The sequence below is a fragment of the Natator depressus genome, chromosome 7 (assembly GCF_965152275.1).
Source record: "Natator depressus isolate rNatDep1 chromosome 7, rNatDep2.hap1, whole genome shotgun sequence".
In the NCBI taxonomy this organism is placed as follows: Eukaryota; Metazoa; Chordata; order Testudines; family Cheloniidae; genus Natator; species Natator depressus.
This window is the reverse complement of record NC_134240.1, coordinates 70,609,883-70,746,454: the sequence shown is the minus strand read 5'-3', so window position 1 is coordinate 70,746,454 and position 136,572 is coordinate 70,609,883. Positions and strand designations below refer to the sequence as shown.

At 42.2% G+C, this 136,572-nt stretch overlaps 3 long non-coding RNA genes across 5 annotated transcripts; 1 reads left to right on the top strand and 2 right to left on the bottom strand.

The window, feature by feature from the left end:
* Window positions 1-26,762: 26,762 nt before the first annotated feature.
* LOC141991612 (uncharacterized) lies at window positions 26,763-62,407 on the bottom strand. Its single transcript, XR_012640404.1, has 3 exons — window positions 62,276-62,407; window positions 43,511-43,565; window positions 26,763-27,067 (listed from the first exon to the last, which is right to left on the bottom strand). It is a non-coding gene; the product is annotated as an uncharacterized LOC141991612 (long non-coding RNA).
* Window positions 62,408-68,831: 6,424 nt separating this feature from the next.
* Window positions 68,832-115,302, bottom strand: LOC141991610 (uncharacterized). 2 transcript variants are annotated; one of them, XR_012640401.1, is made up of 4 exons: window positions 114,923-115,302; window positions 103,585-103,805; window positions 102,132-102,242; window positions 68,832-68,900 (listed from the first exon to the last, which is right to left on the bottom strand). It is a non-coding gene; the product is annotated as an uncharacterized LOC141991610 (long non-coding RNA). The 2 variants fall into 2 exon arrangements; XR_012640400.1 differs by lacking the exons at window positions 68,832-68,900; window positions 102,132-102,242 and adding an exon at window positions 102,575-102,720.
* LOC141991611 (uncharacterized) lies at window positions 85,950-108,415 on the top strand. Of its 2 annotated transcripts, XR_012640402.1 has the most exons (4): window positions 85,950-86,062; window positions 90,457-90,564; window positions 93,965-93,997; window positions 108,242-108,415. It is a non-coding gene; the product is annotated as an uncharacterized LOC141991611 (long non-coding RNA). The 2 variants fall into 2 exon arrangements; XR_012640403.1 differs by lacking the exon at window positions 93,965-93,997.
* Window positions 115,303-136,572: the final 21,270 nt, after the last annotated feature.

Sequence of the window (136,572 nt, the reverse complement as noted above, 5' to 3'; positions counted from 1 at the left end):
CCTTGTTATCATACCAAACCAGGTATTGGGCACAGCAATCCTGGAACAGGAGCACTGAGCCCAATTTCATTTAAGGGGTCAGGTACCCTTTTACAGGGAGGTACAAGCCACCTCTCTCAGTCCCTGTGCTGGAGCCAGCACCCACATAGGGATGAATTTCCCCCTAAGTCCTCTGTCACCAACTACACCAATTTCCAACCTGTATAGTCAGTGTGTTCATATTGATGAATGGTTTGTTAAGGTTTTTGACACTTATGCCAGATGTGTACAGATCACCAGTAATGCAATTATTTTCCAGCAAATACTGCACAAAGTATGTTTCTGTTCAGTGGTGCATGCTGCCTTGCCAGGCTCCCTTAACAAGACAATAAAAAATCTTTAAAATTTAGCTCAGTGCACTAGTGGAAACAGCAAGAGCTACAACAAGCCCATAATTGCATTAACAAATAGGGTGATTATGAAGTTTGAAGTTTAAGCTCATAACTCTAGCTCTGGCACCCTCTTGCAGAAAGAAACAAGTTTATCAGTTGCTCACATGGCTGTGTTCATCGCCAGAAAATAAACGAGTCTCTGCTTCGTGCAATTTCTCCTTGGAGTGAGCTTGCTGTTGAAGTTTTTCAAATTAGATCTGAAGAAAAAAATCTGAACGCTTTGTGGCTCGGCTGACTGTTTAGCATTCCAGACGTGTCTGCTGGCATATTGCACAAGACGTGGGGACTTATCTATTGCTGCCATTTACATTATCAGCACCCATTTAATAAGAAATCCTGTTTCTATTTTAGGCTAGATTATAAATAATATACTGTGGAGATTTTGGGAAACAATACTGCGGTCTATGTCATCATGATTGCTCATAACCTGGCAAGAAAATTTCCATTTAACAGGCAGAACATCACTTGTCTTTGGCATGACATATAAAGGTTTTCAAATATAGCCTTTCATACTGCTTGGGAATTGATTACTAATAATACCATGGTGGGCTGCTCCTAAGGTGCAGGTGGGTCAACATTTCTGACACAGGGATGAGGCGGTCTTTACAGGAGCACTTGGTTTATTGGATGTCAACTAGATCTTAGATGACATTTACAAACAGAAGGTTGATTCATTATAGTGACACTTAGCTGAGATATTAGAGTTTAGGGTCTTTGGGCATTTCTGTTACAAGCAGAAGGTTTTAGGTTGACAGCCTAAAAGTTTTAAATAGCATTGTGCTGAAATTGGGAGCTCAGCATATCTGAGCCTGCATGCCCTTTTTTTTTTATGTACAGAATGCAGCTTCCACTGGGTAACATTGGTGGCTAGGAGTGGGGGAGAAGGTGCATGTTGTAATGGTGGGGATGCTGTTGCTAATACCATGAAATCACCACTTTTGGGGAGTTTCGTATGCTTTTATTTGTCATGCTATATATAAAAGTAACACAGCAGGCAGTTCTGAGTATGGAACAGTGCTTTTAGTTTAGTTTAGTTTTGTTTTTAGAGCTGGTTGGGAAATGATTTTTTCTGTGTGAGAAATTTTGTTTATAGGAAGAACGTGAACAAAAAATTGAAACGTTTCTGTTTATATTAAAAAACCTGGGTTTTAGCAACTGAAAAGTGATTTTTTTGTTATAAAATTAAAAATAAAAAGAATTTTGGCAAAAATTTCCATTTTATTAAAAAGCTACTTTCCGTTGAAAATTTTAGACTAGATGCATTTTGAATTATTATTAGACTGTCTAGGTATTTTCCCCTCATTAGCTGCATGAAATTTTTTAGAGTGAACATCAATGTTCCCTAATAACAACACTTTGTATTCATAAAGCACTTTTCATCCTCAATCTCCAAGTATTTACAAACACTTATTTTTAAGTGTATTAAGGAAAAAGTGGGAAAAATCCCTTGCTCTGTGTACATGTTCCCTCCATTTAAAATTAACATAGTGACAAAAATAAAAATGTAAACTCCATCAAACAAACCCTCCATTTAATTCTCTTAGGCATCGTAAATAGAGGAGCCATGTACCATGCTTTGAAACACATGTTTAATGTAAAGCATGTGCTTAAGTGATTTGCTGAATAGGGATGGGAGTATTCAAATGCGAAAGATGAGCATATGCTCAAATGCTTTGCTGAACAGAGGGTCTCACTTTGCATGGGTATAAATGAATATGCAAAGTGCTGAACATTTCTTTCACTGAAGCTTCTGTTAGAACAAATTGTGTATAAAGGGAGATTCTCTTTCTTAATCCATATTTTCGAATGTATAGCATGAATTAAATATTTATGTCCCAAGAAAAGAAATGCTAGAAATAGTTTAAATCTTTTCCATTGAAAAGGCAAAATCTATAGGAACAGCCTGAGACCTCTCAACATTCAGGAAATTGCTATTCATTTCCCTTAAATATGACAAATACTAATTTCCCTAAATGCTGGTGAAGTCAGTGCTGCAGGAAAAGGTGACCTAGGACTTTTTTTTATGAAATTGCTATTTGTACTTTCTAATTACTTTTGGCATATAGGGCACCATTCTTCCATAATCTCTTGAAAAAATAAAATACTCTTTGATATTCGTTAAGCTTTGATTTAAAGTGACTGGCTTCCACATGGATGAAGTGAAGTTTTCTTCTTAGGAGGTTTATTAGTACATTAATAGATGCAAATACATTCCTAATTCTTTTCAGCTAATTCTCCTGGGAACAATTACACAAAGAAATGATTAATATACAAGAAAACAACAGTTTAAAATCCAAAGGGTAAGTGGGGTCTGGAATATATAAAAGTCTAAACATCTCTAACAATGGAGCTTGGCAAAAATAATAAACACTGCATAAAACTACTGTAATTATTATTATTATTTATTTGTATTCTGGTAGCGCCCACAGTATGCTAGGCAATATGTACTCACACAGGAAGACTCAGTTCCTGCCCCAATGAGTTTACAGTCAAGGGTCCCAATGCTACAAACGTTTATTTAATGTTATTCATACTCATGTGCATAAAGTTAAGCACATGTGTAAGTGGCCAAATACGATGTTTCAGTCAGTTGTTAATATCTACTGCATCTGTACTATTCCCAGAATGGTCACAAACTCAATCCTTTATGCTCCAACAAATGTGTCGTTCATCTTCATCATAACCAGTGGATACCCCTCACAGACTAGTTTATATTTTATGAAAAATGCAGCAAACAGGTTTGTTTTTAGGGGTTTTTTTTGGATGTTTTTGTCTTTTGGTTAAAGTGTTAAACAGCCTGGCAGTAGTTGCCAGTTTTACTTTCATAGTTCATCTTACATGCTTTTAATATTAGATGTCTGATGAAAAATTTAAATACTGTCATCTGCAGAGTCAAAACACAGTATATCACCAGGACATCTGTATTTATGTTTGGATATCCACTTTCATCAGTAACTGACATTTCCAGTGGGATAGCATCTGGCTATTGATAAGGAAGATTGGAATGGAATATCCAATACCTACTCATTGAAAAACTGTTCATAAATTCCAAAACATTGCACAACAAAAAACAAGCAGTGATTGCTGAGTGAATTCTATTTATAATATAGGACCATCGACTTTAAGGCTAGGAGGGAACACCAGATCATCTGACCTGCAGTATATCATAGGCCACTAATCACCACCCAGCCACCCCCACATCTCTCTCAACAAACAACCAAAATTAGACCAAAGTGTTATAGCCCTCAGGAGACTAAACTTTTGTGTGCCACAGGCAGAGAATAGGAAGGACCAAGGTGCCAAAGGCCCCTGCAATGGCAGAGAATATATACTGCCATTATGCTTTAAAAGAGACCTCCACCTTTTTTTATAGTTTTCCAAATATGCACTCATAATCTCAGCTACCATTGTGACTTTGCTCATCAACATAACTTTCCTTCAGGTCACTGAACTGAAAGTCTGGATGTGGCTTCATAAGTCTGGATAAGACTGGGTAGGTGGGTCACATGGAATCACAACTGGTATAGAATATAACATACAAGTATTTTCCATCACTTGCATAATGGCTGTATCCAGAGAGACTAGGGACTGTCATTGGTTCTTGATAATTTGCTAACGGAAAAATAGATTTAAAGTTGAAAAAAAAAGTTTTTTGTAAATATTTCTCCTAGCACTAATAATAAATAAAATGCAACAACAATAATATACAAAAGCCCAAATAAAATCCAAACAAAACAAGTTAGCAGCGCTAATCTCCCAACAGGAGGTTTCTTCATAGCACTGCTCTGCTTATAGTTAATCAAACAGATAACAAGCCTTTATTAAAGTGTTACAGTGTATTATTTTGCAATTTTAATAGGAGACTTCCAAATTTAGCTACTTCCCAAAAATAATCACTCTAATAATTTGTATTCAGGAGAGAGATGTTTCTATACTAATAATGAAAATAAAGTGTAGCACTGTAGAAACTACAAGCTTCCTCAGCATATAGGGACAGCAATCTGCTCAAAGTGGGCAAATGGGTATTCCTTTTGAAAAGCTAAAACAGGCAAGAAATCTTCTATGGAGACAGGCACACTTGCTCTTTATTGTAAGTCCAATTTAGGTTACTGGGAGGGAATCAGTGGGTATTGTCTATCTAATGCTATGATTCCATACATTTTAAAGAACATGTAGACTTCTTTGGAGGGGTGGCAGTGTGGATCTTTGTGTGCAAATAAATTGCCCTAGTGGAATTCAAATAAACTTCATTCGCATATTCCATCTAGTTTCTATTGGTTATTACTGGTCTTCTGGAGGACCAACAGCCCCAAGTACTAATAGGTCCATTGGCTCAATTCCAAAACCAATTACACCAACAGGAACCAGAAGAACAATCTGAACTGGAATTTCCACAAAAGATTATTATTCAGTTTAAGCCATATTATGTTAAACTGTTTATCTATGAGGCAGTGTGGGCACAGGTTTGTGCTGAAAACAATGGGATGAGGCTTATCCATGTAATACAGCCTTCATTTCTCTCCCATGCAAAAAAAAAAAAAAAAAAAAAAGAAAGAAAGAAGCTCAAAACTGTAGAAACCTTTAAAAGTTCAAAACCCAACAGGGGAATAGATAGCTCAGGGGGGTTGTTATATGCCTGGCTATTTGACTCTAGATCACCCATTGACTCCAGCCCAGGTTGGTTGTGACCAAAACCATTTACTCTCTGTAATCTTATGTCTCATGGGGTCACATGAGAAATGAGTTGATGGTATCAATCCCATTCTTAAGAGACGTGTCTATGATAAAACTACCTTTACATCCAGCTCTAACTGGCACCTCTACCTTGTTAATAATCTCCTCAGAGAAATTAAGGAACAAAATGAACACAGAAATTTGTTGTCACCTTTGGAGCAGTCTCTCCAAGTCAAGATTGAGGCTTAATGGCGGAAATATCTACATTATTATGGCCCATGATGTACCTCTTCTGTAGCTAAACAGAACATATGAGTCCTTGCAATATCAGTCTGGCACATTTCAAAAGCACTACATTGATTTTTTTTTCAAAGTGGATAATCCTAAAGGATTAGGGCAGACCCCAGAGAAAATAAAATTTAAAACAATGATGAGATATAATTTGGAGAAAAGGCTTTAGCAGCTGTTGTAATTTTTTACAGTCTGAGAACCCTAGGTGATTTTCTACCCATTAGTTTGGTAACCAGAGAAAAGAACTATAAACTAGATAATCACATACAGACAGTTCTTCAAAAGAGCTCAGCTCCCATTGAACCACCAAAATGAGTGGCTAGATTTTTCAAAAGAGCAAAACACATTGAATGCTGAGCAATTCTGCAAACCTTGTCTCCCTATAAAAGAGTTGACTCTTTTACTATGCTTTTCAAAATGTGGTCCTGAGCTCTTTAGAAAAATCTGGCTTATGATTGCTACCAAAGCAAAATGCATGATACTGATGTGCAAAACTACGAACACTGAGGAGACAGATTACTTTGAAAATGTTGTGATGCCTCATTGACTTGGCAAATTCACTTATACTACTGAAATATTCCAGTCCCTGTTAACAAAGCATTACTTGCCTGACTGAAGTGGCCTCATGAAGAATGCCTCAGGTGGTGCAGAATTGGAATGCTGAATCTCAGTGTGAAAAACCTCCTCCGTTCCGTAAACGCTATAATTTCACCTGTGATCGTAAATGAGGACTACCAGTATCTGACAGTGCATATGATTTAGTTATAATTGCAGATGACTCTAAAACCACATGGTTTAGTTTTAAAAGATATTTATGGAAGGGGATCATTTCTGGAAGATTATTGCTAAATGATGGAGAACAGTTCTAATTCATTATAGTTAATTTACTACTACATAAGTAAAAATTTGCTAAGAACAGCACACTTGTTAAATTAAAGATCACTTAATGATTAAACAGCAATTGGAAATAACCTCCAGGTACAAAGCAAGCAGCAAATGGAAGTTTTCTTTAAACTCATACATATTGGGAAAAGGAGATGACAGAAGCCCTTGAAAAAATTTCTGACTATAAAAAGAAAGAAAATAGCAATAGATAGACTAGGAAGAATTTGTTTTAATAGTTAATTTGGGTAGGATATCACAAAGCTTATTATTGCGATACAGTTATCATTTCAAAGACATTGGCCCTGATTCTCTACTCCATTTACACCAGTTTGAACTGAAGTCGGTGGAGTTATACTGCTGTAAAATTGTTATAACATATTGGATTCATCTGATCTCCTCTGTGTTATGTTCACGGCATATACACAAAGAAGTTAGATAAAAACATAAAATACTCTTGCTGGAGGGTTGCAACATAACACTACTTCATTTCTTGGAATTCAGAACACTGCCACACAACCCCCTCCCCCAAAACAGAGAGAGACAAAGCAGTCTTCTCCCTAAAACAGAATGGCAAAGCTCAGCCCACCTTACTCTAGGCTGCCTGTCCTCAAACTGGCTGCTACTAGGCCCAGCTCACACACTTCCCTACAAACTCCTCCTCCCCGCCCCAGCCTGCAAGCAGGACTTGTAAAACCTCCTGAAATGTGAAGTGAGAACCTACAATTTTAAACACCTTTTAAATACACCATACTCTGAAAGGTTGTTCAATAGCCAGATTTTCCTTGACAGAGAATGCTTTATCTCCAGCTATCACATGTTTTGTCCTGAACTTTTTACCCACTGGTTAAAAATATTGCTGGGCACAATCTTTATGAAACTGGAATTAAGATTGAGGATAGATTAAATTAGACTAGATTAGATAGAGAGCAGTAATTTAATGGTTCAAAATTTTACAAGAGCATTGTATAGCAGTTTTCAACAAACCACCATTAGAAACCGAGGAAATCAATAGTTAAGGTTAAACTTAAAAGAAACCCAAATATTTGTGAGTATGGAAATGCATGGTGAAGGCATCCAAACACCTAGCACTCATCTTCCTGTTTTTGTTCCTTTCTAAACTTACATTGTATGATGTGTTCTTTGTGGATCAAAGACTTTTTCTGAGGAGTTTGAGCTGTTTTCCACCTTAAATTTGAAAAACCACTGCACTAGTGCAATGATCATAATTCCACCATCCCCCTAACTTTTCTTCACCATATTTTCACAGAAGAGCGTTATGAAGTCTATAATGCATAGCAGTAGTAAGTTTAAGGGCCACGTCGTGGCTAGCTCTCTGAGAATGTGAAAGGATAGCGATGGTCCAAAGAGCTTTCCCCTCTTTGAATCGCCGTGCTAGAGCCTGCCGTACTGGAGTTTTGCCATGTGAGTCCAAGGACTGTTTGGGACCATCACCACTAGCTGTGTTATTACTCTCTAAAGGGGCAGGCAGGGGTAAGGATGAAATAGGCTCATAGCCTTGAAGGATCCATATGTTGCACCCTATTTAAGCATAGCAGAGTGCTTGTATTCCACAGGTGATCTGAGAGGCCTGGCTGAGACAGTGCTTCCTGGGCTCCCACTGGAGATAAAGGAGCAATACCAAACTGCCCCCAATGCGGAGCTGGGCGTTAATGCCTCCATTTTGCCTTTAGTTTGAAATAAAGACACTGTCAAGGTTCTGGGTGGAGCACTGAAAATCTGCACCACAGAACATTAGCATGTATGAAATTAGTTATAAAAACAGTCTCCAGTGCTAAGTGTGATGCTTTGTCATGGCACTAATTGTTTCTCTTTTTGTGTAAGCACTATAATTTCATGATTTGGGCCTAGGAGGTTTGCAAATGTAGATACACTCACTCTGTGCTTAATGACACTTGCCTAATTGGTGGCATATAGGATCTTAATGATTGCCTTCAGTGTGCTATTTGTCTAATAAGGAATTTAAAATACATATTTTTTGTGATCTGTATATGAACATGAAGAAGGTTGGAGTTAGTGCAATCACCGTATCATTTAGAATAAGGCATTCTACCTTTTGCATTCACTGATGAGATGAAACTGTGTGTTACACATGTGTACGGCTGAATCAGAGTTTTTGTTTTTTCACAGGGAGGCAGTATGGGTAGTTTTTACTAAAGCACTAAAGCATTGTCCAGTCTGCTCCCATTGAAGTCAATGGGAGCCATTGTGGCTTGTAAAGTGGAAAGATATTATCAATGCTAAACAAATAACTAATCAATACTAAATATTCTTCATGGTCCCTAGCCTCCCAGCTTTACAGGCAATCTCTGAGTCAGCTGCTCCACTCCCAGGTTCCCATTTTCACCCTCAGACTTCATACCGTGATTACTGTTTCCCTTCCCAGATTTGTTTCCCTGGCTACATTCTGAAGTTCACAGGACTTGTTGTGAACCATAATAGACCAGATCGGAAAAATCATGGAATCTATGGCTTCCATGAACACTGAGTCCCTTGGCTTTTGCTCCCCTTCTTCAGCTCTGTTGGGATCAAAGAGACATTATATGCCACAGCGGAAGATACAAGGTACATGTGGCTGTATCTCTGTATGAAGTTTCCACCATTTGCCCAGCTGTTTGGTAGGGTCTGAAAATCCTGTTGTCACTAGCCATTCCAAAGTTGTGAGGTTGGTGAAGATTCTTCTGTCTCACTCGTGTGGGATACTGAAGATTATACCACTACGTGGCCTATTGTAGGAGAGGGATTGCATCAGCAGCCTGCTGTTGGTGAAGAAGGATCTTCATTTAGGCAAGACTGTTGCTGAGAGGAGGATGACGTCTGATGCTGCAGACTGAGAGGCCTGGCAATGAGAGAGAGCTGTTTCTCAGAATGAGGCATGAGCTGGGGCTCATGTTCTGGAGTCTTTTCAATATTCAAAAATACCCTCCAGAGACATTCCTTTTCTACGGAAGGGAGGTAGATAGGAGCCAGGGGAGGGTATTAATATTTGACACTGTTGGTATTGCCACTGAAGTTAAGAGCAGCTATTTGAGGGGAGTGAACAGGTAATAATGGTTGCATTAGTAGTTGTCCTCTTTGGTGGGGAGTAAGGGGAAAGAGAAGATGCTAGCAGCTTATACTGTAATTGAGTTAGACACACTGTCTGCCAGTGGCTGGGTGTACCATGGAAAAACGCAGCTGGTGAAGGAGCCTGGAAGATGGAGGTGGGCTGTGATATTTTCTGCATCTTTTCAGCAATAGTCATGGTTGTGTCCTTCTGCAGCATCCAGTTTACATTTTGAAGGCTATCTCCCCAAGGAAAAAGGTGAGAGCCAGATTTACTTTCTTTTTAAATAAAAGCTTAGATTCCCATCACTCATTTGATGGACTCATTCTCTTTCAAAATTGGCCCTTTGCACTAGATCTCTCTAAAATTTTTTGAATAAGCCTCATCAGAAGTTTCTAGGAGAAACACTTTTTTGAAATAAGACCTGGGGGGAAAGTGTTAGAAGAATTTTAAAAAACCATGATTAATACTCCTCCCCTCCTCCCTGAGTCCAGAATCAATCATTTTTTTGGCAGAAAGTTATGAACTGGCAACAAACTGCAAAACTTGAAGTGGAAAAGGACCCTTTTGTGAGGATTTGAGAGGGATAGCCATGGGAGACATTGTGGCTTATAAACTGGAACCATAGTTATATTGGGAAGAAAGTCTGAACCTTAATTATGGAGAGATACAGTCTCTGCATAATAATGTTTTTCTTAATTTACCAACTTACTTCAGAGCTCCATAAAATCACCTTGGTTAAAGCACAAATACTTTTGAGTCTATAGGACATGTTACATGGAAAAGCGGTGTCGGCTGCTGTTCACGAACACTTAACATACCCAGATAATTGTACAGGTACTTAATATTCTTTATTCATAAACAGCAAGTCATTAAATCTCCACTCTGGACTTTGGATCCTATGAATCATTTAATATTCACACAGGAGAGCTGAGACGTCTCTCACAAAAAAATAAACATACAAAACGAAAGAGAGTTAAAGGAAGTCTGTAAGATACACAGTGTCTGCAGTTTTGTACAGAAAGTATCTGAACTTTCTATAACTATTTTACGAAAAAGAATTTTCTGTCCTAAAATATAAACTCTTGATTTCCCACCCACCAAGCAGAACACCACAGTAGGATAACAGAAATAGTACTTTTCATAGAAGTAATAGAGTTGAAGGCCAGAGTGGACCACATGACCATCTAATCTGCCCTGCATAACACAGGCCATAGAGTCTTACCAACCGATTCCTGCATCAAGATGGTAACATTTTGTTGAGCTAGCGCATATTTTTTAGAAAGAGATCCAGTCTTGATTTAATGACTTCAGATGATGGAGAATCCACCACATCCCAAGGTAAATTGTTTCAATGGTTAATTACGTCCATTGTTAAAAATTGTGCTTTATTTCTAGACTGGATTTGTCTAGCTTCAGCTTCCGATCATTGGCTGCTAAATTACAGAGCCCTCTACTTTATTGATCAGAATATTTTCATTGGAAAAAGGGGCAAATGTTTTTTAACTGTGCATTTTCTTTGCTTTCTTTGTTTTTGTTTTTGATTTCTATAACTATGGGGATGGTAGATCCCTAATAAGGCTTGCTGCTCAAAAATATTGCAACAACTAGATAGTCCAGTGAAAAGTTACATGGACAAAGATGTGAAATAAAGTAGCCTGATGTCTTAAAAATCACCTGGCAGATTCTGAGAGGCGAATGACTTCCATTGAATTCACTGGAAGTCACAGCTGCTCAACATGTTTCAGCACTTAAGCCAATAACTCTAACAGAAATAAACATGAAAATCGAATGCAATGAATCCTCAAGGAAGAGGTGGCTCTGAGGCATAGCAAATACGTGCCCTTTTTTACTTTATAGGTCAGTCATAAAGACAGGTCTCATGGCTGAAAGTGTGTCATTGTTAAATTTTCTATTTTCAGCCTGTTTCAAATAAATGCTCCATTACACTAGTAGCTCACAAGCTGATACTGCAGTGCTTCTCTAGCTTACTTGTTTGCTCCTCTATATTAAATAAAATGGTGATTCTTTAATCTTCTTGTATTAAAAATACAAAGAGCAATGAATGCAACAATGTATATACTAACTCTTTTGTCTCAACATGTTAGAGACATACCCACACACTAATCCCCTGATGCTGGAGTGAAAGGGCCAAATTCAACCTTGGTGTAACTTCATGGATGCTGGAGATAAATTTGGCCCAGAACTCTTTTACTGGTTAATTGCAAGATGCAAATGTATTGTGACAAGCAAATAAACCGAATGCATCTGACAATGTGAATCATTAAAATACCCTCACATGCCTTTTGGCTCTCTCTGAGTGAAGAACTTTTCAGACTGGAATAATACATACTTTAAATACTTTAAAAGCTGGAAACAAAGAAACCTGCAAGGTTACTATAGGAATGGAGAATAAAATGGGGCACAGCTTTGAAACTGTCTCTGAATCACTGCAGTTCACCTGTTTCCATGCAAGCTTGAGCAACAGAACATTAGTTTAGATTTTTATCAGATACTCTAAAGTGAGTTTACCCTTCTCTTTTTGATAACATCAGCGTCACCTCGCTCTTTTCAGAGGAGAATTTGCAAACTTTGAAACCATTACAGTTCAGTATGTCTGAAATTCATATGGAATAGCATATTTAATTAACTAAGTTGGCAGGCTTGGTTTCTGATTTTCTGTTCTGTCCCCTAGTGCATGCAAATATGACAATAGGCTGTTATTATAGGGCTCCTCTAACTTAGCCACACTGATTTCCTAGCTGCGACAGTAGGTCTTGTGCTTAAGGCACAGGTACGGAAGTCAGGAGAGCTGGGGTCAAGCCCTTGGATCCCCTTCTAGCTGCTTTGCATTGCTCATGTAGCACAAAGCAGCCAAAACTGTCCCCTAACAGAATGGCTTTTGTACACTGGCATAAAACAGGTGTAGCCAGTTCTGGTACCCAATTCTGGGCTTTCCAGCATAGGTGGCATGCTGGGAGTCAGAGGTGGCATACTGGAGTGTCTTATACCCTACTGATCCTCGTCTGATGGAATGGTCCCTTCAGAGACCATAATAGAGTAGAACTCAGGCTGGTCTAAGTTACTCCAGGGGCCAGATTGGTCCACAGCTTGTCTCAGACTTAGGTGGCGATGTGTGGAAATATGGTGGAGAGCCACCTGTGCTTCCCTTCACCCCCGGTGCCCCATGTACACCACACATACCTCAGGCACACCTGAGGATCTATCAGATTGACTCTATTCTCCATGACTTACTAGGGGATAATGCAATAACTTTATTGAAGATAATGGTGTTTCAATTATGTCATCAGTGAGTTAAGAATTGGGACCCTAGTTTCTATTCCTGGCTCTGTCACAGACTTCCAGCATGATGCTGAGAACTCACCCAAGGTGGGATTTTCAAAAGCACCTCAGGGAGTTAGAAGCCTAACTCCTATTAAAAACTCAGTGGGAGTCAGACACCTAACTCCTTAAGATGCTTTTGAAAACCCCAGCCTTAATATGTGCCTCAGTTTCCCTAGCTGTAAAATGGGAATAATAATAATAATACTTGTCCGGATCAGTAAGAGAGCTAGGTGAATGTTTAAAACAAATCCCATAAAGTATTCAGTTAAAATGGTGAAATTCACTAAATAATGTATTCAGCCTGCACTAGTGATTAATGTTTGTACAGTGCTCTGAGATTCTCCAGTGGTAGGGGCTATCTACATGTAAACTATTGGTATGTTATAGTGTATTCCTTGGGAGGAAAATTGCTTAAGAGCATGTCACATTTCACAACAGAGACAGTATCTTTTTGCTTTAATTACATCTACACTTCAGTAGGTGGCACTCTTCCCTCACAGTAAACAAGACCCCAGCATATCAGGCCCTCTGGCTGCCAGAGATGCCATTGTTCAGAGGACACATAAGACCTGGGTCCTGCCCTCTTGTGATCTTTAACAATCCCATGATGCTTAGTGTGTTGGCCAAATTCCAGGGTGGGTCACTACAGTCTGTCCCCCTGCAATTTTAATTTGATACAGTGTTCTTTTTCTCTTCCGGTCCTATATTGTTTTGGATCATTTCTGTGCACTGGGTAACAGCTGCCATACTCCACCCAACATGGCCGCATTTCATCAGTGGGTGAAATGAGCCCTGTCTGTGAAATCTGTGGAATGCTTTTAGATGAAGCTTGTTAGAAAATGGAAGATAGGGTTAGTATGATTATTACATGCCAATATTTATCTGGAGAGACTCCACTTTTTTGGCTCCCTTCTAGTATGATATTCTCGTTAGACCTTGTGTTTAATTATCAAAAGAAAAAGTCCAGTTCATGGGCAAACCACCATCCTCTTCCACAAGGTCATAGACTTTGGGTCTGAAGGTTGGAAAGCCTGGTCAGGAAGAACGAAAGGCACTGCCTTCATCTTCAGCCCATGAGTACATGAGTTCCTGCAGTAAGTCTTCAACCTCCTGTTCCCTTGTTACTACTGGGTTCGACTGTAGCATTTAGCCATAGACTGGAATAGATGAAGGGCAGAGCTGCTCTACCCCAGCCGGAGCTCAGAGAGATTGTGTTATGCTGCCTTTGCACCTCTTTTAGGTCAATTTGCACTCCCATGGCAAACAGAGGGAGCAGGCTCTTGGGTCCCTGAGTGTAGAGACTGATTGTCTCGCCTCCTTGTCCAGTCTGTACTGCTGGGGGGGAGGGCGCAGGAAGGAGTCCTTGTGTACTACTTCCCTGACACACCCATGCACTGACCATGATCAACCTGGCTCATCGTGAGCTAGAAATGAGGTTAATGTTAGTTGGCTGCTGGAGTAGGTTAGGTTATTAAATAACTGGTGAGCTTCTGGTTTGTTTATCTTGGTTCTGTATATTCCCAGCGAGGCATTGCAGAATATTTAATCATATCAGCATAGATGCCAATATTTCTGTAAACATCTGTCTGTGCTGGCTCTTAGTCACTCCTTGTTTCGGGATAGTGGGACTAACATTGTGCAGCCTCCTGTACCCCTGGGGTCCCATCGCTGATGAGAGCTTGAGTCTCATCCTCAGCACTGGAGAGTTGGCTGAGGTGGGATTGGAAGTGGTCATATATGCTGAGTGTGACTTGAAACAGCTCGCTGTTTCCTTGGGGGCTCTGATAAAAAGGAAAATTGATGCAGAAGGCAGGCGCTTTGGAACCATGCCCACCTGAGCTGCTGAGGAGAAGGAGCATCAGAGATATTGGCTAACATTGAAGAAGGAAAAGCAACAATACAACTTGAGAGCTCCTGGTATGCTAGGAGTGCTAGCAGCTCTGGGAGAAGCCAGACAGCAGTAGCACTGAAAGTGAGAGTTGTTGGTTTTGCTGGGGATCCTGGGAAAAGTAGCCAGAATTCATGTGCCATGGAGTTGCAAGATTCACAATTTCATGACTGAAGAAGAGCTCAGAGAGCCACCAGGGAGATTGTCACCTAATGTGGCCACTGGCACGAAAGAACCACCATAGAAGCCCAATCTCCATCTCCTATAGACACAGATCAGGAGGTGCTGCCTATAGCAGCCAGATGTTAGTGACTATGAATTATGTGAGTGACTGTGGTGCTGTGAGGGGCACCAGTCTGCCCATGGCAACAGAACCCCAAGCTATTTATGACAATTCTGCTGAGTAATAAGAATTTGAGAGGAAGTCTGGTGAGTTGCCCATTGAAAGGGTTTATATAGGAGTTTTTTGGCACCCAGGAGAGCTAGCCTGGTTTAGGCATATAAACAGAGGTGGAACTCTAAACCCTCCTTAAAACACTGTCAGAGATTCATAGCAATGGCTGTAACAAAAGAAAAATATACACTGGTATGCCTTGCTGGTTCACCAATAGTGGCAACTGCTGGTTAGTGAATGACAGAGGTCGCAGAGGTTAAACTTTGCCACAGGCCACTCTTCCCTTGAATATTCTCTTCACTCTGGAAAATAGTTAGATACAGGAGACTCTCCTTAACATGGAGCACTTCTCATAGCACTTTGTACTGGAGACATGTCATGGGCCATACTCCTGAGCTGGTGTAAATCAGGGTACACTAGTTGGGTATCTGGCCCATATTTGTAGATTTGAAACTAAAAATCTGAGACGCACTCCATGTGTACAAGAAGCAGAGGCAGAAGAGAAGCAGGCTATATATGATGCTTATAGTCTATGGCTTTGAAGTTCTTAAAATCTGTAGCACAGTGAGGATACTCTCATTCAAGCAAAGTCCTGAATTTTAACCTAAAGAAACTATCATGAGGCCAAATCCTCAGCTGGTGTAATTCAGCATAGCTCTGTTGACTTCAGAGTTACATTTGTCAGACTGATCTTAACGGTTAACAAGCTGTTTCCAATGTTTTGTGTCGTCTTTTATCATGTCACTGACTTGGGGCTTTTAGGATTTCCAAAATTTCTGTTTGGTTGCTGCTGTTGCTTTTGTTTTTTTAAGGCATTTTCTAATTGTACATCTGCTCAATCTTAACTCTGCCTTCATGGAGATATTTTGCCTGGGAAAATAACAAGAAGTTTGGACCCTGAACTGCCACTATTTGCTCTTTAATGGTTACATCCAGTCCCATTAACAATGAGAGCCTTTCTTAAACAATCAGTGGGAGCTGAATCATGCCTTCAGTTCTGTGGACTTGCCGTGAACTCTGCTCTCATCTTTCTATTAAACATTGGATCATTCCTTTATTCGTCACAGTTAACGTTTCCCAACAGTGTCAAATCAAACATTGACACACCCTCCATCTTATGGACCATTCCTTTTTACTATATCACTGTTGTTGTTTACCTGGTACATACTAGACTATGTGTGTTCTTTCTTGGCATGCTACTGGATTTGGATCAAATTGCGACTGAAGTCTTAGTTGTCAAGTATCTGTGGGGGTTTTGAGCTGCCAAGTACATTGCTGTTTACAGAGCTATCCTTAGTATAACCCTCATCAAAAATCCCTGTGGTACTAGGTTTTGAGTTGGGAAACAAAAAGAATCCGACAGTTTAACAAAAAAACCCAAATAAAACACGATTGGTAGAAAGTGGAGAGTAAATAATTGAAGAAACCTGCCTTGGGTAGTATTAGTAGCAAAAAAAGACACAGATGGGTTTTAAACTTGCATGAAGTTGCTCATAAACTGATGGCCTGAGGGGCTTTGATCGATGAAAATCTCCATTCAAGGAATGGTAAGTGTGAAAGAGAAAAATTGCTAAGGTGACATCCTACCCAGGATGGGTCACTTTTCCCTCTAATGAGGACATGGTAGATCTATTTTCCTTTCACAATGTAGCACAAAGACAGAATTTCTCAACTCCGAGAGTTCACCTCTGAGACTTAGATTTTTTGTTTTTTCTTTACTTCGAAACACTTTTATAATCTCACTGCAACAGTGAAAGGCATCCCCATGTATTATAACAGTCATTTCTGGTTTTAGCCTCACATGCTAAAAATATTTTGCTGGTTTACACTGAGATATATAGCAGGGGTGTCCAACCCCTTCATCTCTAAACTCTGAGATACCAAAAGGTAAAATACAATATATATGAGACTCTAGGCAATTACTGCTCCAGTTTCAAGTGTACTTATATCATGTTAGATAAAATTTAAAAAAAAACAGGATTCTAACAGATCATAATGCAAGCTATTTCTGATAAAAGTAAATAGTTATTTCTTCTGACAAATGGTTCTAGATTGTATGGTTATGATTTAGGATCTTTTCTTTTTTATTGTCTATTCTATTCACTACTATAAACCGGCACAGAAGTTTTAGTACTCCAGAACACATGAGCCTGAATGAAAGTGAGCAGGAATTCAAGTGAATGTTCAAAGCTGAGGTTTGACAACACAGAGGTTATGGAATTGTGTCCCACATTCTGGACTCAGTGATACTTCCTAGGGGATCGCAGGAGGCCTGAATCCCATCATAGTGAGATAATGAGTGGTAACATCATCTCATAGACTGCTACAGGGATAGTAGGCTGACTCTTGCAAGCCTGAGAGGTCACTCAGACTGGGATTCAGGAAAACAGACAAATCTCCTGGACCAGTTTTGCAATTACGTATGCTTGGTTAACTGAGCAGAATGGGGCTAGTGTGATCCTTACTTTGAAAGGCATGCCATGAACTCTCTTCCATGACATTGTCTCACAGGATGGTTGCAGCATCCATTCTGGATACAGGCAGGTCAGATAATGCAGCAATCAATGCTCCCTAGTCACAACTGATGGAGTATGAAACCAAACCCTTCTTTTTTGCCCTTTCCCGCAAAGGAAACAGCAGATTATTTCCCACCGCTGCTTCCCAACCTGTCCATTTATGTTGACCCTCCTGACTCTGCCACACGTCAATGACTGGCCAACAAACAATGATTGGTTGATACAGCCTGAAGTCAATAGTAGGTGGGGGAGAGAGGTGCTTAACACTTTTGAAAAAAGATCAGGCTATACACTTTTTGCTAGCAAAGTTCATATTGGATTCAGCAACACTCAGTGGGAAAAATGATTCAAGGCACTTTTAGGACAATTCCTATTTTTGCTTTTGTTTATGTGGCCAGTTGCAATAACTGTGTGTTGCAGTTGCACACTACATTTATTTGGAAATCTTGCCCTTATGGTATCGCCCTTAGGTTCAGAGTTAATACCATTCACGATTAACGGGGCAGTTTACATCTTCCAAAATTGTTGTTTCAGTCTAAGATCGTGGTACATCAATTCACACACAGAAGTTTTTTTCTAGGAAACCATGAAGACTAGATGTTTAAAAAAAAAATCTTGCTTTCTGCATAATCTGTACCTTACATGGGGAACGGATACAAGCATCAGAGACTCGATTCCCATGCTGGTTTGGAGCTTCTCTTGCACAATAGAACTTATGGCCTTGTTCATAGGCATGTGCAGCACATTTCATTAGGGTGTGCACCCAGGGAATTTTATTTATTTTATTTTTTTAAAGGCGAACATTTATTAAATACTTAATCATAAAGGACATTATTTTTATTCATCAAACAAACTAAAGAAACTAAAACTTAACTAAACTTAATTTTTTTTAAATTAACAACTAAACTTTACTTAAAAAATGAGACACCAAATACCAAATATTTGCTGTAGCGATAACCAGGCGTGTACAAAGATACAGTCATTTTTCATGATCTTTATCTTTAATCAGATAATGAGCTAACCCAAATTGACCAAAACAGATTAAGGTTTCTTCATCTTCCTGTCCTAGAGAATGAGATGTCGCTCACCAGGTGTAATGGACTTAAATTCCTCAATCATATCATTGTAATTAACTGACAAAAGCCAATTCTTGTTCAATGTACCAAATCATGAGTGAGTCGAGGTGCTGTTGGGACATTGTACTTCTTAGTTTGGTTTTTACATGTGCTAGTTTCAAAAAGACTCTTTCCCATGACCAGCTTGTAGCAGGTAAGACTGCAAAGCACTGAATAGATTTGTAAAAGGCCTGGAACATGGAAGACCAATCTGATTCCTTTAGCCAATCAAGCCACTCTCTGGTGGTGTTTGTAGTGCTACCTTTAGGAACAGACCCGTCATAACCCCGAAGCAATCTGACTTCAGCTTCCAACTCATCCAAGGACACTTTAAATTTGTTGGCAATCATTCTCATATCATCCCTGCCAGTGTCTAAGCTCAGCAGTTTTCCCATTGCAGGCACAATTTTACAAGTCTCCTGTTCAAATCGCTGGTCAATGCCGGTAATCATTGAGTCGAGGAGTGGGTAAAATGAAGTTATTCTCTCCTGCTCCTCTTTTGTATCAAAGTGATGCTGGGACTCAAACGCGGCATCAATACGAGTGGATGTTTTTCTTTTCTTAACTGGGAGAATCGATATATCATTCTCTACACACATTTTCACACTGTCATTGAAAATAAATTGAAAATATTATGGACCACTTCTCATCACAGCCAAAGAGTTATGCAAGCTTTTCACCCCTCTCATTGCAGTAAGTAAGTTGAGATCTGGAGCTTGAAGAGCCTTACTCATTTTTACCACCATCTGGAGAATAGGGTGCATCATGTGAAGGGCAAAGACGAACTTGAATGAATTTAGTTCATGTATAAGGCCCCTGCCTTTTATTTTAGCATCAGCAAGGCGAGTTGTTTCAATAATCTCTTGTAACGCTTGTAAAATGATGGAGTAGCTTTGTTTTACAGCAGCCACTGCTTCTGCTCTGCATGCCTGTCTTGTGTTTGATAGTGACTTCAAAGTCTTCAACTGGGATCCTACTTCTTGTGAAATCTTCTCCATTACTGCATGTTGCACAGGACTCCTCTCCATGAAGGCATAAAGAGTCTGAATAACATCAAAAAAATCAAACACAGTTCTGTTTTGTTTACTTGAAGTGCATGCATCTACTAGGACGAGGTTCAAACAATGCGCATAGCAGTGTACATAGATTATTTCACTGTTTCTTTCTTTACATTTCATTTGAACTCCTGCAGTACATCCAGACATAGTAGATGCACCATCAAAACAGACAGACATCACTGATGACCAGTCAATTTTAAGAATGCCAAGGACGTCATTTAACTGGTCAAAAATAGACTGAGCATCAACTGTTAATAGTCTCTGAACAGACACAAAATGTTCCACTGGACTATGTTTTTCATTGTCAAAATACCCGCACCACAATGGACATCTGTTCCTGGTGTCCACAGTCAGTAGTGTCATTGGCAATTATTGAGACCATTTTTACATTTAGTGAAGACACAATCTTTTGCTGCACAACATTGTGCAAGGCCACAATTAAATCATTTTGGATGCGATTACTCAGATAGGTATCATTTCGAGGAGATTGTTGCACATGCTTTGCCATTATGGGATCATATTTTTGGAGCATATTGACAAGATTTAGAAATCTTTCTCAAAACTGTCAGCTTTTTCATTGTGACCCCTGAATGGTCTCCCACCTTTCACCAAACACAGAACAATGTCAATCAGTCGCTCCATTACACTTCGGTTATGGCATCATTCTTCTTCTTGTTTACACAGATAAGCCTGCTTGCCCTCATCCAACAATACATCAACAGGTTTCCCTTCATTAAAACTTGACCATGAAGAACAGCTCAACACATGAGATTTTGACAGTTGGTGGTTTTTTAAAACATTCGTTAGCCCTATGCCAGTTTCTGAATCCCTTATCAATAAATGCTGGATTAGCGTGACCTTTGTTTGCTGCATCATTAGAGGAGAAGAAACGGCAGTAAAGGCAAAATATTGTGTCCTTTGATGGGCTACATTCTAACCACCTATACTTTTCATACTAGTCGGACTGAAAACTTCTTTGTTTATTCCCTATCTTACTTCTAGGAAACATGCTCAATCTAAGCTGATAAGGACCTCTAGATAATCGAGACCGGTGTTCTAATCTATTTTTTGGAATATCACAGACCGGGCCATCAGATGGAATGTTTGATGGCTTTGAAAAGGAACTACACTGATCTGAACTAAGAGACAAAGTCTGTTTCTGTTGGTCATTACTCAGTTTATTGCACGCACTGGAACTGGTGGCTGCATTGTCTTCATGCAAGTTCTTAACTGAGGAGTCCGAGGTATTTGCACTACTATCAGCACATTGATTATAATTCAGTTTGTCTGCTCCTTTTCTTATCTTAACAACGAACCGATCCATATTTTAAAATTAAAAGGGGGTATCACATGATTGAATTAAAACGTAAAGCCATGGGCTTGTTATGCTATTTCAGTAGAGTACACGCGGCAGAGATTACAGACACTGTAGACACTGCGCTGGGCACGCCTGATGCGGCCACTTATGTAGGTCAAAGAATTTTCTAGAATAGTAGTTGGAGGGGGAGGGGAGGACCAATGGTAATGCGCCGCCGCAGTAGTGGGGACTGCAAGCAAATGTGGGCTTTCTATACATTTCTACAACATCTATATTATACAATTTGGTGCTTATTGCATAAGACAACAATCCATACTTTAAAACTAAAAGAGCATATCATACAATTAAATTAAACGCAAAGCCACTTTTTTTTTTGAGATATTAGGGCAGGGGTGGGCAAACGTTTTGGCCTGAGGGCCACATCAGGGTTCCAGAACTGTATGGAGGGCCGGGTAGGGAAGGCTGTTCCTCCCCAAACAGCCTGGGCCCCACCCCCTATCCGCTCCCTCCCACTTCCTCCCCCCTGACTGCCCCACGCAGAACCCCTGACCCATCCAACCTCCCCTGCTCCTTGTCCCCTGACCAGCCCCCCCTCCAGGGGTCCCCTGCCCCTAACTGCCCCACCCCCCGGATCTCACCCCCTATCCAACCCCCCCCCACACCCCTTTTAGAATGTGGCCCTACGAACATGGGTGGAGGACTCAGGAGGAGCAAGGGCAACCCCGCAGTTGGAGAGAAGTGGCGGTTTCCCTTTCAAAGCGCTGCTTCTCTCCGGCCGGCTGCGCGGCCGCCCTGTGCTCCTCCCGAGTCCTCCGGCTGGCGTTGGGAGCACTCCCGCCACCCGCACCTCCCACCTGCTCCCCTGAGGCTGCAGGTGAGCCTCCCTTCCTGCTCTCCCCTGCCCCCTCAGTGCAGCCTCCCCCCCGCGGGGTGGCGCCGGTCCTGAGCTGCCAGAGTGCCTGGCCCTGAGGGCCCCTGTTTTTGGGAGGCCCTGTGCCCTGTGCCAGGGCACCCTGTGTTTACTGTGTTTACTGGTAAATCTGCCCCTGAGCCGCGCTGCCTGGCCAGAGCCAGTCACGCCTCCCAGAGCACTGGCTTCAAATAAACTTTTCTGCTTCTCCACCCCGTTGTGATTATTGGGTGAAGCGTACCGGGTAGCGAACCCCCCCCAATCCCGCTGTTGCTCGCCTCTGACACTGGGTGCCGGCAACACTAGCTTGCCAGAAGTCTGGCTCTGCTGCAGGCTAGGCCCCTGATGGACCCTTAGCTCCATGAAACACTCTTCAACCACTTGAGCTAAAGAGGACTCTATATTAGGGCCAACTGTACTTTAATCCTCTTTTCAGGCCAGGCAGGGCTTTTATTATTTTTTTCAGACCATCTATTAGAAAGTTAATTGATTGAAACAATGTTCAGGTACTAACAATACATATAATATGACAGACATTGATCACAATGCCTTTCATCCAAAAGAAATGAAAAGTATTCTACAAATCTTACAATCTGATCCTCCCCCCTCAAAGACTTACCTGATTAGCTTTATACATGCAAGCAGTTCCACTGAAGCCAAAGGACTACTCACAGACTTAACGTTAAGCATATGTGTAAATTTTTGCATGATCAGGGCCTATATAGGTCAGTGTATAGGGATCACTCCACTCACTACTGAAATACAACAGATCTTTATTTATAGCAATATTACACAGCCACTTAGGTCAAAATGAAAAAGAAAAAAAAAAAAGAAAAAGGCAATTGAAATTGCTGGAGGAATTAGGTAGGGCGTGCAAAATTGTCTGTGTTGGAATTTGCCCAGAACACCAAGACCATCATCCCTCTTCTGGCCAAAAATGTCATGGGATTTTTAATAACAATGAATAAACAGGACATTGGCTTTGTGCCGGACCTCAACAGTGAGGGCCTCTGTTGTTGGGAGGCCTGTGTTTACTGGTAAAGGCAGAACAGCTGATGGTGGTGCAGTATATGCTAGGGTAAACTGGGTTTATAATGGGCTACTTCACTTTGGAGAAATTTCAAAGGAAGCAGGAGTGGGAGAAAGACAACAATTTATTCAGGAAATCTGAAAAAAGGAGTGTTATGGGTGAGGTACAAGACTGCGAGAAAGAGATAATCAGGGACACCCAACCTTTTGGTGGATCCATGTCCCATTGAGCCTTAGAATCCTGTAGGCAGAAAACCATTTATTGAATTACACATGAAATTATATCAAAACAACCCATTTAATTAACATGCTGGGTCTCAATATCTGTGCTAATAAAGATGAAAGCACAATAAACATATATACCATTTGTGGTTTTATTAGAAAAGAAAAAAGGTAAATTCTTTTGTAGACAAATTGATAATGAAAGTATTTTGAATCACATTCTCATATAGGTTGTCATTGTTGGATGGACCTGATCATAAAGTTTTAATTCCCTCAAATCGATACCTAAACTTCCAAAATACACAAGTTTCTTGACTGCATTACTTGTCCCATTACAGAGAGGATTTAGATCTGGATCTGAATTTCATCAGAATTCACAGGTGCGATAGGATCCAGTGTTTCAGTTTGGGCCTAGCTCTTCTTTTAAATGGAGAAGGGCCAATCCCAAATAGTTCAGAATTCCCATTCATTTTAGATGCTGGTAAGTGCTGCTTATGTAAACTCCTCCCACATACACAAAGAGCATTCCCTCTATGTATGGCAAAGTTGTGGATGCTTTGCAGAAGTGACTGTTTTACATTTGCTGTGATATTGTGAAATCCCATTGGTTCTAGGATACCCAGAGCAGAGATGATACATTAAAATAAGGTAGGGAAAAAGGAACTGGTCTCTTTTGTATACCAGTCTTTTTAGTAAAGGAAGTGACTACCTGAGGAGATTTGCAATGCTCTAGAATTAGGACCTGTAGTGTACCTGTAGGTATCCCAAGAGCAGTGTCCCATCCCACCATTTACTGTGGTCTGCCCTCTAACCCATTCTCTAACCCACAACGATCTGTTGTCATATTTGTTGTGTTTTCTCTGTAATTTATATTGTAAGTCGAGATAGGTGAAAAACCAAACCCCAGATCTAAACACCTCAGGACTTTGGGGAAGTTCAGTTCTACATCTTTATTTGAACTTAGTGGTGACCCCTAACTTGGTAAAACTTCATATCCAGGCACCCTGGAGCTTTGGGGAAATCTGGATCCAGATGTAGTTCTGAACTCTGCAATTTGGGCCCTCCTCTGATCGTAACTTAGGGACCTTGTTTTATTGATCTACGCATTAAGCACCATAAAGCTGCATAAAAATAATAATAAATACCTTATAAAAATAAGGCTGGCAATGCACAACCTCTTTCTCCTTCCATGCTTGCAACCGACAACCTTGCTTGCCAGAAGCACAAGAAACTTGTAGAGTGCCAGCATGATTTCATACTCAGATTGGTGTATTACATTCTTTTCAATATAAATCCAAAGGACATTCAGGTATAAAGCTTGTTCTTTATGCTCTGTCCATACATGAGGAGAAGTGCTTGGTAAGACCTCATTTAACCTGCATAAGCATCGCCTGTTAAATGATGCACATCCCTTCCCTAAAGGGAGCCATTTATCAACGTTATCTGGTAACGGCTTATTTTTAGCACTTAGTGGAAATATTGCTGTCTGTGGAGTGGGCTATAGCTCCCATTTTCCAGGGGGGTAGAATGCAGATAATCAAAGTCCGGTGGGAGAGGCCCAGCCTGTGGCACTTTCACATGCCCAAAGAAGACTTTTGATTATGCCATTTAGCACTCCAGTTTATGAGGAGTGGAAGGCAAAAATTCAGCCTTTAAAAGTAACAAAAGAGCTATGGAACAAACCCAAACTCTGCTTTAGCTCATGTGTATAGTTTACGTACAAAAAAGGGGGTGTTTACATGGAGATCAGGATAATGCTTGAACTGCAAAGCTAGAATCCTTAAAACCTAAGCTTAGAAGTATGTACCCATTTTATGAATTACTTAATGACACAATTTACTTTGATTTTAAAGACCTGGGGCAGGTGAAATGAGTGGGTCATTATTTGATCTTATTCCTGTGTATCTAATTGCTTTTCAGTCGATTAAATGGCATTGTTTTATTTAGCTGACTTTTTCATACTTGTATATAACTCAGAGCTGGCAGTTCAACTCCTGGAGCAGAGCAGGCTAGTGCCCAAAGCAGCTGTAGAGCAGTGAGCGAAGGAGAAGCAAGCTTTTTTACTATGGAATCTTCCAAAGGATGCTTGCCGAAGAGATATCGCTATTATGGTTCTGCCCTAGGGAGACTTGTACACTCCTGTCTTTGCTTGCGAATGGCAATATTGCAAGTAACAACACAAGCACATCAGAAACAGAATGCTGTTTCGTAGGGTTTTGGGCTTGGATTTTCAAAGGCATCTAAGGGAATTAGGCACACAGCTCCTATTGAAATGCAATGGGAAGTGGATGCCTAATAGCACTGTTCAAACATTTTCTGTCTAAATTTAGGTGGAAAATTAAACATTCCTTAAACACCCCAAAACGGAAACATTGTCAGCAAATGTTTTTGCCTGAAAACCAAAAAGTTTTCAGGTTTTTAATGAAGAGTCAAAATTTTTAGTGGGGAAAAACACATTGTCTAACCAGCTCTTGTGCTTAACTCCTTTAGGCCCATTTGAAGATGCCAGCCTAAAAGTTTGGAGTTGACACTCTGTGTACTTGTCTGTACCTTTTGTGATCTGGCAGAATTTTCCACCCACTTTGCACAGGTGACCTCACAAGATACACGGTCCTGGAAAATCAAGTCATTTGTATTTTATTTCCACTCACCACAAAATCTTTAAAATTGCATGGCTTTTAATAATCTAAATCCCTGTCTTGTGTTCCTCTTTGAGACTTAATTTCTTTGGTAGATAAATGTCTGTCAGAGCGCAAGATGAGCCTTGAGAACTTTTAACAAAATTGATATGAAATATGCTCAGCATTATCAGTGAGCTGGAAAACCTGCTTTGTCTTCTTCCTGGAGAACATGTACATTTTGATTTTCCTTTTAGCTTTCAAAATTATTTCTTGTCTTCTAGTCTTGATGGTTTTACTTTGTCAGCCTGGCTGATGTTACCTGGATGAGAGAAATGGACTTGGGGTGGATGACACCTAGCAAGGAACATGGGAGAGAACTGGAGAAAATTATGGTAATTTTTCATCTCATTGTAAAGACATGACATGGGTATTTGCATATTCTGTCTGGGAAGCAAATGGAGCTATAATCACATGACATGGCAAGAAAGGCTTGAATTGACATGTAAGGTTTAAGATTTTAAGTGTTTATAAAATAACAAATCCCTCCCACAAAGGATGGCTCAAAGGAAAACATCATAGTAAGCAACTTGCTTGATAATTCAAACTTATTCTCACATGATGGAAAAGGACAAAATGCTGCACATGCGACATTTTAATACATACATGTATATATTGTTCACCTTGTAGTGAATTTACATATTGATTTAGTACATTGTCCCCTGAAATAAAAAGCCCCCTCCTGGTGAGATGGTAGAGTGCTGAAAATGCTCCTTTCAGAAGGTAATCCAACACAGGCTGTTCATCTTTGGGCATCAGAATGGAAGGGAAACTCTGAGGTGCAAAGAGACAGAACCACTACAATAACCCCAACAACCATAAAACTAAACTCTTTTCACCCCAAACAGAGTCCTTACAGTCTGCTTGACTTCTTGTGACTCCAGCTGAAGAAGGCTGGAGACTCTAGGTTCTTTACATTTTATAATACAACTGAAACTTTCCCTTCAGCTTGATTTAATGTCTGGACAAACTCCTGGGCATCATACCGGTGGCCCCAATTTAATATAAAATTCTGTTTATGGAGATTCATGGACATGTGCATTACTGCTTTAAAAAGGTTAATAATTTGGCAGAAATCTGTAGAAATCTCCATTAGAATTAGAGATGGACCAGAATAAAAACCATGAATCTGAATAGTTGCAAACTCTGAGGAGTCTTGGATCTTGGTCTGAACTTCGTGGCTCAGGTTCTCCTCTTATTACAGGAGTCTTCCATTGATTCAGAGCCTGATGAAAACCTATGGAAAACACTGAAAAAAGCAGATTTCTTCCATTGAGATTAACAACTAATCTTAATCAGTAGAAGTTTGAGAAACTTTAATATAATAACCTTACCCAATATAATGCCTTTCATCCCACAAGATCTCAAAGTATTTTACCATTTTAATGAAGTGATATACATGGCTCACTTCATTCACTGCTGAACTGCAGCCATCTCTGTGGCAGACTATAAGAACTATTTAATAGTGCCCTGCAACCCTACATAAATGTTTAGGAAAGGAATTGAAGTATATGTTTTCCAGTTGAAATGTCAGGGGAATGTAGGTAGACAGAACATAATTATCTGAACTGCATTGTGACATGGGGATTTTATTACCCTTTCTATTAATGACTGAATTAGTACATCTAGCATACAGTCAGGGCTTAAAATACAACCGGACCTGCACAGTTTCCTGCCTTGCAAAGTGATTTCTACTGAATAAAGCTGGAATTCCCATAAAAAGACATTTTTCCTGAAGGGCAGGTGAAATGTGAAAGCTCCAGGACTGTAGGTGAAATGGGTCAGTGGTCTAGGTCCACTTTTCAGTGTCCATATCACAAAATCACTCATATTACTGGCTTTATTTGGCCCCTTTGTTGGCAGCCTCAGAGAAGCCAAGAAGTAAATGGGCATGGAGATTAACTGCATTTGCACTTGCAGAGGGCTCTCTGGATCACAGTTAAGTTACAGTGAAGCAAAACTACCATTCCTGTACCTGTTGCAAACAGTGTTCAAAGCTGGCACTCTGGCACCTTTCACAAACACTAATCTCTTTTTTAAAGCATATCCCAGAAATGCTACTGGAAACATTCCCAGCCAGCGATCGGAACACAGCTATAGTGCTGGTAATTAAATTAGTTATAACATTCCTTTAAGAGGAAGGGGGTGCATAGGATTCCTTGGGACTGGAATTGGGTAGGGGCACAAGTGGGAGAAAGGTTGTGCTCGGAAGGGAGAGCAAGATAGGAGGGTAGCCGCTGTGTGTGGCAAAGACATTGAGTCATTTGCAAATGGTGTTTTGTATAGTTAAATGAAGGTGTACTTGCGAGGAGTAAGCCTGGGGAAACCCTGATTAGCGAGGGTGCACTCACTGAGAGTAATAGAGTTGTCTCACAGACTCGATAGGTACAGTTCCCCCTAATATAGTAGCAGTGCCCTCAGGAGGAATGCAATATTGAGTCAGTTCCTCACACACATACTGTTACTTACTGCGTTGTTGCTCCCTGCACAGACACATTGGTGTAACACACACGATTCCTCCAAACACCTTTCCCTACTGCAACAACATGCAACTCCACTACATAAAATATATTTGCAAGTACAATGTCCCGAGTCAGCTGAGAGCAGGGTATTATGCAGAAGCTAATGCAGTCTCCTCCGGATGAGTACGATGCTGTGTAACAAGCTGGTATCAGTTGACACAGAGAGGGAAACCAAAGTCATAGGGATGTACAAATGAACAGCCTATGCTACTTAATGATGACACATATCTCCCAGCAGGTGCCAGAGGTAAGTAACCCACTGAACATAGAGCTGAGAGTGCTCATAAAATACAGCCTTTATCTCCTTGCTTCCAGCCCACTTCCAGTGATGTATAATTTAAACAGTATCTGCAGAGACTGGTAGGGCTGGGAGGTGCATTGTGTGCATGTCTTGTGAAATATGGATTCTGCTGCAATAATTTAGATGTGCTATCGTCATGAGAAGGGGAGATCTCCACTGTTGTTAAGAAAACCCCTCAGCTCAGTCAATATGATGTGCTGTCTATGTCACACTTGCTTATTAGCTAGGAAGGGTCAGGTACTCAAAGACTTTCTAAAATTTCTATGTAGACAAACAATCTTCAAATGGGGTTTAATTATTCTTTAACAAGAAGGTGTTCTTTTTAAGTCCATGTGACACTGGCAGACCAGGTGCCAGCTCATGCCAAAGCCCCGGGGCTTACTGAATGCTTACAAATGCATAGCCGGAAGCTAGGCCAATTCACTTGTGTAGCAGTATACAGCAAAGTGATTGTTAAAGGTATGCATGTATTTGGTGTGTAAACTTCATGAAAATGAATGGGATGTTATATGCATTGTTTTCACTTATCTGTATCCCATTATAATGCAGTGGCAAACATTTAGATTGTTTATACCCCTGTAACTAAATAACCCATCAGATGAGAAAGAAGCCTTGTGGAATGCACATGAAGAACTTGAACAGAAAAGTGATAATTTCAAAGCAAGTAGTCCTTGTGTGTGATGACTGGAAGTCAAAGCCTCTAAGTGCATCCCTCACTCTTCATCATCATAGGAAAAGACTGAGTGGAGACGGACCCTGTCAGTTTATTTTCTGTGAGAAGCTGCTATACGTATGGATTCAGGAAAAGGTCCTTCATCTCTGGACTGTTTGACTTCTTATAGGGAAGAGTACCAGATGCAAAGCAGAGATCCACAGAAACAATCTGGGTACCTTGAAAAGACTTTTGGGAAACTGGCAGTTTATTACATCATTGCCACCAGTTGGAATTACAAACTGTGACTCTCCTGTATATATATATTACCTTATTTAACCTCTCAATAACTCTAATTTCCTTTTCTTAGCTAATAAACCTTTAGTTAGTTTACAATAGAATTAGCTACTTGGGTGTAAGATCCAGGATACCAATTGATCTGGGGTAAGTGACTGGTTTCTTGGGACTGGGAGCAACCTGAATGTGGTGTGAATTTTGGCGTACGTGACCTTTTACCACAAAGTCCAGTTTGTCTGGCAAGTTAGACATTCTGAGGTAATGGTGGGCAACACTAGACAGCGATGGGCAACACTAGACAGTCTAAGGCAGTGGTGGGCAGGGCGGGCTCCAGGCACCAGCAAAACAAGCAGGTGCTTGGGGCAGCACATTTCTAGGGGCGGCATTCCGGCGCCGGCCATGCCACCCCTAGAAATGTGCCCCCGCTGCCCCAGCTCACCTCCACTCCGCCTCCGCCTGCTCGCCTGAGTGCGCCGCTGCCGCTCCGTTTCTCCCCCCCTCCCAGGCTTGCCGCACGCCAAACAGCTGTTTCACGCGGCAAGCCTGGGAGAGAGGCAGGGAGGGAGGAGAAGCCAAGCGGCGGCGTGCTCGGGGGAGGCAGTGGCGGTAGAGCGGAGGTGAGCTGGGGTGGGGAGCAGTTCCTCTACCCCACCCATTACTTCCTGCGCTCCCCCCCGCCCTAGCTCACCTTGCCCTGCCTGCTCCCCTGAACGCGCTGCCTCTCCCTCGCCTGAGAGGGACGGGTGAGAAGTGGAGCAGCAGCGTGTTCAGGGGAGCAGGCAGAGCGGAGGTGAGTTAGGGCAGGGGGCTGCGGGGGGAGGAAGCCGCAGGAAGCAATGGGGGGAATGCGGCATGCCCAGGGGAGGAGGCGGGGCCAGGGATTTGGGGAAGGGGTTGGGAAGGGGCGGAGTTGGGGTGGAGTCGGGGGCGGGGGGGCATACAAAAAAGCGGGGGCAGCCACAAATTTTTTTGCTGGGGGGTGCAAAAAATCCCAGAGCTGGCCCTGGTGGTGGGCAAAATAGTCTAAGGCAGTGGTGGGCAACCTACGGCTCGCGGGCTGCAGGCTGCCCACCACTGGTCTAAGGGAACTGTCTGTGACTCCATGGTAAGACTGTTAGGAGTTCACATTTGTTACAGGCTTGGTGAAATCTAATTATAGAACACACCACCATTTTGAGATGTCTACCATTTTTTCTGACAGTCTGTCCTGAGGTAGGCACTCATGGTTGTGAGCTACTCCAGATAGTGTGACAATAGGTATTTATATTTCTAAATATAAGCATGATTTTGTTGTGCTAGGTCACAGCCATCTTGACATGCGATATCATGTGGCATGCCCTGAAGTAGGCTGATGTGCAAAAAGGTAGTAGTAAAGAATGTGACCAACAGATCAAAATTAGCCTTTGCTGCATGTTTGTCAGTTTCTCACATAAAGACCTATGTGCTTTCTTCCACATGGCCCTTTATACATAGTAGGGCCTCCCTGAGTGTCCACAAGACAGCTATCCTGACCCCACTGAAGTCTCTCTGCTGTGCTGCCACCAGTGATTTGTATATATAAATTATCTGTTGTTGTTCCCCTTCCCCTAGCCTCCATCTGCTCTTAGTCAGTGAGCTCCTTGTAGGGGCTGTCCTTCTTATTCAGAATGCACCTAGCACAACATGAATGCTATTAAGTAAATAACCACATTCTTGATGAAAGGGAATGGAGGAATGGGGGCAAGGGGACAGGCTCTGCAGATGAGGGAAACTTCACCAGAAGAGGAAGATGTTGGGGAGAAACAAGAGCTCATTATACTTTCTAAGGATAAAGTCACACATGAAAATATGAATGAATATAACTCTTTGTTATGTTTTGGCTTTGTTCTTCAAAGACATCTCGGCTTATCAAAATGAGAACAGTGGTGTGCATACGAGACAGTGCTGCAAGTCAAAGAAGCACCAGTTTATGATAAAGTAAATCCAATTTATGGAGATGTTTTAGGTGCATTGAGATAAATCATATTATTGTAGTTTATCAACAGAAGGATATACAGTGTAACAGGCTTACAACTGGCAGCAAAATTGAAAAAGTTCCTATTATCTGTAGAGAATCCATTATTTTGTGTCAGCTTTGGAAAGGGCAGAGAGATATGTGCACTGAATACCAAAATGAAGTAAAAGGAGCAGAGCAAAATATTTAAATGGGGAATAGCTGATGGAGTTCAATCAAGCAAATGATCTTTCAGTTGGTTGCCATGATTTCTAAGGCTTGTATTTGTAATGGAAATGGAGGTAGTGGGTATGTTCGCCTCTTGCCTTTGAATGCGTTGATTTCCATTTTGCTGAGGTCACACATGAAATGAATTCAGGGATATTGGATCAGTTAGTGTAAGCCACAGTACCTCTGTTTACTTCAGTGATGCTACGCCCAGTTACAACAGTTGAACAACTGGCCCCCTTCTATTTCGTCCATTTATACGCATCAAAACTCATGAAACAGAGTTTTGTGTTACACACTGAAAATCTTATTTGTAATGGATCAAAACATCACTTCCCATAACCATCTGGGTTTTCCCATGTGATTTTCCATCCAAATACATTCTGTCCCAAAGTGGAATGGTAAATAGCTTGCTGGCTCTTTGATCTATGGTTTACTTACAAGTTAAGATTTTGGTTATGTGACTCCACCGATGAGTAACTAAGAAAGCAGCATAGTTAAATGCCATCTCTAACTATACTTTAATTGATTTTTAGCTGTCTTGCTTCTTGGTACCAGATTGGTTAAAAAGCAAACAGTATGTCATACTGGTATCTGTAAAATTTATACACAGAATTAGACAAGACCAAATGTCAACATATTGGAGAACATAATGAGTTGTTTGGGACACAAACAACTGTTCTAAAATCTATTTATATATCTCTGTTTAAGATTTTATTGTTCTATGTCTAGGAAAAGAAGGTTAAAATTATAAATGACATAGTGGATTACAAAAGAAGTAGTGTCATCTGATTACCCCATGTGATATGGCAATTACATATCTTAGAGCACTTTTCATATGTAATAATCAAGTGATGGATGAGATCCACACAGATATCATGCCCATTCTAGTCAGAACTGGTAAACATGATAATTTGATCCTTTAAAGCAGAACAAGTTGATTGGAACAGAATACGTATTGATAAGATATTCATGCTAAGCAGAAAGGGAGAAAGGACTAATTAAAAGCATTCAGTACTTACGAGGTCTGTAAAATTCATCTTGCAATTGACCAGGGACTGGATGTCCTAGAGAAAGGGCAGTGGGATAAGAAGTCTTTTGTCCCACATTATTTTTTCGTATCTGACACAAGTGAATAGGGATCTGATGGCTGTTCAACGGTTTATGTGAAATGAAATGCTAATCTCAGTTCAGTTCCTAGTGGACAGGCATCAACATTAAAACCTCCACCCTTATTGGCATTCTGCCAAAATCAGCCGAGAAGCTAAACACTGAAATAGGCATTGGATATGAACAACCCACAAACCCCTAGAGGTGGTCCCTCCAGAAAAGAATTGAGGCTCATTGGTGATGCAGTCCAGGGAACACTTGTACATGTTCTCTGGATATAGGGCTTGAGTTTCCAGGGCTGTCAATTTGGATCCTTTTACTAGCATTATTTTCACTTGTTAAAACTATCTGTAAGCCAAAAAAGCTTTCCAGCACCAAGGCCAGCATCTTCTCCCAGGCAGTGTGAACATTAAAAAGGAAATGAGTAAGTAAATACCGGTGTCAGCTAGTTAGGCCCTTGCCAAAATATGCTTTCAGTCTTCAGAGCATGCAGAGCATACATTATTGAAAAGCTTTGTTTCTGTATGTTCTTCCAAGTTAGCAGTGATGCAAATTTAAAATTTAGAAGCTACTGCTAGGGCCCTGGACAAGAAGACTGTGAGGAAAGGGAGTGTCCCCCCCATACCCTCTTTTTGGAAAGTACAGTATTGAGCTATTTTTCTTTATATGACCATCCTCTCATTTATCTGCCTTCCTTGGCCAGCATACAAGGGGAAGTTATATTTGTGAATCATCCTTGCAAATAAATATATGTATGCCAGGTAGCATTAGCAGCTATAAATGAGTATTAACTCCCTCCATATTATAAGATGATGCAATAATTTATCTCCCTTCCTGTAGGTGGTCATTGAGCATCTAGTTTCCTCCTCACAAGCCAGGGCCACAGGAATTCAGAGCTCAGTAGTACTTTTTTGCTTTTCAGTAGTTTTTGTTCCAAGAGCCAGTACTGAATGTGGAGTTGGGAAAACAGCTTGAACAACCATGCAGTAATCTTCCTAGATAGATGAAAGGATCCCTGCATTCCATGTGTTTTTTTTAATCACTCACCTGGGATCAAGGATTGCATTTTAAACATTCAGGCTGTTTGTAAGGAGAAATGGGAAATGATAGGAGGCATCTTATTTGATTATTTCTTGGCCGAGTGCACATTGACTCAAATTCATCTCTGGGGTGAGTTCACTGAAGTCAAAGGAGTGATGCCAGGGATACATCTGGCCCTCTCTCACCATTCTTATCATATGGGGCTGGATTGTAACCCTACCCCTTTCTGGGGCTGAACTGAAGGATGTAGCTACACTGCCCGGCAGGAGGGCAGGAACCAGATTAGGATATGGGTCTACATTAAAACACTGCATTGGCGCAGCTGCACTCAGTGTGTGTGGGTTTCTTTGCCTCAGGCATTCCCAGTTACCTAAGTTTAGCCAGCTGGAGTAAACAGTAGAAGGCTTTTTGTTTTTACAGATCTTTATCCAATTTTATTTTCAATTATTAGTTAATATCAGTCTGAAGCCTCCAAAAATACAAGTATAAATTTTATTGGGAAAGGCTTTTTTAAAGTTAAACTGTCAGTCTGTTTTCTTTAAATTTTGTTAAATGTCTAGCTAGTAAGGCTATAAACCAGGACATATATTTGTAATAAACACAATACAATACACACCACATTTTTCAAGATTGATTGGATTATATAATTCTCACACTTCAAATGGAGGAAGAATAAAAAAGAGCCACAACAGTTTGATTAAGAAGAGATGGATCAATTCCAGACATCTACTAATATCCCATGACCTGATGTTTAAGCACCTAATTACATGTTCAGTTTTTGACACACGAAGAGCAAAACTCAAGAAACAGGAAGCGAATTGCCCCAGCATCACTACGATTTCTTTTCTGAATGCTCTCTCACTTGACTGCTCAAGGTCTGGTTGTCTGGATGTGTACCTGAGACAGCCACATTTAAACACTGTCTCCCAGTACACCTGAGAAGACAGACAAGTGAAATATTAAACAGCTACAGAATCCAAAAGCAAAGCAGCTGTTCAGTTAGCTCTTTTTTTTTTTTTTAGCTCTGCTTGTAGGACAAAACTGATGAGAATGTCTGATGACTATGCGGGGGAGCGGGGAGAAGAGAAAAAAAAAGAAACCTGTCCAACAACAGCACAGCTAAAGGCCCAATTTATTTGTGTAGTAAAATACAGGCAAAACTGCTGTTAATATAGAAAGTCTTGGCTGATCTATCACCAGGGGACAAGCTGCTGTTCTGGCACCATGAGTGCCTTTCAAACTAAAGTAGAGCTTCATATCAAACCGCCAGACTGGCACCTGCCTTTTGCTTTTTGTCAAGTGAGCATTCATCACCATCCTTATCACACACCAACATCTGACACACTGGAGAGGAGCAGTCTCTTTTTTTAAAAGGGACTGAGCTGCTTTACAAGACCATCACCCCCTCTCCCTCTCACTAGTGAGTGGAATGCAAAGTTTATTGTATTATGGAAATACATAGGGACGTGGGACGTGATCGTTCCCCTCTATTTGACATTGGTGAGGCCTCATCTGGAGTACTTTGTCCAGTTTTGGGCCCCACACTACAAGAAGGATGTGGAAAAATTGGAAAGAGTCCAGCGGAGGGCAACAAAAATGATTAGGGGACTGGAACACATGACTTATGAGGAGAGGCTGAGGGAACTGGGGATGTTTAGTCTACGGAAGAGAAGAATGAGGGGGGATTTGATAGCTGCTTTCAACTACCTGAAAGGGGGTTCCAAAGAGGATGGCTCTAGACTGTTCTCAGTGGTAGCAGATGACAGAACAAGGAGTAATGGTCTCAAGTTGCAGTGGGGGAGATTTAGGTTGGATATTAGGAAAACCTTTTTCACTAGGAGGGTGGTGAAACACTGGAATGCGTTACCTAGGGAGGTGGTGGAATCTCCTTCCTTAGAAGTTTTTAAGGTCAGGCTTGACAAAGCCCTGGCTGGGGTGATTTAATTGGGGATCGGTCCTGCTTTGAGCAGGTGGTTGGACTAGATGACCTCCTGAGGTCCCTTCCAACCCTGATATTCTATGATTCTATGAAATAGGGAAGGGTAAAACAAAACGAAACCCAGAGCAGCATTTCCTTGCCAGTTTGGCTAAGTGATCATATGGTGGAGTTGTACAGCTGGCTGAGATCAAGGCTTATTGTCGCATTGAGCTTGATGGTTCAAGAGGAAATCTTTACAAGGCTTCTCAGCCAGAGAAGATCAAGTCTTTGAGATTCTCACAACCTACTTTTTTGTTGTCCTGTTTTACCCTAGTTGAGTATATGACATTAAGACTCAGACCCACATGCATAACCACACTTAGTTCCACTAAGCAAGAGAGGGGGCTGCCAGGGAACATGTTTTTGGTTTCTGCTTCTGGAGTGATTCCATGTCAGCCCTGGATGCTGCTGTAAGTCACCGGGGCTGGTTCTGGCTCCCAAGGGACTGTCTACCAGGTGGAGATTGCCAGGGCACACTATATTCCAGACAGGATCACTCCACACCCAACATGCTTCCTAAACCATGGGTTACAGGTGATGTAAGAACCGGTTAGGAATCCCTCCACACCAGGGTAATCCCCAGCTGGGGAAGTGGCTGCTTTCTGGCCTCTTTATGTTACCTAACTGATGCAAAGTGGGTGGGCCATGCCAGAGAACCCATTCTTCTCTCTTCTGGCTGATCTCTAAAGGAATAAGCATGAAAACAACCCATCAAGCATGGGATAGTTCATGACCCTGTCACTGGAGGCCAGGCCAGCCTCAATCTGTGAGGAATCTACTTTAAAAACAATATCAGAACCAAAGAGCAGTCAGCATTTATGGCAATGGGGTGAAGCATGTTTTAGGGAGCCGGCCTATCAGCCCCTCTGCTGCTGACATTGTGGGTAGGTGCACTGTCACATGCAGAAGGGGCATCAAGCTTAAAGACAGCTTTCTAGCTTAGCCTTCTTCTTCTGGAGCACTCTGGTGGCTCTCTCCAGGATCTGTAACAGCTGTCATGGAGCTGTCACCTGCAGGCCATGGAAGGTTCATGGCCTCTTGGAAGAGGAGGGCAAGGTGAAGGGGGTCCCAGCACAGATGGGGAGATGCTGATGTTGCTGGGTGATCACTGCAGTGGCAGACATTCTGCATCAAGAGAGCTTTTAAAGCGATGGCATCGGACATCTTGTTTCAGTATGTAGCTACTTAACATCTTAAACCCAAAGTGTTTCCAGCTCTTTGCTATGCACTGTTCCAGTTAAACATTTACGTCGGCTGCTCCTTCTTAGTCCCGACAGGCTGTTCCACTTTTTTAAACAGGACACCCTGGGAGTGCTTGAAAAGACTGGATGGCCACCACCTGAAGTCAAGTCTAGCTCTGCACTTCTGTGGAGAAGTGAATGGCTCTCTCCCCTTTCCTTATCACCCCTCCTCTCCCAGGGCTTTATGCTAAAACACAATTACATGCAGTATTTAACAACAGAGCTGATAATTTATGCGCTACTTGAATAGAAAATGTGAAGGATAATAGGGATGAATATCAATGCATTCACAGATGACATGGACTCATTTCCTCACTTACAAATGCTTTTTGGTTGTGCTCAGGAATGAGTTGCATGAGCTAATTCCTCAGTGCATTATCTCAAAAATCCTGGGGCGGGGGTAGGGGGGACCAGACTTTGCATAAAAGCTTTGATTGCTGGGGATTCATTTCAAGGACATGAAAATCTCTTGATTGGGAAGTGGTTGGAAACTGTCTGGTTTCACTGAAACTGAGGTTTAGGCCTAGCTTTCAGATAACAACACATTCCCATCTGACTGAGATTTATGTGCTGCTCAAAGCATTTTCTTATGACTTATCTACAATAATTACAGGTGAAAGCACCTACAGAACAAAACAAGAACCGTCATTGTCAGTTTTCTATTAAACAAGGAGGCTCAGTGATCTAAAAATTACGATAGACTGCTATTCTAGTAGACACTGTCATTTCTGAAGGAATGACAGCTTGGGCAATTCATATCCCTTTGTTAAAATCTCAAACGTAGCTTTATTGTCATCCTCTTGTATTAAGCCTGTAATTTCCCCTGAGATAACTATAGTGTAAGGAACAGACTGAAATCTGAATGAACTATATATGAGTTCTTAAGGAAAAACCTCAATGAACAAACATACTGGCCTAGGATTCCTCTCTGATCGCAGATCTCATGCTTATAGAGAGGTCTCATCAAAATTTCAAGTTCAGAACTGTGCCCCCTTTGCCTTTGTTTCTGAATGGAGAGCTCTCTCTGATGCTCCTCTGGCTTTCACAGGCTACTCCACTACTCCTCGGGCTCTCAGACGTTGTACCAACCCTCTTTGAAATTAGAAGACCAGCAAAGTATCAAAGAGAAGCAGTGCATAACTAGCATCAGAGGTTTCTTTCCAACTTCCTGTGAAGCACTGAGTCTGAGACGCTGCCCATGGTAGAATGCCAGAGTTGATGGATCCTTTATACTAACTGCTATGGGCCAGATCTCCCAGTATGTACATGTAAGGGGACTGTTGCCCCTTAATAACATTCAGTTTTAGTTGCTAGCTCCCAGTACTAAAAGGGGGAAGGGTCGATGGGGAATCAGGACCCTGAGACTGACAGTTCCTTGGAACAATGGGGAGAGGCCAATGCTCCAGGTCAGCCTGAATGACAGGGTGGGCAGGCTAATCAGGGAGTCAGGAGGCCAGGGAGATCCCGTCCTCCATGTGAGCTGGAATTGCCTGGGTCAGACAGAGTGGGGCCAAGCTAAGGAGAAAGCAGGGTCCCAAGTTGAGCTGGGGAGCAGAGCTGTGCCAGATCCAGAGGGACCAGAAAAGCAGCCCAGAGAGAGCAGACCCTGTCCTGGGAGCAGAGCTACAGCAACCAGAGTCAGAGGGGCCAGAAAAGCAGCCCACGAAGCAGGTCAGTGCTGGGAGCAGAGTCACAGAAGCAGCCTGCAGAGCAGACCTGTCCTGGGAGCAGAGCTGTAGCAACCAGAGCCAGAGGGGCCAGAGAAGCAGCCCAGGGAGCCGGAGGCAGAGCAGCAGCAGTGCTGAGACAGAGTGGTGGAGCTGGAGCAGTCCGGAGCTGGGTGCGGTGAGCAGCTGGGGAGAGCGAGGGGGACCCTGGGCAGCGGGCCCAGCACAGGGAGACTCCTCAGCCAAGAGGCTCTGCAGGCCAGGCTTGGATTGTAACCCCAACAGGGCGGGGGCAACACTGGGAAGAAGTGTCCTACCACTTAGCGCCTGAGAACATGTGGCCACCACCAGAGCAAGTGTCCAACCCACAGCATCCCTACAGAACAGTCAGGGCCTGAGAAAGCGGCCTGGGACTTACAAGGAACAGACTGTGAACTGCCCTGACATTCCAGAGACACTGTTTGTGATGTTCCCTGCCACAGAGCGGGTTGATGTGTTTCCTTTAAGCTTTCCCATTTTTCCTTATTCTTTTTAAAATTAATTGTTGATTAAATAACTTGCATTTGCTTTAAATTGTATGTAATGGTCAGTGGATCAGAGAAGTACCCAGTGCAGAGAGAGTACCCTGGAGTGGGGACACCATAGCCCCTGTCCTAGGTGATCACAGGGTTGGGGGTCGAGCCCCCCAGGAATCCTGGGCCCAGCCTTGTTGGGGTTACGAGGACTCTGCCAGACAGGAGAGTGGAAGGGGAGTCCTCAAGGGCAGGGAGGCCACTGGGTAAAGGAAGTGCGAGCGAGGACTCAGATCCTTTCGCTAGTCCACTTAACCGGGATAGTACAGAAGCCAGGAAAGTTCCCCACAATAGAGGGACTATTCCCCCGCTTACATACAGACCTTTGCACTGTCCTGCTAGGGTAACCTGAGCATACAGATGTCAGTCAGTCAGGGAGGATCACCTCAGTCCATGGATGATCCTCTGATGACACCACAGAATCTTATGTCACTTGGCCTCCCAGCTGTCAGCAGAGCAGGGAAATGGGATTCATGGTCAGGGGAGATGGGGAAGTCCCTGCACTACATCAATCCTGGTTTGTGTTTTTGTCATTGCCGTAGTCACTGAAGCCACATGTAAGTTAAAGCAGCCCTCAGGCTGTTCTAGTACAGTGAAGGGAGAACCAGCTCCGCACAGAGCAGGTGTATGATCAAGGAAGTGGGAAGATGACCTTTAAGCTATCTTTACATCCTTCCATTCATTTGTGCCCTGCAAACTTTGTCTGCACTGCATGATTTGGCTTAATTCTCTTATATGTTGCATGCCCCTTTGTGGCTTCTTTATCCGTTTAGTAGGCCTTTGGATCCTCTGCTACACTTCAGGGCCCCCAGTAGCCCTGCTTCTTTCTTCCAAGTTCCATTCTGAACTCTGATACTATGCAATACTCCCCTGTGCTTCCTTTTACCATGTGGGACTGGCAGCAGTAGTGCTGAATTAGTGAGAGAGGTGTTCCTAAGGTATTTATGACTCAACCAGATGCAGGCTCTTTACACGGGACTGCAAGCCCAATTGTGCAGTCTCAAGGAATTCAGATAAGACTCCATAGATTTAGGTGCACATCTAGACTGAACTGCAAAATCATTTTAGGTTTACCTATCGCTGGTTTGATGGATCCCTAATCTTGCATGGAAAGTGGAATAAAATGAACAACTATCAGTAGATTGATTTCAAAGGCAGAATCAATCCTTTTATTCTGAGAGATCCCTAGACTTATTCCATAGCTTCTCATTTTCACTGACTTTCTCTCTTCCCAGGACAAATTCACTGATTGTGAGATGACATTAATTTAGCTCAGAATTTCCTGACTGGTCTATGGCTATCATAAAGTGCTAAAATCTTGGGTTAAAGATAAAACCCAAAGAGAAACAGTATTACTGGTGCCCCACTAATGATCTCACAGAACTATTTTCCTTGGACATGCTTGCTGGGCCTTCTGCCTGGTTCCTCAGCTAGGGCTGAGGTCTCATATAGGGCCAGATTCTCATTCCCTTGCTTCTGCTTAGTAGCACTTTATCGCATGAGAGTCCACGGGGCTCATCATAACTCCATGGGAGTATTTCTTTGTGAGGAAGGGTATCAGAACCTTGCCCAGAGTTACTTGTCTGGGCACCAAAGTTTCACAAGTAGTTCATATCTGAATTAGATTCGTGTGTTTTAAATCCAACATTCATAGGGTCAAAATTCCAAGAAATAAAATCCTATTTGGACTCCAATACATAGCTCAGTTCTATAAATAATACTTGGATTCTGAAGGTGCACCAATGATGTAGGAAAGACAGGGTAACTATTCTTCACTCAGCAATAGCACCCAACACTTTTTAGAATGTACAATGAGCTTTTTAATTTTCTCTGTGAAGGCCACTGGATGCAGGAAGAAGGAATCTCTCTTTAACGTCTCAGCCAAGGGGAGCATAACAACCCCATCTCCAATACTGTACTGCAGGGTCAGCAGCTAAAGTCTGTTTGGGACTTGAACCTCCAGGTCCTCTCCTTGTGGAAAAGTCCGGGAGAACAAGGTTGGGGGGTGGGAGGGGGGAATTTCCAAAGGCACAAAGTGTCATTAAGCACCCAACTCCCATTGAAAGGCAATGGAGCTGGATACTTAACTCCCACTTGTACTTTTGAAAGTCTCCCTCTAACTTTCCTAAAGGCTTTTTTTAAACTCTCCTATTGAGTTTAATAGACAATTATATCCCTGTTATAGAATAAGATATCTGAAAATAGAAACCTATCGAAAGTGTATCCTACTATCCTACAAAGGTATTTTAGAAAAATTTATGTGGAACCTTACAGTTTAATCCTTGTCATAGTTTGGGGTTATTTCAGAAGGAAAAGGATAGAATGCTATTATCTGATCCAGACTATCCCATAAAACAATGGTAAGTGATCAGATAATGTTTGGTTTTAGTTTTCACTGTCTTGTTATTGGGCGATTTCTACTGAAGGTGCACGCATAACGATCACTGTACCAGGAATCCTCTGCTTGTTATAAGACTTTGGAGAGGTGCCTGTGAACATTACAGATTAGACAAGGCCCAACTCAAAAACAGTTCCTCTGCCCTTGAGGCACACCTGCCCTTGAGGCACACCTGAACCAAACATTTCTCATGTTAGAAAAAGTTCATTTAATTTACTGCAACATACATCCTATTATTTTCAATTTACATGCTCCTTTGTGCCCATTTTAGTTCTGGATGGGACCCTAAAATACCACAACAAAGGCTTCACACACACACACACACACACACACACACACACACACACACACACACACACACACACACACACTGGGCCAAGTTCTCCGTTAGTGTGCCTTCAATAATGTTTTGCCCATTTATACTAATAGAGAATTTGGCCCTGTATTTTCAACCAGTGCAGGAGCAGCAATCTGAGCAATCTACATGAGATCTCCAGTCCAATTTTGCAGATGAAGGAAGTTTAAAGAAATATCCAAGGTGAAACCTTAGCTCCACTGAAGTTAAAGGGAGTTTTGTCATTGACTTCAATGGGGCCAGGATTTCACCCCCAGATTTTAGGCTACTGATCTGAATCAAAGCAAACCGTGAATCTGTTTGAGATTCACCATTCACTAGGAAATACAAGTTTGTGTTCGTCTCATCCATGCCTCTTACAAAATCGTAGTTACGCAGGTACAGGTTTAAAATCCTATTCTGTAAATACTTTAAGCAAGATATGCTGGAATTTAAAACAAAGTAGCTGAGAAATCATGCAAAACACCAGTGTCTTCTCTCATTTTCCAGCTGCTGTATAAGCCATCAGGCAAATGAAACAAACCACGAAGGGTTAAACAGAAATGAACCACGTCTCATAAGCACCCCAACAAGCAGTCATCTTCCAGGCTCTATATGCAGCCAATTATCTGATTCACCTTCCTGTTCAGGTGCAAGCTGCTTTGATCCAGTTTTTAACAGCTTTACTGTTGCTGTCAGTAGCATGCTTGTAAAGCAAGTGACCCCAGAACCAGCTATGGACAAGATATACAGAAGTAAAGAATGCTTGTGGCTTTTACGAGTTAAGTAATATAGTCAGGCACGGAGCTGGTGTTAGTACTTCAGTGAGGAAGATCAGAAAGCAATTATGCATGGGATGAAATTTTTTCAGCAATGATCCATCATGCTGTCTCAGGCTGCTTTATATGCAGAAAGATCATCTGCTTTAATCTCCCTAGTTCCAAAATCCAAGCAGCGCATCATATATTATGCAAAAAGATACTCTGGGTGGCAGCATTGAATTCACCATTGTGGTCTTTTCTTTTTTTTTACGTCTATGATAGGCATTCCTTTGTAGAAAAAAATCTTTACGCCCCCATATCTCAAAGGGAGAGGTCATTGCTCCTAGCTGCCCTCTGCCTGTGTTCGCCTCACACACAGATCCACACAGCTCTACAGTCACATACACAGTCCTGTACAGCATACCTTCTTTGTGAAATGCTGCAGGCTCAGCAAGACACTTCTCTGCAGAAAGTCAGCTGGTGTGATGCAAATTTCCCTCCTTGCAGGATTTTATAAATTCTCCCCTGGAGGGACTATCATTTTTTTTCTAAAAGCCTCCACTGTATGTATTTCCCCCCCGTTCCAGCAGAACTTGGAAAAAGCTCTGGGTTACTCACGGTAGACTGGAATGCATTTTGTGTAAGTAATCATGTGTTCCTGGAGACACTCTTGCTGAAAAAAATAAAAATAAATAATGGCAGAGTCTTTGTTAGGAATTGTTCATTAAGGACTCAGCTCTCGTCAACTACAGTGAAGCTATGCCAATTTATACTCACTGAAGATCTCGCCCAGAGTCTTGTTACCTTGGAAAATCCCTAAAAGGAAGAGCATGGCTGTGAGAGGGAAGGGGAGCGGTGCAGAGACTACTGAGCGTTACCTTGATTTACTTCAATGGAGTCATTCCAGATTTTCACTGATGTATCAGGAATCAGAGTGTGGATCTTCACTGCCTTGACTTTGTTTAGTGCAAAGTGGGTGTGAAATGCTACCACCTGTCTAGTTCTAACTTGATGGCATTTCACACCCACTTTGCACAAGGGGAAGTGACATAACAAGGGGCAATGGAGAATGAAGAATGAATGAACCCCAGGGTCTCCAAGGGGTGTCTACACTAGGAACTTACATCAGTATAACTATGTCTCTTGGGTGTGAATAATCCACGCCCCTGAGAGAAGTAGCTATACTGACCTACTCCTCGGTGGAGACAATGCTAGGTCAATGGAAGAATTCTCCAATCGACCTAGTTACTGCCTCTCGGAGAGGTGGAATAACTACTCCAACAGGAGATGCCCTCTCATCAGCATCTTCACTCAAATGCTACAGTGGGTGCTGCTGTAGTGTTTTAAGTGTAGACATACCCTAAGTATGATGCATTCCTCCTGCAAGCTTTCTACCACCCTCCTTGAACAAGGACAGCCTGACTCAGTAGTTGTATGTTTGATATTCGCAGCAAGTTAAGGGCTCCAGAGAGACTGTTTATAGAAAGTGCTTTGGAATATATGCTTCAATATAGATACATTTCATTTAAAACTGGAGATGGACTTTCTATCAAAAAATGTGACAGGCTATCTTAAGTGTAACTGTCATCTGCTTAGCTATAAAAAGAAGAAAAAAATCCTTCTTTCCATTGTTTTGGAGGTTTTTTTCATAACTTTCCCAGCATTTAGAGGATGAAATAATGTCAAATCTATTTATCTTTGGCATTTCTTAGGCATGTATCACCTTGGTATCAAAGTGCAGGGATGATATGTGATAACACTCAAAAAATACTTCAATTTCCTCTGGTTTCTTGCTCATCCTTCTTTGCCTTCATCTAAAAGAAGTTCAGATTGGCTCAGATTTTTGCATTTTTCCAAATCTGAGGTACAGATGAAAATTCAGCGCCTATAATTCAACCGTTGATAACAATCATACCAGTATAGTTAAACCTGGATTTTATGATCAACACTGATTTAAAAGGCAAGGAATAGAAATCCATTGTTTTGTTAGGATAAAACCTATTCAGACTGTCATTTCCGTGACTCACACTACTCATTTATTTATTTGCATATGCATTTGTATTCTCTATCCATCACTGTAGCAGCATCTGGAAGTTTTACAGTATTTTGAACTATACATAATAACAATTCCATCTGCTTATGGTGATCAAACCCCACTATTGCTTGCTATGAAAAGGTGAAACTACTCACATGAGGAGTCATCCCACTGCTATATGAAAGGGACAGTTAAATGCTTCAGTTAAAAGACAGTTTAAAACCTGCTGGAACAAATGTGCATTACACTGTGCCCTGAAGCCCCCCAAATTCTGGCAATGATGAACTACCAAAGGGAGCAAGTTTCAGAGGTTTAGAGAGGATCCTAACCACATGACACAGCATAGCCGGAGGAGAGGCAGCTTATATTTTAGATGGAGACAGACCAGACCTCAGATACTATAGTGATGAGTGCCATACAAGAGTAGATAAAACAGATGCAATGTTTCAATCCAGATTTGGACTTCCCCCACAAATTTGGGAGTATTTACATTCAAGGCTTTAGATTGGCTGGTTGAGAGACAGGAAGCCACTGGGAAGTTTAGGTTTAGAGCTGAACTATGACAATGTCTAAGGATTGGGATTTTTATTTGGGATTCCTGTCACACTTCAGGGCAACCACACCTGCTATCCCCCTTCATGGTCCAACCAAGACAACCACTCTTAGGTTTCCGGTTCTCCAGCTGTCCCCTCTCTTGGGCAGAGACCTGTGTCTGTCTCTCTTTTGACCAGGATATTTCCAAGGCTGCACAGTTCCCTGCCCTCACTGTGACTTCCCCAGCAAGTCACACTGCCTAAGTAGGCCTGCTTTGCCTTCTCCTCAGTGGCTGTAAACAGCACATTTGTCCACAGTTATGTTTGTGCCCAGCTCTTCCTAACCGAGCAAATTTACTTGTAGGGTAAAAGCATGAAAGAGAAAAAATAGTTAAAACAATAGAAGAACCTACGCATATACTAATAAGCTTACTGGAGATGAACCCAGCCCCAACCAGGGCTCTGGCATGTGAACAGTTCTTCAAACCCCATCAAAGGCTTTTTTCTGTGGTTACAAGCTCATAACATCTTTTGCTCAGAATAGGAACTCCCAGGAAGAGGTCAACTCCTTCCAAAACTTCCAACTTCCAAAACTCCCAGGAGGGATTGTGGGGCCTCCTTTGGACAAAAAGTCCTGTCTGTTGCTGGATCAGAAAGCAGGCCCTGAGGCAGTTTAAACTCAGGCTATTTATTCAAAAGTCCTTTATTTGCCATCTGGTCTCTAGACAATCCAATTTGAACCAGTATATGTGAGCCTCTAGGTGGTGGTAATACAACCTAAGTGAATTTGCCTAATGACCTCCAGTGATGGGTTTGGTCACAGAGACCATCTTGGGACTGTTACCTGATGTGTGGAGATTACCTCTGAGCCCGTTTTCCCTGCCAGCTTGGGACTCCAGAACCCTGCCTTGTTGAGCCAGACATGCTAGCCTGCTGCAACACAGACCCAGGGTCTGTGCCACGCCCAGAAAGCTGCAGACTTAACAGAAAACAGCTTAGCAGGTTACCTGCCTCCAGCACCCAGACACCCAGCTCCCAATGGGATCCAAACCCTAAATAAATCTGATACAGGGTAAACTCATAAATTGTCCACCCTCTATAACACTGATAGAGAGATATGCACAGCTGTTTGCTCCTCCGGGTATTTATCACTTATTCTAGGTTCATTAATAAACAAAAGTGATTTTATTAAGTATAAAAAGTAGGATTTAAGTGGTTTCAAGTAATAACAGACAGAACAAAGTAAGTCACCAAGCAAAATAAAACAAAACACGCACGTCTAAGCCTAATACATTAAGAAACTGACTACAGGTAGTATCTTACCCTCACAGATGTTCCAATAAGCGTCTTTCACAGACTAGAATCCTTCCTAGTCTGGGCCCAATCCTTTCCCTGGTGCAGTCCTTGTTAGTTCCAGCAGACATCTTAGGTGTAAAGCAGGGGCTCTCTCATGACTGGCTGCCTCAGAGATGTTCCAATAAGCTTCTTTCACAGACTAGACCTCTTCCTAGTCTGGGCCCAATCCTTATTAGTTCCAGCAGACATCTTAGGTGGAAAGCAGGGGCTTTCTCATGACTGGCCACCCCCTTTGTTCCGTTCCTCCCCCTTTTATAGCTTTAGCACAAGGTGGGAATCTTTTGTCTCCCTTGGTCCCCACCCCTCCTTCAAATGGGAAAAGTACCAGTTAAAGGTGGATTCCAGTATCATGTGACATGGTCACATGTCCTGTGAGATCTCATTCTTCATTACCCACGGGCTGGCCTACACCTACACAGGAAGGCTTGCAGGTAAATAAACCATCTACAACCAGTTGTCCTAGTCAATGGGAGCCATCAAGATTCTAAACCACCATTAATGGCCCACACTTTGCATAATTACAATAGGACCTCAGAGTTATACTTCATATTTCTAGCTTCAGATATAAGAATGATACCTGCATACAAATAGGACGAACACACTCAGTAGATTATAAGCTTTGTAATGATACCTTACAAGAGACCTTTTGCATAAAGCATATTCCAGTTACATCATAGTCATAAGCGTATTTCCATATGTTTCAGAGTAGCAGCCGTGTTAGTCTGTATTTGCAAAAAGAAAAGGAGTACTTGTGGCACCTTAGAGACTAAAATTTATTTGAGCATAAGCTTTCGTGAGCTACAGCTCACTTCATTGGATGCATTCAGTGGAAAATACAGTGGGGAGATTTATATACATAGAGAACATGAAACAATGGGTGTTACCATACACACTGTAACGAGAGTGATCACTTAAGGTGAGATATTACCAGAAGGGGGGGGGGAACCTTTTGTAGTGATAATCAAGGTGGGCCATTTCCAGCAGTTGACAAGAACGTCTGAGGAACAGTAGGGGGTGGGGGTGGAATAAACATGGGGAAATAGTTTTACTTTGTGTAATGACCCATCCACTCCCAGTCTCTATTCAAGCCTAAGTTAATTGTATCCAGTTTGCAAATTAATTCCAATTCAGCAGTCTCTCATTGGAGTCTGTTTTTGAAGTTTTTTTCTTGAAGAATTGCAACTTTTAGGTCTGTAATCGAGTGACCAAAGAGATTGAAGTGTTCTCCAACTGGTTTTTCTCGTTACAGTGTGTATGGTAACACCCATTGTTTCATGTTCTCTATGTATATAAATCTCCCCACTGTATTTTCCACTGAATGCATCCGATGAAGTGAGCTGTAGCTCATGAAAGCTTATGCTCAAATAAATTTGTTAGTCTCTAAGGTGCCACAAGTACTCCTTTTCTTTTTGCATATTTCTATAAAGCATATGGAGTGCAACGTCACATCTCCCCACTGTTCTTAATTTTTGGAAGAGCTGCAGTCACCTTCCCCCATGGCATTACATACAATCCCTGACCCACAATGGCACATAAACTTAATTCAATAAGGTTTATTCAGGATATTGTAGGACATTGCCATATCTGTCACAGTTCCACCTAATTGTAAGGCTTTCTCTTATTACGCTTTATGTGGTTACTGGATTATGCTCCAGCACTAAGCTATATATACATATATATTTCATTTCACGCACCCCGGTGCTTGGTTAATATCCATGGTCTCACCACTTCTTTACTGTTGCTTGATTCACAGGGTTGGAAAAATGGCTGTTTTCATATTGAAGGAATGTTCAAAAATCACACATTTTTTTCACATTTGATGCCAAAGCTATCATCATTTGAATGATGGGCCCATTGTCAACTATTTTTTGCAAACAGATAGCCCTGATTTTATTGTAAAAAATCATACCACTTTATTCTGCAAAGATAGGCCTATTTTTGAGTTTGTAATGAAATGTGAAAATCTCACAATTTTCAGAAGGCACAATTCACCCTCTGCCATCTCCATATTGCTTCACTTCTTTAAAACTGATGAGTGACAGTCCAGAATTTCATATGGAGTCCTGTATCATAAGGATGCAGGCTGGAGTCAAAAAACTATAATCTATAACAACACTGCATAATCACATATAGTCCATTGGTATGGTTTTGTCTGTCATTCAACATGATGACAATGGGTAGGGGACTGTGTACTATAGAAATGGGAATATAGGAAGGCTTTGATGTTGCATTCAGTTGGACTATGTTATAAATGATACATTGTAAGTTCCTTATTTTATATAGTTCAAACATGCAGGCAGGTACATTTAAAAGGAGTCACAAGACATGAAAATGTGTAACAAGATACATCTCAAAATCCTGAGTACCTCCCCGCAGGGAGCAAATCAAACTTAAAAAAATCAGAAAGAGTGCAATAAAAGCATATTCTAATGAGGGGAAAGTCACCATATCATTAAAGAAGTGAAATCCCAGCTACAATATCATGCAAATTTAAAAATTAATACACACTGTGCCTGGAGACTGCTGGTGCAGTGGGCTAATGCATGAGCTGTCACCTTGGGAGGGACAGATTCATAGTTTCAGCTCATCACATCTATATTTGAAGTGGAAATTCTTATCTAGTTCCCATGTGTTTACAAACTGCAACACTAACTGGCTAGCCTGGCAATGTCTACTTCAGAGGAGCCCATGGGGGGAGGGATAGCTCAGTGGTTTGAGCATTGGCCTGCTAAACCCTGGGTTGTGAGTTCAATCCTTGAGGGGGCCATTTAGGGATCTGGGGCAAAAATTGGGGGATTGGTCCTGCTTTGAGCAGGGGGTTGGACTAGATGACCTCCTGAGGTTCCTTCCAATCCTGATATTCTATGATGGCTGCAATACAGAGGGGTAACAGGTCAGGAGTGAGAATCACTGGCAAAGCTGTGTGGGTGGATTTTGCAGGCATAGTACAAGTATATATTTTGCCTCAATCCAGCCTCTTTACATTGGCTTGATACATTTAAAAGGGGCGGGGGGGGGGACGACAAACAAAAGACTTGACTATCTTGCAGGGGGAATTATGTCTAAGTTCTTTCAGTGTCTGGACTAATGTGTTGCCATCAGTATGGGTCAATTCCTATTGACAAGCTGTAATAAATGTATACTCCCTTAAACAATTCATCAGTGATTAATAGGAATTAATGACCCATAATGAGTTAATAACCCACTTAATATAAAAGGATATAGCATAGCGTTCAGTATTATAGAAAAAAATTGGTTACTAAACAGCTTGTGATGAATGTCCAGTATCACTGGAAGAAGAAAATATAGTTATGTATTACATACATGGGCCCTGATTTTGATCTCAGGTACCCCAATTTTACACCATTAGACCTCTGACTTAGTGGAGTTACTCCTGATTTAGAGGCTGGAGCAAGAGAGATCAGAATCTAGCTGGGAAATACTTGAACCTAGAGTAACACAGAATTATTAAACCTTGTGTTTGTTTAGAGAGCCATGCAGGTTCCATTTGCAGTGCAATAAAAAACAGCAATGAGTAGGCTTGTGTTTAACTGAATGGCTGTTTGTAAATATTATTTTTGCAATATTTACTTTGCTGCAATTAATGGAGTACAGATAAGCATATCCTGTCTCCTATCTGACACCCTGTTGGAAGTTGTTCTCCTTAGGGTCAATTGGCAAGATTATTTCTCCATCTTACAGTTTTTGAACATACAGAGGCAGCTGTTACCTCACGTTGTGGAATTGGGCTCACACAGCACATTCCTTATGGATACCAGGTGTTAACCTATGACCAACTGAACATGTTGGTGGAAAGCTAGTTACACTTACGAACACTTTGTTGTTTCTCTTTACTACCTAGAGTTACTTCAGACACAGAGTTTTACAGCAGAGTCATTTATCTTGAGATGCAATACTTTATTTGCTAGGAGGCTGGAACTCTCCTTCAGTACTATAGCTCTGCAAATCCATCTTTATTGTGAAGAGAGAAAACATGCTACTGGTAAAGCACCACATTTCCCCACATAGGACCTGATCCAAAGCCCATTGAACCCAATGGGGAATCTCCCAGTGATTGCAGCAGGCTTTGGAGCAGGTTCATAGTGCAGCTGAGCATTGCATTTTGAGGTACAATATAAAAAAATAAATGCAGTAATCTAAATTGTAAAAATAAAAACATAAGAGTTGAAACATAAGAGTGATTTATGAGAGCCAATATTTAAAAACAATCACCTTACTAGGACAACAAAATCCCCCAACCGGATCCTCAGATTGCTAGTTAGGTCCATTAATCCCCATTTCGTGTATATCAGTGCTGATTTAATTCTCCAGATGTGGTCTGTGGGTGCCCTATAAAGGTTCCCAGATTTGAAAATATAGATAATTTTCTGTTTTAATTAAAGAACAGCTTACATACAAAGGACCCCTTTTCACATAGTGGACTCTATTTGCACATAAATCTACACCCACACAAATCTGTACTTTTCAGGCATGTTCGCTTGTGCACCCAGATGAAGGGATTTGCACATGCAAATTCTATTTAGACAATCACTGATGCACACAAGTGTCAGAATCTATCATCTGTATGCACAAGTGACAGCGCTTTAAAGGTACTCGTACAAAGTAACGCTCATGTAACTGGCCCCATTCGGGCCTTCGGCAGGTACTGAACTAAGGATCTCTTACACTGAAAATATTTCTCTCCACTTCTTGAGGTGATGGCCCAGATCCTCAAATATATATAGGTGCCCAATTCCCATTGATTTCAGAGGGAGTTAGAAGCCTAAGTACCTTTGAGTACCTGGGCCTAAGCCCTCAGTGTGGCAGCTTAGTAGACTCTTTAAAATCCTCTTATATGGCATGGTCCATAGAGGGCAACAAAGACCTGGAATCCTAGCAAGGGTTACACATGCATGGGTAGAAGTTAGATCAGCATATGAAGGTCAATATTCAAGTTAATTATAAAATAATAATATATTGTAAAATAGTGTTATGAATTTTGTAAACCCTTGTTATGGATCCGGCATAACTGCAACCTTACATTTGGGGTAAGTGTAAAGAAACCATTGTAATCAGGTGACTGAAACAGTCCGACAGCCTGCACATTCCCCCCCTCCTCCCGCCACCCCACCTGCCCATGTCTTTGGTCAAAACAAAGGCCACTCAGGGATGGGAACAACATGGACAGGGGTTTGGCAGGGCATTATCTGGGAAAGGGTATGCGTTATATATAATATATAAAAATAAAAAGAGAGAAGCAGCCAACAAGCGAAGCAGACAGCAAGGGAAGTACTGGAAATGTGGCCCTGAGAGAAAGCTTTTTGGGCACAGAGCGCTGGCTGGAACAGTGCGGAAAGAAACTGTCTCCTACTGTTTGATTCCTATTGTATTCAGGGAAACAGGTCTTTATGTATCATCTTTGTAAATAAGCAAGATTGTATCAGAGAAAAATCTAGTTCTACTATCAATTTCTCTTCCTAACTGGAACAACCTGCAACACACTGAATTTGGCTAATTGCTTAGGTGAAAAGGGGGTAACAACAGCCTGCAACAACAGGTATTTTCAGGGTTTTCCATGTGAAATCCTACCGGTTTTGCCTTTCCCCCTGTGTACAGATGCAGATAGAAGTTTACCAAATGCTCCATAAGCAAAAATAGTCTGATTATTCTGCCATTGCCACTAGATGTTAGAGCAAAGCCCTGCAAAACCCCCTTTTCCACTTTCCTGTCAGGGACAGGTTTCAATTTGTACCAAACAATATAGTACAATAGAACATTTGTAAATAAAACTAACAGAATCAAAGATAAATCTACACTCTCTTGAGGCTGACATCAGTGCACAGTTGTATGCTCAAATGGATGGTACACCTACTATTAGTCTGAAAAATCTGAAGCCACTGACATAATAGATAGCAGCAATCTGAGAAGAGTAGGGCTACCCACCCAATTTCGGGATGTTTATCACTATTAATCGTCTCCACTATTGACCCTATATGGCTTAAGTGCCTCCCTGTCCTCAACAGAGCGCACTCTGAGCCAGCATCCAAACTCATCCTCTTCTTGGGGTATAGCTTCAGTTCTCTCTCTCATACACACAAAATTCAGCCTAAATGTCTCCTCTGAGCCTGGCTACCTCAAGGAGGCTGTCCTCTGCCACAGCTCTCTGTCACTTGAGGGCCACTTCTATTTGTCTTATCCAGGGTGGAGTTAGCAAGTCACACTTGCCACAAAGAGTGAGCAGGAATAAATCTCTGCAGGGTTCCAACTCCTGCTAACAGGTATGTCATCAGTAGAGTCCTGCAGGAAAGCACAGTTTTTATTCTTATGGAAGCTGGAGATGAAGCCCTGCTTTCTCCAGGTGGTCTGCTAACGCATCTTTCTGGCTTCATAAGAAGATAAGAATGGCCATACTGAGTCAGACCAAAAGTCCATCTACCCCACTATCCTGTCTTCTGACAGTGGCCAATGCCAGGTGCTTCAGAGGGAATGAACAGAGCAGGTAATCATCAAGTGAGCCATCCGGTCACTCATTCCCACTGTCACTCTTGCAAACAGAGGCTAGGGACACCATCCCTGCCCATCCTGGCTAATAGCCATTGATGGACCTATCCTCCATGAACCTATAGTTCTTTTTTGAACTCTGTTTAAGTCTTGGCCTTCACAACATCCTCTGGCAAGGAATTCCACAGGTTGACTGCGCATTGTGTGAAGAAATACTTCCTTTTGTTTGTTTTAAACCTGCTGCCTACTAATTTCATTTGGTGACTTCTTGTTCTTGTGTTATGAGGAGTAAATGACACTTCCTTATTTACTTTTTCCACACCCAGTCATGATTTTATAGACCTCTATCATATCCCACCTTAGTTGTCTCTTTTTCAGGTTGAAAAGTCCCAGTCTTATCAATCTCTCCTCATATGGAAGCTGATCCATACCCCTAATCATTTTTGTTGCCCCTTTCTGTACCTTTTCCAATTCCAGTGTATCTTTTTTGAGATAGGTGACCAGATCTGCACACAGTATTCAAGATGTGGACGTACCATGGATTAATATAGAGGCAGTATGGTGTTTTCTATCTTATTATCTATCCCTTTCCTAATGATTACCAATATTCTGTTGGCTTTTTTGACTGCCGCTGCACAATGAGTGGATGTTTTCAGAGAAATAGCCACAAGGACTCCAACATCTCTTTCTTGAGCGATAACAGCTAATTTAGACCCCATCATTTTATATTTATAGTTGGGATTATGTTTTTCAATGCGCATTACTTTGTATTTATCAACATTTCATCTGCTATTCTGTTGCCCAGTCACCCAGTTTTGTGAGGTCCCTTTGTAACTCTTTGCAGTCTGCTTTGGACTTAACTATCTTGAGTAGTTTTGTATCCTCTGCAAATTTTGCCACCTCGCTGTTTACCCCTTTTTTCCAGATCATTTATCAATATGTTGAACAGTTCTGGTCCCAGTACTATTTACCACTATTTAACCCCTCTCCATTCTGAAAACTGCTGACCATTGTTTCCTATCTTTTAACCAGTTACTGATCCATGAGAGAACCTTCCCTCTTATCCCATGACAGTTTAGGAACTTTGTTTATCAGGGCAGTACAACTAATGTGCTTCAGAGCTGTAGGAGGAGAAAGGAAGACTAAAGCTGAGATAAAATAAGGCTGATGTTATAATGGCTCTCTGACAGCAATGTTTGGAGGTTAATTATCTTTCCTAAAGAGTAACTATTAATCTTTTCTCCCCTACCATAGTATTCCATAATACTAATTCTCATTTTTAAGACAGGAAAATTAATAGCAGAGAAAAGGTCTAATATACCAAACTCAAAGAAGGAGTCAAATTTACCACAGTGGTACAGTAGGCACCATCAATAAAAACCCATACCAAAAGATCACTCTCTCACAGTGTTTCCAGAACATAAATATTTTTTGGGATGTACTCAGTAGCAGACACCATCAAGCTTTTGTTTCATTTGAACACACACTAGCCATCTTGAATTGCTTCACTGGAATAGGCTTTATGATATGAAATTCTGTCTTGCATTTATTGAAGGGACAACATTCTGGGCTGGTGTCTATTAAAGCTTAAAATTTTTGTCTCTTTTTAAGAAACAAAAATTGGTTCTGTCTCTTAAAAGATTGTTTAAAACGTAACTCTCAAAGTAACAGGTGTTATAGGAAAGCACTTGTGCCCTGGTCCTATTTTATGCCATAAAGAACTACACATTTTAATAAGGTCACCACATCACACCTGACTTTGAATTTGTTTTGGCTTTAGACATGGAAGCCAAAGCTAATGGTCCTATTTTCAAAGAGCTGTCCTCGTTTTTTAAAATTAAAGGTGCTAATACATGTAAGGACCTTTGCAAGAGCCAGATGGAACAGATCCTGGAGTTTGAAGTCCTGTCTTTATCTGCGGAGCAGGTACATTGCAGACATGAGCAGTGCAGGTGTAACCCACACACCTCCTGGGTGTGGTGTTCTGTCCCATCTAGTGGCACCGAGACCATTTAGAGAGAGAGAGAGATAAAATGAGTCTGCTCTACAGCTGTAGCTAACAGTCAGAAGGCTTTTAGCTCATGTAGTAGAGGCTCATGCACTAAGCTCCAGAGGTCCTCGCTTCGATCCTGCCCACCGACGACTGGGGTCTGTTGGTGTTACACAGGTCTCTCTGCTCTGCCCCATTCTTATTCTATCAGGACCACCTTTAAAAATAGTGGGAGCATAGTTCAGTCTCCATGTCTATTCAAACCCTTGGCCTCTTTCCTGAGTCTGCTGACAAGGGGGATGCTAGCCAGCCAGAAAGGTAGGTTTGTGATGTGGGCACCTTCCCCACTAGAAGGTGAACAAAGCATGTGACCTCATTGTTTGTAGGCCACTAAGGGTACATCTACACTGCAAATAAAATCTCGTGGCTGGCACATTCCAGCTGACTTGGGTTCCTGGGTCTGTGCCCCACACTGGAATCTGTTGAAGGTTGAGAGTTATGTTCAGAGCTACATTGTTGTTGCGCTGTGCAGCATGATGAGTGAAATGTGTGTTTTTAAAGATATGGCTGAGGGAGAAAGTTATCTTTCAAGCACCTTTGACATACTATCCACAGCTAACTGAAACCAGATTGGAATTGGTATTTGAGAACTACAAGCCAAGTGCTTTACCTTTTCAGATGCTGGAATAGCAGGAACAAAATGCCCCACAATTCATGTTGAAAATGATAGAAAAATCAATGCTAACTCAGTGCAGAGAAGATAGTCCCATTACAAGAAAGTCATTTTCAGACTCCATTGTGAGGTTGGACCAGAAAGGCTAGCCGCAGTGGTTGGGTGACACTCTGCCTACTGGGAGATATTATGCCAAACATCCCTCAGGGTGCATAGTCTATGGCACAATTTTATTTTAAGTGAGACATGTAGGAGGGGTAATAATCTTCAGATTCAAGCACCTTTATCTAGAGCTCAGTCTGCCTTTTCTTAACATGCAGATTACACCTCACTCCTGCCTGTGAGGTGAGTATGATACCCTTTTGCAAATGCAAAAATGGAGATACAGAGAAGCTGAGCCAAACATTTCTGAAGTGGACACTAATTTTGTGTGCCTCTGTTTTTGGGGTGTAATCTGAGACACTTTGGCCTGAAGGACAATGGGAGCTGTGGGTGCTCAGCACCTTTGGGAAAAAAATTAGGCTCACAACCTCTCTGAAGTAAGGCACACAACATTTGTGGCCACTTTTAGAAAACTGGGCTAAAATTTACTGGTGCCAGGTCACACAGGGAGTTAGTGGCAGAGTTATAAATAGAGCCCATGTGTCCAGACTATAAATATCCTTTACTAGCCACTGCGTCACATTTCCTCCCACAGCTGCTGCATTGGTTCTTTCTCTGAGTCTCTCCCTCAAAGCACTTCCTTTGCAGAACATGCTTACCTCAGCGCAGTGACTGACTCTGCCTCAGATACTGCTTCCACAGAACTGCAGGATGACTTCACCCCTTCTGTGGGCTGAGCGAAGCTAATGCCCTGGCTTTCAAATTCTCTGTTCAGTGGCTTGGGGACTGACAAGCCCAGTTACCCTTCAACCATCCAGCTTTAACTCTTCCAGACTTCAGACTCACTCTCCAAGGATAATGGATAGGGCCTTTCAGCCAGCACTGCAAATGGACCTTGCATGTAGCAGCTACTGAATATTTTAAAGCAATGGGATTAAACTCAGGTTAAACTCATCCCTGGAGCAAAAGCCAATAAAGATTCCTTCCTCCCTCCCCATTTCTTATTTAATTCTTCCCTTCATTCCATATTTGCCCCCTCTGTGACTGTTTCAGGGATACCAACTGCAGTTGGCAGTATAGCCTCATTTATGGATGTGCTCCTGAACTATTGCTTTTCCCTCCTATCTTCTCTTCCCTCCTTTCTCTGGAACAGAATATTGAGATATTCTACAGCTCTAGTTCAGAGTATAGCTGTTAAACAGCTGAGGAAGATGAGGCTGGTGTGGCAAACAGTGTATTGCTGAATTACTATGGAACAAGGCAGTGAGAAAACAAACCTGCTTTGAAGGGAATAGCCGTCAAGAGCTCTTGCCTGTTAACCAGGCTGGCCCAGTGACGAAGTATTGGATGCTGTGTACAGTAATTTGTAGGCCACATGGAGGGCAACAGTTTATGCCTGGAAGCTGTCACATACCTCCCTTGGTGGATTGCAGCGTGTGTTTATGTAAGAACTGAGCACATGCCGAAGAATTTACAGGCTGCATTTCTCTGGGGTTTGTTGTTTGCCTTTATTTTCTGCTAGTAAGGCAAAGCAAGCATACAGAAATGGGACTGATTCTGCAGTTCTTCCTTGTGCTGAATCTTTGAAGTCCACAGGAGTCCTGGGTGTGAAAAGGTGGCAGGATCATTTGGCCTGTTGTGTTTGTAATTGTCAGGAGCACCACTACCTCGGAAGGAGTTTGGCTACATTCCTTTGCTGGAAAGGCAAGAGTCTTGCACCTTGTGGCATGTTCAACTAGCAACGGTCAGACCTCAGAAAGCTGGAACGTTCAATCTGGATAAAACACCCTGAAGTTAGGTGCTAGCCACACTTGCCAAACCTTCCGAGGAGACCCAAACCCCTCCTCATGCCCCCTCCTGCCTTGCAGTCGGGTAAACCTCTCTCTCTCTGGCAGCAGCATTCTGTTAGGGAAGCTTGGGGAGGCTCTGTTGTCTCTCTCCCTAATAAAACCAGGCTTAGAGAAAGATACATGCCTTTCTCTGTGATGGATGATGCCAGCTCAGGGGAATCTCTGTGACCCATCTCAACAGAAATAGTTGGCAATGGTGGGTCTTCAGTTACACACATTATTACCTGGAAGCGAAGCCTGAGGTGTCCACAAGCATGAACACCTGGTGCTTTCTACATTCAATCTGCCTGCCAGGTCATCACTGCCAGAGGTGTCTGTGTCTATGCCGAGTACCACATAGAATCACAGAATAGAATATCAGGGTTGGAAGGGACCTCAGGAGGTCATCTAGTCCAATCCCCTTCTCAAAGCAGGACCAATCCCCAAGTTTTGCCCCAGATCCCTAAGTGGGCCCCTCAAGGATTGAACTCACAACCCTGGGTTTAGCAGGCCAATGCTCAAATCACTGAGTTATCCCTCCGCCTCTCATGGGCCTCCTTAAGCCCCTACAACATGCTGTCTTCCCCTGTCTCCCTATCAGCTACTGCATCCTGTGGCCCAGCAGTCAGTCAGTAGTGAGTGTCCCCCCACCACTCACATCATGTATTTAGGATGTTCCATGGCCTCTGCTGATTTCTTCATTAGCCATGGGGGTAGGAAGTGGGGGAAGGCAGTCAGAAGATTTCATCTCTTCTTTGGGCCTCTGGCACCATCAGACAAGACCAAGGGTGGGAATCAGACATTGTACTCTAGCTGAACTGCCTGATCACGCACTTCCCTACAGAGCCTCCCAACCTGCAAGCAGGACTAGTAAGTCCCTCCACTCTTAAAGTGATACCTTGCAATTCCAATACAGTCCTCAGTACATCATACCATTGACATCAATGGACTCTGGATCAGTCCCTTAGTGAAAAGTAAGTGATGTTTTAAAAATAGTTTCTTTTTCAGTAAATGGATTTTACTAGCAATGTAGAAAAGGGTTGGAGACTATCAGTGACTTTTTTATGGTGACAGTGTTCCTTTAACAGTACTGTCAACCCCCTAAGCATTCAAAAATCCTGACTCAGCCCCCATAAATATCACGAGACTAGCTTAAATATAAAGACTTTTAAAAAAATACTGGGTTCTTTTTATTGGCTGTCTGGTTTCTGGAGCCTTTAGAGTGCACTCAGGTTATGGTTTCAGGTTCTTCTATGCAACCATGAGGACTAGAAACTTACATTTTAAAAACTGTAAACTGAGATTCTCACAGAATCATCCAAGAACAGGAGCTTCAAAAAAACCAATAAGTATCATGAGATGGCCTTGTTTCTTTAAAACTAGAGTTCTTGGCGATGAAACTAGAGATGAATGAATAAGTTGTACTGGATATATTTCAACTTCATTTTTAAAAATCCTCATTCTGTACTCCTGCCCCTAACCCTCCCTCCTTCCAAAAAGTCTCAGTTGTAACAGTTTCTGGTTTATAGATGAATGCAGTAGAACAAGGTTCATGTTCTCTAGTGATGGCCCATTTAAAGTCTGCAACATTAATACAATTTAAACCCAACATGATCTCTGCTGACTGATGTCACAATTTCCTTCTGGCAAGAAGAAAAGGACTCTGGGGTCAGCTGGCAAAGGAATATAAAAGAACCAGAAGGAATGGGAAAATACCTCAGAACTACACTGCCTAATGACCACAAAATGAAGTCTTGGTATTTGACTTGCCATTCAGCTAGATAAGCTTTTTAAGTATAAAAGAACAAACAAAAGGCCAACAGCCACACTCTGCCCCAGACCAGAGAATGGGTCCAGAATCTGAAGATGCTATCTGTAGCAATGAGCAAAAGAAAAGCACGTTAATCTTTTGCCTTGGGGTGGGCTGAGATTTTCATGTTGATAGTGTATTTTGGTCAATAATCAATGGCTTCTATGTACAGTACTGTGCACGAGTACCACATTTACTGTACCATGACATCATGGTGTTGCTTCTGGTTCTTGTGCTAGTTCTAAGTTTATGGTTTATTCTGAGAACTGTGGGGACCCTGAAGAAGGATCTCCACTGATCTAGGCTCCTTCCAGTTGCACTACAATTAGGAGCAGTGAGACATCTTCCTTTAGAACTTTTAACTCTCATTTCAGGATTGGCCCATGAGGGTCACTACATAGTAATAGGGCTGAGGATTTCTGCAGCACTACCTCTGTGTAGAACTGGGCCGTAGTCCTGATCCACAGCCCTTTAAAGCCAATACAAAAGTTCATATTGATTTTAATGAGCTTCGGATCAGGACTTTAATAAATGCTGAACTTTGAATCTGGCCCCTAGTAAATGCTGGACTCTGGATCCAGAGTTGATTGTACCCACAGTTTTCCAGTCATGACTAATTACCAGTGAAAATTAGAGGCAGTTTTTAAAAAACAGACTCCTGACCTGTAATGTCAGGTAGATTCTAGGGATTCAGTAGGCAGGGGAGAAAGGATCAGCTATTGTGTAGTTTTTAATTGTTAGCTAACCTCAAAATTCTGAGGTTGCCATTCAATTCCCAGGAAATAAGCCAACCATTATTTTACTACACTACCGTGTTAATAGGGCACTTTGTACTTGTTACCATCCATCACATTGCCTGGGATAAGGGTTAATGTGGTATATTTCTTGAGAGGATAGGAGAGGAATTAATGTTCTGTATTTTTTTCTCTGCAGTCTAAATAAATCAATGTCCAGGTGAATTGCTAAGTGCATCTAAAAGCCTTGCAAGAATCACAGGAACCTCAAGGGTAATTTTTAAAATAAAATTTAAAATTTCATTTTCAGCAGTAGCTGGGTGTTTGAGGGAGGTCACTGCTGGAGAGATTTGCTAGAGAGGTCACTGATAGACTCTTCCTAACATTGTTGCATTCCTCTTTTTCTCTGCTTTGGACTCTTGGGAATAACAAATACAGTATATATGGGAAAAAATAACACTTTGCAATTCTATACAGCTCCTTGCATCTGAAGATCTCAAAGCACTTGACAGACTAGTTAATTCTCATCTGGGCGGTACAGGTGTCAAGTGTTACTATACTCATTTAACAGATGGACATAGTGAGGCATGGAAAGTTTAAGTGGGTTGTCTGAGGTCATGCAGGAAGTCAGAGGCAGAAATGGAACCTGACTCCCAGTCTCTTGCTGTAATCAGTAGACAACAGTCTTTCTCACTACATTATTGTTAGATTAAGAGCTAAATCATTGTTTTTCTGATTTCCACTTCCTTAGTTTGATTACATTAACTACACTTGGTTTTTTTACGTACAGTAATTGGGTCCTGCATGGGTTTCACTCCATGACTTAATAGCATGCCAGTTAGGGAACCGAATGGTGCTCTAGCCTTCATTTTCTTTTGCTGTGTACCTTAATTAAACTAGGTTCAGTGAGAGTCTAGATAAGTGCTACATATTCTTTGGTAATTAGCAATTTATAACTGCATTAGAGGTGGCCTAAAAGATTCAGGAAGAGTGCAGGTGCTAACCCACAGTAGTTGTAAGTATAAGCTATTGAAGCATTGCCTCCAGAGACTGGATCTAGCCTGGTAGACCTCTCTAAAGGCCCAGATCCAGTCTAGATGAACTGCTCCTAACACAGGACCAGAGAGCAGGTACAGGTGTTTTTATGCCCTGGGCCCCAGGACTCAAATTTGCACCCTGTAGCCTCAAAGAGCTGTTACAGCAGCACAATATATATCCATAGCACAGCAGTGCTCCATCCATAACCCTTTTCCCCGGTCACCCATCCTATGCTAGGGCCAGTCAAAGTGCGGCATGGAGCTGCTATATTAGCTCCACACCACTTAGGGGGATTTCTGTCTATCTATCAAGGAAGAGAGATGAACAAGCAAATATGTATGGAGTTGGTTTTAAGCAGAATGTGTAAAGTTGTATGCATGTTTGTTATGTCCCTCAGACTCTTGGCTAGTTTCTAACCTGGGACCCAACGTATCACTGTATTATTCTAGTATTACACAGTGTAGTTCAACTGATTACAATTACAGGAATAGGACCTAAATAAAAAAGTTCCTTTCTTTTAAAAGAGGCTTGAAGCATGATTATGTATTCTTCAATAACGAGGCAATTATTTGATAGAGGACCAATCCCCCAATCTCAAAAACCCAGCTCAAAAACGTTATCTATAAGCATGCAGTAACAGACTGAGAAATACTAACTAATGCTTCACTGAACTCAGTGCTGTGATTTTTCTCAATGTTAGAGCCTACCATTGTTATTTGCCCATCCTTGTGGGTACCAGATTCTTATTTAGCTGTACCCAACATTTTAAATTGAAGAATTACCTTAAATCATCAATTGGCGCCAAGGCATAGCATGCAAGTTCAAGCATGTTTTGGAAAGGCGTATCTATTTTCTCATAGTGATTCTCTTCTGGGTGACCTCTGACTGTCCACCTGAGAAGTGTTGGTTGGCTGTAGGGTGGGAAATAAAGCAACATTAATGTTCATACGTGAATGTATTCATCTGCCTCTTTGAATTATATCAGGTGGGTGGAGCTAACTTTTGCACTGACACTAAAGTCAAGTCATATTCCCTTTCTGTTCTAGCAAGCTCATCTTCTCATCTTCACTCAGGTCTGATGCCAAAGATTAATGCCCTTAAATAGTCCCTATCCTAAAATATCTACAGTGCTGTTCCCTCCCTAATTCTGTCCCCCAATCTTCTACCCCACCTCACAGACTTCCTCTGTATCTCAGAATGTCATTTTTGACCCATCCTCCACATATGGCCACTCCTATAATATACCTCAGCAGGAGCCAGCAGGTAAGAGTCCAGCTTCCATTGGTGCAAAAGGTACTTCATTTCTGTGGCTATCCCAAGCTACTCCTTTCCCTGCTCAGAAAGGCTTTATGTGGTATATTAAACACTGGCACTAGTGCAGAACCCTGTGACACTTACTATTAACCTTTTTGCCATGCTGAAAATGACCACTCCTTGTTTCTGTCTCCTTCCACTGACCATAAGGAGGAGAGGGGAGGGCTCCTTGCTCCCTTTTCATCTCCCTTGAACACCTAGACTGGTTCCTAGACTGTAAAGTCATTGGGGACAGGGACAATGTCTTAGTTTAGGAATATGAATTGTTTATTTGTTCATAGTGCTGAATAAGTGATTGCAAAATACTTGTATTATTTTGTGACATCCCTTTTGTGACACACTTGATATTGAGCATGCCCTTCCCTCAAAGATATCAGTGCTTCTTCAGAAATAAGCCTTATCATGCTTTTGTGATGAGGTGGCTACTATAGTGCCATAGTCATTTTCAGGTAGGTAAAGTGAAGCCTAGAGCACCCAAGTAACTAAGCCAAGGTCACACAGTGAGCCAGCAACTCACACAGAATAGACTCCAAGTGCCTGAGTCTAATCTTGCTTATACTTACTGCATGTAAATCAGGAATAATTCCACTGAAGCCAATTGAGTTACATGAATATGAATTGAGAGGAGCGGCTGGCACCAGGAATCCAGCCTTTAACTTACTTGCTTGAATCACTCACCCACATAGCCTTTCAACCCAAATTGTTGGCTTCAGCTGGTTGATAGTGTCCCTTTGAATAATTTAAAACTGGCCCTGGTAAAACACTCAGGGAACAAACCTGCTTTGTGAAAGGGACAGATAACGTGTAGCCTAATAGGTCATTCCCATCTAATTTCTATGATGACATGGGAAACAGTGCAAAAGTGTATTATCTGGTGCAAAGGAAAAACAAAACACAAGCTATCCAGGAATGTGACTAGAATGCTCTAGTGAGGACAACAGACAAGAGCCTGTTGTATCTCCCTAAGCGCGACTTTACTGCAGAACATTTCACTGCATATAGAGCTTGTATTCTCTATGGGTAATCAATCAGGCAGCTCCACTCCCACCTCAGTGAGGATCAGCTGCTCTCGCTTCAATATCTGTCACCTCCAACAATGAATGAGAAGAGACCTCGGGAAGAAGCACTCAGGGGCATGAATGCTAGGGGTTTAATGGACCTGACAGCAAGCAGCTGCTCAAGTTGGATTCATATATTTTAATAGTAACTAAAGCACAGCGTGTACTCTCTGGGAGGCATTTTACCAGCCAGCCATCTAACTGAGCATGGAGCCTGGGGAAAGGAAAGAGAAACAACCAGAATAGAATACACAATGGAATAGCATTTTTTAAAAGTTTTATAATACCTCTAAAAATACTAAAGACACAAGGTGGATGAGGTGATATCTTTTACTGGACCAGCTTCTGTTGGTGAGAGAGAGAAGCTTTCAAGCTTACACAGAGCTCTTCTTGCGTCTAAAAATACTGTCCAATATCACTCTTCCTCCTATTAGTTAGCCTCCATTCTTTTGTTACCCATAGCAATTTTTGTGCCAGACTCTTTGGCATGTTCAGAATGAGCAGCAAAGGAACAAGAAGTGCTCTTTCTTGGGCTTCTGTATGATCTATGAAGGTGGCTTGAATTTCTCCTCCTGCCCCTCCTTAGTATGTAGGAATTGGCAGTATGCCTTTAAATACTTTGTGAGCCCTCTAATGGTTCTCACTGCCTTGTATGTTTCAAATGCCACCAAATCCCAGAAACTGTGTGTGTGTGTGTGTGTGTGTGTGTGTGTGTGTACGTTTATCTAGGCCTTGCATGTTGTAGTTAATAAACAGTCAGTTGGACTCTTCTCTGCCATGAGGTTCCTTTCTGCTGGACTTGTTTTTTACATTTTTTTCCAGGCTACCTAAGCCATAGGACAATAGCCACAAGAAAAATGTTGCATCACAAGCAAAACTGTTGATGTTTTGCTTTTGCTGATTTCATAACCAGGGTGTGGGAAAGACACCATCCCAATGTTTATGCAAAATTTGGTAAAAAAATTGTTTGTTAACAAAATGAAACCTATACGCCCCCCCCCCCCCAAAAAAAACCAAACCAAACCAAAAACAAAGCAAAACCTTAGACATTATGATGCACTGTCGAGCAATTTAGCTTGTTGCATTACTGGAGCATCTTAATCTGGGTCTTACTTGTGTGAGCAGTGAGGACTGCAAAACCCCCTTAAAATTATTGTTATAGCACAAACATCAAATAACATATTTAATACACTTCCCCCTCCACCTGCACCTAGACTACAAAATCCAACACTTTCATATCTCTGTTCTGTGTGTGCACATCTGTGTTTTTTAAATGATAAATTTTCCTTTGTCTTTTATTGGCAGAAAAGGGACAGAGGGGGAGGGAAAGTGTGGGCTGTGGGGACTAGGAAAGAGAAGATGAAGACAGAGTGGAAAAAATAATGCCTCTCATCTTAGCTCCTTTGCTTTGAACCCACAAGCTCTTCCAGAGCCACAGAGAGGAAGAACCTTTGAAAATAATGGTCTTGAAATTAAATTTCCTCCCAGATATTTAAAGATGGTTAAAAATAGAAAGGCAATGAACACAGGGAAGCAACTGTCATTCAGAATAAAAATAACTAACTAAATAATAGGTAAGAGCTTTGTGAAGAGGTTACTCAGACAGGGCCTAATCCAAACTGATTGAAGTCTATGGGAGTCTTGCCACTGATTTCAAAGGGCTTTGGATCAGGCCACCCTCTGCCCCTTTCTGTCTCTGTAGCTGCACTTTGGATTCTCCCTCCCAGTTCCTTCTTCCATGGGGCAGTCCTTCCCTTATGCAGAAGGAGCTCTAAGGCTCTACACTTGCTTCCACCCAGCATACTGCTCCAACTGAGTTACAATCCTCTATCCTTCAAGAATCAACCAGATTCAGAGGAGCCATTGTCCTAAAATGTTTTTCCCCTTTAAAACACTCCAGGCCCAGTAAGGGATCCCTAGGGGAGTAAAGAGCTAGGATGAAATGGATAGTACTATACCCTCTACATTCCTCCCTCCTGATTTATAGACCAAGGAAGAGGAATAGAGGAGGAATGGAGGAAAGGGAAAGAAAGGAAGAGGCTTACAACAAGTAGAGATAATAGAAGTTACATTATATGAGAGTCTCTTAAGTACTGATATTTTTAGAATTAAAAGAGAGGTACCGGTAGGGCAAGAGGGGAGGAGCTGACAGCACAGGACTGGACCTCAATAGAGGAAAGCAAGGCCTGAGTGAGTTCTAAGGAGGGATTTGGAGCAGAAAAGAGGGCTATTGTTCTAGGATGGGAAGCGGTGTGGAAAGGGGGATGAAGGTGAAGGAGTGAGAATGAGACAAAGGTAGTAATAAAGTGAGAAGAGTGGGTTAACTGTAGAGGGGGTGAGATGAAGCTCTAGGTAGGGCAGATCCTTAAAAGAGGGGACAGTTACTTTGAAGAACATTATACAGAAAGAGATAGAAAGTAGTGAAGGGACTTGAAAGGAGGGACAGGAAGATCATTTCAGCTACTGAGGGTTAGTTAGATTGAAAAGGGGAGAGAGAAGTGTCTGAGTGGGGAGAGGAGACGCCATAGCCCAAGGCACCAGGAGAACCTGGTGGGAGTTGTACATTTGGGGAACGTAACAGGGCAGTGTTTCTAAAGCAACTGAAGCTGCTTCCAGTTCCAGCACAGCGAAGTCCACAATGAAATCTTCTAAAGGAGCATTCACCTTCATCCACTAGGCAAGAGGCACCGATTAAGCTGCTACACATAGCCTGTCAACCTCTATCTTGTACTACCTATCGTGTCCTTGGAATTCAAAGCGACTTCCAAAGTCAAGTTTGGCTTTAAATATCTCACCCCACATTAGGGTGAAATCCTGGCCCCATTGAAGTCAATGACAGTTCTGCCACTGCAATGGGGTCAGGATTCCATCCTTAGTGCACAGTTGCCAGATTTCACTTTCAGGTTGATAGTCCTGACTACCTGATACTCATTTATGAGGTAGTTTATAATCTTTCTTCTGTCCCTACCGTTTACGTAAATCCATACATTCCTGCATTAATAGAATTTTCATTCCTCTATTATGTCAGAAGTAAAATTGCATTTTGAGAGAGAGAGAGAGAGAGAGAGAGAGAGATCTTTCTGATGTGGGTGTCTTATCTTCTCTAGAGAGTCTTTCATCTAACTATATTATTTACACATTATGTGAGTTGAGTTAACCCGGCACCATCAGCGATTCTGATTTAGTCTTTTCAGTCATATTTCTCTGTGGGAAATCCATTCCCAGATCCATGGATTCTTCAATTCATAAAGCTTTGTTAGTTTATGAGCCACTCTTGAAGATCTGTGCCATAACAGAGACATTTCCACTCCTCTTCATCAGCTCATGGACTCACCCAAATGCAAGAGACAAACCTGAGGAACTGTTCTTTTAGTAAATGTCAAGTTGCATTTGAGATGCTGACGAGAAGATTGACATCAGGATATGCTAGCAGGGGAGCATGAATCAATCATCCTTTTATTGTAACAACAGAAGGCAGTTTCCATGGAACTTGGAGACATTTAAGTCAGGAACAAGAGTATCAAGAGCACATTATTGCTGATGCCATCTGAGCACTAAGACTGTGAAAATGAAATAGACTCATAGACTCTAAGGCCAGAAGGGACCATCATGACCATCTAGTCCCTCACATTTTAGGCCACAGAAGATAACCCACCCACTCCTGTAATAGACCAATAACCTCTGAGTTACTGAAGTTCTCAAAACATGATTTAAAGACTTCAAATTACAGAGAATCCATCATTTACACTAGTTTAAACCTGCAAGTGACTTATGCTCCATGGTTCAGAGGAAGGCGAAACCCCCGCAGCATCTCTGCCAATCTGACCCATGGGAAAAAGCAAATGAGAACAGATATAGGGCTTTCAAATTAGCACTGAAACAGGCCACCTACAGTTTAAAAGATTCATAGTATACACTGATCACAGCTCTTTTAGACACCAAAGCCAGATCAGGAGCAGAACCCTCATATCAGGTTCCTGGAATTTTCAAAGATATTATCCTGTCTAAGCAAAGAGGTCTGAGAAAATTTGGGACATTTTTATGCATGCAATTCTTGACAAATGCTTTCATTAATATGAGTAATATGTAAATATATTATTAAATTTCTTCTTTATAGTAAAGTCTGCTAACCGCAATAGCATTTGGGCTAAATGGTTGCTGTATGAATCTTTTTATAGCCAAATATAGATGCTGGAGATGGGAGCATACTTTTCCCAACAGAGATAGACTCAGACTGTTGAGGGCAGATAGGGATATGAATTCAGACTTCATCAGAGTTCAGGAGTGTTCAGATTTGGTGTTCTACTTCAGCTCCCTTACAGAGGGAGATCTGAGCCACAAACTTCTATCTGGAGTAAGATTTGAACTTCCCAGAGTTGAGGGATTAGATATCCTAATCCAATATTCTGTCTGATTTTTACTGATCAAAACAATACATGGAGAATTATATACAGCACCCAGCCACCATTTTTATTACTTGTAGAGAGAACTCTACAGATCCCATTTACAATAGTCACCACAAGCTTTCTAGGGTAGAAAACAATGAGTTAAATAACTGGAAGTTTGCTTCACTTTAAATAATGTTCTCAAATGTTGAACGCTTACCCAAATGTTTTCCCTTTTACCTCTTTTGGTCTATGTCATCAGGACCAAGTCTCACAAATACTGAGAAAATAGCTTTCACATCTAACCTGGGGAAGAAATACTTCCTGTCTGTCATATGGACTGAGTTATCTAGATGGTTTCTGCACTGTTCTACACTGGTCCAGTTTGGTGTTTAAGAAGTCTATAACATTTTAACCAACTAAGGTACTGTTGGTGAATACCAGTGGTGCTTGGTTGACAATACCTGGAGAGTGAAGTCTTCCATTTTTCTACAGGCGACGCACAGAATGGACTCCAGGCGACGCACAGAACGGACTCCAGGCATGAAACTTTCCCCACTGTCCTCCAGTGTGCCTCAACCTTGTATTGGAAGGACAACTGTATCTACCAGGTAGTCACTCATCTTTCTTGCTTTCAGTCCTTGATATATCTGCCAACAAGATTTCTAATTAGCATAGATTATTGCACTGGAGTTTTAAAACTTTAAGTGTTTCATAGGATTCTGCAGGCTAAGAGACGTGTTCAATGTTATTGTTAGCAGTCAGCCAACCTGCCCTTTCTCTGTTGCCATGCAGGCAGCTTTCCCACAAGTTGTTCTTAAATTCCATACCTTGCTTTGTGCTATCTAAATAACCAATCACTTATACTTCTCTCCTTGCTCATGAGCAACTCAGTCTCCCTCTCTGGCAGCAAAGCTAAGAGTGTCACTTAACACCTTTGTCTCAGTCTCCAAATGAAATGTCCGAATGTCCTCTTCAAAACCTCAGATCACCTTTTTCTCTTGTTATTTTTAACCACAGGTTCAGTGACAACCGTCTCATCCCCCCTGCATCTTGAATACACCTAGCCACATTCTCCTTGCACAGTCCTTAACAAATTAATCATTGCCCTGTCCTGTTGGCACAAATGACTGTCAACATAGCAGATGGTGTCTAGCCCTTACAAAGCTCTGTCTCCTCCATCTCCCTCCGTCTGTGACTCTGTCCTCCAGCATCGTGAAATAGGGTGCATGTTGGGTGATTTTTTACACCTGCCTCATTTTTTCACTTCAGGATAACAGGCTGTTGTCACAGTTCCGGGACATCACTCACCTTGACACCAGGATGACAATAAACCTTAGCTAACAGAAGCATGCAAGTGAACAGAAGTTCATCAGGATTTTACTCAACCCTCTTGCAAAGACCTTAGTAAAGCCCCACCAGACTCTCAATCTGCAAACCAAAAATGCCCTTTCAGGAACCATGACACTATACAAAAAATGTACTGAAGACTCTTGTGAGCCTGTGACACTAAGCACTCCTCTATTCACACCTTACCCGCTATTGGAATGATCTTTGTACAAAATATGGCTTGTGAGGTATAATTTGAAAGCTAATAACTCAGTGATCATTAATAATCTTGCATCATGTATGTACGTGGTGGGTATTAAGCATTATGGACCTCTATGTAAATTAATCATGGTGGAATCAAACCATGGAAGCCCCTTTTACATAGAAATCATACAGGGGGATGGGGACCCACAGGAAGGGAAGAACAGAAAGAGGTTCAATGAACTTTGGAAGATACAACCAAGGACAGAAGCTGTCGCTGGCATCCATCACTAGACAAGACACAAGGGAACAGAGTCCTTGCAAGCTGAGAAAGATGGATCCTTCAATCAAGGAGGGGTGGCGTTGAAGTCTCTGGAAATGAAATAGGTGAAAAACCTATGTAGGTAAAGATCTTTCACTCAAGAAGCCAGAGCCCGGTACTTTGTGGAAGGTCCTGACTGAGGGAAAGACAGCCAAGGCTGGGAAGAAAAGTGACTGGTGAGAGAAACCATCTTGAACAAAGCCCGCATCTTGCTAGATTAAATTTTAGATCTTTAGAAGCATGTTTTGTTTTGTTTGACTTGTAACTCTTTATTTTCATTCCTTATACTAGAACTCACTTAATCCGATGTATATTTTGTTAATAAATTTTTCATTTTTACCACAAACCAACTCAGTGCTGCGTTTAACATGAACTTAAGTTAATAACACGTGGTGTGGTTTTTTGTCTTTAAAAGGAAAAAACAAACAGTATTATTTCTTTGAACTGCCCAGGAGAGGTCTGGGTATTCAAGAGCTCACAGTTTTGTCAAAATTCATGACTTGGTGTGTGTTGGAGTCACTATGCAAGTAGTAACCAAGGGTGGTGGAAGCCAGAGTGGGGATGTAGACAGGTTGCTGGGGTCAGAGCTGCTGAACCAGGGCTGTTTAGCACACAGACACTCAGGGTCTGCTAGAGGCCCAGGTTGGGAGCTACAACAGCAAAGCCACGCAAGGCACCCAAGGTTATAGAACAGGTGGTGACACAATCCTTCACTGGTCTGAATTGTACCCCAGAATGTGACACATACCTTGGGAATCTAATGGTTATGCATTAGATTAGAATCGGAATCATAGAACTCAAAACCTACTCAATCCCCACCCTTATGGCACAAAGAAATATCACCCAATTTAAAAAAGCTCTGAGGAGACAACCCACCCTGCGTCAGAAAACTGCAGCATATCCCATTGATCTCAGATACCACAATCATTGAAAGGACTGTATTGGAAAACCCATAACCAGAACTTCAACTCAGACTGCTGAATCAATGTCAGTGATAAAAATCAATGCTACCAGGAAAGAGTCTCCTAATGTAGCATGCATCAGCAAGTCTTGGTTAGGGGTTGTTGCAAACCCAGTACTAACCTTTATAGTGCCAATGGGATACCTATTCAGTAACATCTCTGAGTGGGCATGGAAGTTGGAGTGGTCATATTACTCACTCATTACACGTACTCATTTATGAGCTTGCCTCATAAATTAAGACACCTGAGTACATCCCACCTGAAATGCTGATCCAGCTATGGGGACGCTGCTGATCTACAGGGGCTCTCAGACATGTCCATCACTGAGTTCAGTTGCCTTTTTAGCAACTCTATTAGTTCTTCTATCAGTCCTAGGAATGGGCCCCCCTAAGTTCTGTGATCCAGAGAAACATAAAAACCCAGGTAGACTGGGATTGTGGGTGGAAAGCAGTATTTTCCATGAACAATTTCAACTGAAACGAAACATTTTCCCCCCTTAAAATTCACTGAAATTCTCCAGTACTTTTCTGAAAAGTTAGAAAATAAATGAAAAAAAAATCATTTTGACAAAAAGGACATTTTTCAATTGATTCCCCCTCCCCAAACAGAAAAGACCAGCTCTAATTATGGATAAACACTGAAATTCTTCAATTTTCAATGTTTTTTTTTTTGATTCATCTTAGATTCTATTTATCAATCTTTGGTTTCAAGGATCTGAGTCTATCAGTGTTAGTTTGGATAAAGTCAATTTGTTTCTGGGGGAAAATTTAAATCTGTATACTCTTTACCTATGTGTAATCTGAGACTTTTTCCCCATTATAATAAGTCTTTCAGTTCATTTGACTCTGTATTATTCAGTACATTTTACTTCTGAATGCAGCTTCATTTAACGGTTTATGCAATCTTAACCACACAGGTTAGCAGATGTGCTGCATTTCTTATTATGACTAATTGACACTCCTGAGATATTTACTGGTTTATTTTAAAGGTGTCATTATGTCAAGAATTAAATAAAACAGGAAGACAGGGACGAGTAACACCCAAACTCTGGTTCCACAGTGTATTCATTTCAGTTTAATATTTAATTAAGCACATTTGGGACTAGCCCAAGATTAGAAGGGCCCTGTAATGGCATGGAAGTCACCAGGGTGTGCCCCCTGTGGTTAGGTGTGGCACTGCCAGTGGGCTCCTGGCTCAGTTTCCTCTCACCCAGGGTATAAGTGAGTCCAAGCAGGCCTTTCTAGTATCTTCGGAGCCTCATTTAACAGAAAAGAACAAAACAAAGATGTAAATGAACCCTTTAGCTCATCTTACTCCACCAGAAACTCTGCACCCCAGGTTAATCAGTCATATGTCTCGCCCTCCTAGCCCCTCTGAGCACTCTTAGACCAAATTATCTTCCTGGAGCTTGGGCCTCTGCCAGGCACTCAGCCAGCTACCAGTCTTTCCCTGACAGCTTGTTGCTCTTTACTGAACCAGTCCCTAGTAGCTGCCCAGGAAGTCCCATAACCAGTTCATTCTCCTGTGCTGCTCTGGTCTTTTGTCTAGGAGCACTTTCGCTCTGGCCTGCTCCTGCTCTCCAGGGAAACACCAGGGGGAGCAGCTGCCTATCCAGCTCCCCTGAGAAATCTCTCTCCTCAGGTACTTCATCTGTTCTGGGGCTTCCCTGACTGACTCCTCATAAGCTCTTATTAGGCCAGGTGCTCCTTACCTCATTAACTTCCACTAAGTTACTTAGGCATTTAACTATCCACAGGTGGATCTAGATAGGCTAAGGAGAATGAGCCAATCACAAGTAGGCTGGGTGCCTGACTTCCTGAAGTCCCTATGATGGGCCTTCCTGCATAAGTTGTACGTCTGAGCCCTTGCAGAAGCTACAAGATGCTTGTAGTGTTCTGCTTCCATTTAACATGTTGTGAAGTTGAGGGGGTTCCTGCAGTCACAGGTGTCTACATTCAGCCTCCGTGTTCACCCAGTGGTGTTATAAAAGGGATGAATTTGGCTTTAGATCTGCAAGTGCCTAAGGCTAGGCCGATTTGAATTTCAGCAGAAATATAAATCACATCTCATTCTGTTTTTAATTTGCTGCCTTAAGCATGTCAGTGATGCTTTCACAACCATCTGAGTGGTGTCATTTTCTTCTGATCCAGCTGCATTTCCCCTGTAATCAGGGGCCTAAAAGAACACATGGGAGCCTGATTCTACTATCGCTTATACTGATGGAAGTCAGGAGCAACTCCATTCAAGACCATTGAATTTTATTGGTGCAAGAGGAAAAAATTAGGTCACATTCGGCAGTGTTCTACCAGAGTAAATCCTGAAATCAACTGAGTTACTGTTGATTTACACCAGCGTAACTGAGAGGCCTTTCTTATACAAATATTGGAGATGGATAAGCAAGGACAAGATCCAAACATCCCTTATTTCTGAGCACAACAGCAGCTCACCATCAGAGCAATGAATCCACTTCATAGGTACACGCTTAAATTCTCAAGTGGTCGTCTAGCACCCACAATGCTGGATATGATAGGTTTGTTTGGGAGGAATAATTTCAAGAGGCCCTTTTTTGATTTTCAAGTGTAAGAAAAGGCTAAACATTTCTCAGTGCACATCAGGCCACGATGAAATCATCTAGGGACCGATGACAAGTACAAGCTGTGCAAGAGAAAAATGCTATGGGGTTAAGTGCGGGTAAGTAAATGCAGTTTCCACTGTTCATTACAGGTGTTAATCCAAACTTCACAGATACTTTTGGCTGGGATTCATTAAAAAGCTCCCCTTTTACAGGAGATTTCTAGTCCTTCCACCCACTTAGGCCAGAAATATTAATGCTGGATCATCTTGTCTGTGCCTATTATATCTCCTGGGGAAGTCCAAGCTGGCATGATCGGTGTCCTGACCGTGCCTAGTTACTACAGTAGCTGTTTCTCTGTAAATACCTCTGTTAGGTATTGTCATGAAGAAATGCCATCAGAAAAACCTTGCATGCAATATTTTGGCATTTCTGCTTATGTACCCTGTTGGAACGAGGGTCTATGCAGGTGCAGGTAAATAAAGCATTGCCAAACCTAAGTATTCAAAATCATGAGTTAAGCCCCTCAGAATCAGATTGGCTCAAAAATCATGCTCTCTTCCCCACCCCGAAGGCATAGGGGAGTGAATAAGGAGGAGCAGGGAACTGGTGGAGCTTCAGCTCAGCCCTCAAAGTGCTAGCTAGCCATGCTCCACTGGCACAAGGACAGGAGGGGAAGGGTAATTGTTTGTTTGTAGAGGCCATAAGCAAATTTCTACTCACACCATGATCAAAAGAAGGGCGGAGGGAGGAAGTTGTCCTCCTCTGTGCCCCAGTTCTCTCTGTCGGATGCTGAGAAATCAGCAGCAGTGCTGCAATGTGCCTCCCCTTAATACAGCTGTGACATTGGGTTGGAACCTGCGCCTTGCTCCCTGGACCTCACAGCCATTGGCTAATCTTGCAAGGTTTTATTTTTGCAGCATCTGCTCTCCCAGGGTGAGAACATATCTTTAAAAAAAAAAAAGCCGAGTGTTGCTACTCTGCGTTTTAATGTTTCTTTAAACTTGTGTCAGAGGGTGGAGCTGGTGGCTCAATGGCATCACAACATGCTGACAGACAGGAGTCCCTGAGCTTTGGAAGAGATGTTATGAATATTGGAAGCGTGTTGTTCAAACCTCACAATTAGGGTGCTGGCTAAAGCTGGTTGGAAAGTGGGTGGGTTTCTGTGGAAAATTTTGACTTTATGCCCACACACACACACACACACACACCCCTTTCATCTGAAAACCTAAGGTTTTGGGCCAAAATGTTTTCAGGTTTGTTGGGCTTTTTTTCCACAAAGTCAAAGTTTTCCATGTAGAGCAGACAGATACTTTCAAAAAAATATAGAGTTTAGCTGAAAACTCAATTTTTCTACCAAACAGTTTTGACGGGAATTTTTTGACCAGCCGTATTGCTGGCACCAGCCTGCCAGCAGCCTCTGGCACACTGATTCATGGAGCAGGGATGAGGGTATATCATGGCCTGGAAAGACCCTAGTCATTTTCCAAACCAGGACTTTGGAACAGCCAAAGCAGAGCCAGCTCCACTTTGTGTGTCTGATTACATTTTTTCATGCTGATGCCAGGCCATGCTGCAGAGATCAAATTAGCGGACATGCTTTTTATTTTCATCCTTCAAGAGTATTGGCCCCAGCTCTTCATCCCTCCTTCTCTTACCAAATCAGGCCCACTGCCGAAACCATCTTTCAACCTGAAAACAATCTGGTATATGTGTAAGCTATGGGCCTGATCCTGCAAACACAGTATTACTTTTTATTTTTATTACCATACAGCCTCAGAGCCCTAGGCATGGACCAAGACCCCATTGTGCTAGGTGCTGAATAAACAGAACAAAACAAATCCCAGTCCCCAACCCAAAGAGTTTAAAATCCATGTGACTAGTCCCACCATACCCAATGGGGCTACCCACCGGAGTGAAATGACTCACCTTTGTGTTTGCAGTATTGGGCATTATATATCTCTAGCAATTGCCTGTGAAGTGGTAAGTGGCAGCCATTAAAACTTCATTACGGTGGGGCAGGTGCTATATTTTAGCCAGGGACAAGTAAGCACAGCTCACTGCTTATAAAGGGTACCACAGGGGCTTTTTGTACTATCTATGCAGAGGAGAGGAAACCTCCATTTTTTAAAGTTTAAATTTTGTATACTTTTATTTTAATTTTAAACCAGGCAGCAAACAGAAAGGGTTGGAGTAATTTTATGAGACACCTCTTACTGGGCCAGAGCCTCAAGTGGTGACCAGTGTATATCCATGGAAGTTGATGCCAGTTTTCATCAGCTGAAGGACTGACCGGATCTCTCTAACAGGGATTCCTGGACACCATTTTCCCCTGGGGGGAAACTGGATTAATTTACAAATGTAAGGCATTTTGACAGAGATTTTGTAACCTGTAAATGCACACTGATTTTATGAATCTCCTTTCTGACCTGACTGAAATTTCCTATTGTGGAAAATCAATTTTCCATTCTTAAACAGGAGCATTTAATCATCATCAATATTGATTTAAAAGTATCTCAAAATAGCATTGAAAGGGGTGAGGCAGAAGTGAAACCTCTTGCAATAAATCCTCTCATATAGAAGAGACATTTCCGATAAGGCAGATCCTTCCTGCTCATAGTTTTTTCCTCACAATGAGCCAAAACATTGTCTCTTAGTGAGTGATCACTAGACAGCATACATTATCAGAATGGACAGATAGCTTTAAACCAAGCTTTTACCATCTGTTCTGGCTTGTAATTACAGACACAGCAAGAATACAAGTTCATAATGAATTATTCAAAAAAGTTAGAAGAAGAGTTTTCAAACGCATTGGTGGACTAAACACAACCCTGACCGTCCCTGAGGAGCTCTGAGATGCTGCCTCATGCATTGTCTGCAGAAGGACTCCGGCTGTCCAGGATAGGATTCCACCATGGTGGAAGCACTGCTAGGCTCTCTGCCAGGAACCAAAGTGTATCCATAGCTACTGCTTTTCAGGACTGCAGCACACTTGTAGCCTACTAAGGAGGCTATACAGGCACCAAAGGGGACCGGGAGCCAAGTTTGGCTCTTGGTTACACAGATGTAAATCCTCTGAAGTCTCATAAGTGTATTAGCTGGACTTTTCTCTGAGCACTTCAATCACTAGTAGGTGATCCTTATCCTGTGGTTGAAGTGAGAAGCTTCCCCCTACCCCTTCTCCCTGCTGGTGCACCTGGTTGGCACAGGGCAGGCTTTAACTCCATGTAAATTCCTTATTCAGTGAGGTATTTAATTTTTTTCCTGCTGTGTCATTAGAAAAACATGAGTCAGTAAACACCCTCTCATTATATTGAATGCCGCAATACCTACACACTTCCCTACACTAAACAGGGGTTCACTCTATCAAAAATGAATATCAAGCATATGGATCTCCACTATGTGCTTGCATGCACTTTCCTTCTCTGGCGCCCCCCCCTTCATTTGATGATTTACATGGCTGGGTATTACTTTCCTGGTTGGATGTATCAACATCAAATGGAAAATAGCCAAAGGAAGGGTTCTTTGTGCCATGCTGTAGCGATGAATATGTAAAATGAGCTTGGGCCAAGTCAATCCGTCTCATTCCCACATCTGCATGTTTATTGGCTTGTCAGCTCCAAACTTTGCAAAGCCCTCAACCAAAGAGTTTGCTGCTGAATGCCTTGGAGATATTTTTGAACTAAAATGAGATCTGCGATTCTTTAACTGTTCTGGATAGCTGAGGTGGAGAGACCAGTGTTAAAAAAGAATCTTCCTCCATATTTGATAAACAGACAGAGGCAGTGCTCTCTATAGTTCCACATTGATACGTGTAATACTAGCTGTTTGTCTGGCTGAAAAGAAAGCTTTTCTTTGGGAGAGGGTGGTAATCCACAGTACACAGGAGAGGGCAGTGGCACTGCAAGTTACTAAATGGAGATTACTGTTAAAATGTTGATGCTACCCTTGAGTATTGCTAAAATGTATTTCAGGTAAGAATAAATCTCTGCTGAGGGTAATTCATATGGATACATCCACACCACACGTATGGAAAATGCTATAGGTTAAAAACCAATAGGTGGTATAAAACTCTAAAGCTTCAGGATATAATCCAACCACTGTCAGAGGTTAGGAAGAAATTTTAAGATGACAATTGTCCATAATAGCGTTTCTTGCAATTTCCACTGAAGCATCTGGTAGTGAACTCGGTAGGAGACAGGATTCCAGGCTTGATGAAAGACTGATCTAATCCAGCATGGCAAATGCTACTTTAGATGTACTTGCAACGCTGAAGAAAATATCGACTAATGAAGCCTTTAAGAACTACAACAGCTGCATAAAGGAATCCATTTGCAGTGTACAACACATTTTACTGGTTCTACAAAGCCCAACAACAGTGCTACATATACTTGAGTGCCACCTTACCTGATACCTATTTAAATAAACAGACAGCACAACCCTGTGACAGCCTTCTCTAGTGTCACAGTCCTTCCTTCCACAGCTCATTTCCTTGAAATAAATGATTAACACTTTTGCACATACTGTACTTGTTTGTAAAGCACCATGTAAATTTACCCCACCATACAAGCTATTGAAACAAGAATGAATAATAGTAATAAGACAGCAGGTTTTGTAGCATGGCGGAGACCCTCTATCTGACTTCCTTTGCAAGGAATTACTCCTTCCGTGCTGAATGCCATGTGAGATAGTCACCCACTCACATCACCCTGTTGTGTTTTGGATGGGAGCAGAATTGGAACTAAATGCAATTAGAGAGGTTGCTCTTACAGTGTTTGTAGGCCAAATGGAAATCATAGTAACAGAAATTTTACAAGAAAATCTCACAAGATAGCCAGCCCAATTATTTAGCCTCAAGAGTTCTGGAAGGCTGTGAGAAGCAGTCAGGTTAATGGGTAATGCTTAGGGCCAAACTGGAACTCAGACTCTTTTGAGGTGTTCCCATTACTTGTTTGTACATGTATGTATTTTATTTTATTTGTTTTGTCCACAAAGAACACCACAAGTAGGATAAATGAAAGAGGAAAGAAAATCTTTTCTCAGGGGCTAAGAGCTCGGAAGGGTATTCAGCTAATTATTAGTATGAATATTCTTTGCCTGACAGAGCATATGTGGACTATTTGAGTCTTTATCCTGTGCAGCATACACACACAGAGTCAATGTCCACACTCCTCTTCCTGGGGAATAAAGCAACTCAGCAGAAAGCTCATCTTACACTTTCTTCTCTAAGTTAGATTAGTCCAAGGGGTTTCTATGCAAGACCTCTGTCTCAGACACTAGTTCCTTCAGCAGAGAGAGGATTATCTGTGAGGAGGTTAACAAGCCACCCCACGCAGAGCAGGAGGGGTCTAGCACTGACACAGGGTGGGTGAAGAGAAAGGCCCTGCCCCATCCCTCACTACACCATTTTTAAGAGCCACTGTGGTTTATTGGGTAAATACATATTTTGCTACTCTTTGAAATGATTGATATGTTTGACTGACAGACTGCAGTGCCTCCCTCAGGGCTTTGTAAGTGTATCATGCCATCCCACCATTGAGCTCTGTTCTTCTATTCATGGAAATGAACACATTCCTCAAAATGAACAGAAAAATAAGGCATCTGGGTGTGAATTTGATCTCCCTTATACCATATAATGGTGTAACTCCAGTGACAGCAGTAGAGCTACTGCTGATTTACATCAGTGTCATTTATGGTCACATGAAAAGTTTAAGTGCAGTAGTGTTTGTGTTTAAGTAGTTAGTAATATGGTTTAAAGGAGGTCACATTTTTGAACTTTCAAGCACACAGTGCTACCATACTAGCAGGAGACAGAAAATGAAATCACAGAGTCGCTATGTGGCGTAACTAAGCAATTGGCCCAGCAGGGGCACCCTGTTATCCAGTGCTAATCACACCCCAGTGTGCTCTATTTTGTGAGCTGATGGCCATTTTAGCAGTTATCAGATTTCTTTTCATTTTAGGTGTAAATACATTATTTCAATAAACCACTTGGATACCTGGACATTGCCAGTTAAAGTTAAATCCAGGGGAATGGCTCTCAGAGATCAGCATGCTCAATGCTGAACCTCTAATCAAACTGCTCCATCAATCCAGATTACACTATGCTGTCCACAATCTAAACTCCTCTCCTCTGCAGCCAGACCCTGACCCACTGCAAGGCCCTTTTACACCAGACTAGTGGTACAAAAGGGTTTTAGGCTGGCCTAAGTGGATAGCCAAGGATCCCGTGGTGTGGGATGATCCCTGAATTGATGTAAAACCACCTTTGTGCCCTTGCGATTATTAGCTGCTCTGGGGACTGAAGTCCCTCAGCATAAATTAGAGGTCTATTAACTTCTCTGGAGCAGATCAGAATCTCCATAGCAGTATGCAGTTCTCGAGACTCCATCTATTCTTGTGTGACTCAAGGAAACCCTCTGCACTGGGACCAAACACAAAGCCCATTCTGGTGACTCTATACTGTGCCTGCACGGGGGGAATTCCCTGATGGCCCCTGGCCAGAATAGCATATAGAGGCCAGGGACAGAATCTGTCCTAGGAATTTTAGAAGTGTCTTAGACAGATCTATAGATGGATGAAAAGAAGTGCTTGTCTGCGCCCATCTCAGTTCCTGCTCAGAGGGAGGATTACTCTTATGAATCTTTACAGCAGTGATGCTGGCAGATCTGAGGGGCATTCTGTTCAGAAATGCTGTCAGCTTTGCCTTATTCCCAAGGCAATGAATTAACACTCCTGCAGCATGGAAAAGAAACATTTGGGTCTATTCAGTGGCTTTCTGCCACAACTTCTAGACAAATGACTCACAACAACAAGGATATGCAATTTACCATGCTTCTCTTAGAATAGATCCGTCCCAACCAAGGGCTACATTGTGCCACCTTTACACTAAAACCAATACCTTACTCTATCAGTAAAGAGGAAGGATGGTCCTATCCTGCATGTGCTTGTTTGGGACATGCAGGTTCAATCCCCTGCTTTACCAGACTTCTTGTGTGGCCTTGGGCAAATTCACTTAGTCTCTGTGCCTTGTTTCCTCTCCCCTTGCGCCCTTTCCCCGAAAAATGGGGATAATAGCATTTCCCTACCTTGCAGGAGTTTAATGAGGCTCAATACATTGAAGCTTGTGAAGTGGTCAGCTACTATGGTGAGGGGGCCTAAATAAGGACCTGAGATAATCTCACTGCTTTCAACAGGACTGCTTGCACAGAGAGGTACTACTGAACATGAATCATAGAATCATAGAATATCAGGGTTGGAAGGGACCTCAGGAGGTCATCTAGTCCAACCCCCTGCTCAAAGCAGGACCAATCCCCAACTAAATAATCCCAGCCAGGGCTTTGTCAAGCCTGACCTTAAAAACTTCTAAGGAAGGAGATTCTACCACCTCCCTAGCTAACGCATTCCAGTGTTTCACCACCCTCCTAGTGAAAAAGGTTTTCCTAATATCCAACCTAAAACTCCCCAACTGCAACTTGAGACCATTACTCCTTGTCCTGTCATCTTCTACCACTGAGAATAGTCTAGAACCATCCTCTTTGGAACCACCTCTCAGGTAGTTGAAAGCAGCTATCAAATCCCCCCTCATTGTTCTCTTCTGCAGACTAAACAATCCCAGTTCCCCCAGCCTCTCCTCATAAGTCATGTGTTCCAGACCCCTAATCATTTTTGTTGCCCTTCGCTGGACTCTCTCCAATTTTTCCACATCCTTCTTGTAGTGTGCGGCCCAAAACTGGACACAGTACTCCAGATGAGGCCTCACCAATGTCGAATAGAGGGGAACGATCACGTCCCTCGATCTGCTGGCTATGCCCCTACTTATACATCCCAAAATGCCATTGGCCTTCTTGGCAACAAGGGCACACTGTTGACTCATATCCAGCTTCTCGTCCACTGTCATCCCTAGGTCCTTTTCCGCAGAACTGCTGCCTAGCCATTCGGTCCCTAGTCTGTAGCGGTGCATTGGATTCTTCCGTTCTAAGTGCAGGACCCTGCACTTATCCTTGTTGAACCTCATCAGATTTCTTTTGGCCCAATCCTCCAATTTGTCTAGGTCCCTCTGTATCCTATCCCTACCTGCCACCGTATCTACCACTCCTCCTAGTTTAGTATCATCCGCAAATTTGCTGAGAGTGCAATCCACACCATCCTCCAGATCATTTATGAAGATATTGAACAAAAGCGGTCCCAGGACCGACCCTTGGGGCACTCCACTTGATACCGGCTGCCATCTAGACATGGAGCCATTGATCACTACCCGTTGAGCCCGACAATCTAGCCAACTTTCTACCCACCTTATAGTGCATTCATCCAGCCCATACTTCTTTAACTTGCTGACAAGAATATTGTGGGAGACCGTGTCAAAAGCTTTGCTAAAGTCAAGAAACAATACATCCACTGCTTTCCCTTCATCCACAGAACCAGTAATCTCATCATAGAAGGCGATTAGATTAGTCTGGCATGACCTTCCCTTGGTGAATCCATGCTGACTGTTCCTGATCGCTTTCCTCTCGTGTAAGTGCTTCAGGATTGATTCCTTGAGGACCTGCTCCATGATTTTTCCGGGGACTGAGGTGAGGCTGACTGGCCTGTAGTTCCCAGGATCCTCTTTCTTCCCTTTTTTAAAGATGGGCACTACATTAAAAGCCCATCTTTAAAAAAGCCCTGGCTGGGCTTTTTTAAAGATGGGCTTTTAATGTAGTGCCCATCTTTACTACTAAAAGCCCTGGCTGGGATGATTTAACTGGGAATTGGTCCTGCTTCGAGCAGGGGGTTGGACTAGATGACCTTCTGGGGTCCCTTCCAACCCTGATATTCTATGATTCTATGATTCTATGATTAGCCTTTTTCCAGTCATCCGGGACTTCCCCCGATCGCCATGAGTTTTCAAAGATAATGGCCAATGGCTCTGCAATCACAGCCGCCAACTCCTTTAGCACTCTCGGATGCAATGCATCCGGCCCCATGAGTAACGGCGGCAGAATCTAGGCCTGAATTCCTGCTGTAATAAAATTTATATGGATGTTGGAGCAATTTAGAACTACTAGTTTGGCGCTTTCTAGAGAGAACAGGTTGTTCACAATGCTATTCTGATTGATTCAAGCCAGTTTTTACTGGATGAACACAGTCACAGATGGCCCACTTCAGCAGAGAGGCCAAGGAATAGATATGCCACGGAGACTGACCTCTCCTTTTCCCCTAAACAAACACTCAGAGACATGTTGAGTCACTCTGGGGAGGCAATGTGGGGAAACCTGTGTAGAACTTTGGCTTAGTGCATAAGATTGTACTTTCTGGTAGTGGCTGGCCCCAGTGACTATAACAGCTTGCTGTTTAGTTCAAGCTGAAAAGTTACTCCTTTGGCTCAGTTGGTAGAAGCTTTTGGTGCTGAAGGTGCGCAGCACTGCTTCCCTCTGATGAGCGTGTGTCTGTGTATGCAGTTCAGCTGTGTTACGCATGCAATGCAGGGAAAGGAACTGTTAGATTCTACTGGGATTTTTTGTGGTCTTTTAAATGGATGTTTTTTTAAAGTCAAACAACAGTGAGCACTCTTAGGCTTGTTCATTTGCATTTTGCGGTAGCACCAAAAACCCATATGAGGATTTTGTGCTGGGAACTGCTTTTACACCACAAAGAAGTCATGGCACCTGCCTCAAAGAGCTTTCAATCTAATCCAATAAAGCAAGTGAGTGTAACAAGAGAAGAGAAGCAAGGAGACAGCGGGGAGGTGTGTGGGGGGCAAAGAGATGGTACTATGATCACAGGCACATAGGGTAATTGTGTATAACTTGTGGCACCTTAGAGACTAACCAATTTATTTGAGCATAAGCTTTCGTGAGCTACAGCTCACTTCATCGGATGCATCGGGCGGGGGGTGGGGGGGGGGGAGGAAAAAACAAGGAGAAATAGGTTACCTTGTGCAAGGTAACCTATTTCCCCTTGTTCCCCCCCCCCCCCCCCCGACGTTCTTGTTAAACCCTGGATTTGTGCTGGAAATGGCCCACCTTGATTATCATACACATTGTAAGGAGAGTGATCACTTTAGATAAGCTATTACCAGCAGGAGAGTGGGGTGGGGGGAGAGAAAACCTTTTGTAGTGGTAAACACCCATTTTTTCATGGTTTGTGTGTATAAAAAGATCTTCTGTACTTTCCACAGTATGCATCCGATGAAGTGAGCTGTAGCTCACGAAAGCTTATGTTCAAATAAATTGGTTAATCCCTAAGGTGCCACAAGTACTCCTTTTCTTTTTGCGAATACAGACTAACACAGCTGTTACTCTGAAACCTGTGTATAACTTGATGGCTCAGACATATGAAAGCCACGCTTTTCTTTTATGACTAAACAATGACATCAGCTATTCCTGGCTGCTCCTCAACCTTGCCATCACTAGCAGGCTGATTACTTGCAGAAATGGGGGTCTGGCATAATTTCCCCTCACTAAATCAAACACTGGCCTGTTGTGTGCATAAAGAGAGCTGTGTCTCCATCTCCGAACTGGCTCCTTTTGTAAGCAGTAAATTCACGGGGGGGTGGGGGGGAAGAGTTTACAGGTAGACACAGCAACTTGTATGGGCAGAACAGAAAGGAATGATATACAGAAGCAAAGAAGAGTACATAAATGCAAAAGCGATAAAGATACTGACAGGCAGTTAGCAGATTACTTACAGCAAAAGGGAAAAGTGAGATGTCAGCTGTGAGGGGATGGGTACAGGAAAGCAGAATTTAGTGTCAGTTGAAGGTGAAAGCAAACTGGAAGGGTTCCTGAAAGGATACTAGAGGGGAAGTAACTTAGTGACATAGAGGAGGTTCCATCCAGATAAATGGAAAGTCAGATATGTTTGCAGGCACATGAGGCTTACTGAAATATCTTGTAAGTTCAGCAATAGCGAAGTGATTATGAGACAGATAAATATTCAATTAGATTTCTGCAGCATTCATTCTTACCTCTTCTGTTGCTAGACCTGTTTCAACCACGAAGAGGGAATTGGACAACAAGACCCACATAATCCTAACTGGAGATTTTATTAAAGCAGACATGTTGGAGGAGCCAGTTTAAGGAGCCTACTTGTTGTGAGCTCCTCTGACTTCTTACACGGCACTGAGGTATGCTGGAGATAAAAGTATCTTTGTCTTAGAAGGGATATGAGATTGTGCCAAATTTACTGGAAGGCAGATAAATATGATGAAAAACAGAGCAGACTGCATGGACGTCGAGAGAGACTGTTCGAGCTGCATTAGTCAACATTTCAAAAGAGCTCTTAGCCAAGGACCTGCAAAGAGGAATTCTTCAGCCATATCCAAGTATGTGCATTGGCAACATTTCCACCTGTCATGATTTGTGAGCAATAGACTCTGGAGAGAGAGGCATGGAGGAGAGGGTTAGAGGATGAGGAATAAAACAGAGTGAAGTAGTCTAGTTGTCTAAATACTAGACTGGGAGTCAAAAATTCGTTAAGTTCTAATTAAAACTCTATGACTCCCCTGTGGCACTAGGTTAGTCACTTAACCTCTCTGTGTCTCATTTTCCTAATCGGTAAGCAGCACAGTTTGTCAGCCTAGCTCAGAGGACCACTCTTAGCTAGTCAGGGCTCATGGTGATCAGGCTTGTCCACCTTGGATTATCTGAAGGTGGCAAAATCAGAGGCTGATCATGGGGGAAAAATGACCAGCCTTTGTATACGCTAAAACACCCAAGGCATAGCCCTATCAGGGTAATTCTCAAATACAAGATTGGGTCTCCATACATGTGCAGAAAATGTCAGCTTGCACCCCTATCCAGGCAAACATTGAGCTAATGAGAAGCCCAAGGATAGAGATTGTCAAGACCCTAACAGGGGCAATGCCTTTCATGGGAACTAGGAGAATGAAACTACAGGGGAGTGTTTATTCATTCTCAGTACTGTTATAAACATTTGTACGGGGAGACTTTGGCAAACCAGTAAAGTGCCTGAAACCACTATGGCTTATTGCTAAAAGCAGCAGGCTGTAAATTAGCCAAATCAGCAGGCTTAGCTTAACCAAGGCAGGAGGGGAAGGGGGTCTTTGGGTGCCACAGAGAGGGCAGCTTGACCCCACCTCCTTCCTGATAAGAATTGTGTTGAAGTGGCTGATACATGCATTTTAGAAGAGCAGGATGTGCTCCAGGAATGCCTACTGGCAGCCTCAAGGCTGCAAACTCTGGAAAAAACCACACCTGGTTAATCAATAATCAAAAGAAACCTTTTGCTGGACCACTGAAACTGCTTGTAACAAGTTTTCTTTAAGGGACATGTCTAATGTATAAATAAGGGGAAAAAGTCTGAGGTAGTTGGACTCTTTTTGGAGTCTCCCTCTGGATACATCTTGCAGTCCCCACCGGCAGACAGAAGATTTGGCCACTGGAAACCAGCCGCTGTGCCACTCAAGAGCCACACTCAGCTTTGGTAATTATTAAGGGTTGGGGGTGTTTTACTAACCATTTGCGGATGTGTGTAAGTGCTTGAGACTAAGTAAAGTTTAGCTTTAAGTGAAAGCACTTTTGCGTTGTCCTGTTTGTGCCAGCCATCTATTGGTCGGATGGCCGTGTCTCCCCTGATTTATTTCCTGACACCACCTCACACAGAGTAAAAGTTACCAAGAGCTTTGGGTTGAAAGAACCCCGGGTAACAATTGAGGGAGGGTTATTGGGATGTATCTCTTTATGGCCACCATATCATAATCTGAGAATTCCAGGAAATCATTATAGTACATGAAGTGTTGGAGTGTGAAAAAGACTGCTGGAGCTCTGCTAAGAGAGTATTCCCGCTGTCCATGTGTTTATGCTTGAAATTTACCTCCACAGGATACTACAGAAAGAGTTTTATTTGTAGTCCTGAGACACAAAAGCCCCAGCTTGTTTCTTAGTGAAGAGCTCCTCCTCCATTATTGATCACAGTGCTGTTAGAAGGCACCTGAACTGCTTTAAGCGAACAAGCCAGTGCAACATCCTTCATCGTCAAACTTCCATTTGACCTGGCTGTCACAGGCACTCACTGATAAATCAGAAGCAGAGCCCTGGAAATGCCTGGGAGAGATTTTTGATTTCTTAGAAGTTGCGTTAGAGCCCCCTTACGGATAAACACAAATTACAGAGCATAGATCATTAATATCCAGCTTAAGAAATTCACTGGACTGTAACTGCAATGCAGGCACGTAGATGAAAAAATAAATCGACCAGCAATAGATTAATTTTATAGGGCTTAAAATGGAGTGAAGAGACAAAGTTTATACATGCAAAACATCCTAGCCTAAAGGGGCAGACGATCCTTTAGCTGGATACATTAATCCCTATAAGGAAGCCTAACACTATCTGGCACTTTTTTGATCAAAGTAATTTGCTTATTTGGGAGACTGAAAAAAACTTTCCTGATATCGCTCAGTGAAAATACTGCCTGAGGAATGTGAGGTACTGAATCCGACTGCTCGTCATGTCACTTTGCATCCTACTGGAGTAGCACTATGCCTTAAAGAAGTCCCTTTGTTTTCTGTTTAGGGCTCGATGCACACTTGTGCCAAGCACATAAGGAAAAGAATGTGGAAAGTGGTAGTGCAAGAACTCCTTCTCAGGTCCAGGATATCAGGGTCCCTGAAAAGTGCCATTCCCTTTCCAAGTCTGCTTTTGGGAGGCTGCACAGCTCTGGTGTGGCATGGATTGGTTTCGACTGTGGGAAAACTGAGCCAGCATTTGTGCTCTCACAGTATTTGATCCAGCAAGCCTGTAATGAACAAGTATCCCTGCATAGCAGTAGTGCTGCTGGAGGTGTCAAGTCAAACTATGCCTTAATTACATCTCATAGGGTTTCTACAAGGTGCACAACAGGACAGAACTTGGCCTGCTGTTATTTGAATGAGAGAAGGGTGAGATCCTTCAAGGTATTATGAGATGGAAGATGTTTCTTATTTTATCTTTTCATTTCTTAGAATTTGGCTTTAACTATTTGACATTCTGACTTCTTATTTAAATGCTGTTTGACAAATACAGAGGTGGAGCTTTATGTCAAAAGAAAAACAAGAAGATACATGTAATTTGGAAATGTATATTAATCTGATTCACAGAAGATGTATAGATAAGACTTCCAGAAAAGACTATATTATGAGACAGACTAAAGGTGGTCACCAAAAAGCCCATGAAACTTTCCATGGGTATAGGTGGTTTAGCCCCAATATGTGGATCAAATTGTAATTTAGAGACTCACATTTTGTTTACAAAAAGTTCTCTCTGCAATTTCAGCAGGAGACACTATCCTTTCTCTACTTCCTGTCCTAACATACTGTGTAGTGCCACTGTTTCCTTTTAAATCCTTACTGTGTTCCAAATTAGAGGTGGCAATATGTCAGTGGTGGTAAAGTGTCTTGTGCATGTGCAAAAGTAGCTTCTAATTTTGGGTACCTCAGTTGTAGCTAACCAAGGCCCTATTTCCAGAGGCGTTGAATGTTCCTCCAGGAGAATTCAATGACAACTGTGGGTACTCACCACCTTTGGAAATTAGGCTCTTCTAAATTACCTAAAGCTGGGCAACCAAATTCTGAAGCACATAAAACTGAAAATTTGGGCTTTAACTTCTGGGCCCCATTTCCCTCTTCTGTAAATTTAGGACAATTTTTTTTTGTCTGCTTCGCAGACTTGCTGTGAGATCTGTCTAAATACCAGTTATAGAGTGCAATGGCAGTACAAAGTACTATTTAGGATAGTCAGTAGCAGGGGTGGGAGTATAATTCTGATTCCAGATGGCTAAATAGACCACTTACAATTCAATTCAGTGGCTATTATTTGTCTACGTTTTAGAATTTTGCTGTCTGCAAGTTTATTTCTGTGCAAGACATTGCCATAAAATGCCGCCATGTGTTCTAATTTGAGCTAGATCTCTTGGATTAGGTTATCACCACTAGTAATATAACACCCACTCTGCAACAGCAATTGAACCAATATGGATTTATTACCTCCTATACCTCCTTTTAAATCACTTTGTATCACACTCAGTATGTGCTTTCCTCTACTTATCTTTTATTTTATGTTGGGAGCTAAGAATTAGCAACAAACCAAAATCCTGTTTCTTTGTTTAAACTAGACAAATCTGCCAGCACCCGGCAGCACCCATAAGATTCCGCACTAGGGATAGATCTAGACTAGGCAGATAGCACATTTTAAAACATGGCCTAGCTAACATATTTTAACAACAACATGATTCAAAATGACACTTGCACCTACTATAGACAGAGCAAGTTCTATTCAAAACATGTAATCTGGTCATCAAGGCCCCTGGGATTGACTACAACCAACTATCCTGTTTTAAAACATGCTTTCCTAGTCTAGGCATTACTTATCAGTGCCCTGATGATCTTCTGAAAAGGGAAAAAAAAGAGTCCATGTGGTAATAACTCAGAACAGAGGCCACAAATTCAAGTTGTGGCGATTTCAAGAATTATAATAATCATTTTTATCTTTTCAGTTTAGTCTTTTGCTCTTTAACCAAACATTTGAGTGAGACCTATCTAACAGTCAGAGTTCCAGGTCTTGAGCTGGCAAAAAAGTCAGCATTGTTCCTTTGCTTTCGATAGGCAGCATGGCCTAGTACCTAGGGCTCTGGACTGGGAGTCAGACGACTTGGCTTTTGTTCCTGACTCTGCCATTGATGGCTGTGGAATCTTGGGCAAGTCACTTCATCTGTATCTTTGTTTACTCTTTGTCATCTATTTAGTTTGAAAGCTTTCCAGGGAAGTGATTGTCTCTCACTATGTCTCTGTATAGCAGGGACAAACTTTTTGGCCTGAGGGTCACATCGGGTTTCCAAAATTGTATGGAGGTCGGTTAGGGGAGGCTGTGTCTCCCCAAACAGCCAGGCGTGGCCTGGCCCCTGCCTCCTATCCGACCCTCCCCTCACTTCTCGCCCTCTGACGGCTCCCCCAGGACTCCTTCACCATCCACTACCCCCTGCTCCCTGTCCCCTGACCACCCCCTGCTGCCCCATCCAACCCTCCCCTCTCATTCCTGACTTGCCCCCCTGGACCCGTGCCCCATCCAACCACCCTTTCTCCCTGACCGCCCCCGGAATCCCTGCCCCTGACTGCCCCCTGCCACCCCATCCAACCCCCCCTCCTTTCTGACTGCCCCCCCGGGACCCCTGTCCCATCCAACCCCCTTGTTCCCCACTCTCTGACCACCCCGCCCCCTGACCACCACCCCCAACTCCCCTGCCCTCTATCCAACGTCCCTGCTCCCTGCCCCCTTACCGCCCTGCCTGGAGCACCGGTGGCTGGTGGTGCTGCAGCTGTGCCGCCCAGAGCACCGGGTCAGTCTGCGGCTCCGCAACTGCGCTGCCCGGCCGCCCAGAGCATTGTGCCGGCGGCGCAGCGCGCTGAGTCTATGGGGGAGGGGGGACAGCAAGGGGAGGGGCCGGGGGCTAGCCTCCTGGGCCAGGAACTCATGGGCCAGGCAGGAGGGTCCCGCAGGCCGGATGTGGCCCGTGGGCCGTAGTTTGCCCACCTCTGCTGTATAGCATTTAGCACAATGGAATGCTGATCTTGGTTGGGGCTTTTGGGGGCTACTGTAGGGATAAAAATAATAGGCTGCCATGGAGCTATGCAGATTTACACCAGTGGCTGGGAAAAAATAAGTTTTTTTTAATAGTATAACCACACACCCCAGATTACTGATCTTCTTTCCCACTTCTTCCTTTTCACATGCTATTTGGAAACAAATGAAAATCCTGTATATTCCTGCTTTGCATGTACACAGTCCACTACTAAACTCATCTATGATCTACCAACGAATCTATGTAGCAACTCTCTCTCTCTCTAGGTACTTATGCCATATCTCTCTGTGGGAGTATAACGGATTGCCTGACCTGGTGTCATTAATATCTTATTAGGAAACGGATACACAAACCACAAGGGACACACTGAAGAGGTAAGAGAATCTACCGTTTCACCAACAAATGAATTCAGATTTTTTTTAAAAATCAAAACCACAACACGTTTCCTATTTCAGACAATGATTTCTCACCAGAGCCGAGCATTTCTTCTCCCTCTCAGATTTCATTGAACATGGACTCTCACAGAACAGGGCCGCTCCCCAGTCTCCTATTTTTCCATTCAGGGATGCAGTGGTGCCATTAGCTATGTCAGAGTAAGAGCATGGAGAATATCATTCTAGCATATCCCCAGTAAGAGTTATTTAACAGTCATATTAATGCCAGCAAGAATAAATATCAATACCTAGCTGCGGAGCTGGAGGGCTATGCGGCAACAGCCAAGCTTGTGCTAATAGGTTAATCCTTCCTCTCAAAGGAACATGTCTTTTCTTGCCTCTTGTCTCGATTGACTATGTTCGCTATAGGGCCCTCAAAAATAATCAGTTCATTGCTATATTTCACATTAACAATGCAAGAAAACTACAGACCACTGATCTTTTTCCATGTGAGCAAAATGAAATCTAAACAACAGAACCATCCAAGGGAAATGACCTTGTTTGTCTTGTTCATTTCTCCCATTTTGTCTCACTTAAGGAGGATGAAAATCAAATTCTTTTTGCCTGGTTATAAATAACCAGGACCAGAAACTTCATGATGGTGACCGCTGTCAGGGGGAATCTATAACAGGCCTTATGAATTTCCCTGGTGGAGCAGAATATCAGGGCTCATCTAAATTGCCATCTGAGACCCTTAAAATGCAAACCAATGCCAAAAATATGCACACATCTCACACACAAAAATGAACACACTTAAGCTTGTGTAGGATTAACTAAATTCCTCACTGGCCTTTTACCATTATTGGGCCAAATGCCTCCCTGGTATAATTCAGTGAAAGACAATGGAGCTCTACCCGGGACATCACCCTGGCACCGGCACTTTCTGGACTGTATAAAGAAAAGATGTGAATATGGGTTCATACCACACCTATCAGTGCTGATTTGTTTCATGGGCTGGTTGGAAAATGGGGATTACTTTCTGTGGAAAATTTCAACTTTTTGTAAAATAAAATAATAAATAATAAATAATAATAATAATACATTTTGGGAGGGGGGTGTTTAGAGATTCAGTTTTTAGGTTACTGGTTTTCTGATGAAAAACTGGAAGTGTTGAGGACAGCAGACACATTCCGTGAATGCTTTCATTTAAATAACAATCAAGTTTCCAATGGAAAGGGCTGACGGAGAATTTTCAACCAGCCCCAGGTCTAAGAGTCCAATAATCATAATACTTAGTGCTCTGCAGTTTCAATTCCACCAAATTAAACCTCCTACTGCTCTGTGAAGGGGATAAATTGGTTATTATCCTAATTTTATAAACATGGAAACAGACACACGGAGGTTTACCTTCAGCAGTGAGGTCAGCGGTTGCATGGTGGGTGATAGCTGGTCAGAGAAAGGATGTAAGTGGTACAGAAGAGGTCCTTGCTCCAAGCTGGCATATCAAAACAAGTTCAAATTACACACCAAAGTGGCAGAAGGCAGGCATAACAGGAGGGCATAAGGTACACCAGGCCCCACTTCTTTGTCTTAGTCTGTCCTTTTAGTTGCTTTTCCTGCTACTACCCTTTAAGATGGGGCAGTCTGTCCCTTAAGGGTAGTGGTGCCTAGTGGTTAGCCCATTCCACATCATGTGGCATGGCCCTTTAAGATTTTGAAAAGATACACACACACACACACACACACACACACACACAGGACCCAGGAAGTATTGATGGAGAGGAAGCAGTCCTGGGAATAAGTGGTGTTTGGAAGGAAATCCCATCACTGGGACCAAAAGTCTTGCAGTGTGGGTAGGAGAAGACTCCTCTCTCACCCAACCAATTGGGAACAATCTGGGAAAAGGGAACCAGAATAAATGCTGCCTCCTCCCTTGTAGCAGGGCAGAGACAAGCAGGAAAAGGCTCACCTGCTGAATCTGCGGACGAATTAGGGGAAAAGGGGTCGACTGAGGGAGAAACTGGCTAAGGCCCTAAAGCTGGCCTAAATTACAACCCAGCACCAAGGAGGAGAGCTGGGGCTCCTGTCTAAGGAAAGACAGAAAGGCAACTCATAAAGGAGGAGGAACAGGTTCCAGAGGGAAGGTCTCAGAGAAGCCCTGAAGGCCAGAAGAACCTTTTGTTTATTTGGAGACTTGTTACAATGAACGGACATTGAACTCAGAGGGACCCAGCCAGAGTGCTGAGCTCTGTGAACCCTGTGAGAGAGAAAGCCCTGGGGAAGAGGAAACTCAGGCAGGGGTGCCTATAGTGTCAAACTCAGCCAGCAGAGGGTGCTACAGGGCAGACACACCCCATGACACCACCTCTCACCTTACTGGTGTACAAGCTAAGGTTGTCTTATACACCCTTGCCAAATAAATGCAAGTTATACCACCACAGAACTTGTCCAAGAAACTTTCCTGTGACAGACAGATGCTTATAGCAGGTTTGGGACAAATTGCTCAGACACTTAAACTCTGTGGAGCCCTTTAAGGCCAAATTTTGGTCCCGGCTATAGTCATCTGCCAGTGGGTTGGTTCCCCAGAGCACCTCCGAGGAGCATGACCGGGTTTTGAATTCGCCCAACCTTTGGGCTTCAACCTCCAAGCAGCCACAGCACAGGTCTGGTTGCGCAACATTCTAGCCTTTGAGTCCATAGGAGACCACCCCTTTCAGGACTATCAAAGATCAAGAAGAAACCCAAACAAAATAGCCTAACACAAGGGCATGGCAGGACACTCTTCCTTGAGAGCCACTGGTAGCCCATAGCTCAGTTCAACCCACAGGCCAGTCTCTAATAATACTCCCAAAGTAATGGTTCAGCCTCAGGGCCTCCTTTCTTTCTCTCAACAGGCAGCTCCTACCTTCAGATCAGTCCTCTCCAGGAGCTCCAGAAGGCCTGTTCTGCTCTCAGGTCTACTCCCAGATGAGCTGATTTTTTCCCTTTTTCAGCCATTCCTCAAAGTTAGCAGGTATGGTAGGACAGGGCAGCTGGAGCCTAGAACAGTTCATTAACCCTGGACCGGTTGGTGTGGAGTTTATACACCCATCACACCATGTAAAGCATCAAATGAGTTTAAAAGTGTACAGTTGAGAGCAGAATTTGGTGCCATAGAATTACATGGGGATCAAGTTAGTGCACTATTTGGCCCAGAAGGATTAAGTTATTTGGGTCATAAGCAAGTCAGTGGCAGATCTAGGACTAAAACTTGGGGGTCACAGAGTTCCAGTTTGAAGCTATTCTGTTCTTGTACTGTGCTCACCACCCCAGCATCTGAGTGCCTTCCCGTAGTTCCAGCGCTAAGCACTGTGACTAGTATCTGCCACATGTTGTTTCTTCTCTCCTGCTTTCTTCACAGGAAGAAGAGTGTGCAGTGGAGTGTCTTGTTTTGGTAGGGTTTGTTTTGTTTTTAAATACACATGTTGCTGTGCATTTATGCTAGAGAAGGCTGGGTCAAAGAAAAACACAGCACACTTGGCACGGAAGGTAGTGAGGTTTGTGATGGTCCCTATGGCTCCTGTGAGATTTTGTTTGACAGTCTCATGCCAGCAGAAGCTCTGTCTCCTGCACAGATGAGCTTTACCCTTACTGTAGAGAGTTCCACTGTGCCAGAGAGTGTAGTTTTTGACCACGGTCTTCATCCTGGAGCTTTAGGCGATCTTTTAGATAGCCTGGGCCTGGTGTGCCTTAGGATCGAGACCTTGACCTTGATTAGAAATTCTTTAGGAAGCAGTGTCGGAGTGGAGGACAGGTTTGAAGTGCTTGCAATAGCCTGCATTGCGCTGAGGAGGTGTACTGCAGCATTCTGTCATAGCTGGAGCTTCCTAAGTGCTGAAGGCCCCATTCCCATTGCTACAGCCCCGCTGAGTGGTGACAAAGGTGTGAATAACTGAGCAAGCCCAGGTCACTAGACCATACTACTTGCAGTACAGAAAGACTTGGGCCCTGGTTCTGGGCTGAAAAGGTAGCTCTGGGAAATCTAGAGGCTACTAGGGACTGAGTGGTCCTTGACATAAGCCTCTATGGCTGCTGTAGCTTATATTATGTTGATGTGGCTCACTCTGGAGCCATTTAGCAGTACACAACAGCCACAGCTCTTCAGCCTTGCCTCCCGCCACTTCTACCAAGGTCCTTGGGAGGGTAGGCCATCATGGAGCTGTTACATCAGCTCTTTGGCAGGTGGGGGACACCTGCAATGGGGGATTCTGAGGGTGCCATTTCCATCCCCTTTGTAGTCCCAGGAGCTGCCACACAGGATCAGATCTCACCCTTGGTAAAGAGAGACACAGCCAGAAACAATTTCAGGGAAGAAACGAGATTCCCTTTTGTAGGGGAGATGGAGACAGACTCAGAATCCTTTGTTCTAATCTTATAAACAGTCTGAGAAAATCCTCTGCAGACTTCTTTGCTAGCCAAGGCTTTTTACCTGGGCTATGTAAAGGAAAAATCTCAGGGTGAAGTTTGAAGTGAACCACGTGCTCCTCTCTGTATTTCCCCACCAAAACGGAACCTAGCAACGTCCTTAACATGGCTGGAATCAACCAGCAACTTTTTGCACTAAACAACAAGTTAGACTTGTCCCCAATCTTTGCACATCAGCATGGGGGTGCAAGCAGCCTTCCCCTTATCCCTGCTACACACCCCACCCAGGACAGGCAGAGTTCCTGCTACATGGAACACAGGAACTGCTCCCTTCACGTGTTCCAAAGGAGTGGTGAGGAGACAGAGCTGAGACCCAGCCACACACTCCTATGCCCAGCCATTAAACAAGGGAGCAAGCTACCTCTATGTACTTGGGAGCTCTGGGAGGGACAGACTCCTAGTCTGTGCAGCACATGAACCCTGACATGGCTTTGTGCTTTCAAAGGTACAGGCAAGCCCACCATTGTAACAGAAAGAAAATCTCAGCTTGGGCCAGAAATAAAAGCTTTAGGAAAGTTACAACTGTTTTTCTATTTTAAAACAGGACCCAAATACGCTATAATTTCTGATTGCTCAAAACAATAAGCCAGCGCTTTTTTAAAATTTCCTGCTTGCATATTGGGCAAATACCTAGTCTATCCAAGGCAATCATGTAATGCTTAGCCTATCTGCTTACATTTTAGGACTGAGACTTAAGTTGCCAACTATCTAGCTGTATATGGCTTTTAGTGTGTCCTGATGCATTGGACATCTGGGGCTTAGAATTGCAATAGTGCTCATCTCCCATCTAGGTGACAAAATAAGTGTCTGGTGTCTCAAAAGACATTCAAGAGTGCTTTTGAAAATCTGGCAAACAAATCATATTTCAAGCTTTTGCTTTCTGCCATAATTACCTTAATATTCCTTTAATAGCAGGATTTGGTGGTTGAATAGATGTTTGCCAATGCTGTATTTTAGAAGTCACCTTTCTGAACAGACTGCTACATTACTCTACTGTAAGCTCTGCAAAACACTGCAGCATCACTAATATATTGCGCTGTTTCTGATAAAGGATTAATATGATTTTAATGCAACATTCATTTATAAAAGGAGGTAGCAGCATTACATCCAGATGCCATTGGTCAGTACTCACCTCTTGCCCTGATCCAAAGCCCTTTGAAATCAAAGGAAAGGCTCCCATTCACTTCAGTGGTCATTAGACTGGACCCCTGGATTCTTGCAAAGCCCTATGCCACATCCTTAGCAAAAAATAATGTAATATGCATGTATAGTACACATACACAGCATCTAATTATGGTGCCATTTTTTCCTCATTTTAACACCCTTTAGGTTATTTTCCCTATGATACTACTACTGGGTTTGTTTTAAAAAAAACAAAACAAAAAACTGCCCCCAAAAACCCAGTCCTTTATTGCTGACAAAAGCTCCTGCTGTGTGTGGAATACTAATAATTGCCTGAGTAATCAATCAAAACAGTGTAGACAAAAATAATCAGCATCATGGAACATCTTTATGATGCAGCAAGGAGCTGTTTTGAGCTCTGCCTAAATGAACAGGGCAAGCTAGGAGCTGGCTGCAGTGTCTTAGGAATTACACTAATGTGATGTGACATTTGCTTAAAGCCAAGGCTTTTCCGTTAATGAGTTTCAGAGTTCTCGCAGCAAAGTCACAGTTACTGTTCAGAAAAGTCAGGAAAACTGGGGATGGCAGGTCAAAAAATACAAATGCAATGTCAAGAGAAAGGGGAGAAATAAAAAAATGTTACTTTCCAGGGTTATACATGCTAAAGATTTTACAGAGATATAGCTCTATATTCACAGATAGGGCTTGATCTTGCAAGGTGCTGAGCACTGTGACCCTGATCCAGCACAACACTGAATTTTACACGTGAGTGGTCAGAGTCCCATTGACTAAGTGCTTTGCTTGATGGAGAAGTGCTCAGCACCTTGTAGTCTTGAGTCCATACAGCGTAGCAGTCTGCTCTGATGAACAGTCCAAAATTAAAATGTGGTTAAATAATCACTCTGCCTTTCTAAAATGTCTCACATTCTGCAGTTCTTATCTTTTCCTTGTCCTCAAACGCTAGATAGCAACACTATCTATGCACCATTAAGAAGCTGCTGTATTTTGCCCCAGCATTGGCTGCATTTCAGTGGTGGGTGGAGAGTGACCTCTGCTTATATATTTTTTTTGCAGTTGGCTAAGTCTGTACGGCTTTCTGAGCTCTTCCTTCAGTATGAAAAGCTCATAGAAATGTAAATGTCTTAAAACTAGGGGTTTCTTAAACAATTGCATATTGCATCTTCATAAAAAGTTTAAGGATTTAAATGGATACTGTCAAGTTATTTTGTATAATCTTTAAACTCTTCTTCCGTCCACATGGTTGTTCATGTAACTGAAATCTCCTTTCCTACTGAGGGCTAGATTCTGCCACCTTTACTCAGGTTAACGATACCTTACTACACAAGTAATGCCATTGATTTCAATAAGGTTGCTTCTGGGATAAACTACTCTTCAGCATCTATGATTTCTTATCATCCATCTCATACATATTTGTTGTACTAGGGTTGCTGGCACTGATGTTATTATACCAGGGAAAAGAGTATTGAAATGTTTGTTGGGAGCACAGAAATATTGCCAAAAAATTACACAAAGTTTGAAAACCGACCCAGAAAGAAATAGAAAAGTCACATATTGGACCTGCTAACCCTGTCTTTCTTTAATAATGACTTGGATGACAGCAATTGCCCAAAGAAGTAATAGTGCTTTGCTCTTATTGGGAAGCGTTGCCTAGTTTTCTGATAACAGTACTACAGTTGGCAGAAGAGTCAAAGCTTAACAGACTAATCAAAGAAAGGAAAATATGCAAAGCAGATATAAGGTGCTAGGCCCCAAATGACATGTGAAATTTTAAGCAAAGCACTTACGAAATGTTTGCTATGTGGGGCTCTGACTGGGTACACATGAATTTTTACATTTGCAAAAAATCCTCACTTTCTCATTCATTGCTGGATAAAGACAAACACACAGATATCAAGCTTATGATGAGTTGGCCATAGGTTTACTGGAGCTCCTGCTAAACTGTGAGATCATGAAGCACAATTCAAGCCAAAGGCAAAGGAAGCTGTATGACACACACTACGCTCAATAAGCTTTTAAAATGTATAGTTACCAATGCACTGCTTTGGCTATTTGGAGATGGTCCAGCAACAGAGTGTTTCAGATTTGGCTGCCTTGCAGAAATATGAGAGCAAATTATACTTGGGGGCCTGTCAGGGAATGTTTATAACTCCTAAAGCACCTTAAACACGAGGCCTATCTCCAAGCAAGCACTCCAAGCAGGGTATCTTCTAACCACTAGCCTCTCATTTTAGTCCACTCCTCCCCTCCCTGCTGAAGCAGGAGCTTGGAAGTGCCCGATCACTTAGAAAGTACTTTTGCTCTGCATGTCGACTGAAGTGATTACTCCATTTATTTAGTTAGTTATTCAGACAGTACTTTGAAGACAAAGGTATATAAGTGCTAAGGCAGATCATAATTATGAAATGCAGTATGAAGGCAGCACCACTTTTCACAAGTTCGGAGCTTGCCAAACACTCTGCTCCTATGCATGTGGTGCGAAAGCACATTCATCGCTCAGTGTTTGTGCAGTCAAATGCATACAGACAGCAGTTCAAGTTGCACCTTTGAACACTGTAGTCTGGTTATGTGAGAGTAAGAAGCTACCAAGATCCCAATATAACCTGCCCTTCAATCCCTGGGGGACCTTAGGGTATCACTTCATTTTCAGAGATGGCCTGAGCTGCAATTGCTGATCTGATCTTGGGTTTTCCTTTGACATTTAATATAGAGTAAGGGGCAGCTAACTGCAAGGTGCTGAGCACTCTGACCCTGATCCTGCAAAGTGTTAAACTCATGCTTAAACTTCAGTCCCCATTAGGACAACTTATGTGTTTAAAGTTAAGCACATGCTTAAGTGCTTTGCAGGATCAGCATCAGTGCTCAGCACCTTGCAGGATCAAGCCCTACATTTTGATCTAGAGTCAATTACTTCCAAAATTCAGGAGTTGATTCAGACCTGTAGGATAAATAGTCCTAAAATTAATTTAATTCTATTCACATGGGTTTTTACAGACAGTTGTCCTAAGTTATTGCACGTGCGCGCGCACACACACACACACACACACAGTCTCTCGCTCTGATTTGGTATCAATTTGTACTCAGATTGCATTCACCTTGCAAAGGCGAAGATGCAAGACAGGGGAAATCAAACCCCCAAGTGCAATCAGATTTAAAATAAATAAATAAATAAGCAAAGCAAATGCCAAAGTTTTTGGTCAAAATTTATTTGCATATGGCACGTTCCGAGAAAGTTTGGAACCAATAAGAGTAATGAATCCATACATGCCTGAGTAACCTAGGTGAACAGGAGCTGAGTTACTTGGCCAGACCCTCAGCTCTTGATGCAAGTCATTGTTGACTTTTCTGTGGCACAAAGGAGCCAAAAACTGCCCTAAGAGAGGAGCTTGAGATTCTGTGGGGAATGATTTTCCTTAGTATCCTATTTCCTAATCAGAAATGAGTAAGGTGAGGTTTTTCTTGGAATATGAATGAATCTTGCACGATTAAAGGGGACTAAAGCTTTCTGAATTTCTCTAACTGCTGCCATACGTTAGTGTAACCCACTGGTCAGTGCACATTAGGTGTCCTTCTCTGTGGGCTGGGCACAGAGAATACAGGTCTGTAACAGCTCTCAGTTTGAGAATCTGGTTTTCACAGCCTGCAAGTCTCATCAGCTTTAAAAAAAAAAAAAAAAAGCTTTGTAGTTGAACTTTAAGAATAAAGCAGTCTCATTTTGCTGTGACTGATAAGATGAAACTGTTGTGGATAAAGCGGTCCGAGTTTTGGATTTTCTGAGAGCATGGCTGTAGGGGCAGAGTTAAGGTATTTTTTGTACCTTAACTGTGAATTTCAATACTTGCAAATGTTTGGGTTCATAACTCTTGATTTATTAGACTTGTGTCTAATCAGTAAGTCTCGACTATCAAATACTCCCAATGAACAGATCATAATCTCCAGAGTTATCCCCAGAAATCATTCAGTGGATAATTTCCAATACATTCAAAATATAATTTAGAATAAATTCAAGATAACTCATGATCAGCTTGGGCAACTTGTGACCAGAAAAAAAAAAAAAAGGTGAAATTTGTCAGATAAATCATTCATTGGAAATAATTCCTCTAGCTCTAATTGAGACATATTGGTGAGAGTAGGGCGTGGGACACTTGCATGCTGCCCATATTGTATTATTCTGTGGGTGGAGGACTTCAATTTGCAATGCTGTTAATCTGACATCTTTCATGAGCACTAAATTCACTTAGAAATTAAACAGAGAAAAGAAATGGTCACAGAAGATGGCTTTTGACCATTTTTCTTAAGTGAAATCATAAAAATGGCTCTCCAGTGTATATAAAAGAATATCCATATGATTTAATCTGAGTATGCCACATAGGGTTGGGGGTGCAAACATCTTTCCAGCAAATTTTAAGAGGCAGCAGGGAGAAATTAATGATATTTTTTATTCATGCTGAAATCCCAGTTTACTTCAGTGGTCACGGCAAGAGAATGAAATAAAAATGGATAAAACTGCACATACTGAAGAGGATCAGACCATAAAAAGATTTTATTTATTGTCTGCATTGTGTAAATTTAACTAATGGCAAGTTGGTTTTGGGTGAAAATAAATGAAAGGGGGGGGGAAAAAAGGGTCCTGCAACCTAAGTTAACTAAATTACATCATAAGTGCTACTCACAGCTAGAATTTCCTTAAATTAAATCACAATGTTGTCTCTCAGCTAGTATTGTCTCTTTCTCTAGCACAAGTCTGGGCCCTATACCAGTCCAAATCAGACTCTGATACTTTATAAAGCTTGCAATTGAGCAATTCACTTCTGCTAGACCCAAGCACTAAGACTGCAAGTTCTTTGAGGCAGGAACTCTCTCTTACTGTGTGTTCTGGTATATACAGCACAGTGGGGCACCAGTCTTGATTAAGGCTTTTAGCTATTATTGTAACACAAATAATAGATGATAGTTGCAATAGTTCCTCTGTGTCTTACTTCCTACAAAAAGTGCAGACAGCTAGGGTAGCTTCTTTGTTCATTGTCAACAGCCCATTCCAGAAATATAGCCCCATTGATACGACATCAAAGAAGTTACTCCAGACTTACACTGGTGTTACTGAGAGCAGAAATTGAGGCTTCCTCCTGCTCTCAGAAAAGGAAGCGCAAGAATAACTGATCTAGAGAGGGAGTGTCATGTTCATTGGGTTCATAAGGAAAAGTAGCTCTTCACAATGTAAAATGTGCTGCTTGACTACTAGAGTGAACTGGGGGAAAGCCTCTTCTACTTTCACAATAATGCATAAACACCTACTGGGGGCACACACACTACCCAGGCACTGAGCACCCTGAACTCAGTCTGTCTTTAAAACCCTTTCTTCTCTTATCCTGAAGATCAGAAACACAAACATTCACTTTCCTTTCCCTTTCCTCCTTCCTTCACTCACACACACACACACACACACACACACACACACACACACACACAGGCCCTGCCTAGTTTAAAATATAGGTTGTGTTTATGTTTGAAAATGGGTCCATTAGGATGTTGCAATAAAGGCAGTTTTAAACACAACCCATATACCTAGTCTAGACATATTCCCAAGTGGACTCGTTCCAAGAAATGTGTGTTTTGCCTTTTTGAGTCACCCAAGAATCCATATGAAATCATAAGTCACTGGCACGTAAAACAGTTCAAAATAACTGAACCATCACAGAAATTAATCCTACAATTAATATTCACATTTCAGACTACCACAAAGCTAGAAGAATGATAATTTTTAAAACAGTGGAAGAACTGCCAAACATCATTAAACCATAACAAGCACTAAACTCTCATTTTCCGCTTCTTGTTTCAAGCTGTTAATTCCCTTTAAAGTTAAAAGATGCAGTAGTTCTTTGAAGTCCTAGTAGTCATTATTCTTAAGAATACTGCCTACTCTCTTTCCTAAATTACATTTTTATTCATTAAAAGTCAATTACATATTGCAGTTCCCATTATTGCATTTCCAGCTCATCTGCCCAGTGAGTTCCAGATAGTGGAAGCGGTTGGGATATCATGATGCTCTTTATTTTTGATGGCTTTCCCGTCATCTATTTATCAAGAAAAAAAAAAATCTGTTAAGCAATCGTGGGTGTCAGCAGTTACCATCGTGGGTGTCAATAACTGTTTCCATATCATTTCACATCAGTTCATCCAGTATCACTAAATCTGCAATGAGATGTTGAAATCATGTTTTAAATTATAAAATGTAAAATTAAAACAAACAATGGAATGCTGTTGCAAATGCTTATCACTTTGTAAGGAACATAATATTAATACCTAGATCTTCTATAATGCTTTTCACCCATCCAAGTGCTTTACAAAGGAGGTCAGTATCATGGGGAAACCGAGGCACGGGGAGGGAAGTGACTTGCCTTTGGTCACCCAGCAGAGTTGGGAACTGAGCCCAGTACTCCCGATTCCCAGCCAAGGACCGTAACCACAAAGTGCCTTATATTCTTCTTGCTTACATTGTTTTTACATTGAGGACTATGGATTTACTCCAGCTTTCCAATGGGGGAAGTAGAGCTGGTTGAAAAAAAAAAAAAGTGTTTTACTTTTAAAAATTAAGAAAATGCATTTTGTTTTGATGAAACTGGAAATTTCCCTCACTTTCTGCTGAGTGAAAAAGCCATTTTGTTACACATCAATGACGAATCTATGGTCTACATTACTAACAACTTTTGACTAGTTCTAGGCATAAGTGAGAGAAACATCAGGCTCACTGATTCTGATGGTTCATATTAGGGTGACCAGATAGCGAATGTGAAACACCAGACGGGTGATGCGAGGGAACAGGCACCTGAATAAAACAAAGACCCGAATATCGGGACTGTCCCTATAAAATTGGGACATCTGGTCACCCTAATTCATATTATTAAAAATAATCTCTGGCTGGGAGAGCTACCACGGAAAAAGAACAGAGCTCCACACTGACTTATGCTGAATAGGGGAAGAATCATTTTACCTATAAAATTAGGACACATCCAGAGAAAACAACTTGAAATCACTTTCATCTGAGGACTAAAAGGATATTGGTTTCAAATTGTCAATCTTATTTTGATTCCAAGTAGCTGGACTAGCTGAGTTATCTCCAGCTGACCTAATTCCTGTATTTTTTAAGCTGTTGGAGTTGTTTTATGCCTCTTAAGTAATGGGGAATTAGAATGGTGAGTAAGTAAAGAATTGTCATAATACCTGTCTTTTAAGAACTGGGGAAATCCCTCTAAGGCTATTGATGTATGTGCTGAAGAAACAGATGCAAGCCAATGCCAGGTATTATAGTTGTTTTGGGTTAAAAATATGGTATATTAAATAATGATTAATGCTGTAAATCAGGCTGGGTCAAAACACAGAGATCAAGTTAGCATTGAAATTAATAAGTAGCCTTACTGAGACTTGAAATCATGAGTCTGGAAGTCAGTTTCCACAGCAAGACGAAGGTGAGATTTTCTGAGCTCTCTCTCACCTCTACTGAAAATGGACCTAGGCTGGGCTGGGCTTCAGTCAGTCACTTCAGAGTTAGTTGTCCTTTGTCATGATCCTCAGTGAAGAGCTACTGAAAAATCACAAACCTGGACTGAAGAGTGACAGCCATATTGTCCCCTTCAGCACTGCAGGCAAAAGAAATAGAAATCTGTAGGCAGATGTGGACAGAGGGGAACAGAAGAATGCTATATCCCTCTTTCCATCCCATCGAAGCCCCTTGGTAGGTTCAATCTCCACAGCTGGGAGAGCATCAGTTCTCCTCCAACCCCAAATTAATGGGTGATCTTGGGAATCTTCTGATTTTAGAGGCCAAACATCTGGTGCTTCCATGGAAGTAGTATGTGTGTGGGGAGTAGGAATCCTGCCCCTAAAGGACAAAATGGAGGGAAGACTGCAAGTGCAAACTCTTGGCGCTTCCAGACCCTAAGAGGGCATAGCAAGCATAAGGGACAACATGGTTCTCAATTATGAACAAAATATGTTGTGTGCTTATGAAAATTATTCACAGCCTTATGCAGGCAAATGCATTTATGGCTAAGTGCAACTAGTAAACTAAACTAGTAAAGTAAACATATTCCTCCAATATGTTGGTCTCGTGCCCTGTACGCTATATTTCTCCTTTTTTGGAAGATTTTTTTTTAAAATAAGCCTTGTCCATCAAATTAATTAATTGTCCTCTGAATTTAAGCTGGCTTTAGATCTCTCTTCCACTTATACAGCATTTACACATTTACTGGGTTTTCTTTAAGCTAAGTCTATCTGCAAACCACCTTTTAATTCCCTAAACATTTTCAAATAGAAGTTATCACATTTTTCATCTTTTTTGGAATCTGGCAGTCTTTGAACAGTTCCCTTATGACCTCTCCAAGAGTGAATCTGGTAATGTCTCTAGCAAGTTGAATCAAGTCACTTTAATTTCTGGAATATATCTCCTGATTGGATTTCAATTTATAGGAATAAAATCTTTGGAACTGTCAGGGTCTCCAGATGGTTGCTGAATGCTACCTTCATGAGTTGTCCTGACAGCACCTCTGCAGGACAGCATGAAATCAGCTGGGTTGTCAGTTGTTATTTGATCTGTTTTATGGTGAATGATTTCCCAGGCTGCATATAACTTAAGTGTGAACCTTCTGGTGGTGGCATCAGTAAAGTTAGTTTCGTAAGAAAACATGGTCTCATCCTCTTTCCTATATTATTATTTAAGTGCTGACAATATGCTCGGCATTGTACAATTCACAAAATGAAGACAATCCCTTCCTAGAGAAGCTTACAGCCTGTGGCCCAATAGGGAATGTGACATGGATTCCAAGGATTTTTTTTTTAATTGTAGCATTTTAATGACATATAGGGGACCAAATGTTGCCAGAGTTCACTAGTGGGGTAAGAAGGAGACCATTTGCATAGCAATACAGCAAGATTCCATACCTCATGCTTGAGAGTGTGCTAGACTCTGAAACTGGAGGATTTGCTGATGCCAAGCCAGTGCATTAATGGTGTCAGAGCACTTAGTGTCATGTCCAGGTACCTGTCTCTGCAGCAGCGTAATTGTAGCACATGCAAGCTGCAGGCACATCTTGCTCCTTCTTACAGGTGCAGTAAGAGGTACCGAATGTAAATTCCCACTAACTCCTCTGACTGCCCTGAAGCATCCTGAGCTGAGGCTCTGGGACCCTCTCCCCAGGTCTGGTCCATGTGTGTAACTGATAAGTAACAGTTAGAATATACCCAGACTCATTGCCAGTGATCTCTCCTCCACCGGGAAGCTAACCTGCAAGCCCTGGCCATCAGAAAAACAGTATAATAATCAACCTGAACCTTTGCCAGAACTTGAACCAAACTATTTTTGGTGTTCAAAAATATTTCACTAATGACTTATCCCATTATTTTTAATTTCCATGTTCCCTCATACTTCTTAGATATAGCTGAGACTCAGAGAAAGGCTGCATATATCATAATGTTGTTCCCAAGAGGGTCCCAAGCTCCCCAGTCAGCTCTTTATCCAAAATGAAGCTTTTGAGATTTACCCATTGTATTACACATTTAGGCCCTAATCCTGTATGGTCTGACCCCTACCCTGTCATAAATATAAAGGGAAGGGTAAACCCCTTTAAAATCCCTCCTGGCCAGAGGAAAAATCCTCTCACCTGTAAAGGGTTAAGAAGCTAAAGGTAACCTCGCTGGCACCTGACCAAAATGACCAATGAGGAGACAAGATACTTTCAAAAGCTGGGAGGAGGGAGAGAAACAAAGGGTCTGTGTCTGTCTGTATGCTGCTTTTGCCGGGGATAGAACAGGAATGGAGTCTTAGAACTTTAGTAAGTAATCTAGCTAGGTAGGTGTTAGATTATGATTTCTTTAAATGGCTGAGAAAAGAACTGTGCTGGATAGAATGACTATTCCTGTCTGTGTGTCTTTTTTGTAACTTAAGGTTTTGCTTAGAGGGATTCTCTATGTTTTGAATCTAATTACCCTGTAAGGTATCTACCATCCTGATTTTACAGAGGGGATTTCTTTACTTCTATTAAAAGAAGTCTTCTTCTTGTAAGAAAACTGAATGCTTTTTCATTGTTCTCAGATCCAAAGGTTTGGGTCTGTGGTCACCTATGCAAATTGGTGAGGATTTTTACCAAACCTTTCCCAGGAAGTGGGGTGCAAGGCTTGGGAGGATTTTGGGGGGGAAAGACATGTCCAAACTACATTTCCCAGTAAGCCCAGTTAGAGTTTGGTGGTGGCAGTGGAGATCCAGGGACAAAGGATAAAATTAATTTGTACCTTGGGGAAGTTTTAACCTAAGCTGGTGAAAGTAAGCTTAGGAGGTTTTCATGCAGGTCCCCATATCTGTACCCTAGAGTTCAGAGTGGGGGAGGAACCTTGACATACCCTCAAGCAGAACTCATTGCGGGAGTGGGTCCTCAATCCCTTTATTCATGTGCTCCAAACCCCCATGAGCACCACCTTTTCACTCATTCCCATCCACAAAGGCCCTGTGTTTTGGTGACTCTCTTGAACAGTTTACATTAAAACACACATGCCTCCTGTCAGTTTAACGAGATAATACCTAGGGTTAATTCCAAATCATCAGTATTTTAGTCTAAGTATTTTCCACACCATGTTTCATTTTGAGGTGTTTGGTAGCATCTCCCAGCCTACAATATTATTCAGCCTCTCACAGTGCTCAGGATTATGCCCTGCAGTACAACATGTGCCCATCTGGAACTCTTGCTGAGTGTCTCGCTCTACTCTAAAGATTGTACTCTGGGAGAGTGTAGCCAAAGAAATGGCTTTAAATTCATTGGGGGGAGGACTGTATATCGCTGTAACAAGCTATATTTGCAAGTCAATCTATGTGCCTAGGTAACACATTTTATTACATTTTGTAATCCCACAGACAACGTGGAGAATAAATAGGGGGACATCCTTCAGCTTATACAGAATTTAGAATGTGTGTGTGTGTTCTAGCAAGATCAGCTGTTACCTGAAGCTTTCTAATTTTATTCTGCACAATGACCTTATAGCAGAGGGAACAGGATTCACTCAGAATTCTTTGTGGTACCCTTACAGATTTCATTTGCTTGTAAATTTAGGCAAGTGGCAGATGTACTAGATGCCAACGTGTTCCAGGCCACTGCCTATCTGCTATACAAATCAACAGCACAGGCTCTGACACAGAAGTATCCATTTTTGCCCGCATGGCTTTAACCCCCCCAAATATACATTTTTGTCATTTAAAAAAAATCAATAGACGTGACTTTTCACTGTGTCATGGATACAAACCATGGATTGGACAGGCCATGACATTCCTGTGCCTTCTGAGAATCTATTTCACTGTTGTTCATTGGACTCACTCTTCTTAACATGGTTGGATGAAGAAGGCAGCTATTCAGGTTATGATTTTTAGCTCCCTGTAAAACTATCCCATCCGGCTACATCAGTGCCTTGGTTAAGATGGAGTGAGGGAGAGGGAGAGGAAGACCAAGACACTTTTAGTGTCTAGTCTTTTTTCTAGGTATGGGGAGGCTGATTTGCACAGAGTGCAGGATAGATTAACGGAAGGCCTGTGCAGGGACACAACAGAAACCTCCCTATCCCCTTGTACAAGGGCCTCCTCCAATAGCAGTTCCTGCACAAAGAGGCTGCTTGCTTCTGCCCCCCTGCTAAAAAGAGGGCAGGAGGAATCAGAGCTTTAGTCCTGCCCCTCTCTACCACTGAGGGCTGGTTCACTGCAGAAGGCAACCAGCAAATGGCTGGGCCTGATTGCTAACTCTGCACAGAGTACCCCTGCAAAGGGGTGGTGCCTGCCTGCCTCCCAATTTCTTCAGTGTTCCTCAGGAATCATGTGGCTTCCATTGCCCTGCAGAGGGGACACGTGGATACATGCTGTGATCTAGCACATATGGGTTGAGTTCTTAGAGGAAAAACAGCCGAAACACTCACACAGAAGGTAGTTCTAATTTGGATTACTAGACCACACTCTTCCCAAGAGGCACCTTAAACTAGTCTGCAAACCTGACTGTTCAAAGATTTTTTTTATAGATTGGTTTCTCCCTCTTTTCCCTTTCAGGCACTGTAGGATCAAATGTAATGTAAATTTGGTGGCACCAGAGCTGTCACAAGAATGGTCGTGAGGCAAGCTTGGTCAAACTTGGCAAGAAAGTTCTGCTTCCTCCTAGGCGGTCCTGTGAAGCAATCTTATTCTTAAAATCAGTGACACAACCTTGCTGTGGAGGGATTGGATGGAGAGAGAAATATGACTGTCACAGCTAATTAGCAATGATAGATTTAAACCATGTGTAGATCTTCAGCAACAATTTGGCTTACCTGCTCAAGAGCAATGAAATATCTCCAATTAAATCATTTGCTTACTAATGTATTTGGAACAGATGCATTGGGAGCTCCAGAACCCATAGAACTTATTTTTTGGAGGAAACTTAGTGGACTTACTTAGCCAGCAGTTATGATCTGCTGGCACAAAGACTGATAATTTGAGAGTTGATTGGAATAGAGATGTAAATACACAACTATCGCTGACCTAATGTAATTCAATTGTATCTAATGTTAAAAAAAGTCAGCTATAGATCTAAGGCTAGCATTTATTCACCAAAACACACTATCAAATATACTGCTATCCACAGAGGCTAATGGTAGTGGGCCTCAAATGCTGAGCACTGTTGGAATGTAAAGCCCTTGGTGCTACATTAGTTTATAAATTTTGGAAGTGCCCCTGTATCAAGGATTTCTTGTATGAGGTTGTTGACAAAGACCAATGTGATATTGGATGCTAAACTGGAACCTTCCCCCTTAAGTTTCATTCTTGGATATATTCCTGATACCTGAAGGTACCTGGTAATAAGGTGGCATAAAAGTCAACCACAACAACCTCTGTTATACATTGATACAGGTTCAAACAGATTGGCCTTATTCATGATCTATAAATTCTAGCCTTAGGTCTTCATGATCTGAGATTGCTAATTATATAATTCTATTAATCTCTGTGCTGGTTCTTGTCATTTGGACAAACCACAATTGGAATAAAACTGTCCAACTCATTTTACTTGTGGCATAATCTTACTGTAGATATAATCTTCGGTCTCTAAAGGTGACTGCATTACTGATCACCCTCTTGCTTTCCTTCTCCATTCAGAAACTAGTGATGGTCCCAAGGGTAATTGCAAATCCAACCTCCCCTCCATCCCCCCCCCAAAAAACCACAACAAAACCTTCACTAAATGTGTATCCAGAGTGCCTGTAAATTATGAAAGGGAAAGAAAATAGTTTTTGAAAACAGAATTTGGCTGTTTAGCTTTAGGGACTTTCTATTTCAGCATTTTAAAACAAGTTACAGTCCTGCACAAATCATTTAAGAATATATTGTCCCCCAGTTAATCAATGGTATGATTTTATGGTGTCAAATGTTAAACCACTTGGCAATAAAGATATACATACTGGACTTACTTGCTCAAGAGCAAAGACATAGCTCCAATTAAATAATTTGCTTCATGGGAACAAATGCTTCATGCACTATCCCTAATGGGAACAGTACCTGAAGAGAAGCCTTTCATGACACAAAAGGGTGATCCCAGCCCGCTGATTTCCCCTCCCACCCTAGTGCTCAGAGGTGAAGGGAATAAGAGAAGCTGCAGTTTCTCTTTCTAACCTGATATACTTCAGTCAGAGATTATAAATAAGAAATGAATACTATTCCATTGATGTATTCTCTGACAAATATTTTACCATTAACTTTTGTGGTAAATGTAAATACATACATTTCTAACATACTAGTATAGTGATTCTCCATTTCGCCTAAGTGAACTTCGTCATCCGCACATTATGTAGGCTAAATCCTACGAAAATAGCCGTTTTGCCAGTAAATATTCAACAAGAGTCCTCAACTTTGACCCAGTATTTAGAGCAATTATCATCCTCATTTTGCAGATGGGGAACAGAGGTGCAGAAAAATTAAGATCACAGGCAATTTGTGGCATGGTATTAATACTGAGAGACACTGCCTTGTCCAAGGACTCCGCAGACTGGAACTTGGCACCTCAGGGCTTCCATCTCTTGCTACCTCCCTTGTACTTCCAAAAGGTTCTAAGTCCTCCAGAGGCAACCTGATCACTCTTCTGGCAGAGTGTTGTTGCTCCCTTCAAATCCCAAGCTTCTCTCCCCCTTCCTTCTTTTCCTGTTGTTTTATGGCACAGTAGCCTCAGCTTGTGAGGCTGTGACCACCACTTACTGCAATTCTTGCATAATCGCAATCTAGATCCTCTCATCCCCACCCTGTATCCCTAAAAAAAGAACAGTAATGCTTTTTTAATGCTACCCCACTTTCCTGGTGTTCTCAATCCTTTCAGATTATTTCCTTCACCTTGTGGTGTCTAAGCTCATAAAGAATTTATCTTTCTGTAGAATTCTCTCCGCATTGTCATAGCAGATGCTCAACTGTTTCTTTAACTTTGCATGCTTCACATAACCCATCTTTGTGTGCATTTAGTAGATATAAGTTACCATTCAGGCCACAGTAACCTGTTGGCATTCTAAATATAGTTCACTTCATTCATAGCTGTGAAGGATAACAATGCTCAGGTTTAGGACATATTTCATAGAAACTGTCTTTTTCCTCTTCGTCCATATTTCTTGACATTCCTTCTTAAGGGCTCTCTTAAAACAAGTTTTTGGAGTCCTGCATACTCAGTGATCTTTATTTCAAGCTCCTAATTTTTAGGGCTTTTTTTTGCTGCTATATCTGTCATTTCATTGCTAGGTCTCCTGACATGTGCCAGAATCCACAGCATTACTATATGTATACCTAATTGTACTACTATCTCTGTAGTTAAGAGCAATATTTCATTTGATTACATCATTCCTGCTTTGAGGATCCCTTTCTAATCACAATTGTACCCCCAATAAAGAGTCTGATATGATAGCAGCTGTAGTTGGACATCCCTTATCCAGGTCAGTGCCAACAGTGTGCCCACCAATTTGGCTGTCATGCTGGCCACAAAATTGGTTAGTCTCAGACATTTTAATTCCAAATTAAGGGATACAAAAGACCATTCCCACACTATCTGTGTTGTCATCTTTAGATCCATCAGTATAGATTTGGCGATGCTGATCCCATTTGCCATGCATAAACTCATGTTATGACAATCCTGCTCTTCCCTTTGTTTTAGTCTATATTTCCAAATCCACAATTGGGGAGACCACCATTCAACTATAGTTTGATTTCTCATGACTAGAGATTTTAATCTCTTCCAGTCCTTTTTCACTTAAATCTCTTTTACCCACCTTTTGACCATGTTAGTATGTGGGAGTTTGTGACCTCCAGTTACATCTTGTCCACTTAATTCTCAACAGTCCTTGTATATTTGTTTAGCCCTTTGGGCTAAGGTTAATAGAAATAGTGAAGAAAAGAGTACTAATTTAATCCTTAAATGTATAAGCCTCTCTCTGGTAGCTAACTGCTTCACACACAATAGTGTCCTAATACTTGCACCACTTGTGATCTACAAAGCTTGGGCTTGGTTCAACTCATTTTTTAAGTGTTGGTTTAGAAGCTGAATTGAAGGTTGGCATCCATAATCTATAGCTGGTCTTATTGGTGCCCTATACAATATCATCAGCATGTTCTTATCTGCACCCCTATTGATCCCAGCAATACTTTTAAGCATATTCACCTTATCATGTATAGGACCTTTCCAAGCTAGTTTGTTATTGAACATAACTCTAATGAATGTAAAATGTTGAACTACTTGAACTTTCTCTGTATAGGGTCCATTCTTCCCCAATCTTCCTTTTTGTGAAGATCATTCCCTTTGTTTTAGCAAGTGAGAACTTAAAACCTCAAGTATTTCTGCATTCTGAAATTCTCAAGTGCCTCACTGGTTCTTTCCACAACTTATCTTAAGTCTTCTATGTTTGGCCCATATAGTATGGTCACCTGCAAATGGGGATAATACCTAGTCCTGCCTGTACACTCCCTGCGAGTTCATTAATCATGGTGTCAAACACTGAAGGGCTGATTACACTCCCCTGTGGAGTGCCATTAGTAAGTTTATAACTATTCAACAAAGCCATCCCCACCTTGACTTGTTTGGTTTGAAGTCTCTCACCCACAAGAGACTTTTTCCTCTTATTCCGGTAGCAGCTAGTTTATGCAGCAAGCCTTTCTTCCATAGCATGTCAGTTGTCTTTTGGGGCATTGAAAATGCATATCAAACTCTGTTCCTTATACTTTTTTTGTGATTATATTGCAAGATTAGAAATGGAATTAACGGTACATTTTCCTCTCCTGAAACAGTTGGTATGGTGCGTGCCCCTCTCTCTCATATATATTCCACTGTATTTTCCACTCCATGAATCTGATGAAGTGGGTTTGAGCCCACAAAAGCTTATGTGCAAATAAATGCTAGTCTCTAAGGTGCCACAAGTACTTCATTCTATTTTGTACACAGTTTGTAATTTCATTTTTCCCCAGGTATGTTACTAATCTCATTTATCACTCTTTCCATAATTTTTCCCCACACACAATGTGTGGGCAATAGGTCTACATGCATCAGGTCTTGTGTGTAATTAGTCAGGTTTTCCTATCATTATAACCACTGCTTGCTTACATTCTCCCAGTAGTATTCCTTTCCCCCATATATTATATAATGTCAATAAAACCCTTAAACTCCCTTTGGCAGGTGCTTAATCAGTGTATTACATATGCTGTCTTTACATGGGGCTGTATTTGTGTCTATAGCTTTTTGAGTTCCTTTCTGCTGAAATTTTCATTCAGTACATCTATATATTCTACCTGGCCATTTAGGAGCTCACAATTTTCTTCAGCAAACATTCTTTTTTGTTCACAAATCACTACTAACTTTTTGGAACTTCTGCTAAAATATCTGCTTTTCCTTACATTAGAACTTTCAACTTGATCATTTACTATAAGACCATGTATAAATTTGTATGTACTCCATATCCTATTAATTCTTTTAAAACTTGTTTATGTATCTCTGAAACCTTGGAATCTTTAAAAAAAGAAGAACAGGAGTACTTGTGGCATCTTAGAGACTAACAAATTTGAGCATAAGCTTTTGTGAGCTACAGCTCACTTCATCAGATCCTGTAGCTCACAAAAGCTTATGCTCAAATAGATTTGTTAGTCTAAGGTGCCACAAGTACTCCTTTTCTTTTTGCTGATACAGACTAACACGGCTGATATTCTGAAACTTGGAACCTTTGTTCATTTTCCCCACAATCTTTCTCCATCTCTCTCTTTTTGGCCTTTTTAAATAAGACTTTTGGCCACCACTTTACCTCTTGTATACTTCATTAAGTCCTTGCTATTCGTTGTACTTGTTTATATCCCTTCTTGCTTTCTTTAATTGCTGCTTTACAATCTTCATTCCATCAGGGAACCAGATTTCTGAGATTGGGGCAATTCAATAGCTTACATATAGCTTAGTTGGCTGCTACGACAACTCTCTTTATCATGAAATTCCTCAAAGTTATCACATACAATTGTTACTTAGATCCTTATTGTACTTACTCCTAAAGAGTCCCCAATTTGCTTTAAGTTTCCAGATACTGATTCCTTCAGTGTTTTCAACATTACATTAGCCTTGATAAGTAAATAGCATAGGGAAGTGATCACTTCCTGTGCCACCATCTTTATAGATTTCCCAGCTCTATATATTTGCTATATTGCTTGTTGCAATTCCCAGATCTAAACATGAAAACGTTCCATCCAAATTAAAACTTTGTAGGTGGTCCAGTATTTAGCAATACCAGATTGATTATAATGGCAAATGCCTGGAACAGTTCATTGACATGCACTGTTTTCCTGCATCCCCACAATTCATTATGGATATTACTGTCTCCACAAATAATATATGGGCCTTTAATACTCTTAACTCTTCCAATTCTAGATTCTCTAGTTTTGTTTACATGGATTGTAACATTATGTATTTGTATAAAGGTATTCTGTATGGGAATCTCAACAGTGTTGTACTCAAAACTTAAGTTCTGTTTAGCTATTTTGATGGAACGAAGACCTTCCTTTATAAATATACAGCTCCCTTTCTCCTCTTGTTATTTTTCTGTCAGGTCTGATTATTTCATATCATGGAAGTCTGAACTAAAGTTTTCTTTCTACCCATGTTTCTTGTAAATGTACGTCAGGATAGTTTTCCATTTCAAAAAGAGTTTTCTTTAATATCAGATCATGTATTGTCAAACTATGCATGTTCCAGCAAAAAACTGTTAGAACCATGTTGTTTAAACTACATTATTACCTTCAATTAAACTGGCATGAATGCAGTCTATTGAGAGACAGCCTATATGCACTTTTTGCCATTTTTGTTCCAATTTTTATTCTTTCAGTCTTCTTGTCTGTCTGTAAAGTGCAATGAATCACTTCAGTCATAAATGCTACACATTTCTCTTTGCCTTCAAGCAGTACATATTCTGTTCTCCTTTATATAACCTTTCCTGCCCTGAACTGCATTTTGTTATATCAGTAGCTTTCCCCCCTCACTAAGGTTTTCCTCCTTCTCCACTTTCCAGTGTGAATATCTTTTTGATAGCTTCTACATAGGATATTTTATGGATAGTTTTAGTTTTCAGCATCTCTCCAGCTCATTCTGCCATCCTGCACCTTTTGCATGCAGTGCTTTGTGCAGCCCTACACTTTGTGCATTGCAGTTCTGTTCCTTCCATACAGCTCTTTTATAAGTGTTGGTAGTGAAGTGAGACTCACCGGTGCGGCGTCTCCTGCTGGTCATCCAGGAAATTGCTCAACTCCAGCTTCAGCGCCCCCTCTGCTGGCCAATGTCCCTCCTGGACCCTGGTGCCCCTTTATCTTGGGGTGTTGCCCCCTGGCAGTGCTCCCACACTCTGGGTCTCCCCTCCCAGGAGAACCCCCAACTCTCTAACCCCACCTTGCCTCAATAGCTACTGCCAATCATCTAGCCCTTCTCACTGGGGCAAACTGCAGTCTGTAATGGCCACTCATCACTGGCAAGGGGGTAGGACCTGCTGCTTTTGCCTATCCCCAGGCTGCCCCTCTGCAGGCCCAGTACCTTTTGTAGGCCTTCAACAAGGCCTGCAGCCTGGGGGTTTACCAGGCTGGAGTTCCCCAGCTCCCTTTGCCCTTCCCCAGCACTGCGCCACTTCAGGTACCTTCCTCTCAGGCAGCTAGTCCTTCTCCCTGCAGGGCTAGCATGAGACTCTGCCAGCTTCTGGCCCACAGCCCTCTTATCAGAGCCAGCTGGGACTGGATTGAACTGGCCACAGCTGTAGCTGCTTTCTCAATCAGCCTAGCTTGGCTGCTTTTAACCCCTTCTTATCAGGGTAGGGCAGCTGCCGCACTACAGTGTTCTCCTCCACATTTACGACCCCTCATTTTGCCCTTACAGACAGCCGCCATGTGCCCAACCCTTTGACATTTATAACAAAAGGGCCAGGATATATGGTTTAACCCAGAAGAGCTGATATTCTATTTTGTTGCACTTCTAAATGTGACTCAGAGAGCCATGGATATAGTTTGTGTTCACCCCACTTCTATTAATCAGTCACTTAAACAGCACTCAGTCTTCACCTTTTTAATTTAATCCTCAATCATGCTTACTGGGACCCCATAATATACCCCTCTTGCTTTTTGTCATATATTTAGATAGCTGGCAAATTACTTTTATTCTCCCTCAAGGAGAAGCTTTAAGAAGTTTCTCAGGCTGTTCCTTGTTTGTCCATACTACTAATATGGCTATACCCTGCATTCTTTTAGCTCTTAATAGATCTCTGATACTTCACCTAATCCATTTTGCTGTTTTCAATGGATGGATTAACATCTGCAATCTTTACATCTTCAGCTAGTGATCTGACAATTATAAGCTGCCATTCTTTTCCCATCCCTGTCTGCTCTCTTCTTCAGATAGAAATTTCAATTCTTTTTCCTTTGTCCTAAACTGAAGCCATTCCTCATCCCTTACTTCTTCTTCTCCCTCATTTTCCAACATAACTTCCAGTCTCTCTCTCAGCCTGTCATTCCAGCTCTGCTCAGTCAACCCAGACACTTCTCTATTCCAGTCTACTCAGCCAGCTCAAGGGAGCCCTGCCCCCTTCTCCCTCTTTATACTTGGGCTTGTCCTCATTAGCTACAGCAGCTGCGGGTGTCTCACCATGACTGACGTTTCTTACAGCTGTGCTTTGTAGACCCCATCACACTGGGCCTGGAATTGAATCTAGATTTCCTGAGTTCCATAGAACGGTGCCTTACCTTCTGTGAACAGTGCCAGCTTATCTGATCCCTGTTGGTTTGGAGGAACTTGGTCCCCCACCCCCAGGGGGATTCATCTATGAAAAATGGCAGTGGCTTCCCCCTCAACAGAAGGGAGGGGCCACACAAATACCAAGATAAACTAAATAGCTGGGAAGAAATAAAGAAAAAACAGCAGTGGAATGAGTTTAAAGGCTCAAAAGAAGGGATCTAGGATGGGGGCATTTGGTAGAGAACTCCAGACCCCCTGCCTTGAGAAAGTGTCAAGGGAGTCAGTGAATGCTACCCACAGTGGACTAAACATAAAACTGTGATGGGTAGGCCCCATTGTCACAGACAGATCCCCTCCCGCATCCAACTTCTCCCTCTGGGACTGATGTGAGGGATGCCAGCTTGACAATCTAGAGACTGAATGCTTCTCTTTATCCACAGCCTGATGTAATGAAAATGTCTGTGCACTGTCCTCTGTAAGGTGCTTCAACCTTAACCTTAGAAAGTCCGCAGTCTCCATGTACTTTCAATAGCCTCTCTGCTGAGACTCCTAAGGATGCTAATTCGTGCTACCTATGATGCTGACTTTTTGAGATATAGACACTTGTCCACTAGGAATGGGAGTAAGACCATCACCTCATTTCACATAAGCAGCTGAACAGCCAGGAGCCGGTTTTAACTTTTCTAATTCATGAGCTGGATTTGAACCAGTGACATGAAGGTGAAAAGTTCCATATTCCGTGTCTATTTCTCTGAGCTCTCCTTTTGCTCACAGTCAATATTTTATATTTCCTGGGGTTGTGGAGTCCATGAGTATTTAGTATATGTCCACATTGCTTTGCAATCATAATGCATTACATGCTTCTGCAGAAATAATGTAAACCTTTACCATACAAAAGATCTAATACAGTGCTTGTAAAATGCTTTTTTACAGCTTTTTTATGGCATAAAAACATTACCCTGATATAATCATTCATAAAAATAACATACCCTATTGTAGACAGGCTTATTTATTTATGCTGCACCTCATCTGAAACAATAGGTGCAGTCTAAATCTGTGGGAATGCTATAAGCAAAGCCGTCACCCCAAAATTGGTAGGTCATTTCTTGACATTTTGTTTAAATCTCCTTCCAAGAAAAGAAATTTATGGGTCACAATAACATCAGTTTCAGCTTGTAGCATAGAACACTAACTACAATAATAGCACTCACTACATGGCCTGCCCCTGCTCCCATTACAGTCAATAGGAGTTCTGCCATTGACTTCAAATAGGAGCAGAATCAGCAGCATAGATTTTGAGGAGAAAAATCTCTCTCCAGAGACAGTTTCATGATACTTACCCCCACTCTTTTTATGGTCAAGTCCATTGTTAGCCATGGACAAAAAAGTATATTTAACAGTAGGATTAGTCAAAGCTTTTCCGCTGGACTTGTTTTTCAATGGGTTTTTGATTAAATGCCTTTTTTATGAAAAAATCCACTTAAAATTATTTTAGCCAAATATTTTTCAATAAACCCCAAAATTCTCAGCATAGGATTTTTCTACAAAACCTTTCACCCCCTTCACTTTCTGAGCAGCTCTATTTAACAATTTTACTTAGCAAAATTAAAGTAGACAATGGTATAAATGGGTAGGTCATTATGTTGGTATGGAAACTTTCCTGAAGTGTTGCTGATGGTGAAGTTTGTTTTTTAACCACAGTATTTATCTTTTATTTAACAGCTCTCTACACACACACCCCCATGTGTACACACGTGCACGCGCACCCCCCACACCATGCACAGATGTGTACCTCCAGCGGCTGGAGTGGAACTATGCAGATTCGTGCTAGCTCAGGATTTGGCCCACAATGAAAATGTAAAAAGACATTGTCCAAAGGCATCACTGGGCCCAGAGAAGACATATAGTAACTTCAGGGCTGGGTTCCCCTGCTAGGTGAGCTCTTCCATGGTTCACACTCCTTCTTTATGCGTGTTAACATGGCACAGCAGACTTCCAGTGTCAAAGCACATGAGGAGAGAATGATCTGTGGAAGACCTACACTCAGCTGACCCCTGATGTCACAGTACATCTTGAGGGTCCAGCCAGGGAACTAGCTTGTAAGTAGGAAAGATGAATGCCCATGATACACCACAATCTCCCCTCTTGATGAAGGAAGACCATGTGCCATGGCAGTCTCATGGCTGCGGTGCATCATGGAAGCACCCAAATTCCATTAAAAAGGGAGTGAGAAGAGATAGATGGGGCCAAAGAGAGTTCAAGAGGGAGAGGGTGCGACTGAAAAACAGAAACAGGTCTTGGCTTGTTGCAGGAGCATTTGGTATCTGAGGGTGAACCATGGTCAGATGATTGAGGAAAACTGAGTTGTTCAGTTTCCTAGGCAATGAATATACCAACTAATTAGAATGTAAATAATTAATAGTATTGTTACTAAGTAACTATAATTAGCAATCATGATAGCCCAGAAAGTCTGGCAGTGCTTGAATTAACTGTCTAAGGAATAACAGTAACCAGCTTCCCCAACATGCAAACACTATACACAAGGACCACCCCCAACAGGATCTCATATAAGAAAGAAGCAGAGCTGAACAGTAGGATAGTGCAGCATAGAGAACAGCATATTATTAGGTGATGAGACAGGCCTTGCCTTTGCGCATCTAAAGAGACATGTGCAGCTTAAGGGAGTGTAAGCATGAAATGGGGACAGTGGTGCCATTTGATGCACACCAGTTGAATTGCATGGAATTGTTGGGGACACTGGGGCATGGCCACTAGGTAACTCGAGGGGATGGAAGACCACGAGTGTCGATGAAGCCCCCTCGCACTAGGCCCAAGTGTCCTTGGCCCCCCCGCCTGCAGGCACTCACAGCAGTTATGCTGAGGATCTGCACCAATATGTTGCAGAGTCAGACTGCCTGAAACTAAACAAGGCCAAACAAGACAGATATGGAAGAAAAATGCTGAATAAAGCAGCTTTATATATAGTTTAACAAATGATACAAAAAACAAGGGAACTAGCTGGTAACTGGATTGGCTGGCTATATGGATACTTAGGGCAGCTTGCTATTGGATAAGTATGCTGAAGAAAGGATGTATAAAAGCTTGTGTAACTTCCTGCTCTGTGTGCAGGATTTGAGATTCTATTCTCCCTGTACCTTTTTGAAGCTTCAAATAAACTTTTCTGCTTCTCCACCCCGTTGTGATTATTGGGTGAAACACACCAGGTAGCGAACCAACCCCTGCTGTTGTTTTGCCTCTCGGCACTGGGTGCCGGCAACAGCTTTTGGCGTCCCTGGGTGGGCGATGAGGCTGCTATTTAGCCTTGCCCTGACCCCTCCTGGAGGTCGAGGATTGCGGCGAGAACCGACGCCCAGCGCGCACCGGTGAGTTCATCGGGGGTCTCGGAGGAGACGCGATTTGATCGATCCCGGAGGGCACAACGGTGCAACGCACTCATATAGTAGAGAAGCAGCTGTGGACAACGGTGAAGAACCGGTCCCTTGGACATAGAGGAGGAGCAGCTGCGGACGACGGTGAGGAACCGGTCCCTTGGGTAAGGTAGGAACATTTTGAAATCCGGATTGTATGCTCTGTTGGAACCTGGGGACGCCAAGAGTTACCCTGTAGGTATGGGACAGGGACAGTGCTCGGGGGTTAGGGCACGGTGTACGCCCCTAGAGTGCATTCTAGCAAACTGGAAGGTATTTGGTGCGGATCCGATGACTAAGAGCCAATTAAAACGATTCTGTACACTTGACTGGCCTCAATATCAACTAGAGGACCAGGAGTGGTGGCCACCAGGAGGGTCAATTAATTACAACATGATCCTCCAATTAGTTTTGTTTTGTCAGTGAATGGGTAAATGGAATAAACATTTGTATGCACAAGCGTTTATGGCTTTAAGAGATAGAACAGAGTTGTAATTCTGCAGAGCTGTAATTTGACTCCGACTGGTTCAGTAGAAGCTAATGTTAGTCCCCAGACCCCACCCTCACTGTAATGGCAGAGCCGGTGTCCCCTTCGGCCCCCACGCCCCCACCTTATAAGGGTAGGATGCCTCGGGTTACAGAGATTTCCCCCTCGGTGGGATTCTATCCTTTGATTACCGAGACTGTTGTGGCTTGCCCGGGGGCAGAGGGACATCAGGCTACCACTATGCAAGTTTACACCCGTGTGCCATTCAATCCAATAGACTTAGCAGCTTTTAAAACACAGGCTGGGGAATTCTCCATGAACCCAAGCCGGTTTATGTCAGTCTTTGAGGAGTGCCTCAATAGTCACAAGCCAGATTGGGACAACTGTAATATCCTCCTGAGAACCCTGTTGTCTGAGGTGGAGAGGGATCAGGTTACAGCTAAGGCAAGGGGAGCGTCAGCGTTCAAGCGAAAAAAAAGAAAAAAAGAAAGGAAGCTGTCTGTCAAGTTCCTACCCCAAGTAATTGTAAGCGGCTCAGGGCATTTCTGGGTATGGCAGGCTTTTGCAGGATATGGATCTCAGAGTTTGGACTGTGGGCTAAACCCCTGTACGACTGTGTAAAAGGAGCAGATCATGACCCCTTCTATTGCACCCCAGAGGCTGACAGGGCATTTAAAATCCTGAAAAGAAAATTGATGGAAGCCCCAGCACTGGGCCTGCCGGATCTCTCTAAGCCGTTTCAGTTGTATATACATGAACGAAAGGGGGTGGCCCAAGGAGTGCTCACACAGCTGTTAGGAGCATGGAGACGTCCCGTGGCTTATTTTTCTAAGCAAGTGGATCAGGTTGCAAAGGGCTGGCCGGCATGTTTACGGGCGGTCGCAGCTACTGCCCTAGTGCTTGAGGAAGCCGAGAAGCTAACATTGGGAGGGGTTATGCAAATCTATACTCCCCATATGGTCCGAGCCTTATCGGATGCAAAGGGAGGGCTTTGGCTCACCCAGGCTCGAATTGCTCAGTATCAGGCTAAGCTGTTAGAGAACTCTGAAGTCACCTTACAGCCTTGCCCCTCCCTTAACCCAGCCACCCTCTTGCCAGAAACAGAGGAACAAAAACATGACTGTTTAGAGATCATAGATGCCCAGTACTCCAGCTGTCCGGATTTAAAGGATGTACCACTCCCAAATGCAGATTATGAGTGATACACTGATGGTAGCAGTACTGTAATAGATGGGCAAAGGAGGGCGGGTTATGCTGTTGTGACCCTCCATGACACTGTGGAAGCTGAAGGTTTCCCTCCTGGGACCTCTGCCCAGCTTGCCGAACTAATAGCCCTGACCCGTGCACTTGAACTGTCAAAAGGAAAGCGGGTCAACATTTTTACTGATTCAAAGTATGCTTTTTGGTGTGCTACATGCTCATGCTGGCCTATGGAAGCAAAGGGGAATGCTGACAGCCCAAGGCTCCCCAGTCAAGTACGGGCCCCAAATCCTCCGGCTCCTAGAAGCCGTACAACTTCCCTCGTACAACTTCCCTCGGGCGGTGGTACACTGTAAAGCCCATCAAAGGGAAGATCAAGATGTGGCCAGAGGTAACGCCCGGGCAGATAGAGAGGCTAAGCATGCTGCCACCCTGCCATCCCCTCAGACTGAGAACGCCCATATGCATGCCCTTATCCCATCAGTAGGGGAGCTTCCAACCCCTCAGTACTCTGGGGAGGAGAGACAGCTAACTGACAAACTCGGTCTCCGGGAAAAGGAGGGATGGCGGAAGGGAAGGTCCTCCAACCAAAGGGCCTGATCCGGCCGGTGCTGCAGAAACTACATCAAACCACTCCTGCTGGCAGGGAAGCACTTATCCAGCTAATGGGAAAATACTTTATCACTTCCAAACTCCGACCCCTGGCTGCCCAGGTACAAGCGGACTGCTTAGTCTGCCAAAAAAATAACCCCCGACCGGGACATCTTGTGCCACCGGCTGCCCTGGAACCCACTCCGGGCCCCAGACAAGTGTGGCAAATAGACTTTACTGAGTTTCCCCGGACCCAAGGGTTCAAATATCTCCTTGTCATAGTGGATTGGTTCAGCGGATGGCCAGAAGCCTTCCCATGCCGTAATTGCACTGCCAGAACAGTGGCCTTCAAGTTTGTTAAGAAGACCATTCCTCGCTTTGGACTCCCCCTGTGGATGGAATCTGACAACGGGACAAATTTCACGTCAAAAATCATTCAAAGCATCTCACATGCCTTACAGATCCCCTGGAAACTCCATACGCCCTGGAGACCACAAGCCAGTGGTGTAGTGGAGCGTACCAATCAGACCCTTAAACGGCATCTCTCAAAAGTGTGCCAAGAAGCCTCACTGCGATGGCCTGATGCTTTGCCCCTCGTCCTACTTCATATCCGCGTTCTCCCAAAGGGTAGATTAGGGCTTAGTCCCTTTGAAATTATGTTTGGAAGGGCGTGGCCTATGAATGGCACCCCGCTTCTGGCAGGGGAATGGGAGTTGGAGAATGGTTTTTTTGTCACAGTATATGTGTTCCCTGTCTGCTGTTCTCTTGTCTCTTCACAGGTATACCAAGGATTCTCAGCCTCTCCCCTTGGACTCTCCTGTCCACTCCTTACAGCCCGGTGACTCCGTGCTTGTTCGTACCTGGAAAGACGAGCCTCTCCAGGAAAAGTGGAAAGGAACCTTTACCGTCCTGCTGATCTCCCATACAGCGGCGAAGATCGAGGGACACAAGAACTGGATCCATCACTCTCGTCTGAAGGCAGTACCCACCCGCTCGTCAGCAGAACAGTGGACCGTCCAACCTGCTGACTCCTCATCTAGTGACGATCTCGGGCTAAAGCTACTGTTTAAAAGACACAAATAGCGGACACCTTAACGCCAAAATGGGCCCACCCAGGTACTGGAGACCCTGGGTTGGGAAGACTCTGGTGATAATTAATTGGGTAACACTGTTATTCTCTGTATTGGTATTTCCAAACTGTGCATATCGGGAGCATAACTCCTTTGTTTTGCTTGCGCACCATGTTGCTACTTTAACAAACCAGACTGATTGCTGGGTATGTGCTCCAACTCCACTGTCCCCCAAAACGGGAATGCCCCTTGACATGCTGCCCTGACCCTAGCAGAATTAGCCGCCACCAAAGAGCAGGAAAGAACGGACTCGCCGTTCTGGAATAAGACCTCTTTACAGCAAGCCACCTATCAGGACCAGGAGTATTCAGTTGCAGTACTCACTGAGGAAGTATTATGTTTTACCCGAAACCAATCTGATCACTATGGGCGTCCTGTGGGAAAAAGCTCCTGTGTTATTACACAGTAGGCTAATGGGTATTGGATAAAGACCAAAAGGGGATAACAGCAGTGTGGGTGTAATGGTTCCTCCCCTTTTAGGGAAACTCTTACAAATAATCTTACCACCAAAAAAAAGGGGTTGGAAATATAACTTGCTGTCCAGTTAATATCGCCAATGTAGCAAGCCAATGGTGGGTTTGTAGTGGTCCTTATGGCTTGTGTAATTTGAACGGCACAATTAGAAACGCCCCCACTTGTACCCAATCAGGAGGATGGGATGCCCCCTTAGGGGCATATGAACTGTTTGGAAAAACAGCCAAAGCAGCCTTAAATATCCCAGGAATCCCCTTAAGAAACAGTCCTTACTGGGCCCTACAGGGTCACTATTTTGTATGTGGCCGAAAGGCTTACAAGGTGCTGCCAGCCAACTGGACAGGTAGCTGTTATATAGCTCATGGAGTTCCTCATCTGTCAATAACTGCCACACTGCCCAAAGGAAAGATTAGAAATGCCCGAGACATCTCTGTTGAGTCACAAGAAAAGACCCTGCGGCGACTGACTACGGCATTGGAGGGCAATATGAAAAATTCCCTCACAACCGAGAAGCTTGTAGGGTGCTCTGTACTGGGAATAGCGCCACTGTTTTCCGGGCCAGCCATGGCATGCATAGGCCGCTATACTGTAAGGCTGCAAATGGTACTTGAGAAAGTTGACTTAGAGTTAGAGGACTCGGTTAGTGATTTAGGGTCAGCAGTAAAAACGTTAAATAAAGAGGTACAGCAGCTCAGGACGTTTTCCCTCCAAAACAGGCTGGCTTTGGACTATCTCTTGGCATCCCAAGGAGGGGTTTGTGCCCTCATCGGGCCCCGATGTTGTATATATGTAAATGATTGCAGTTATGAGATCTATGAAAAGGTGGTACAGGCTGAGGCCCATGCCCGAGCCGGAGCACAGGTTGCCTATACTGCCCCAGAGAGCGATTGGTTGCAAACCTTGTTTTCAGGCTGGGGTTTGTCGTCTTGGCGTGGTGGTTTATTTAGCCTGTTATTGAAATTTCTCTTTCCTGTATTGCTTGTATTAATGGTATTATGCTGTGCAGTATCATGTGTCAGGGCCCTTTTGCAAAAGTTAATAAGTCATTTTCTTCAGGGCTATCACAAAGTGCTTATGCAAAGTCCTATTGTAAAGAAATAAGTAGCCCAAGTGAGAAAACTCAGAGCCAAGGCTATTGAGTGTTCTCAAAGGAGGGAGTTGTTGGGGACACTGGGGCATGGCCACTAGGTAACTCGAGGGGATGGAAGACCACGAGTGTCGATGAAGCCCCCTCGCACTAGGCCCAAGTGTCCTTGCCCCCCCCCCGCCTGCAGGCACTCACAGCAGTTATGCTGAGGATCTGCACCAATATGTTGCAGAGTCAGACTGCCTGAAACTAAACAAGGCCAAACAAGACAGATATGGAAGAAAAATGCTGAATAAAGCAGCTTTATATATAGTTTAACAAATGATACAAAAAACAAGGGAACTAGCTGGTAACTGGATTGGCTGGCTATATGGATACTTAGGGCAGCTTGCTATTGGATAAGTATGCTGAAGAAAGGATGTATAAAAGCTTGTGTAACTTCCTGCTCTGTGTGCAGGATTTGAGATTCTATTCTCCCTGTACCTTTTTGAAGCTTCAAATAAACTTTTCTGCTTCTCCACCCCGTTGTGATTATTGGGTGAAACACACCGGGTAGCGAACCAACCCCAGCTCTTGTTTTGCCTCTCGGCACTGGGTGCCAGCAACACCATTGACAAGAGTGTCTTCTGATCAAGCAATATATAAATAATGGTGAAACAGACACTTTTAGCTATGGAGTGGAACAAATTCTGAAGCGCACGAACTCTGCTTTATGAAGTGACATCTTTAATTTAACAGGAATATTTCAGTAGTACATACAGTTGGTGTACAGAGTAACAAGGCAGAGAGTTAATGAGCAAGTTAGTAAGGGGTACAAAGCAGAGTCAGTTTGGTCAGGAAGAGTCAAATTAGCATAGGGATTGCCAGGCAGTAGGGAACTGGCTTGGTCTGTCAGTGAAAGTCAGGGCAGCAGGGGAATAGCTGGGCAGCAAAGGCTTTGGTTACTATAAAAAAAAAAAGCAGAGAAAATCCACAAGGTGTTGGAAAGTTCCACCATCACAGGGCAGACCTGAGGCTTGGAAAGCTCCTCTGCTCCCAAAGCTATTGCTCTCCTCTGGTTTCTTCTTGGTTGAGGAAGACAGTGACTGTCTGGGCCAGGAGGGTGGATGGTGGGAGGAATGTGATTTTGCTTATGCCAGCTGCTCCACATCAGACAGATAAAGGTTGCTTCTTCCATGCTCTCTCTTTACCATTACAGGTCCAATGATAACAGCTTCTCCTTCTGTCACAGGAGGCCTCTTCCTGTGTGGCATTCATCACCGTCTATACTCTGAGTGAAAGTTCATAGAGGTGGGAATGCGTGAGATGCAGTTCTTGGTGATCATCACAAACAATTTACATGAGAACTTGCGGCCGTGCTCTTCATACCCAGGCTTCTGTCTCTATTAAAAAAGAACGACTACTTAATAAGCTATTTTCATTAATGGTGTGAGATTAAGGCTGCTTGCCACCAGGTGAATACTAATGGAGAATCTTTAAGCAAATGAGGCCCTTATTCCTTTAATTTTAATATATGGTAGAATAAAACAGCCTTTCTTGTTCTCCATTTTGTTAAGCACAAGTTTCACTGTGGATTTCTTGCCTCAGCAATTGAAAGCACTTGATTTTATTTTGTACTATTCTCTTTCAGGTATTATTTGGGGGAAAATACTTTCCAGTAAAGAATGAATAGAAGCATTAGGATGAAATAATTAACTACACAGAAGGCTTCTTTGTGTTTAAATATTTCCCTGCAAAGTTTTGAACTAATGGCCCAGCTCCTTGGAACAATGGTTTTTCTGGTTGGGCAAGTTTGACTTGAATGGAGTTTTCCAGCTAAGCATGTGGCAGAGAGACTGTACATTAAGAGGGGTGCTTCTCTGAACTAGGGGCCATCCATCACCAAAGAACTGACGGGCTTACAGGAGCGAGACTCTGCCCGGCCTGAAATGTGAACAGACCTCAGACACACAGAAGGGGCGAGATCAGACTAGGGGAGGCTGCATCTCAGGACTTCCAAGATATGTAACCCTCTAGTGCTTTTTAAAAGAAAAGAGACAGTTGTTAAGAAATTCCTTTGCTAAGCTTGTGTTCCTTGCTTTCCTTCCATGTGGCTCCTGAAGGTGTTAGACAAGAAGTCTAGAGTGATTGCCACCTAGCTGGGAGTCTGGGGGAGTGCATGTAAATCAATGAAGGGGAGGATGTGGCTTGGGAGGTCTGAGGTACTGGTTTCAGGGTTGGGGGCAGCTGGACTGTGGAGTCCCACATCCCAAGGAAGGCCATAGCCAAGAGGTGTGCACTAGACACCAAGACATAAAAACAGTGAATAGACTCCACCCCAGGTCAGTTGTCTTAAAAGCATGTGGGACCCAGGGGCTGGGTCTACTTACAACAGATGACAGGTTTCAGAGTAGCAGCTGTGTTAGTCTGTATTCGCAAAAAGAAAAAGAGTACTTGTGGCACCTTAGAGGTGATTGTATGGAGGGGTACTGGACATGGTTGTAACAGTGCTCATCATCACATGCTGTAAAAGATTGTGGCAAAATGCTATACTAATCTGGGTTTATTTGTATTTTTATATAGTTATATTTTAGGTAGTTTTAGTAAGTTTTCCCTCCTGGGTGCTGCATAAAAGACCAGCTTGGGTGTAGTCAGGTCCAGCGTCGCTTGAAATCAAGTTCTGTTTTAGAGCTCTGAATTTGTACCACTGTGTCTATGCTATTTAGGGTGACAGGAAAAAAACACAATATAGTTTCTTCAATGTTGAATGTAATTGAAGGATCCATTTAACCCATCCCTTCCTCACAGTGCATTATTTATGCAATTGCATTATTCAGTATTCAAAATGTAATAATAAATCATAATCAGTTAAGGCAACAGATGGTTTCTTGAAAAACATACAAAGTCCAGAAACAATTATATGTTCTTTTAAAAGTGGGAGCACTGAGCTTTTGGCTGATTACTGGTGCTCAAAGCACAGCAATCATATTTTATTGAGGATGCTTATTGTCTCAGATAGGTGCTTGGAAAATTGCTTTGAATGTTTTCTATTGCAATTATGGACAGATTGCTTGAAGGTTGAGTCAAATAACTGCATGGAACTGCATGGTTTGTGCTTAAATAAAAAGAAAATGTAAACAGGTTTAAAAATACCCCACCATAATAGGAAGTTCTTCATTTGTACTGTACTTCCACTGTAATAACGTTAATTTTGAGCGGGCAACAAGGAACAGAAAATGAATGAATGTTTGGAAATTGAAGAATAACTAATGTTACTAGCATGTTTTACTTTGTGATATTAGTCAATTACTGACAGCTTTCAAAATCTCAGAAGCTGAAAACAACCTTAGTGTTATTTTCTAAAATTCAACCCTTCCAACAAGCATTTGGAAGTTCATAGGAGACATTTATGGCCCAGTCTTATTTATGTTACTATTTACTGCTTAGTCTGTTGCAATTAGCCAGGATGGTGTCCCTAGCCTCTGTTTGCCAGAAGCTGGGAATGGGCGACAGGGGTTGGATCACTCAATGATAACCTGTTCTGTTCACTCCCTCTGAAGCACCTGGCATTGGCCACTGTCGGAAGACAGGATACTGGGCTAGATGGACCTTTGGTCTGACCCAGTATGGCCGCTCCTATGTTCTTAATAAATGCACCCTCATAGGTCCTGGTCCAAAGTTCATTAAAATCAGTGAAAAGGCTCCCTTTCACTTCAGTGGTCTTAGGATCAGGCTCATAAAACATAATACAAAGCAAGAACCTGTCTTTCAAGCGCAGTACCTCTTGCCTCACAATGCACATGAGAAGTCTGGATATCTGGTTTTAAAAAAAGGACAGCATGACATATGTAACTGCTTTATGCAGTGTGGCCACCTCTCATGATTTTATCATAAGTATCATGATATTTGGTGGTTTTTATTTAGAGCCAAGGAATGCATGTGAACACCCAAAAATATCATAAATAAAATAAAAGTATGTTTAAATAAAAGTACTTTCCTAGCCCTCATGATATGGGGAGAAGCTTGAAAACATCAACCTTAAAAGGTTCAAAAGCCAGAAGGTAAATGAGAAGAACTCCAAATGTAGTATTTTTTAAAAAATATTATGAATCTTTAAACAAATCTCCTGACTTGTCGGATGTTTGACATTGGGGATACTATTTGTGCGATGCATTTGATGCCGTATTTGAATTGTTTGATTCTGAGTTTTGACTATGTTGTATTTGTCCCTCTTTGTACAAACCAGGACTTATCTACAGAGTGCAGAGTTGCACTGTTTTAACCATGTAGGGTTTGATTTTAAAGAGATTTTGCTCAAAAGACTGTGTGGACACTTTTATTTCAATTTAATTGATTAGCTTTAAACTAAACCAAAATAAGCAACACTTAAATCAAAATAGAAGTGTCAACATAGGAGTTTGCATCAGTTTAATGAACTTGGTTTGAGAAAACAAATTTTAATAACCTGTTACAAAATTTGTGTGTAAACAAGGCCTTAGAATGTAACATCCCATCCAGTATTATGACTTCCTTATAACTGAGGAACAAAACACCTAATCAGCAAGGAATTTGTGAAAACATGACTTAGACATGCTTCTCAAGACTCATTGTAGTGAGCAAAACAATATAATGACTATGTATACAATACGGGGAGTGTATACTTACAGAATATTGCTTTAATACTCATGTTTGGAAGCAAAAAAGTGCAATGTTTAGCAGACGTCCACATTCAAAACTGAAAGTGATTCATAGTTTCATAGATTTTAAGGCTGAAAGGGACCATTATGACCTTCATCTGAATCCTCCACAAACAGATCTCCCATGATGGATATTACCATATTGGATATTATAGTGTACATGAATTGGGTAGTATCCCTTTAAATAGTTTGGGAGCCCCACAGTGGGCCTCCCTGTCTTCTATTGCAGAAACCACCAGGACCTAACAGAGCAACAATGTATATATGTAGCTAGGCCTTGAATGTTTGCATATAGTTAGTTTCTCAATAACCATGTTTACCAACTATATCCAGGTAGTTTTCTCGGGCGCATAATGTTGTGTAAAGACACAACAATCATTATCAAGGAGGATGGGTTCTAGTTGATGCCATTTTTGTATCCTTCGGAAGACTATGTAATATCCAGCCTGATGATTCAGTTGCAAGTCAGATGGAAAATGTATTATAGAATCATAGAAATATAGGGCTGGAAGGGACCTTAAGAGGTCATCTAGTCCAGCCCCCAGCACTGAGGCAGGACCAAGTATATCTAGACAATACCTGACAGGTGTTTGTCTAATCTGTTCTTAAAAACATCCAATGATGGGGATTCCACAACCTCCCTTAGAAGCCCATTTTAGTGCTTAATTATTATCACTGTATCATTTTATAAATGCACACAGAGAAGAGTGTTTGTTTATTTGAAATAAATGTGCATGAATAAACCAATCAAAATCTGTACAATCTATACAGTTAGGAGTAAAGGTAACTATTTCTCCTCAAATCTAAAGTATCTTGTGGTATGGCAAGGTGACAATAAGTATATTCAGATGGAATTCTGACTCTGCCTCGTGTATGCAAGAGAAAGGAATTCAACATGGATCCCACATAAAACATTACCTGTTAGCTCCTCATCCCATTCTTGTTTACTGCAATGCCCCTTCCAATTAGACTGTACACTGTTGAGACTGCTTCTTCCTATTTGTTTGTACAGCACAATGGGGGGGTCCCAATTTCAAATGCTGCCTTTAAGCACTACTGCACTACAAATGTAACAACACAAAATTTGCTGCATTTAGAACAAATTCATGAAAGAGGCAGCTGAACTGTCAGATAATTTGGCCATTTTACAAATGGGTATGATAGGGTGAGACTGTTAACTTCATTTTTATTTATGATCTACTTCAGGGTATGAATCCAGGTCTCTAGAAGTGACAGGCTTCTTCACAAACATATGTCACTTAGCTTCCAAAACGAATATGCATGTTTTTTATTTTCCTCCAATTTTGCATTGTTTTCTGGATTTTCAAAGCTTTCCCTACCAAGTTTGCTCCTGAATTTTAAGAGTCACTCAGGATTTCATCAAGCAAAACTTTACATCACAATTCAACCCTTCCTTCAATTCCCAGAGCTGATCAGGAGGGAAGCTGGCCCTGCAGGTATTAACTGGCAATCTAGATTAAAATGCCTCAATTAAAGAAATTACTCCATGGATGAATGGTTACCTTGCAGGAGAGAAAAATGAATTGAAGGACCATTGAGCTGGCATATGTTTGTGACCTGCAAGAGCAACCCCCTGGGAATAATTGTGAGAAATGACAAAAAGAACCTGCTTTGGAAAAGCATCAAGATGAATGACAGGTTTATCCCTGGTGAAGTGGCAGGGATGAATTTGGCCCAAAGAGTCTTACATCCGTGTCACAGACATTGTAAGAATGTGCACTCTTTCTTTACAGCTATAGAAGGAAGTCAGGGCAGGAGAGGAAGGTTCTAGGAGAAAAGAGAGAATAGATTTAGGGATACTTTTCTTAATCTAATAACGTTCCTTGGTCAGTGTTTGAATGGTTATTTGTATTACAGCAGTGGACTAGACGATCCAACGGACATGAGGACCCTATCATAACAGGTACTGTACGTACACATAGTAAGAAACAGCCCCTCTGTCGAAGAGTTTACAATTTAAATACATGGGACAGACAAAGGGTGGGATACAAGAAATATTGCATTTCCATTACATACCGATGGGTAGTTCAGGGATAGAGAGATCTAAGTGACTTGTTCAAGGTCACAAAGGGAGTCTGTGGAGTACAGAATCCAGATCTCCTGGTTCTTTTGTCCAGAGCTTTAATCACAAGTCCATTCTTCTTCTTGACTCTCTCTGTGATCCGTTATCAACGTCACCATGTCACCAATGTAATATAAAAACTCTTTCAGAAGAACCTTGCAAAATACCTGCACTAGAACCCATCCTTTAAGGCCAAAGTGAGCCCTTCTGGAAAAAGAAACACTATGTATGTTGGCAATGTTGATGGAATATGGCACTATGAAAGCACTGCTGAAAATTGCGGAATTGTTTGTGGACTGGGCTAATGGTAGGTTTTCAGATCTGCACCAATGCCATGTAAAGGAGACTTTATCAAGTAAAGGCTCCTGTGGGTCTGAATTACATCATCTTAAGCAACTTCCTATCATTTGTGCCTTCTCTCCTATGGTGTTACCTGCTTAGAAACTTAGTCAACTAGGAGTTACACCTGTTTATGCCACTATTAAGGGTGGAATTTTCAGAACTGCTCAGCATTGGCTTAACTCTGCTGCCCCTGAAGTCATAGGGAGTTTTACCCTTGATTTGCCTAGGTCATACCAAACACTTTTGAAAATGTTGCCCTACATTTGCTGTTATGTCTCTATTCCCTTCAAACAAATGGAATCTCCTATTCCTAGATTTAAAGACAATTTCTTTTAAACTCCAATCTCGTCACTAGCCCCCAAAAACCTCTGGAAGAGCAGCTGAAATCCCATTTGGAAGGCCTGCCGGGCTGCTGTATGGTAAAGGAATTTCACTGGTTTCCAATGCACATTTAAGGTCTACTGAATCTTTCTGATTAGCTTTCTTTTGTCAGATAATTAAGATCCTTATCAAGCTATTCAAAGGATCAGGAGGTTTTAAAAGGCATTTATTTTGTGTGTATGGTCACTGAGCCCTTGCTTTTTCCAGGATCACCAAGTAGTAGTCAGACTTGACATGCACACAGATGGGTGTGGATAATAGGGAGAGGAGCTACTAGAGCAGAAAGAGGTTGGGAGCAGAACTATTGTGGGTGAGAAATGAGAGAGATAGGGGTTAATCTGTGGGGAGGAGAGAGTGGAGTGAGGATAGAGGAGTAACGAATTATGAGAGAGGAAAATAATTCAGGAGAGAGACTTGGGAGATAAGGGAGGAGAAAGATGGTATGAAAGGGAATAAAAAAAAGCAAGATGGAAGACAGGAAGAATAGGCTTCTAGTTGAGACAGTGGCCATAGATGCAGAAGAACTGGGTTCAATCCGAGCTCTGCCACAGATGTGCTCTGTAAACCTTGCACAAGCTGCTTGATCCTTCCATGCCTTGGTTACCCATCTGTAATATGGAGATAATTTTTCCCATTGAAGGCAGAGTGAGACATTGGTCTTAGATAATATACACAATGGAAGAAAAAAACCTATCTCTTCAGTAATAGCTTAATCCATTAAATAGGGTTTTAGGAAGAAACATTCTACTTGCTCTTTTTAAAGTAGAATACCAAATTGGCTTTTTTCTCCCTGACCATTTTATTGCTCTGTTTATTTTTTGTATGCTGCCTATACAATCCATACTTTATAAATAAAACACGAGCTCCAAAGGAAAGTTTTTTATCCCCTTAATGAATACAAATATCTCTAATCCCCTTTGCAAAACTTAAAATAAAGCCTGTAAATATACTGTGTATGTTGGATGATATTTGGATCCTTTATTGGTCACTTAATATAGTGCTGTAAAGTGTTTTGCCTTGGGTTTTAAACTTGCCTCTCCAGTCATTAATTGCCTGCTAAAGGGCTCCTTATTATATTACTTTTTTTCTTTAGGATTTTACAGGGCTGGCCAATTTGAGCAAAAATTTGAGTTCAGGTCTCTCAGAAATTATGCATCTGTGACATTTCCAGCAGAAAGTCGTGTGATACAACACACAGCATTGTTCTTGGTAAGACTGATTAATAATATCTCCCATAAGCATAGTACAAGTGCACCCTGAAGGATCCCAAGCTGATCACCTCCTGAGCTGCAGCCAAATACTTAAGGCCAGACTTGTCCTCTCCCAACCCTGGTCTGGTCTGCGTAAGGCCAGTTCGCATGGCACATCATAGAGCTCTCAAAATGCTCTAAACTATGCTAACTGCCTAGGGCCCGAAAGGGACAAGCCAACAGCCAGGGGTTGCCTGGATGCCCCTTTCCTCCAGGTATGCTGATTAGAGCAAGGGGGTGGTGTAGAAATTGCTATGACAGCTCTGTACCATCCAAGGTTCTCCCATGCACAGAGACTCTCCAGGGGTAGGGTAAAGCAGCTTTAGGTTGGTGATTATTGGCTCCCCTGTGAGGGACTCTTATACCATCTCAGATAGAAGACCTAGGACCTGCACAGTGTCCAGAAGTTTGTCCTGAAAGGACCTTTTTGTCAATTCTACCTAGAGTCCTCCTATTAGGATGCCATAAATGACAGTATATCCCAGGTTAAATTCTGGGAAAATGCAACATTGAAATCAAATGCTGGGCCAGAGCACCCTGCTCTGATCTGCTGCCTGCCTCTTTATATGCAGGGGTGATATAACTGCATCTCCAAGCAGTGTGCTTTAGAACCCTGATGTCTGGGTTCTGGATGCTGTTCAGATTGATTCTGGGGCACCAGAATTGGTAAGTCCCCTTAGAAATTTTTGTGGAGGTGGGGTTTCCCAAATATTCTCCTCCACGTCACCTTTTTGGGAGTAGTCTGAATCTGAGGAGTCATCCTCTTCATCTGACTCAGCCCCAGTTTTTGGAAGGATTTGTTGCTGGCTCTCTGAACTCTGGGGGCAGACAGTGAGCTGGTGGTATTTTCTTGGTGGAGATTTCCCTGCCAAAGAACAAGGGCAGACTGGTGTGGATGATACCTGCAGTACATCACTTTCTCCAGGGTTAGATTTCATTTGTTCAGCATAGGGATTTGAATGATTTATTTATTCATATCCCTCCTTATCTCTGAGGGAAGCACATAACCAGTCCTGCCTCCCTCACCACCTACATACAGGCTGGCTCTATACCTGACAGGACTCCCTGGGATTCCATCCTTTCTGCTCAACCAGCCATCCCAGGCCTGTATGGGGCTATGGCCTGCTTGGCTGTCAGGCCTTTGTGGTTCTTCCACATAGTTCTCCTCATTCCTCTGGGCTTGTGGAGAAGTATTTGTCAAATCTCCCTGTTTTTCAACAGTTTGATTACTGTTTTTTTTTGCTGTATTTGACCAGCTTTACACTGCAGTTGCTGTCAGATAAGGTATCGATTAAACCAATGGTAAAATTTAACTGTAATTTTATCGAACTGATACTTTTCATTGATATTTCACAGACTTCAGTTAGAAGGGTCCCAAGTAGAGATGGATTATGGGGCATAGTGAGAGTGAGGTGCATTTTAACAAATGGATATCACACCTACATAGGTACCTGAAACAGAGGAATATAGAACAGGAATCACTCCATGCACCATGAAAATACAACCAGCTCTCTGGTGTGAAAAGCAACAGCTGTTTAATAGCAACATTACACAATAGTGTAGCAGAGGAACTGAAGACCAAGGAGCAAGACCAACTTGGAAATGAAGACACGGGGGAAATTTTCAGCAACTCAGTTAGCAAAATGACAGCACATTTTAGCCCATATGCTGATGTGAATATCAAAAATGTATGAAGTTTCAGTACATTCTCAGGATGAGCTGGGAGAAAGGACGCCCTTACTGAGTGGTAAATGGCTTGCTTTAGTACTTTAGGAATGATGGGAATGAGTCAGAAAAGCTTCCCAGACACCATGATTACATCTATCAGTTGTTGTTAGGTCAAAGAAGAGAGATACTATAAAAGTTCAGGAAAAAAGCAAATTGATGGCTTTGTCTACACAGGAGAAGTTAGTGCATTAATAGCACCTCTCTCTTCAGCCAGTTGAAAAGCACTTCATGTCCATATCCAGAAATTCTTAGACCTATTATTGGGGTGGGGGGAGCTTACTGTGCAATTTTATATAGATAAGAAACAAGGAAGCCCAAGTCCATGCAGATTCAATTCTTCTGTGCCAACATGGATGATGCAACACATTGGCACAAGCGATCCACTGTCAACTCTGACAGCTATGTCAGCACTCAGCACCCGCAGCAGGCAAACCTTGTCTGCTGAGTCCCCTCTTCTCCCTTTTAACCCTACTATGCCTCACTCAGTGGTGTCCCTGTCTCCAGAACTGCTCATGATCCCTTTCATTATGACACTGAACTTATCCCCCAAGATGACTTCTGCAACTCTGACAATCCTGCTGTGTGTCTCTGGCTGATACTGCAATCTCCATACGTCAGTTAGAATTCCCCTTCGCTACATGTACTGTTCCCCTCCAGCAATGCCTCTGCTCTGATATCTGCAGCAGAAGGTCAGATGTGGAGCTGGTAACTGTACTCCTCAGGAAGAAACACCTGTCAAAGATAGCAGCTACCCCCCACTGAGTCAATGCAAGGCAGCCCCAGTGTGGCTGAAAGGGCAAACCTTTCACTAGTGGTCCCAAAGTCTCCACTTTCATATTTCAATAAAAGTAAGTCTCTACCAGCTATGGCTGTGATTAAAACCTCTGAGATATGAAAGAAGTGTATGGATGCAGACACAACTGTCTGAGTTTGCACAATAGCTGAAACAATAGCTATGCGATATGAACGGACCCACTCATTTCAATAGGCACGAACTCTGATGCCAGTGTTACTTCTAATTATATATATTTGCCATTGTGAATAAAGGACTATTTTTGTTTTGACGTATTTGAAAAAAAAAGTCCAAACCCTACAATTTTTCATGTGTGTTAGATACATAATCCATGTATGCTTGAAAACTGGACCAGCTGCTCCAATTTTCACTTGCAGGAGGATTCTTTTGTGGTTCTTTTTCACTGGAAAATGGACCTGAGTTTTGCTCTAAAAAATTCACAGATAGTAAGTTGGCAACGTTGTCAAAATTACCTACTTTTCAAGTTCAG